This window comes from Haliotis rubra, unplaced genomic scaffold, assembly GCF_003918875.1.
Source record: "Haliotis rubra isolate DU_JTF1 unplaced genomic scaffold, ASM391887v1 Scf283, whole genome shotgun sequence".
Taxonomy (NCBI): domain Eukaryota; kingdom Metazoa; phylum Mollusca; class Gastropoda; order Lepetellida; family Haliotidae; genus Haliotis; species Haliotis rubra.
In genome coordinates, this window is record NW_025766925.1 from 1,145,499 (window position 1) to 1,285,025 (window position 139,527).

The window sequence follows — 139,527 nt, forward strand, 5'->3', positions numbered from 1 at the left end:
TATCTATACCAGCTCTTGAGACCTGCAGTGGGTACCCAGATTGAGGACGGTAATAAATAGTCATATACCCTGGTAGTGAATATGGACTTGTTCCAGCACTATTATGAATGTTTTAATCGTTTAAAGTAATTGTTTTGGTGAACAGTGTCGATATTCACACTTTAAGCCTCAACCTCCAATACCACCCATCCCAGTTTTGTACCTCAGTTGTATTTGATTTGAATTAGTAGATTGTTGAATCTTGTGTTTGCGTGAGGTTAATGCAAGCATGGCGTTAATCATGATTTTATGAGTGCTTCCATGGATCTGCCCAAATGCTGTTGTGCAGGTGTATAACAAAGTCATTGTTCTAACTTTGACAGTTCAGTGAAAGTCAACCTGGTGTTTTCACTGCGAGAAATCATATCATAGGATGTATATATTTACAATACCCAATCCAGATGTTGAGAGGTTTCTGCTGAATACACACCTCCAGTAGTAGCCAAGAAGTTCTACACAAGATGCTAGTTCCCTACGACTACTAAGTTGTGATGAGGGAAAGGGACAATCCAATTAAGGCTGTTTCATTGACTTGTAGCATTTGAGCGTCGATATTCTAACCCAGTTTCCATATCTTCAATTTTTTTAGAAAATGAATAAACCATTTTAGTTTTGTTCAAGCTGACTGGCTGCAAGCCCCGAGGACAGGTATGATAGGGTTTACAGTAGTTTCACTAGGTGTCTGGACTAGTGCTGCAGATTACTTTGTACAGATGATTAACAAAGGTAGAGTGAGATGCCAACAAAGATTAACGACGGATATAACAAACTGTGTCTTGGGTCCCAAGCATTTGTTGGAATTTGCTGTATTCAGTTTTGACTGTAATCATGTGTCTTTTTTCACAAGTATTATAAACTAGGTTTTTAATGAAGTTTCCTATAATGAAAAACTGTGTTTTGGGTCCTGCGCTGTATGTTATAGTCGAAATGGATATAGCAAAGTACTGTTATAACCAACTCAACTTACTGGTTCCTTTGAGTTCCTTATAACCATAGAGTACTATGTATGTGTCTTGTTTGCTCTCCTGACTGAAAATCAAATGAGCATTTAAGAAAATGAACTTTACATATTCCTTCCCACCTGGCAATGCCTTGTTCAAGAAGGTACCAATATGATTCAAAATAGCCATCACAGCAAGTTTCTATTGTGCGTGTATGTGATATCTTCTCTTCTGAAATTTTTCAAAAATAGGAAGCTTGGAAGCTTTCTTGTTTTGATGAAATATTTTCTTCACATCGATAAAAGTAGTATATGGTTCTTGATAGACCATAGAGAAAATATTTTGATATCAATGCTGTCGGCAAGTTTGATTGTTTATAAGTTTTATTAAGTGAGTGGTTTTGTTGACATTTATAACTGATGACTTCATATCAAAGTGAGCTACGGAGCCTAGGGAGTATTTTTGTAGTTAATCAATATGTACATACGATATTTACCATGTTATATTTTTGCAATTACTTTCTCTGTATGTCAGTGATCTGAATATGATATTGTTTATGTTGTTCTCGATTCAAGTTTCAAGTCATTTCATGTGCTGTGCTTTTTTCTGTTACCATAGTAACAGTGATATTTTTAGAATGAAAATTCAAATGAATAATCATTTACACTATAAAGCCAAATAGACTTTTTGTACATGTTCGATAAGATGTTTCCATAGAAACATGATTATGCCTGAGTTGCCATGCAACAGCAGACAAAGAGGCACATTATCATTTAGAAATGTATCCAGGGCCATGATTGTGAGTGTTTATGATATATTTATCATTTTTACCAGTCCCTAGATGACCAACCAATGGTTGGATTCAGGTTGAATTCTTGTTGTTATTTAGGTACAGCTGAAGGAACCAGATCAGAATTGCATTATGAATGATGTTGTTTCTGTGACTCGGACAGTTTTTGTGACAGTTTTTGAATAAGCATTACCAAGGTGTACAACTGCAGTGATGTTAGATTGCCGTTATTGAAACATGTTTTCCAATAAGAATTGACTTCAATCTGTTTTTGTGTATATTGGGGTGCAAATCTACGTGTAAGGTCAATTCTTTTTAATAAATATGTATGTAGAAATAAGAATAATAATCTTCACAGATGCTCCTTTAATCATAACCAAAAAATCCCTTACCAAATCAGTGGCATTGGTCAGCACCATCAGGCAATGCAAGCCCAAGCCATTCTGTTACCAGCCAATCAGATAGTCATGTAGAGTTGATGGCCTGTTTATTTAAAAGTGCTTGGTTATTCAATCAAATGAAACAGAATCCCTTTCAGTTTATATATTTAAACATCAATATAACATGGTCATAGTTTAATTTGTGAAACTTTAAGTGAATCGTGTGTATCTAGTTTTATTGTTTCTTGTCTCAAGGTACACTTGTATGTGTAATAATACCATTACAATACCAAGGTAATATTTCCCAGAGAAAAACCAAATATATGTGCAAATTGATTCGCAATATGATTCTTAACATGATTCTTAACACCAAACATTATTGATTCCAAAAGTGCATGAGTTCATAAAAATGTCTTGTTACTGTGTATAGCTTGTAAAGTGTCGATCATCCTGGAAGTTGAAAGTTTAAAAGACTGAAAAAGACTGAAGGCATAACTTAAGAAAAGAATTATTTCTCAGGGATTGGATTGTCTTCAATGCACATTTTAGTATCTGGAATGGGGGTAGTTATGAAAGGGGTTGTGATGTGCATGAAGTAGAAGACCTTGCATTATGTGAGCTGTTTCTGGTTCTGTCAACAAGGTCAACTAGTGTGTGAAAGGCAGCCTTACAAGGACACTTTTGTATTTTGTGTTTGTTTTGTAAATCTAATATTTTGAGTTTACTTCTATACATTAAAGAAATAACATATTGCAACTCTGATCTTGCACCTGAGGATGACTGGATTAGTTAACCTAGCTGTATTGGTTTTAATTTATACTGTTTGATATTGTTTTACAATCTAAACATAGCTCATAGTACCCTACATTCCATGTTGACTGTTTACATGTACTTGTTTATTGTACATCATTTTGTTCAACTTTACCTACTTCAGTTCATACATCTAGCTTGTTTATTATGCTCAGTTATTCTCAAATGTATTTCTCAAAATGTTTTCATTGAAATACTTCATAGATCTGCAATATTTGTGTCTTAATGCCTTTTACGCATTACATAGAATAACTGGATGCAAGCATTTTCTGTTCAGGAGAAACAAAGATTTGCAGATAAAAAATAGATATGAACTTTTCATAATAGATTTGTCAATGCTGAAATTTTCGTTGTTACAAGATTGTAGATAGAACTGTGGAGTACATTACATAGAGGTTCTGGATTGCAGAGGTTCTTGTTTTATGGCTAAGAATATGCTAAAAGATCATGCTGAGGATGGTGCAAACAAACCCTAACATCTTGTTGGAACTGAACCCAACTGTGGTTGACCACTGTACCAAAGGGCCAATCTCATCACCTTAGTGCCATGTACCGTTGAAATCTGGAAGATTTTCTTTTGTTCAGATGAAAGTGCCTGGTAGATAAGTACTAGCACATAATACATTGTTGCTGGAGTTTTTTCAGATATATTTCCATCTGCTGAGTAGATATATGTTTGATTAGCTGACAGATATTATTAGTGTAAAATTATGTACTACTTTTGACATTCTGTCTGAACCTGTGGATGTTTTTGTTTCATTTCATATGTTTACAATTGTTTTGTGTGTTTGATATTTGATATTTCTGTTTGTTTATATGTGTATTTCAGTGTTTGATAGTCATTTAAAAGTAGACGATATGACACTTTTTGATGGTAACAAATTTCTTATTCTTTGTAACGACATGTGAGTGCTACTTCTTGACCTTTCATCAATTGATTAGAAGTAAGAAAGTAGTCGAAGAAGAATAACAAATTGTTACCTGTAAACAGTACAATATTTGAAAATGAACGTTCATCGTCCTTTCAAATGAGTGACACTATTTACCGTCTGACTCAGTGGGATGCTGAACAGGAAATAGTGGTTGGAGATCAGTATCATGTTGGTTTGATATAAATTATGTTGAATTTGATATTTGAAATGCTGGTGCTTTAAATATTTTGTGTGTTATCATTTCTTGTTTAAGGACAGACCTGCGTGTGAGGTTTGTACCTGCATTGTTGTAAAGTACACGACTATGTGGTGTGGGGACATATCGTCAACGAATGTCTGTCTCATATGGCTAGTCTGTGGACACTGTGTTGATTTCAAACTGTAAAACATGAATTCCTGTTTTTGTCTTTTTAGCTCGCCTGACTGTCAAGTGAGGTTATTTTGTGTTGTCTGTTCACTGTCAACATTTACATGTCGGATATCTCTTGAAACTACGAGGCTAGCAGATGAAATTTTGTACAACTGATCCCAGTTGTAGCTTCCTGTACCGGATTCCAATCAGGTTCTTACGTAAAGGATCAAAACCAACTCCGAGGTTTTGTTTGAAAAAGTAAGCCCGCAGCAGAGGGAAATTGGGGAGGGCCGACTCCGAGGTTTTGATCCAACTTATGAACCGACCGAAGATATATTTTAGATATAATTTTGATATTTGGTATTTACTATTGAAATCAACTGGGATGTGACTGGCAGCCGACACCTTGCCTTGCACATGCACGCGCTACCTGTGTCCTGCACATGCGCTGCCCGCACTACCCATCTTGTGAGGAACACATGGTTCATAATGACAAACAATCTCTTTCTTCGCAGAGATCCTTCGTTGCCTAGGGGATAAAAACACCAAGCTGGTAAGCATAGGGTAGCGGGTTCGAAACCAGGCAGCGGCACTACATATTGGAAGTTTTCAATAATGTGATATTTTACGATCAAATTCAGTGATAACAAGACACAGTTTGATCAATCTTCACAGCAAGTAATAGTTCAATGTCAAGGGCTAATCCCCGGGTTGCGGTCAGTTCTGTAGAAAATCAACGGGATATCTTGGAGAATGCTCGCAAAACTATCTGCAAAGGTTTACTCTGTAAAAGGAGAACCTGGCGAGACAATAGAGTGATGTCACTGGAGGTTTATAATTATTGCTCAGCCATTTCTGCACATTTTTCATCCTAAAATCTGACATGTAGCAGTGTCATATGTCATAACAGATACAGACGATCCTTGTTTTGTTGAACTTGTGGGAACATGTGAGGTGGTCAGGCTTCATCCAGACCTTATGTGAGATAGAATGTTACATATCTGGTAATCTTTGGTTTCATTACACTAGATTTCAGTGTTGACAGCCCTGTAACAGGTGATAGTCATCACTTGAAGCTCAGCCTTATTACCAATCATATACATTTCTCACAATCTGTCATAGTTCTGACAATAGATTCACTTAGAATCTTAATCCATTTTAGTAATCTGTCACTTTGCATGTCTACAGTAGTTATGTGAGGACTCTTCAGGAAGTTCCTGCCCATATGTACACAGTTACCAGCTTGCACCCTCGATGTGAGGTACCGACAGATTAGGCTTGATTATTGATATATTGTTGGAAATTATCCTGCCTTTGATGTTATGGAACAGGTCCGAAGTCAATCAATGTGACATGAGTAAGTTTGGCTAGAGTGGGTCTGTAGATGTTAATTTTTGTTTTGAACTATTTGAGTCATCAGGGGAATATTGACCTAATTTGGAAACTAGGAACACCCAAATGAGTTGGCAAAAAAAAAAGACAAGAAAAAAAGGATTCAAAACATCCAATTTGACAGACTGATTATTGTTATACATATAATTCTGTGTCTGGGACAGAAGGTGAGCTCAATACAACCTAGAATTGGATTCATCACAAGTTTGACACAACAAGGTTTGACTATAATAGGGCTTGAAATGTTAGTACTTCATCATTTTCTACCTTTCTTACACTACTTTGGAGGACTATGAACCTGAAACTGTATGAATGATCGATCCAGTCTTTATGTGTCTCTGATTTCATAAAATGGAAATATTTCTCCATAATTTGAGTGAGCTACAGAGCCAGTGGCTCTATCTTTTTAGTAGAACATGAACTTGCAACATTTATACAATTTGTTTGATTTCCCTTTTGAGAAGCATTTACTGTATATGACAATGTACCAAGTTTTTATTTTGTATAAATGTTTTCGACCAACAAAAGAGGAATAATTACCCTTGACTCACGAGGATGTTCTTTTATCACCAGAGCATGGTTTGTTGAATTGAGCCGAACAAACCAGACAATCAATGTAGAGTGTATTTGTTTTCATTTGTTCAACTCCCATTGACCTTTACTTGATAATAAACAGAGATATACAAGTACACTTGCCAACAATCTCCTTATTGTCAGACATACATGTTTACTGTATACTATAAGCTGTGAACAGCCGACATTGTCAGACATACCTGATTACTGTATACTATAAGCTGTGAACAGCCGACATTGTCAGACATACCTGATTACTGTATACTATAAGCTGTGAACAGCCGACATTGTCAGACATACCTGATTACTGTATACTATAAGCTGTGAACAGCCGACATTGTCAACTGTTTAGTTGTTTTGTTTTCTGAACCTTGACTTGCACAATGTCTAACAAATAAATATTCAGATTCATGCTGTTGTTTCATTATTGTTTTGACCAAAGTAATCTGCTGAACAAAGAGAGAGAATTCACCCTTGATCCATGAGGATGAGGACTGAGCACAGTGTTGCCACATTTACTCCTGTCACATTACAGCATATTAGTGTCCTTTAGGACGAAAGATGAAACTACTTGTTCGGTTTTAAATTATATTTAGAGCTATTATAATTTTGTTATATACCTCTGATTTTCCACACAGTATGTTTATTACATAAAATAAGTTACACAATTTTGGGGGAAAAAATTTCAAATATTTTTTTAACATTAAAAAAAAATGAATAAATTATTTTCGCCCTACCTCTCTTGTTGGTTTGGGCTGGAGATGAGAAACCCAAAGATACAAATGTTTTGTGGGGTATTTGCCTGTTCTGTAACTCTTGCCTTTTCCTTGGTCCAGCTGAATGATTCTAAAACCGAAAAGGCTCCACTATTTACAGACTGACGCCATATAGCTGGAATGTTGTGTTATAGAACAAACAAATGACCCAACGTTTCAGAGCTAATTCTTGCTGCTTCATCAGGTGAAGGAGCAAGAATTAGCTCTGAAACATCGTATAAATAACTAACTTAACTAGCTAACTTATACTCTCTTGCCACACCATGCCTGGGCAATTTCTGTCGGTCTTGGAACACTCCTTTGGGGGAGATCAATATGGATACAAAGTGATGACAGTACCACAATGAGGCACAAAAAAATCTTTATTTCAAAATAATATCTAGATACGTAAACTGAGCAAAAACTTACCTAACGGTTCACGTTTTACATAAATCACTACGAATAGATAGGAAAAGCCATTGAATTCTAGTTGGACTGATGGAGATTAAGGGTAAGATTTGACTGGGAGTGGATGGGTTAGGGGATTTAAGTTATAGTGGAATTTCTTTGACTGTTGATATCAAGTGAGAGTTTAGTTTCACGCGGTCTTTAGGGATATTCCAGCAATATCATCGAAGGGGACACCAGAGATGGGCTTCACACATTGTACCCATGTGGGAATCGAACGCGGGTCTGTGGCGTGATCGACGAGCAAACGCTTTAACCACTAGGCTACCCCACTGCCCCAGATGTTGGTAGAGTAACATTATGAATCTAGTAACACCGTGTATATTTGGCATTTACTCTTCCCGTGGTACACGGTGTGATGTAAATAAAGCAAGAAATAGGTTCAGAAATTCCTTGTCACTTACCTTTTGACATACATAACATTACCTTATTATTAAACATGGGTGTTGTTTTTTCTAATTAATATACAATATGTACAACAGTATACTGCGTGTGTTCCAACCTTAGCAAATACAGTCCGTTTGGCTCAAACGCGGACCAATGAATTGCAATCTAACTCGAAAACTACTAAACATGAAATACTCATTGAAACGCTGACCGTAATCAAAACATCAGTCCAACTCTGTGAGGTTTTTTGTGTTTTTGTTTGGGGCAGAATTTATGTCATAAAAATAAAAAAAAGTTGATTAACAAACTCATTAAAATATTTACACAGTTCACAATCTGTAACGAGGGAGGAATGCAAAGAGAGTAACAGCCAGGTGTGCGAGAAAGGTACAGCAAAGGTAAATGCATTGATCAATAAATTTGTGGGCACTTGTGCAAGCGAAGCACGTGCACCTGGCTGTTCCTCTCTTTGCAAACATCCCTCCTCACAAATACAAAAGCTACTACTACTACAACTACTACTACTACTTGCTTCATCATGCTTGTTGTAAGAGGCGACTAACGGGATCGGGTGGTGAGGCTCACTGACTTGGTTGACACATGTCATCGTATCCCAATTGCGTAGATCGATGCTCATGATACTAATCACTGGATTGTCTGGTCAAGACTCGACTATTTAATATTGCTGAGAGCGGCGTTAAACAACCAACCCAACTACTAGCTTGATATATCGTGGATATGTGCGCATTAAATTAGAACAGACTATAACATAGCAACTATGGTTCAAGGCTGTGTGGGGAAAATCCGTGACGTCAGTTCCGGTTTTGAATCGCACACAACCAGGAAAATTCGTCTGTCAATCACAGCTTCAAAATCATGTTTGCAATCAGACAGTTATCGAGATCTGCGTTTGGTTTCGCCGCTAGGCAGACAGAGAAGGCCATTGTGACTCAGATGTCACGATGCACATACGTGACACACCCGCGAGGTAAGAGAAACCATTATGTGAAGTCACACGTCAATTCATTCTTGAGAACACCCCTTTAGTTTAGTCAAAGGGGCGGTATCATAAGTAAAAAGATAGAATTTTGTTTTTTCCTCCTTGTAAAAGCACGGCAGTCTAACATACGTGTGAATAAAATGGTTCCAATTAGTGATGAGATTGCAAACTATTACAATCTTCAATATACCAGTGAACTAGATGTCAGTATTTTGAAAATATTTTTTCCCCTAAATGCGGGTGGTCAAGGCTCTGTGACTACAGTCCGTTTGAGACAAAATGATACCGATGAATTGCAATCTAACACAAAAACAAATAGACATAAAAGAATCAAACGAACGCGGACTGCAATAAAAACAACAGACCAACTTTAGAAAAAAATCGCATAATTTGTGTCACAAAAATAAAAAAGTTGTTTAAGAAACTGTCATCATTTATTTGTGCGTTTTCCCAGTTTGTTACAAGGGTGCATTGGCAACTAAAGGAACAGCGCGAAAAGCGAGATGCACGTGCGTTAACGGGTTCCAAAATTTTTTGAGCTGGCGAGATGACACGTAACCCAGCTGCACAGGCAGTGCGCTGTATGTAATTAGTTATTGCATACTTGGGTCACCCCCTTTCATTTTCATCCTTGAAGAAATCATAGACTTTGTAAATTATAGACTTTCATTTTCTCTCACTTTGTCAATCAGCAGTAATTCCATGTCTCTGACGTCACTAATGCACGTGCGTCTCGCTTTTCGCGCTGTTCCTTTAGTTGCCACAGCACCCTTGTAACAAACTGGGAAAACGCACAAATAAATGATGACAATTTCTTAAATAACGTTTTTATTTTTGTGACAAAAGTTATGCAAATATTTTTCTAGAGTTGGTGTGTTGTTTTTATTGCAGTCCGCGTTGGTTTGATTCTTTTATGTCTATTTGTTTTTGTGTTAGTTTGCAATTCATCGGTATCATTTTGTCTCAAACGGACTGTAGCTTAAAAGTGCGTGTCATCGTAGCTTGTAATAAACAAACATTCCATTGTGTTGTCCAGATTCGATTATTTACAATACGCCGATGTAAATGTATATATATATTTATATAATAAAAACATCTGCAGCATAAGGAAAACAAAAGGGCGAGTTTATACTTCAACAGAGTTCATTAGGTACAGCATTTAAACATTCTCTCATTTGTATTTTACATTGCGAACTTGCCACATATATGTCTCACAATGAACAGTGAAAATTGTTGTTAAAAAAACCAACCTTTTCATGTTCATAAGAAATCTCAGCGTATGATTCCGACGGAATCACAATCATGTAAAAAACCAACAGGTTTTTCTGCGGCAAGCACCCCACTGCGGACGTACACTGGACGTACACTGGCGACAGTTTGGGGCAGTTACTCTATACTTGATATTTATACATCATCTTTACATAGGGGTGATGGGGTAGCCTAGTGGTTAAAGCCACATGCGTACAATGTGTTAAGCCCATTTCTGATGTCCCCCGCCGTGATATTGCTGTAATATTGCTAAGAGCGGCGTAAAACCACACTGACTCACTCACTCATATTTACATATCTATACACTTCCAGTTCTAACTCATCATGGTAAACCCTTTTGATCATATCGGTACAAGGTCTCTGACCTTTACACTTTTCTGTCTCATAGAATACTTTTGAGACACGAATATACACATTATTTGATACATGTATATTTTTCAAACGAAAAGTATTTGACACTTATTCAGGGCGGACAGTGACAATAAATGTAATATTCTTGTAAATTTGACAAATAATTTCTACTTATGAAGGCAAAGATGCGAAAACAGTTACAAATACTAAAGTTGACAAAAGATGTGAAAGAACACCCGAAGCTTTAATATCACTGTCATGTCACTGCAGTTGGTCTGACGTGGCGTGACTTAGTAACTACGATTTTGTTAAAACTCATCGTATCCCAATTACGCAGATCGATGCTCATGCTGTTAATAACTGGATTGTCTGGTCCAGACTCGATTATTTACATACCGCCGCCATATAGCTGAAATATTGCTGAGTGCGGCATAAAACCAAACTCACTCACTCTTAATCCGCTTTTATGCTGTATACAATGGCACCTGAAGAAATTACACGAACACAATCCAGAACAGTAACAGCATTGCCTTCATGTTTTATACTGTTTAGCACACAATGCATGCTGTGGGCGACGTTTTGTTGGGTAAAAGCAAGTAATGCCATACGAGTGTAATATCGGATGAGCATGCCCCGGTGTTGTTTCATTATGTACACTCCTCATGTGACATGACATCAAGAAAACCTGGATTTGATCCAGTGAATGCATATGTCTGGCGGCGGGTATTTTCCACCGAGTCCCCTGTCTATAACCCGTTTCACTATTTGAGCCAATGTTAACAACGCTGAGCTGGTGGGTTCATTTTTTCGAAGTGCGATGTTTTATCGGGGGTGACAACGTAGAATGCTGGGGGAAGTTGTCTTCGCGCGAAAGTTTCCGAGTCCAATGAATTTAAACAATGGGAGGTGTATGTCACTACGTTCCCACAAGTTGAGCCTTGTGGGTCATATCTAAAGTAGACCACAGCAGAACACATATTTCCAGATTGTATTTCATTCCCGTTGTTTTATTCAGTCCATTCATGACATGCTCACTACATACTGCGCAGTTCTCAGAGGTGAAGCGGAAAGTCTTAAATTCATGTCACGGGTGTCGATCAGAAGGAAATCCTCTGCAGAGAACGAGTCAGGGTTTAGGAGGCCTTGTCGATGGATTGGTCAACCACGATATTGGATGTCCTTTTCGCTGTGGAATGTTGGCATTGCTGCTATCTGACCACAGTTGTTGTCAGTCTACTCTCTGTCTCTGAAAGAGGGCACAATGTCGGGCATGTAGTAGTCTTGTCCTTTAATGACTTACCGTGTACCTGCAACACCTGGGAGCAGTTTCTAGGTTTGTGGTTTTGGTGTGATGCAATACTTTGCCACTGTAAAAAATTAATATTACAGAGTACATGTATATAGAACAACATAAGTAACACCACATTGTATATCATTATATATACCATGCTATGTGTATACAACTGAATATACCTTCATACATGGACATCCCAGGAGGATAGAGTGCTGCTCTTTGGTCGGAATGACGTAGACAGTTCTCAACGTTTACAATCTTTGGTAATGCACGTCCAATGAGCCACATCTTCTGCCATATTCTTTTCGTTTCCATGCAGGCAAAAATATCTGCCACCTCGGGACGCGGGAAGACATTTACACTGTATAACCCAGTGTGTGTTGCACATTTTTTAAACAATTTTTTTTTTTTACGGTTCAATAAAAAAGACACATAAATTGTCCTCAAAATAATGTAGCCGTTTGGATACATTACGGTTAGAAATATGACCTCTTTTACAACTATCAAAACTCACTTAAAACACTCACTATATGTTATGTATATATATATGGTTACATCGAAGAATGAATTCTACACTAACTTCTATTTTATAACTTGGGGGAACCAACTGCAAACCTTATGCAGATGAATTGCACGAGGATCATGCATCAAATTGCTGAAAAGCTTGTGCAAATATCGTCCATGTGAACAGCACGATATTAGTGTAAAGTTTGTTAAGAATTCGTCAATTTCCACTGATTTTTATCATTTATAGAACTCATGACAATAATCTTTTCAACGTTCCGAATTTGATTTACAATACATCAGTTCATGTGTAAACAGTCCTTTAAACAGTATGGAATAATTTGCAAAATTTCGTTTTGAACCGTTGCCATAAGTAAGTGGTTATATTTACACTAGTGACTCTAAACTTTTGAAGTTTATAACAAGACTTCGTGTGATTCCATGTAGTAAGTAAAGACTAGGAAGAAGCTATATATTCAGTGTGCGCTGAGAGCGAGCGTGCGTAAATATTGCAAGGGCCACTATCTAACGAAGCAAAATGAACTGCCACGTATATCTGGATACTTTGAAGGGATGTTACTTTCTCTGTGTTGTCACATACGCATGTATTTTAAACAGGCAAGTTTGATTCCTAATAACAATGCATGGAGGGGTCGGAGCACGCGTGTGCCTTTCTAGACAAATCATCTCTACTGTTATAAACTCGCAACGCGGAACGGAATGATATTTAAATGCCGCCTCCCAGATAAGTTTTTTGTGTGTAGCAGATTTGCTAACTGAATGTATTGAAGACGTTTGTATTATTTTAAAGACAAAGCATTTGACTGGAACGTGTTTGACAGGGAGATACCAGTTGATAAACACTCTCTTACTGTTCTAGCCTGTTTTTCAACTTGTAAAGACGAGGGGTCTGATCCCTCCAAGGTACCGAACTCCTTCTGGGAGAAGAAGCTTACTCCCGAACAGTACAATGTCACAAGGGAAAAGGGCACCGAACCGGTACGTTCCTGCTGCTAAATGCCACTGCACTGGACCAGCGTTGTCACAGTGCAGTGGATTAACTTATCTGATGATAGGTATTATGTCATTTCAGACGCTGATATTGTGCCAGTATTACTCTTATCCACGATTTGTTTTGACGTCAGTTTCTTGCACATTCAATGTCTTCTCAAAACATTGGACCATTGAAGTTGAAACGTAATACCTTGACACCCCATGCAATCTGTCAAGAGGTTTACATCTTATTTTAAATATGTCCTCACAGCAGCCATATTGAATTGTTTTTGCAGACATGATTCAACCATTTGCGTTCACAATGTAATTTTTTTGATTACATTTGAAGGTGAGCTACAGTGCTAATATCGCATTTTATATATCTCACTCTGTGTAATATATGGATTCGAAGAATTCCTTATTTCGAGGCTATCTGTATATTACATAGATGCGCATTACAGTTCTTTGTTGTCAACGAATAGGTTCCGGCTAAGGTTACGAAAAATAGTTCACTGATGACAACAGCTGTAACTCCGATTGAGTGCAATAAGTTTGGCTTTATGCCGCTTTTAGCAATATTCCAGTACTATCACGGCGGCAGACACCAGAAATAGGCTTCACACATTGTGCCCATATGGGTTATTTGACCGGACCTACCGGATGTGGAGCTAAACCAGTAATATATTACCAAATATTCTGTAATAGCCCCTGGTCATTTATTATTCAATCCTACTGGTTGTGTTATGGAATGTATGCGTCTTCTTGGTGTAGCTATAATTAGTTCAGGGCACAAGTGTTCCCTAATACATAGCGCAGTAGAACAGCCAGGTAATCAACAAGTGTGTGCAGTGAAATTGCACACGTGCAACTCGCACACCTGGCTGTTCCATCAGCAAGTGCCCCCTCGTAAGAAATAGCGAAAAGTGACAACAAAATAATGATCGTTTGTTAAACAACCTTTTTATTCGGGTGTCCAAAATTATTAGACAAATCATTAGAGCTGGTCTGTCGATTTCATATGACTGTGCAAAATTTGGTTTTGTTGCATTTATTAGATTTTGTGTTAGTGAGCAATTCATCGGTCTCAAATGAAATCAAACTACGCACCTTAAATTTACTTTCTTTACTACTTTTAGCCTTTCACCGGAAAGTTTGTGTACCACAACGATAAGGGGACTTACACGTGTGTGTGCTGCGAATCAACGCTATTCAGGTATACATGTAGAGGTTACACCAAGACACGGATTGTAATTTGCATAAAGTCTCTTTCCCTGTTGAGGCTGCTCAAACCGAAGACTGATTTGACTAGAGTTTTATTAGGATAACAACCCACCATAAAGAGTCACTACGATAAAGTATTTTGGTGTTTTTTTTGGGTTTTTTTTATTATTCTCCCGCAGACTTATTATGACATATTCCATCAGTCACAATCATCGACCGACCCTGAAACATGACAGAAATCAATAAGTGTATTTTTCTCTCGATAAAGTATTTTGTTTTTGTCTTTTTTAAACAAACGGGCTTTCCACAACATACACCATGCCACACGTTCAAGGTGCACTCGTTAAGTATTGTAATAATGTGAGCCCTGGATGACAAGTAGTACTGGCCATTGATGCTGTTCTCTGTACGACGCTTCTCATACAGAAAATGGGAAAATAAAACAACCCCCAAACCCTAACCCTATAAAAAACATGTCATGATGAGCGAATCATTTGTGTACTCTACACAGCTCGTCCACCAAGTTTGATTCGGGGACAGGCTGGCCCTCATTTAGCGACGCCTACCACGCAGACGAACACAGTAACGTCATCTGTCGGTCTGACCTCAGTTACGGCATGGTGAGGACAGAGGCATTGTGTAAACAGGTAGGTCATTCCTGCGTTGGTCCGTTCGTTCGTTGATTGATTGATTGTTACTAAAAGGTTGTGTGTTAAATCTTGAAAACAAATTATTTACAAAACTTTCCGAGGACAGAATTAAGAACATGATAAAAATTGAAACAGGGGTCTCGATCGTGGGTTCGAATCCCAGTTCGTCAGTGGAGACAACTCCTAACATCAGGTGGTCACACACGCTAACTATAGGTTGTCACATTAACCCCGACGCGTAGATCAGTGTTCATGATGTCACTGGATTGTTGATCGTATAATACTGGAAGTAGCAAATTGTCTGAGACAAGCATCAATTCGCGCAGTCCTCCCACATGAAGCTGATCAATAAGCCTTGAAATAGCTGGAATACTATTCAAAGTGTTGAACCCACTCACTTAGAGAGGAAGAAAATCAGGAATTAAATGCCTTGACCAAACAGAAAGCACTATGTTGTATATTTCAGTGTAACGCCCACCTGGGTCACGTGTTCGAGGACGGTCCTAAGCCCACCGGTCTGCGGTACTGCATCAACAGCGCGTCTCTCAGCTTCAAGAAAACCACGTGATATGCCATGTGATAAAACCACACATGCACCATATCACCGAACAAGGACACAATATATTAACTGACGTTTTGATGTCTGTATATAATCTGAGAAACAGCTTTATGGTGAACGTTTATTGTATTCTAGTCTATTTTCATTGACGAAATTGACTGCATTTAATTAATTATCACAAACGATTGATGCTGAAGTTGAATGCATGTATATTTTTCCAAACGGGATATGATCGTTAGTATTTGTTCCGATGTGTAACTATGTGAGATATTTGCATGCCATTTATGGTTTGTTCTTAAAAGAGGCTAGTATCGTTTCAGTTGTAAATCTGTATGAAATGAGCATAACACACACCCTTAAAATACTAATAATCTTTTAATCAATACTGAGATTATCATACGAGCACGTGTGTCATTCTGATTTTACAAAACGAGTGATCGAGTTCTAGTGTTTCGGTCTTTACTCTTGTCTGGGCAAGACACTGCAGTGATGGCAATGGTGTTTTCCTGTATATAACCCACGTGACTCGACAGTGAAATGAGGGTGAGTGAGGTTGGTTTTACGCCACCTTTAGCAATATTCCTGCAATATCACCGCGCGGGACACCAGAAATGTACACTGTATACTTTCATATGGCTATAGTTAATCTGTCATGACACTGCAGTAATATTAGTCCCCACAGGTACAATGTGTGAAGCCCATTTCTGGTGGCCCTGATGTTATTGGAATGTTGCTAAAAGCGGCGTAAAACCATACTCACTCACTCACACACTATGGTAATATTAAATATGATCGGCTGTTCTTAAACCTCGTTTGAGTAGTATGTGTGGAGAGATCTGAGTTGAATGCAGATGGTTGATATTTGATGGTATTTGTTGTTCTGATGATATGATAATGTGTTCAAGAAGTGTTTCCAATCATGAATTATGTCTTCAAGAAACCTGCAATATACAAACTAATTACATATTACTTTATCGGGTTACAGTTTCACCTTTGAGGCAGTGTATAAAATAGTTTTGAAATGTCGCCTGTCCAAAAAAGTGACCAGTCCCGAACAAACACAGCCAGTCCCATAAACTGAAACAATGAAAAATAATGAAGTTTATTTTTTCAAATGTTTCCCCCGACCAAAGGACGACCTTTCTTTTTTAATAAACCGTCCTTCACAAAAACAGACTCTCAAGGACGGTGGGGCGGGCTATATTTCCTAGCTGCTTGAGGTCATAATTAGTGTCGAGTTGTTTTACCATTTTGAAGAATCCACATGATTTTATTCCTCGTTTTGTTTCGGTTATATTTTCACCTTGCTTTGGGCGCAAACAGTTCATGTTTTATGCTTTGTGATTAAAATGAATATCATATTAGTTTGCTTATTGTTATCTGATTTATCCGAATCGATGGTTTGTGTGACAGTACAGAAGGACTTCCACCCTGTACAACGTACGCAGTTGATCTATCCTAACGTTGCTGGTATTGACAGTGCATCCATCCGATTAGAACAAATATACTTGCTTCAACTGCTCAGCAATATTCCAGCTCTATGACGACGGCCTTTAAATGAGTATGGTTTTACGCCGCTTTTAGCAATATTCCAGCAATATCACGGCGGGCGACACCGGAAATGGGCTTCGGCGTGACGTCTTCGGCGTGACGAGCGAACGCTTTTGTTTGTTTGAACATATTTTATTCAGTGTTGAAATGGATTGGGCACAAGTTATGTAACTTATTACCGCCCGCTCCCATCAGAAACATGAACAATGATGAACAATGATGAACAATAATGGTTGGACGTAATGGATGGACATAATAATATTGAGACATATTATTGATTAATTGAGGCGCTTACTTCGTACAATGTATTTATGCACATGTCTAAAGATATTTTCATTGATAGTATTTGGCAGAGCAGGGTTGCCGTAAAGAATGGTATCAATATCTAACTGAACTTTTGATAGTTCAAAGTCTTTCTTCAGATCAAAACGGCAACTGACAAATTTTGGACGCTTTAACCACTAGGCTACCCCACCGCCCGATTTCTAGGGTGTCACCATTTAATGTATAGTACGGACTGTGTGTGTTGTCTTGAACGATTTGGTTCACTCCTGCCAAAGTTCAAGGTTACCTCAGAAAACAGCAGATGGTTTAATTATATCTAAGAAAATGCTGTACCAAGGATTGCTATAATCTACACAGATGCGTCTAACCTATACAGTGTAAGAGTATAGAGCGTATTACATTGATGCCATATGTTTCTATATAATAGCTGCAGTGATGCTACACAACATATACACAACGCATGCATTGTGTTGCTATTGACAACCATGTCCGGCTCCCACCACGGTCTCACAGTGTGACAGGCAAGTATTCTCGGTGTCCGCTGTCGTTATGTTGTAGGTATGATGTTAGGGCAACAAGAATCACTTTTTGAAACACCAGTTTATATAACAAATCCTACACAATTTATAATCAATGTGAGAGTTCGGTTTAGCGCCGCTCTGGAACAAATATCAGACGTTTAATTACCACTTTGGTGAAACGCATAGGTACGTGGCTGACAGACGTAGAAACATGATCGGGACGAAACTACAATCGTACCTACCATCAAATGTTTCTGACACGGCCAAGGGACGCTACTCTGCAAAGCGCACCCTACAAGGCCACCCTTTGCCGCTACCATTATTCGTAACATACAGAGTTCGTGTTTCCAACGAATTATAGAGCCATAGGCGGATCCAGAGGAGGATGCAGGGGTGCGCCCCCCACCCTTTTTTTGTGGTGAAAGTTTGTTAAATGACCATTGAAACTCGGGTGAAAATGAAGTGTGCACCCCTCCTTTTCTCAATAGTGTGCACCCCCCCCCTTTCTCAAAAAGCTGTATCCGCCCCCTGAAAGCATCCATGCGGAATCCAACTCTGTATGCGTGTGCGTGTGCGTATATGTGCGTGTGCTTGTGCGCGGTGTGCTTTTGATGGTCAAACCGAAACATTAGTCTCATTAACCTATTCAGACAATGACCTACTTTTCAGCCGATCCGAATTTTCTCGTGTGAAAGTGAAAAGAGACACTGAATTCGAATTCCATGTTTCATAAGACAATTGTATTTACAAGTTAATTTTAATTTTAAACTGTAATAACCTCGAATTTCTATATTTTATGGCGAGGTGTAGGCAGTATGTCGTTAACTAAGACGTCACAGACTACCCCTGTTTGATGAGGTCGTAAAATGATTCACAATGTATCTGGCTCACTGGTTACACCTGTTATGCGTTTTTTTGCGCTTATTCGGTGTAATTTTGTAACGCACAAAGTGATTGATATATCAAATCCGTACCAGACCGCCAAAGTTTTCTAGCGGCAGAGCCTCGTTTTGAGATTTCCAGATTTCCGTTTGCCAGAGCACGTTGTACGACGGAGCACGCTGCATGACGTGTTTGCAAGGACTAGAAGGAGCGAAGTGTTGCAATATACAAGTGCTTAGATGTATCAAATGATACTGATTAATATTTATGTATCCAGTTGAATGAATTGGTCTCAACATTCTTGACTGGTTATTGTACTCTGTTGCGCAGTAGGACGGAACCAGTCAGCAGGAAACGAGACTGTTGTGTAATCAATGTTTTGACTTGTAGTACAGTGAGTGAGTGAGTCAATGTTAAGCAGCATCAGCATATTCATTTACATCAAGCCCAACTGCTTATGGGATATGGGAAGAAATGGGTGAACACGTACAGTAGGTGAATCAGGGGTTCGAACCCAATTAAGATCTATAGTTTCTAGTTGGCATAAGGAACGAAATGCTTAACGTCGCATTGTGTGGCTGCTGGAATGCCTGGGTCGCTGGGACAATCGTGTGTTACTACTAATATACGAGAAGTGTTCATTTCCAGAGTACGATACATATCTTGTTTGAAAATATTTTATTCAGTGTTAAAATGGATTGGGCACAAGTTATGTAACTTATTACCGCCCGCTCCCATCAGAAACATGAACAATAATGAATGGACGTAATGAATGGACATAATAATATTAAGACAAATTATTGATTACTCGAAGCGCTTACTTCGTACAATGTATTTATGCACATGTCCATACATATCTTGTCTTCTCACATCGTGTCGCTGTGTGGAGGGGCGGTGGGGTAGCCTAGTGGTTAAAGCGTTGGCTCGTCACGCCGAAGACCCGGGTTCGATTCCCCACATGGGCACAATGTGTTAAGCCCATTTTTGGTGTCCCCCGCCGTGATATTGCTGGAATATTGCTAAAAGCGGCGTAAAACTAAACTCAGTCAGTCAGTCAGTCGCTGTGTGGAGCTGTAGGAAACGCGTGTAGCCTACACAAAAAATGCTGCATAATCATTATGCATTGGTTAGTTATTTCAGTTGAAAAAAAAATATTTGGAAAGGGGTCGACAACATACATTTCATTTCAGCAAAAATAACCAAACACTAAATAGCAGTAACCAAAACCTAGGCGGATCCAGGAATTTTCAGGGTGGGGTGGGTGGGTGGGTGGGGTGGGGGTAGGTTTCAGGGGTTCGAACCCCCTCTTGGCTGCGCCAATGCAAAACAGTAACTTCTATGTGGTCTTTAGTCAGTTTCAGGGGTGGGGTGGTTTGAGGTTGGAACCCCAACCCCTACCCCAACCCCACCCCTGGATCCGCCAATGCAAAAGGAATACAAGTCCCCCGGCCCCATATCACTTGTCTTTAACTCACTCACTCACTGAACGGTTGGTCGGCGTGTTGAACGACCAACGACTAAGGAGTTACACGGTAACTAAGAGGAGGTCTCTACAGTGGAACATTTATACCGCGTTGATCCGTTTGTAAACACCATGATGTATTCGGATTAGCTTCGTAGTCAACCAAATACATGGGCTGTAGGCTCTATAATCCCCTTACGTTAAACCATTAAACCTCTACCCGTCTTGGCAATGTCTGAATCGAAATTCACCATGTTGCGTACTCTAAATTTTACATGTGTTTTAATCTTTTCAGTTTTGTAATTATGTACTCTCATTTAAACTATTAAAATTAGGAATGCACATTTCTTATCTATCGCTAATTTAACCCCGTAAATAAATCCATTCACTGTCAATGATGATGGTGATGATGATAATTTATATAAATGTTCAAAAGATGAAATCTAACAACATATATATTCACAGTAAGTTTCGATCATCCCTTTTTCACATACAGTCAAAATATTTCCTCAATAAAACAGAAAGAGTCGCATGAAGTTATGAAGGAAGAAACCACGGCATGGGTATAACTTTACAATTATATTTTGTTTTTGCGCAAAAAACACTTACAATTTGAGTGAAAGATGGAATGGACATTTTGTATGTTATGTGCTGATATAAATCGACTTAGATATGGTCAGCCGATAGCATTATGGGTACTTTATTTTGTCCGGGATAACATTCTGCCCGAGATGAGGGCGCCTGGAGGGTTACCTAGCAACGGGCGTTCGCCCGTCAATGCTTCGCCAACGTTAGTGAGAGAGCAGTTGTTTCGTGTCTTGCAGTGCGTATTGTGGTGGAATATTTAGTAACAAATCATGTATGAAGACGATGGATCATCGGAAGGCCCAAGGGGCACCTTTGAAATTTATAAAGCAGAGGCTGATGCACTTTTCAAACAGGGAGACTACAGAAAATCCATCGAAAGTTACACGACGGTAACGTTTTACTTTTCATTTTGATTTTGAAAAACGCAGACACTCAAAGTTTTATCTTTACATTTGATTATTGTTTTTCGATGTCCGTGACCCGCATGCCTTTAATAATTAAGAACTCCCATGGCATTGAAGTATTGATATCGCTCCTAGCTGTGGTCCATCATCCGTTCTTTAATTGACGCTATATGAAATATTCAGTCATGGCTGAAAATTTTGGCCTAAAACTTCTGCCAGTTTTATGTGCGGATCTCTAACTCATCAGTTACCTCCAAATGAATGCAAATTTCAATCAAAGTAATTTTAGGAAGAAATAATAAATTGTTCAGATTTTGGAATACAAGATGGCAGGCCAAATCACTTTCTTTTTGGGTTTGATCTAGAATCCTTTTCTGAGAAGAGATTGGTACTATGAAACATCATCAGTGTCAACATATATTGTTTCAACCAAAACTGAAGGAGAATCTTATCAATCTTTCCAGTCCATGTGGCCAAATTGGGGTTTTGCATTAGTCTAACCTTTGTTTCCACATGATCTCCATTATGATATGTGTTATGATGTGCATTGTGTCATTTTTCCTAATGCTATTAATTTTATTGAATGTTTTAATGAATGCTGGAGATTGGAAAGTCTTGATATAAAATCTCAGTGAGGATTATTAACTGATACTGGATGTATCTACTTCTTGTATATTGTAACATAGTGTGATTAATGTTTTAATGAAAGTATGCAGTTACTCTACTTTAAAATAAGGCAGCTTATAATACTCCAGCTGGGTGTCAACAAAGCAAACACTCACAATGCCTGTAATGATCCCCAATATTTGTTTATAATAGGCTTTTGTTAAGGTTTGAAACACTTCTTAATCAAGTTCATTTAATTGCTTTGTTATTGGTTAGCTTATTTGTATGAGAATTCTGGATAATCTAATACTAAGCAGGTTGCCCTATGAGCAACCTTAACGAGCATAAAGCTTTTTCTGTTACCAACCACAAAGTCCTAAAGTGTAAACATTTAAAATAAGGCAATTGACAAGGATTCTCATGAGGTAAATATGTCTTTTATAATCTTACATTTCTCTCAAATCCCAAGGCAAGTTGACCATATGATGTTGTTATAAATAAGTGTTAAAGGCATGCAGGGCTGACAGGTGAAACTTGGAACAAATTCCCTGATCAGCGTCAGAGAAAGTCCCCAATACCTCATGACTGTCTCTTTGGCTTTATCATAATCTCTTTTATTGTACCCTTAGATATGATTTCAGTGGCTGTTTTGCCTGGTCACAGACTGCCTAGCTATTCTTGAACATTGCTGACTGCCAAAAAACAATATTCACTGAAATATGGGATTAATACCATGCAGAAACTAAGCATGAAGCTCAAGGGTTCATTATCTTGACTCCACACTTAGAGGGCACCTAAATTCAAATACTATATATAGCAGAAAACCTATAAATAAAGGTCCCAAGGGACCTTTTTATTTTGTAACACACTGCCAGGGTTTAAATATTGAACATATGGTGTTAAAAAATTATTCTATCTGAAAAGCCAGCTGTAATTACGTCTACAACAACAAAATTTTCACATTATACATAATTATATGCTTTAGTGATTGATTCAAATTTAGTTCATTTCAGTTTGAAAAAACATTTACTCTGGGCTAGTTTGCCAGTGGTTTGTTTTCCCAAAGAAGCATGGAAATATCTGCTTCAGCGTTATGTTTAAGTAACAGTCAATGCATGATGACATATGCAGGTAAAGGAACTCAGATTGTGTTATTTTATTACTTCCTTGGAATGCTCATTATTGTTAAAGGTCACTCGCACATGACAATTGTGTTTTTTACAGGCACTGGAACTTCAGACAGGAGACAAAACCTGCCTAGTTGCGAGATCAAAGTGTCATCTTCAGCTGGGTGATACCAAAAATGCCCTTGCTGATGCTGAAGCTTCACTTCAGGAGGATAAGACTTTCCACAAGGTCAGTTATGGAATGTACTGAATGATATATAAATCAAGATTGAATGTTTTGTTTTTACACACAGATCCAAGTCTGTCACTGTCATTATTGAGTATAGCATTCATTACTATTACTGAGAAATATCAGATATAATTGATTGTTCTGTCTGCTGTAGGAAATGTTGTGCCTGTATAGTTATGGTCTGTGTGATATTATTCAGGGGGTCTACCAGAAAGCTGAAGCGCGCTGTACTACAAGGGAGACTTTGAGATGGCATTGGTGTTCTATCACCGTGGTCACAAGCTACGCCCAGAGCTACAGGAGTTCCGGCTTGGGATACAGAAAGCTCAGGAGGCCATTGACAACTCGGTTGGAAGTGAGTGACATGGTTTAGCCATGTTTGGCTAGGTTTATTAACAGTAGACGATGGAAGACGATTTAAGGGTTATTTTTTTCTTGAGTTAGGTGACAAGTGACCATTGGTCATATGTTTCTTATCAGGGAAAGTTTTTCTTCTGTCACTGATTCACTGAAGACAGACATCAGTGGACATCAAATTCAGAAAATATGTTAACATGATCATGAAATGCTGTATGAATTCAAGAAATATGATATTTTGATTCCTGTCAGATATATCTACTTTAAAGGACTTATTTTCAATTTTTTGTGAAAGCTGACAGAATACTTTATTGTATAGGATGGACTGTGGGGTAGTCCAGTGGTTAAAACATTTGTTCATCATGGATACACCCAGGTATAATTCTCCTCATTGGTACAATGTGTAAAGTTCATTTTCCAGTGTTCCCCAGTGATAATGCTGGAATACTGCTAAATGCAGTGTAAAACAATACTCACTCACTCATTATTTAGAAACTAAGCACACACACTGTCAGAATATTTTAAAATTGTATTTACTTGCAGCTCCAGAGAAGGTGAAGCTCAACACAAGTGGAGATCTGACATTCTTTCAGGATCAGGATGATGTAGGTGTACACAGTTCTGTAATGAATTTTGTTGTTTTTGACACCAAAAGACTTTTACTAAGGCAATAACAGGTTATTGTGTTGTTTGGAATGAAGGATGAATCAAGGGATCCTTGTCAATGTCCAGTTGGCAAATATTCAAGATTAAATTCAAATATTATAACAAACAATTGTGGCTTATATTAACATAGATATCAGATTTTGTATCCTGCATTCATTGCTAAAGTCATTGCTAGGTCCTTCAAGCATATTGTGTAAAGATGAACACTTATATGGGGTACTGGACTTTGAACGTTACAGAAGCAGAAGAGAAAGCGTCAAGCATATGGAAGCTTTGCTCGCCAAAATGCCCAGCAGCAGAGTAAGCAGAAGCGTGACACGACCCGTTCCCAGGCCAGCGAGAGGACCATTAAACAGATGCTGGGAGAGTTGTATGGGGACAGGAAGTACCTGGAACTACTCCTCAAGGAGACAGGTACATAGACAGTCAGTTGGAGTCAGTTTGCATTGTGCTGTGCTGCGGTCTCTATCATGTTACCAGCCTTTCAATATTCTAGTTCTGGACTACTCAAACCATATATTCATAGCCAAGTAACAAAAACATTTTCTATTAACGATGAAACCCAATCAGCCAGGTTACATGATATCTATCGTATCATCTTTGGATTTTTAACATTGGGTTCTGGGGACATTTAGCTCACGCTACATGGATTACAAGAGATAAAATATTCACTTATATGATAACATTGGTACCTTTTTGTCATGTTATATTTCCTTGGTCGTATACACAAATGACGTGTACATATCCTGTGTTCAGGGAATACAATCCACACTGGTCAGATAGGGGACTGTATTCTGTGTGTATGAGTGGGTAATCCATGTTAAACTGCAGTATGGTATCTGACTGAACTAGCTCTATTTAACTGACCAAAGTCCAACCTGTTGAGCCACACACATGAAAGCACATCACATCAAAAGTGCAGGTTTCTTTAGTCCCAGAGAGAACCCCATTTCACTCTCCTCATGTAGGGATGGCATACCGATGTTATATGTAGTATGGTATCTGACTGAACTAGCACTGTTAAACAGACCAAAGTCCAACCTGTAGAGCCACACACATAAAAGCATGTCACTTTAAAAGTGCAGGATTCTTTAGTCCCAGAGACAACCCCATTTCACTCTCCTCATGTAGGGATGGCATAACAATGTTATATGTATCATTTTAAATAGAATTCTAAGAGAAGTGAATTACCTGTTTAATAGTAATTTTTCCTTATCCTGACTCATGATCTTTGTTCGTCATGAGTCAGGATAAGTATAAAATATCAATTTTACTTTAAAAATTACATTTTTATACTCACATTTCAGCTGGGTTAAATACTTCATTGAGATAGGACATACTCCGAAATCTGTTAATCAGGAGAATTCTGCCATGATCGTCGTCCACCCCTCAGTGATGCTCACTACTTTAATAAAAGGATATTGTAAGGCTGTGTATTTTGGTAACTGACAGGTAATGGTGTCTATAGATCTAGTGATTTGTGTTAACTCAGAATATCAGTATCACCTGTTGTTTACTTTGGTTCAGATGCCTCAACGAACACAGGGAAGACGATCTCAGACCTGGTAGAGGAAGGTCTGTCATACCTGGACACTCGCACAGATTTCTGGAGACAGCAGAAACCCATGTACACAAGGCTGTATGAGCGTAGAGAACAGCGTCGGCGACGAGACTCCGGAAGCAAGGGCCAGTCGCCTCAGGAGTATGTCATGAGTGAATTGGAGAAGATAGATGAAGGTAATACTATAAGATGCGACTGTACACAAGCACATGTGGCACCCATGTTTTACCATTTGTCCCAAGTTTCAGAAGTCTGTGTGTAATGATTACCTTCTTGAACTGTACTCGTTCCTATTGTAACTGTGGTCTTCAATCTACCAGCACAACTAAATGGAAAGACGTCGGAGAGTCTGAAGCGAGCAGAGAAGTGTCTGGCAACAGTACAGAACTATGGGGATGATGCCATCCCCAACAAGATGGAGGTGATGGCCAACCTGCACAGCTACATCGGTAATGCCTTCCTCGACATGGGTCAGTACGAGAAGGCACTGCACCATCACAGCATTGACCTTGTTAAAGGTCACATGCAGCGTAAAACACAACTTTGCAGATTCTGATACCTTTCGGTATGGACTTACGAAACAAAGCGTCAAAATGCAAATTCAACTTATAAAGTTGAAAAATAGCGATGAAAAAAGCGAAATCGGAGTTCAAGCGTTTCACTAATTTTCCCCAGACTTTTCTGGGGAATACGGAGTTTCAACAGCTGGGCTGCGCTCATATGCGTCGTGCGCAGTGAAATAGGTTAAGCAACTTGGAAGGCGGGCTGTCTGGTGAATACTCGGTGAAGGCTTTGGTGTGAGCTATTTTCATAATGTTTTGTTGATATCTCACAGGCGCGAGCTTTTATATGTTATGACAGTAAATAAACTGTTTATATAATTTCATTTGTCTATTTCACCACACGTTCTTCTTACCGAGTCACTTTCTCAGTTCGATACTTAAAAGCAATGTCATTATTTAAGCGTTGACACAATTTCTAACTGTGATATAGATATGTCGCTGTCACAGACAAAACTCAATGTCTTGTTTTATTGACACCTGTGTGTCTGCCTGCCTGTCTGCTAATGACAATATTCAATACACAACTGCGATCACTGACCACATGCAATTTGAACTTAACACCAATCAGGCTATACACCATAAACAAAGCGCGCATTGATTTATGGCCGAGTTTGGTCTCTGTCACATTATGTAATTACACAGACAGGCAGGTGTGATACTTGAACACATGACATGTTATGATGTCTGTTGATTGCAAAATGTTATACACAAAAATGAGCATGTATTTACAAAACCCAACATCTCTATATATACACACACAATGAGCGTGAAGGCGGCATCTGCTAATGAACCAGCCGTTACACTTGAGTGCACACCCACCAGCTCTGACTGGGTTGGTATCCCGGCTGCTGCTTACGTTTGAGGGAGGTAAACCCAAGTACAAAATATTGCACTTTTGATTTGCGATTATCGGCTTATAATTTTGTTTATTTGTTTTCATAATCAGCAATGCATATTATATGTCATGAAGAAGTGATAATTGTGTTTTAATTATGTTTGATTTTTTGGTTGCATGTGACCTTTAACATGAGATTAAGCTGCCACTTGGAGCTGGATGCATACGCCGATGCCAAAAATTATGGGGAGAAGTCTCTGGCAGCATCTGAGGATGCTCAGGACACAGTGTGGCAGCTGCAGGCATCAGTTCTCATAGCTCAGGCACAGGGTGAGAAACAAGCAAATAATGTAGGATATGTTGTGAGTTGGGTTAGGTTCCACTGTAAATTGTATTTCAGTTATATCAAGTCATGCCTGTTTAATGTGGTAGGAAAGTCTAGATGATGGAGATCTTTGACCTTTACAACTTTGATGAAACCTTGATGATGAGAGCTGTAAAAACAAAAGGGGATACGGTGATAAAAGTGATTATGACAGTGATAAAAGTTTGGGCACTCATATGATAACTGAGGTAATCTTGATTGATTGAAGTATGTATTACATTTGTCAAACAGTAGAGTGTTGGTGGGTGGAATATATTTATGAATGAAAAAATAGATTGTGTTATTTTACGCTGACAATTCAGCTTTCCTCTATGTAATGCGTTCTTTACCACCAAGCATCAGTTTGTGAATTTATTGGTGATGTCTGGTTACTGATGTGTTGTTGACAGTGAAGCTGGCAGACCTCCAGGGGGCGCTGGTCAGTTTTGAGAAGGCGATGGACCTAGCCATGGTGCAGGATGACCGATCAGCAGAGGTGGCCATCAAGAAGGCCATTGATGAGGTCAACAACAAGATTGTGCAGTCACTCAAGGCAGATAAGGAAGGTGGGTACAACTCGGTGTTGCATGCTATACATGTACATTGTGTGAACAAGAATATGGTTTTACCCTTATTTTTTAGGTCTCACAAATTTCTTTGGTCTCTTAAAACTTCTGTAAAGATAATACCGAATAACAAGAAGATGAATTATATTTTCAGTCAAACACAAATTGACATATTTGCACCCTTGCAACAAGATCAATAAAGCCCACCTGTAATCTATCAGGTGATGTCAATCACTTGATTGTCAAGTCCAGACTCAATTATTCTCAGACTGCTCTCATATAGCAGGAATATTGATAAGTGCAACCTTAATGAACAGACAATACAACAGGCTGTAGGGTGCAGTGAACAAACCCACGTCCCTACTGAGGACAAGTCTGTAGCTCACAGCTGTGGTTGTTGATGTGGACTGTGTGTTTCCAGGTGGGGCTAGTGAGGAGAAGACAGGAGAGGAGGAGGGTGACAAGACAGAACAGGATGACAACAAGGCTGCGGAAGAAGGTGAGAGTAAAACATTGACCTGCCTTCATTCTTGTTTACAGCAGATCATAAATGGATCAGATGGATTTAAACTACATATGCATAGAACTTGAAAATGTACAATTCAAGGGACATGTGTTATTAATAATTGATAATTTGGACATTGAATGCTCAAACTCAGTGGCATGATTTACAGGTTTAATGAATGATAAGACATGCCATACAGAAATAATTGTCATTGAAACAGAACAAGGACCATTGGTTCAACTGAATGACGAGATTGAATGAAGCGTTTGTAAAATCTACCGTTATGTGTTCCTCCATGATAACCATCCATGTGTTACTTGTTTCAGGCGGAGCTGCCTAGAATGGGACAGACACAAGTCATCTGGTGTCACTCAGACTCACCTTTATGTCCATGGTCAGACTCTTCTTGTCATGGAGATGTAATCTTCATGACTGTTGTACTGCCAAATATTGCTGGATTACCTACCCTGGGACATCATGTGTCTTGCAGTTGAAGGCTTTGGGCATTCAAGATTGACTTTATTTTGTTAGCTGGTTATTTCATGCCAGTTATATGTTGAGTACATAATTTCCTTGTTACAAATGTGTCAAAACATCAAATATTATATGTTCAAATTATGTTTACACTTGTTGAAAGTGGATTGAAGCCAACTGTGATATGCATTAAAGGTATTTACATCATGAAGTTGCATCTCTCAGAGTTTGTGTACATGCTTAAAATGTTGTCAACACCAGTGACTAGTCTATGAAAGGTACAAAAGTCCACGTTTTATGACTGTGTGGTGTGGAAGGGTCAATCTTGTCACATGAGTGGTGACAGATGTGGTGGGTGACTGACTTAATGTTGATAAGAGTGAGTGAGTGAGTTTAGTTGTACCCCACACTCAGCTATATGGCGGCTGTCTGTAAATTAATCGAGTCTGGACCAGACAATCCAGTGATCAACAACATGAGCTTCGATCTGCGCAATTGGGAACCGATGACATGTGTCAACCAAGTCAGCGACCCTGACCACCCGATCCCTTAGTCGCCTCTTACGACAAACATGTTTTACTGAAGGCCAATATTCTAACCCGGACCTTCAGGGGTCAATGTTGATAAGATGCACACCTGTCACATCGATGATTTTGTAAAACACACTGTCACTGCGGATGTGGAAGCCTTTCAGACCGTTTTGCATAACTATTTACATATGCTGCTACAACAGTCACAGAACTGACTGACTGAGTTTAGTTTTACGCCGCTTTAAGCTATATTCCAGCAATATCACGGCGGGGGACACCAGAAATGGGCTTAACACATTGTGCCCATGTGGGGAATCGAACCCGGGTCTTCGGCGTGACGAGCGAACGCTTTAACCACTAGGCTACCCCACCGCCCCAACAGTAACAGAAAGGGGCATGTCAATATAAATGCATTATAACGGATCTATGGCTAGCTGACGCTCTAGCTGTCCCTGTGTTTCCATGTCTGCATGCAGAAACATCCAACCTGTGATAACAGGATAAATAGGCAATGGAAATAGTTCTTCACCTTTTGTGATATCTTCTCAATGAAAGTTAACTGTTTCATAACATGTTCATCAAATTGTATGTACTTTTATAAAATACTAAATGGATGAAAAACATATTTATTTGTCGGATGGACTGAGTATTTTTGTCTGCATTTATATAAAACAATTATAAGTAACGGACCAAGCATCGCCCCCTGTGGCACACCAGCCTTTGTGTACATTGGTTTAGATATTTCCCCATTCACAAGTACGCTTTGGCTACGATTTCTTATGCAACTAGTAACTTAAGTAAGTCATTATAACAACTGCCGATTTTCACCCCACCTCTCTAACCCTCTATACATGTCCACTGTGCCATAAACAGTAATACGCTCATTAATTTTGCTCGAAAATAATCTCCAAATAACGTATGATCTTTTCCCCAACAACGAACGTCGTAAGTTTCCCCACAGAGGTACGGGCCTACCACTTTTGATTCACTTGACGTCCCGAAGGAATTCCGGGCTAGAACACGTCCACAAGTGACTGAACGGATCACATGGTCGGGGCCGTTGATCATCAGTCGATGGATTGTCTGGTCCATATAGCGGTAACACATTGAAATAATATTATAGTTTTCCTGTTTTCCTGCTTGTTAATAGGTACGATTATGTAAAAAGGGATTTGTGTAACCCTAAGAAACGGCTTCAACCAACAAAGACACCGGAGTACTCATAACTCATAGTTTCTTTTCTGCAGCAACAATCTGAAAATGAAAGAAATAAGGTCACCACTAATATATAAAATAATCAAAAGAATACAATTAGGTCACTCTTGTGACAAAAATAAATAACAAAATAATCCAAAGAATACAACTAGGTCACTCATGAGCCCCCTTTATATTGACCCAGATCAATTGGATATATACTTCTATAACGTTTGTGTGAGGGGTCAGTTAAATGGCGAAGGAAAAGTGAACACTTGTACATGTACCGTGACGGGGATTGGTCGCGTTTAGATGAGGGTCCCCACCGGGTGGAGTAGGACACAATGTTTAAACTAACGTACCTGACATGTCTGTATTCCAGGCACCCGTGATGATCCGGGTTAAAATTGATCTTCAGTAAACCATGCTTGTCGTAAGAGGCGACATCCGGGTTAAAATTGATCTTCAGTAAACCATGCTTGTCGTAAGAGGCGACATCCGGGTTAAAATTGATCTTCAGTAAACTATGCTTGTCATAAGAGGCGACTAACGGGATTGGATGGTCAGGCTTGCTGATTTGATTGACACGTCATCGTATCCCATATGCGTAGATCGATGCTCATGCTGTTGATCACTGGATTGTCTTGTCCAGACTCGATTACTTACAGATCGCCGCCATATAGCTGGGATATTACAGCGTAAAACTAAACGCACTCACTAACACTCACTGTATCCCAGGAGGGAAATGTCAGTATCCATGACTGTTTAAATGGAGCGAAGCGGATCCAGTGAGTGGTTAGACTTGCTGGTGGCGTAAATAGTTGCTCTTGATTTCAGCCACCAGTTTGCCTGGACCAGACTTTGTTATTTCCAAACCAGAATGAATACTGTTTAAATAACAGTCACACACTCATCATTATATCATTTTGACGAGCTAAAAGTACGGTTGGGCCTGGAACAGAAACACCAGTGATCGATACGGTGAGCATCGATATGAGGAGTCCCCAGACTACGAGTTGTAATTAATATCTGATACCGAAAGTGATCTTTGTCTCAGTATAACATAGGTAGTCCTAGTGAGAACAGTTCCACACCAGCCTATGCATGCTTGTGGAACGAGGCACCTAAGTGGATCAGTTTGTCAGGCTCGGTGACTTCGGGATTACATCTCATTGTACTCCCACGGCATGGATCGTTCATGGATTGTGTTGGGGCGGTTGGGCAGCCTAGTGGTTAAAGCGTTCGCTCGTCACGCCGAGGACCCGGGTTCGATTCCCCACATGGGTGCAAGGTGTGAAGCCCATTTCTGATGTCCCCCGTCGTGATATTGCTAAAATAATGCTAAAAACTCACTCACTCACATGGATTGTGTTGTCTAGACATGATAATTAACAAAAACAAACATAAACTTCGAAACTGATCAACAGAATATGCAGAGCCTTTTCGTATGTCTTAAAAGAATCTTGGCTCCGAAAATGAAATTATCAAAACATAATTTGACAAAACAGTTTTTCAGAATGTGTCGTGTCGGGGTATGCCCACCCCTAGCGACCCTCTGTCTCCCCACTGCTGTTTGTACACTTAATATAGTGAAGGGCAACTGACAACCAGCAGTCTTCAAATGCATGGCGTTTGATATGTGGCTCCCCACACACTACTGACCCAGTGTCAACACGCTGCGGACAGGGGACCTTTAAATACTCCTCGGAAGTGTCAGGTAGGGCATTAATTTCAGTTGTTAAGTTCACGTTAAACTCATATTTTTCAGATTTCATTTAATTGTTTAAAGGGTACGTGTACACACAAACATCACCTTATTCCAGTATGAAACTAGTTTAGAACTAGGTTATATCAATGTTTGAAAATAAGCACTCACTTTTCTCACTTTAAAGTGGAGAGCTCAAAACAAGGATGGAAATGTTATACTGTTATGAAGATACATGAGACAAATAATTCATCCAGAAAACAATTTCATTTTATCCGAAATGGGTTTTGTTTATGTAAACTGATGTAATTTAAGTTATACATGTTGTGCTTCAGTAGTGTTTGAATAGATAATCGTGTTCAAAATTCAACCATTTGTAAATAACCTTACAGATATATGCTTATAGAAAACCCGTCAAAATGACCCGGATTACAATTGGTCGACCACGACCCATTTGGAAGAGGCGACTAACCGGATCAGGTGGTCAGGCTGTTGATGCATGTTATCGTATCCAAATTGCGTTGATAAATGCGCATGATGTCAGTCACCAGAGTGTCTGGTCCAGATTCGCCATGATTATTTTACAGACCACCATGGATGTGGCGTTAAACAACAAACAATGTACATGATACACAAGCCAGTGTACAATATATTACGTGATGAAGTGTCATAAAAATCAATATTTCCGAAGAGAGATAGACATTTGATTAGGCGTCTTATATTCCTGTGCTGTAACACATACTTGCTTTCCCAGTTGTACGGAATTATATCGGTAGTGTGAACATATCCAATGCTAATGTCTGTAATGAAACCCAGAGTCATGGCAGCGACCTCCATTGTTCACCACAGAACAATGTACGGCGTCCACGTACAGACATGGGCATGTACCATTAAGTCAGTTTATATACAGATCGGTGTCAGGTAATAAAACCTTTCAACAAGTTACCAAATATGTTGGAAAGAATGGGTCACATTCAGCTTGTTGTGTTTGCACGTTTTGTGCTTGAGGCAGGACACAGCTATATTCAGCTAGTTGCCAGTCTGATATGCAAGTCAGCGTGAAATACAGAAAACTATGGAACCTTATTGCTGCACCTGGGACTAACATACGGTGCCATTAACTACGTCTCTTACAGACACTAGAACAGCACTAATCAGTGACGAAAAGTGTGTTCGTCACATGGGTCGACAGTATTAAAGACCATATGTGGTGCCATATATCGACATTACCATTGGTAGGGGTGTTTGGGTAGCCTAGTGGTTAAAGCGTTTGCTCGTCACGCCGATGACCCGGGTTCGATTCCCCACATGGGTACAATGTGTGAAGCCCATTTCCAGTGTTTCCCGCAGTGATATTGCTGGAATATTGCTAAAAGCGGTGTAAAAAACGCACTCACTCACTCACCTTACCATTGGTAATCATATATATATGGCCCCGTGTTGTTTCAGGTTTAATATCATACTGTTCAGAATCATGTTAAAGAGATATAAGTTCATGTTATGTGCAACCGTTTCGGAGAAAGTAAATATTTGAAAAATATCGATTTTAGAGCGATAACACGTTAATTAAATCTGTTGCGTCCCAGCGACGAGTTTTTAGAACTCGCACGCAATCCAGCATGACTGTATTTCCTTGCCCGGGTACATGTCACTATCTAGGGTAAGTACCGTTGTAGGGGGTAGAATATCAGTCAGGGAGGGAAGATTAATATCTGTCAACAACACACACAGATTATCGAGTGACACGAACTTGTTTACACAATAATGCTGAGAGAGAGGGTATATTGTCTTGTACTACCAGCGATACTGACGAGGTGGGATATATTACTGTCATGAACACCGCATGCCTCAAGTTTACACATAGTTGTAATGTCAAGTCTGTTGTATTCACTAAGTGTTACACGTATTAAAAGGATACAAGTGATCATAAATGTGATCATTGGTTTATATAACGAAACCAAATCCAGTGTTTGGCCTCTGATGCCTATAGGCAACTAAAGGAAACGTACACCATGTGTAAACATGCCTAACAATAAAACACTCACAGACATGACACGTGTCATCAATACCTCGGGTGGTCAAGGGAACAACACATGTGTCATCAATACCTCGGGTGATCAAGGGAACAACACACGTGTCATCAATCCCTCGGGTGGTCAAGGGAACAACACATGTGTCATCAATACCTCGGGTGGTCAAGGGAACAACACGTGTCATCAATACCTCGGGTGGTCAAGGGATGAACACATGTGTCATCAAAACCTCGGGTGGTCAAGGGAACAACACATGTGTCATCAAAACCTCGGGTGGTCAAGGGAACAACACATGTGTCATCAAAACCTCGGGTGGTCAAGGGAACAACACACGTGTCATCAGTAGCCGGGGTCATCAAGGAAACGACACACATACCATCAGTATAACTCGGGTGGTAAATGGAATGGCACACATACCTTCTATGCCACGGGTGGTCAAGGGGTGGTCAAGAAGATGCCAGGTGCTTGAACTTGAGAAGATTCACATTACCCCGTGTGTTTACGTTTCGTTTTCCTCAGGTCAGCTCTCCGCAGTGAATGTATGGAATCCAGGAAGGGACACATGTCGCATTGTCGCGCATTTTTAGGCTTTTTTACACATCTTAGATGGGGCGACAATGCGACAACGAGACATAATTTGACCTTGAAAATTGTCGCTATGTCGCATTGTCGCCCTTTGGAGGAATAGAAAAATATTATTCAAAACGCGATATGCCACAATGCGACAAATGGCCGAAATGTCGCGTTGTCGCGCTTTGCTTAATTTTGCCTCATTTTGCATGTTTTTGAGAGTGCGACAACGCGACAATGTCCCTTCCAGGATTCCATATGAATGTGACCATACACTTGCTGAGTCGTAGCCATTTCCTACTGTGCGTATCAAATTACAGAACAAGAACCGTTAGAGTATAATATGAATACTACCCTCTTGAACTAATATTTGTTGAAATCTTTCAACACTGTACACAACAATCTGTACATGTACCTCTTGTGAACTTAAAATATGTAAATATATATAATAAAAACAAAACTTGAAACTAAATTATTATTCAAAGCTTTGTGAAGGAGGAGAGCAAGTAGGTACATACAACAAATCAAGGATATCAGAGAAACGTCAACTTGATGTTTGTTCAACCTTCAACTTCTAATAAAAAACACATTCCGTCAGATCAGTATTTCGGGTCTGTGCAATTGAATATCCCTGAAGGAACAAAAGCAGACAGGTGTAAAAACTTATCTTTGATTTACATATGACCTGGATTAAGTAATGGAGGCTTGCCTGTCACAGGTAAAACATGGTGGCCGATTGCCTAGATACTATCTACAACAGAATATACCCAGATTAACTTTCCTCTGTGATCAAACACCTAGATGGGTCCCCGGTGCTCCAGTTGTCATAGAACGGACTCTCATATTACACCGATAGGTGCGCGGCCATACATACAGCTGAACGTAGAACGGACATGTATACTCTCTAGCGTCAGGGTACGGTGGCTTGACACTCGCGTATGCTGAAAAAGGTAAGGGGAAGGGATAAGAGGCAGGGGTCGGGAGGGCAGGGGTGTTGGGGTTGGGGAAGAGAGGTTTATGTTACACAGCCTACACTGGACACAGGTGGTAATATCATGGCAATAATGTTTCCCAAACCTATCAGGGAACTGGTATAGATATACTGGTGGGCAAAATAAACTATACATCCATGTTTGATTGTAGCTTAAAGTGAAACAGGAACATATTATTCGCTGGTGACGTATTTGATACGGGTATCATTATTGCGTTTTGGACTTTAACTTTGGAGCGTTGCGGCGACCGTTTCAGCGGAGTAACGTTTAAATAACGTTTGTTATGTTTGGTCAAGTCCAATAGCAAGTGTATACTTTCTTTTTTTCGTCAGTTTATATACCTACCATAGTCTTGTGTATAACGGTAATGCAATACCGGTATAAAGTGGCGTTATAGGTGACCATGGTCTTCTTCAGGTTGTCTGTTTTCGATCTTATATATCACAACATGTTTAGATAGGTATACGTAGATGCAGTACGCCGCGTCCACTTTGTGTCACTGTTGTATCACAGTGGTCTTTAAATGATCGAATCAAGGCCGTACAAACCAGTGGTTGTATTATAATCAACACATAACGTCGTCAAGCATGCCACCGAGGCTGACCACCTGATCCACTTGGTCGCCTTTTATGTAGGTTTATGGGGATGACATCAAGGGGTGACACAGTTCAGTGTTTCTGATCATCATATGAACTGATACATATGGAAAATGCAGAAAGACTGTTAATGATGAAAAGATGCACATTTCTCTGGATATTGATATGCATTTATAGTTGACTAATGACCTTGTTTGGTTTCAGATTTGATGCGAGACGACAGATTAAACAGGACACCGAAACGAAATCTATGAACGACCTCCATGTCACTGTCACATGTGACAATAAACACTACCTCGTTGATTTGTATGTGACAAATCTGCGCATTTAGTTACTGACTAATATATCTGTCTGCTGAAGAAAAGCTGTGGTTAAGTTTAAATATGGCGGCTAGCGTTTCATTTGGCCGTCAGCGTGAGAAGACGTTGTTCCTGCGCACACGATACCTGTTTGACATCTACATGCGCGAGGGAGATGCGCAGATGAAGGACAAGAAGTACCGGAAGGCTGTGGAGAGTTACGCCGCTGTGAGTACAACATGGCCGCCCCTGGCGGGCAAATCTGTTCCTATGCTGTCAGCAAGTGCTTCATTGAGTGAGTTGTGACTTACGTCACTTATACAAATATTTAAAAATTATCACGGAGGGGAACACCAAAACTGGGCTTGGCGCATTGTATGTATAGGGGAACCGAACTGGAGTCTTTGGTGTGACGAGCGAACCCTTTAACAACTTGGCTACACCCCAACCTCTTACTACCTTGACCTCCCGAGTTGTCAACGAATCAATAACCCACAAGCTTTAAAAATATTCATTCTGCAATTGAAGAAAACACCTAACAGAGAAGAAACATGTTTGAGAGCAGTCATTAGTGTCCCGTTGAACATTATGACTACAGCAAATCAGGTGAGGAATCGGAATCGCCCATATGATTCAATAAAGTTTTGTTATGACCTGGATAGGAAAACTGAATCAGTGAAGTATTTGTCATTCTATGTAGTGAACTGAAATTAATATTGCTAATACAGGAATGCCAGAAACAAATTTCCGAGACCGATTTTCGCTTCAGAGTATTGAACAAAGACAGCCATGATACACGGACGGTCCCGCGAATAAAGCCGCTGTGTCATGTACCCCGAGAAGTTAATAATATCAAGTTCAAAGAATGATCTGTCACGAGTGAGATAAGTTCAAATTTGGTTGACAAAAAGTTTATTGAGATACTGCCCTGCAGTATTAATTTACGGCCTTGTATCTTGGAGACCTATCGTTCAACACAGCGGCAATAGAGGTGAGGACGGTGCGTAAGGTGGAAGTGACATTTAGACATTGAGTACAACCCACACTCCATGGCAGCAACTATGTAGGCCGAGTTATGGATATTTCAATCTGACATATACGCCATGATTAACCCAGTCAGTCATTATATAGAATTGATGTGATTAAGCTGGGTGGAGTCATCCGATGTTGGCCACGGCAGTTTAAGTTCATACATGCACTTATATTGTGTTCTAGTGTCTCGAATGCCTTTTGGCACGATAATCGTTTTTCGCTTGGATCTTTCTTGAAGGACGGTAATCGTTTTTCAAGAGTCTTTTTTAAATGGCGATAATCGTTCTTCGGAGGAATTTCTCTTTTCTGGTGTTTTATCAAGACTGTTCCTTGTTGTCCTTTTTGAATCGAGATCCTCACTCGTAAGACATAGCAAACATGTATAGGGACTATCTGCTTAATTTACAGCATGTTTTGTCTACATAACTGTTTAGAATGCATTTTGCTGTAGTTGGTAAGAATCTTATGAGTAGCCTGACCTTCAAATCTTAGTTTATTCTGACGGAGCTGTGAGTGGACACAACAGGTCCCGGTAATATTTGGGGATTAACAATGAATGGTAAACACGCGAAGTACTTCCTTGGGGGTGCTGTTAAGAACCATTCATAATTTACGGTGGGTGGGGGGTGTCTCACCTTTGGTGATTGATCTCATCCTTTAGCATCCTTATACATGAGGTATGTCTTTGTTCGCATGGCACTGTGAGTCAAAGGACGTGTGACCGAGTTTAGTTATTACACTTCGTGTGTACAGTTGTGTCGTGTTTTATGAAAGTATATTAGCCGTTCAAGAACGTAAGGGCGGTGGGGTAGCCGAGTGGTTAAAGCGTTCGCTCTTCATGCCGAAGACCAGGGTTCCATTCCCTACTAAATGTGTGAAGCCCATTTCTGGTGTCCCCCGACGTGATATTGCACTCACTCACTTACTCACTCACTCGCCCATAAACGTAGCCGTGACAGGACCCACGTGTCTTTGATAAGCTCGTGTTCGTGAACTTCTGGGGCGGTGGGGTACCCTAGTGGATAAGGCGTTGGCTCGTCATGCCAAAGATCCGGTTTCCATTCCCCACATGGGTACAATGTCTGAAGCCCATTTGTGTCCCCCGCTGTGATATTACTGGAATATTGCTAAAAGCGGCGTAAACCCATACTCATTCACTCACTCACACACTGAAGTACTGCCTACGGATACTAAGTATTGCATGTGTTGTTGCAGGCACTCCGACTAGACGCGTCTAACCTGGCGGCCCATGTGGGGAAGTCACATTGTCACCTGCGTCTGGGACACGTGAAGCAAGCGTTAGCGGACGCGGAGAAAGCACTGTCCATTGATAATGTCTACCCACCGGTAACTATTGTCTTGGAATGTTTACATATGAACTTACAAGCTGCCTCATGTTTCGCATTTGAACAGACAACATCTTTATCAGAGACTCCTTTGATCTGTGTCTGTGTGCTAAACGTATATAGCATACTAACGCTAGGCCCACGTATATAGCCTACTAATGCTAGGCCCACGTATATAGCCTACTAACGCTAGGCCCACGTATATAGCCTACTAACGCCTCACAGCGTTGCTCATTCAGATGCCTTTCCACAGATAAATGATCTAAGCATTTAATGATAAATAGTGATATCAATATTCTTGAACTTTGATCTAGGCAGTGCTGCAGAAGGCCACCATCTTCTACACACTCGGGAACTACGACATGGCACTGTTGTTCTACCATCGTGGTCACAAGGTCAGTCCAGACAGCGTCCAATTCCAAGAGGGCATCGCCCGATGCCGACAGCACATCTCTGTGGCTACTAAAGGTATATGAATTCACCAGCAGAGGAGTGGTGGAATGTGTAGTGTAACAAAGATTTCAACAGCAGTTCAGTTATCTCAGGCGGTCCACGCAAAATCAGAGGAATGTAATTTTTGTCAGACCAAAAGAATATAGGCAACTAGTTTTTTGCTTTAAGAACGTTTTCCCATCAGTAATCCTTAGCAGAACCACGAGCACGGTAGAACCAGTGATTCGTCATTTCGGCTTGAAGGTTGGCCCAATGCTGTGATGGCTGATGTTAAAGATTAAACTCTGAGTCCCATTTTTACCTACCTAAGTTTTACGTGCTACATTGACCAGAACTCTTTTTTGCACTTTGCGCATGCGGGTTAACCTACACCCCAAGTCATGGCTGAACCAAACGTTTCATCCTGCACGCTAACCTTTCAGGCAAGACGATGAAACTAACCGAGGCAGGAGACCTGACCCTGTACGTCCACAAGAAGGTATGGGAACACCTTTTTTGTGAACATCTGGTGTCACCACCTGTGAAATCTTTCTGGTATGATAACTGAGAAAGGTTAATCACTGACATGCACGATATATATTAAAGTTTATTCTATAACAATAAAATTATTATTTAACACATTATCATACACATATACACTAATCCTCATTTACTTACATTCATTACATATTCAAAGTGTTTTTCTAATATTAAGGTTTTTGCATAAGCACAGATGCGGAAGATGGGCGGAGCTAGAACACAGAGGGACCCGCCCACTAGAGACCCGTTATCACGTCACAGCAGTGCAGGGAGAGCAAAGAAGAAAGACGCTAACCCTTTATTCAGACTGGGTAGAAAACAGCCAATCAAATTATCACGAATTAGAAACAGAGCCAATCAAAACAATATGAACAAGTCAACCAATCAGAGTCGAGCTTCAGGCGGGACGGTGTACTCTGAGCCGGACGAGAGGACCATGCGAGAAATACTTGGCGAGCTGTATGGTGATAGAGTCTATCTGAGAGACTTTGCCCGTCAAACAGGTACACCTCATTACGTCTCTCGGGTCAGCATGAGGGGAACGTTACTACTAGATACGAGTATTATGGTAGTTACATAGATGTATTTACACTGATACAACAGTCGCACACGTATTGTAAGTGTCCATAGAGAAGTTATTTGTTGGTCCAAGTTAACTTGAAGCCTTTATCCAGGATCGGGTCATAATTGGTCTTCAGCAACCCATGCTTGTCGTAAGAGCAGTCTAACGGCTCGCTGACTTCGTTGGTATGTCGTTGTGTTGTGTCGAAATTGCATAGATCGAAGCTCATTTTGGATCACTGGATTGTCTGGTCCAGACTTGATAATGTACAGCTGGTCCCCGTGTAGTTGAACCTCTGTAAAGTATACAGCGAACAAAGGAGCGAAACCTTAATACCACTGAAAATATATCGGGGACCCGTACGTATAAAAAACTTGACAGTCCATATAAGTCATGAGTGTAAATTGACCTTATTGGACCGCTATAGTTATATAGTCTTAAACAAAGTTACAGGTATAAAAAGATGACACCACATGGACTGGTTCCGATTTCCTCATCGGTGTGTTCCTGGTTTTGTACTTTCTCCATGACATTTAAGTTTAAGGGTTCAAGAGAATAATGTATTGGAGCGATGTTAATGGGTGAATCTGTTTCGTATTTACATTCTAATTATATTCAATAGCAATAACATCTATAGAACTCTTTTGACTGTTTCCAGATGAAGGAGAATCTCGACTCGATGTCGAAATCAACTCTATAGCTGAGAACGGCCTTCAGTTCCTTCTGGAGAGGGTGACCTACTGGAGTCTCAGACGCCTGCCCCCAGACCCCCCTCCATCCCCTCCACTATCACGCAAACACAGTCGCCAGGGCAGTAGTGCACAACGGACACTCACAGAGTCTCCCCTTCCGAGACAGAAGAGTTCCATCTGGGACAGAGAGGTCAGCGACCTCATTAGGGTTTTGAATGAAGAGAACTCACGTGTTGACTTTGAAGAGGAAGCGGAAGGTATTGTGGGATACAGGCCTTACAGAAAGGAAAAGAAAAAAGTGAGAAAATTGCATTTTGAGTTTGCCTCCTACAGACCAGGAAGTGAACTGGGCGGGAGAAGAGGGGAGGGCAGTGCAAAAAGCGAACAGAAGAAGAACACACAGGGTCAGAAGGAGCAAATGGCAGATATTGAAGAGGAGGAAGAGGAAGGTCCTGTACTGGACTACTTGATGAAGGAGCTAGCGGACATTGTGGATGGTAAGGCGCACTAATAACAGTCAAATATTTCTGAGATTCATTGGTGTACCTGCTATTGACACATGATCATATTTCGGGTTTTTTGTATTCCTCGTTAATTTTAGGATACCATGACCATTGGTGTCACTAACTGAATGTCGACGTATAGGTAGTGTGTATGAGGCGTCGGACAACGTCAAAAGGAATCGGTTCTGACATAGACTTATCTGAAAGCATGTTGCCATTTCCGACGTTGAAATTGACGTCTTCAACGTAAACAATGAAGCTGATGTTGTCTCGTCAACGTTCTGTCTCTGAATGACGTCATGCCGCCATAGTCGTCATGGTCACGACCATCTCTTTCTATCGGCCAGAGTCCAGAACTCAGCCTGGAAAGCCTTCGGGAAATGCTGTGAGATACAGCTGGTGACTCGTCTGTTGCCAAATTACGGGAACTGGCACAAGCATTGCGCCCATTTGACTTCTCACTAGAGGGATTGGGAGCGTTATATTTCGTCACATTTTGGCCATATCGTTCAGTGAGTTTAGTAACAACTTACCAGCAATAACTACCTTGAGCATACTACTTCTCCATACTTGAATTTTGCCAATACAAACACTGTATATCAATATCATGATTACCAGTTTCTAACACTGGATCTGGTTTACATGCCATAGGTGGAGAGCGCACATGTTATATAAGTTCAGTTTGTCATTAAGGATTATTAACTTCGCTAGAATTATGACAGGTTTATTTGGGAACTCTGCGATATCGCCAATGGATGCAAACATATCAACCAAAACTGGTTATTTCAGCTTTTGAACGTGAAGACTATGAAGAATGCAAACGGAGGGCCCATGTTTGTCTACAGACAGTATACAGCTACACCGAGGACGAGATCGCTGACAAGCGTGACGTTGTGGCCAGGGTACATAGTTTCCTTGGTAACACGCATCTGGAACTAGGTGAATATGAAGAAGCACAGGAACACCACGAGAAAGATCTGTTCATCGGAGAAGAATGGTGAGCGGCATCAATATCTAGGGTGTATCTACACAGAAATGATTTAACATGAATCTCAATGTAATGGTAAATACAATTATATAAACATTTGTAATAACATATTGCTGTTTGTATAAACAAACAAATAATATTATTATTCCTTATAGCAGTACGATGTAACTATGCTATAAAATGTCTTTTCCCAGCAATATTGACGAACCAATATCACGGGCTCTTGGAAACCTCGGCCGAGTGTTCGTGTATAGGAAACAATTCCATAAAGCATTAGGAGCGTGAGTAACACATTAGCTGGATGATTCTTGTATCTGTTATAGTACATCACCGGAACAGGCAAACACCTCCACAAACAAAGCAAAATAAACTACGCTTCTAACGATCTGAGGGGTATAATGAACTGTCTGTTTGTGCCAGTCACTTAATGTATATTACAGTAGAAATGCACATGTCCATCTACGGTAACCAACTAAAAGTACTTATTTACACCTTTATCTCACCTCAGTCCATTGAAACATCACAAATGCAAAAAGCATCACTAATAACTAAAGTATGACAATGGCACATTTTGCTTTTTCACTGTATCCCTTCTCGGGCTCCATACAACCTGGGATTATTTTAGTTTTGGTGACAAATTGCTGATCTTACCTATACGTACAGTATGGAGCGGTGCTCATTATACTTTGTCACTTTGCCTGTTGTCACCACGTTATAAAGCATTCATTGTTAACCATGTATTAAACTCAACTCACTTCCCTGCAATATTTTGTGATCGTAGATTTGCAAGGAAGACGAAGTTGGTGGAGAGGCCGATCGAGAGGGCGTGGCTGTTCCATGAGATAGGGGACTGTTTCCTGAGTCTCAGCCAATACGGTTACGCAAGGGATTGTGGGAGGAAGTCTCTGCACGCAGCGGAAGAAGCAGAGCATCGTCTGTACCAGCTTCAGGCCTGCGTCCTCATCGGAGTTGCTCAAGGTACCCGGCCAAAGTCTTGTCGTAGGCAGACTAGCTTCTCTGACATAAGAAAACTGGAAGCGGCGAATTTATAGCATTATACAAAAAACATAAATGCGAAACAAGTGAGCATGTCCTGCCCTACCGGAAGTATTAGTCGTAACTGAAGAACAAGGCCAGTAAGAAAATGTGAAGCAAATTGTATAATTCTCAGGCAGGCGAGGAAAAACACGACATGATGCAGGATTTAGATGTTTCCATTTTGGCGAAATTGACAAACAAGATACTGGTTCTGGGAAATCTAGAAACATTATCACTGTGAACCTGAAATTCCAGTCTACGATCATAGCTTCTGTCACGTCTGTTTCAGTTAAACTAAGGGAATACAGTGATGCTTATGTTCTCTTTGAACGGGGTCTGGACCTGGCCAAGATAGAAGGTGAGGCATAGTAACCCGTCGGCTTCACGAATTTGTGATCCTGGGTGCACATTGTAAACCACGCTTCTTTTTTATATTTGGTACCTATCAAATACCAACATATTATGTGTATTCACTGCTAGTGTTTGTCTGTGTTTTATACATCTATCAATAAACAGAGAGGAACCAAACGCAAGCATGTTGCAAAAGCTGGACAGCCAGTGTATCACACTCAAATGGATTTGTCACTTCCTGTGGAAGAAACAGCTGATGACATCTTTGACTAAATTGAAACTATGTGAAACGATCAGTGGGTAGCAGAGACCATAATGCTTTCACACACAATCCTCTATATTATTCTTTTGTGAAAACATCAGGCAATTATGTATTTAAGGTGACCGTGACTCTGAACAGATGATAACACGAGCGCTAGGTGAGGTGAACACCCGCATGTCAGAACTGGCCAAGAGACGAGGTCATAACAGGCAGTCGTCACCAGACATGGGTCAAAGTAACCAGAGTCGTGAACCAGGAACAGCCAGCATGCAAGAAACAAGAGGGAAGCGGGAAAAAGTTAACAATACACTGCTTGACGACAGCAGAGACGACATACAACAGACAAGAAACATGAACCATACTCTTGCAGACGACACAGAAGAAGGAAGAGAGCGGACGATAAGGACTGAACACACAGGCGCAGAGGAAAGGGAGCAGACGAAAATGATTTACGCTACATCGGTGGATGATGTCAGGCACGAAACAAACAATCCACTTCTTGAAGACCCATACAAGGATCAGCAGGGACTATTAATGGTGAAAGGAGACGTTGGGGACACTTCAGACGATCTCCCCGACGTAAAGGCAACAGATGGGGAGGTGGGTACAAGGGCCGACGTTGATACTGACACTGGTGATGATAAGGACACAGTTGTCAGGGAGGAGGACAGTGATGGGACAGAGACTGACTCTGAAACAGTGAGTGACAGTTCCACTGTCAGGGACGACACTGATGATAGCTCTTTCCAGGGAGAGCGTCGATCTCGGGCCTAGACAGGACGACTTGTGGTATCCGGGTCGATCTCGGGCCTAGACAGGACGACTTGTGGCATCCAGGTCGATCTCGGGCCCAGACAGGACGACTTGTGGTATCCAGGTTGATCTGGGGCCTAGACAGGACGACTTGTGGTATCCGGGTCGATCTCGGGCCCAGACAGAACGACTTGTGGTATCCGGGTCGATCTCGGGCCCAGACAGGACGACTTGTGGTATCCGGGTCGATCTCGGGCCCAGACAGGACGACTTGTGGTATACGGGTCGATCTCGGGCCCAGACAGGACGACTTGTGGTATCCGGGTCGATCTCGGGCCCAGACAGGACGACTTGTGGTATCCGGGTCGATCTCGGGCCCAGACAGGACGACCTGTGGTATCCGGGTCGATCTCGGGCCCAGACAGGACTTATGGTGTCCGGGTCGATCTCGGGCCTGTCATCTTATGCAATCAACGGCTCTTGCTGACGAAAGTGGCTCAATGCAACGCCGGATATGCTTTTGTGTATTTACATTCATTGACGCTCATTAAATGATCTACTGTTATCCACCGTGTTATTATTTGCGCAGATTTTCTGAATGTCTCAATTCTCCATAATATCCATAGTGGTGACCGATAGGAAACACAACATACCTGGTTTATGGAAACACAACATACCTGGTTTATGGAAACACAACATACCTGGTTTATGGAAACACAATGTACATGGTGTATGGCGACAATATGTATTGTGTAAGGAGTCTTCTTAAAATATTTTAGTAATGAATTACGGATATTACGAACTGATTTTTGTTGATCCTCGTAGTTAGTTACGGTATTGGTGAATATTAGATGACAATAAATCGAGTTTGTGATATCAGTAAATAATATATTTACGTTAACTGTTATCTTGACTGTTCAAATTAAGAACGTCATAATAGCAGATGACCATGTCAAATTAAATTAACTTTAATATGTCCTGAACTCCCTCATTTATTCCATTACTGACACACAAGATCTCAAAGAAATATGATATATATATAATATAGCGTTAATTTCGTAATACACACAATAAATTATTGTAATTCCGCTCATCTTGGATTTAGTCCTTTGACGACAACACATGATCGGATGATCAGGTGACTACCGGGACACCACATGACCCTTTACACTGGTTCATGAGCTAACTGGACCTCACCGTTGTGGCGACCATTACGTATATATATATATATGACGGCAAACGTCACATACTGGGTCCGTGAACTGTAAAACATGGCTGGTTCACGACGCCATTTCCAGCCCTACTGCTGACCGGCATGTTAGAGTCGAGACAGAAGTGTTAGCAGTGAGGTGTGAAATCCTACCACGCACAAGTTGGCAAATCACAGCTTAGCCATTCATCATGCTATTATACCCACACGTCATCCCCCTTTAATCCCCAAAGAACCTTGGATTTGTAGGATTCTGGGTAGGTCCATGTTGTCAAGAAACAAACGCTGACTTCCTGCACCAACAGCTTGAACACAAGACGTGAAGGAAGGAATTACGAATAACATGGCTGAACTGACCGCCATCAATGACACCAACTGACACCTGTCAATGGATGCTAAATAGTTGATGCAGCAATACATCCTTCGTCCATCCTTGACTTTCATCTCAAGGATACCCAGTACATTTTGCCTCAAAGTTCCAGAACCTGGGTCCATGGAGATGTGGATATTGCCTCATATACCGTTAAGGTGTTATATACTCTTATATATCAGTGGTGATCATTCTACCCTATAGGGTCATATCGTTGTATGTGTCCACATGAATGGGTGAAGCAGCCTGAGGATGTATCCGTGGAATAAATAATGTGGTGGTTCGTTATTCAATGCACCGGTCACAAACCTGGTTTAGCGGAGCAGCTACGTTGTGTGGAATAGTTGGACGGGAGGTACTGAAGATCATGTGGCACTTGTGGTGACCTTACACGAAATATGCCTCTGTCCACCCAACACCAAAATTTGGTACTATACAAGATTGGAAGTTAATGCTATTGGTAAATTTCCAGCGCCTGACAAGGCATCTTGATTGGAGCTGAGATTGAACACCAAATAGTGTAAGCACCTTGAGCATCCGGAGTGTACGGAGTGCAATATAAGACACACAATAATGTTTAGTCTTGCTAGGAGATCACGACTAACTTTCACGAAAATTGTACATTCTGACGTAAATATCACGAACAACCTGGATATATGACTGTGACAAATATTCTACACTAAATTAACATGAACTCTTGAAGAAAAAACAGAAAGTGAAATCAAAATGGTGGATATGAAAATGGCGACTCCTCGTCTGGCAGACGACAGAGGAGTGAAGGATGCTGGATCCGCCTCCAGGTGTCTGTTTGACATCTACCTGAAGGATGGACAGGAGTTCATGGGGCAGCAGGACTACAACAACGCCATGATTAGTTACAACAAGGTGAGGAGGGATTCGACCCTTTCTATGAGTAGTCAGTCTTTGGCGATTTGTTTGATGAACATCGATCGACGGATTTGAGATACAATGACAGAATTTTTGAGACAATATTTCTGTTTGAGGGATTATTATAATTAAGAAACACGATTATGTATAAATATGCTGAAAAAAATTAGTAAAGGAACAAACGTACAGAGGGTTGTGTCGACGGGATTACAAGGCACAATATCCATGATGGTATTTACCACATTTCCGAATAACCGAACCATACCGATACTTCGACATGAATGTGGTTACCTTTGCTTTACGTGTATTCCATCTTGATAATGCGCAGTTTCTCAATGCAGGCCCTAGAAATAAAATCTCGTGATTCTACGGTCCTGATCGCGAGGAGTTGGTGTTATTTGAAAATGGGAAAGAGATACGCAGCACTTCGAGATGCGGAGACGGTGCTGGAGTGTGACGCCATGAACACGGAGGTAAGGGACGCGTAGCTTAAAAAGCTGTCCATCTTTAGAATGAACCCATTTCCTATGATCTATAAAATCATGTATGTTACACATGGCGAATATGAAAGGTGACCAGTCTCCGGTAATACATTATGGATTTATGGCCACATGCTTATGTGTACTAATTGTTGTACCTTACGTTGTTTCTATCTTTACGACCACCTCCCATGTTTAGTGAGTAGAGTGTTTGCCGGGGGTGTTTACAGTATGGGGTTGGATCCCCGGCTGCATCCAACCAAAATACGTTAAACGATGGAACTTAGGGACCCGTCCTTCCGCTCGGCATTAAAAGGATAGAACCAGGGCGTGTCGACTCGGAATCTGTATACAATGTCCGAGTGGGGTATCTATGTTTACCTGCTGCATGATATCTCATTACTGAAACAGATACACGTGCATGCACGTCGCTATATACGTGTTGTAATCTTGAACGCAATGTTAAATCCCATTTCACATCCAGATATAACACAATAATAATATCAGCTCCAACTGTAACTGTATGTTGGGTGGCACAGTGTTGGTTTATCACGTCAAAGACCGTTTCTTAAGGTTGCCGTAGAGTCCACGGAAAGCCGGACGTGACGCAGGTCATAGACATTTGTCACTTTGGTATTTTGCTAACTAAAAGCATTAGCAGGAAAAATATGGAGCTCACTATCAAAGGTGTAGGGCAATCCTGAGCACAAAGCTCTGCACAGCAAATTGTAGCGCATTATACGACAGTGCCACGCACGTCTTTCCTGAGAAAACGACTAACAAAGATGTCGTCCCACCTCGTAGGCCCTGCACACCAAAGCGGAAGTGCTGTTCCAGAGCGGTAACTTTGAGCTGTCACTGATCTACTTTCATCGCGGACTCAAACAACGCCCTAAGAGTAAAGCGCTTCTGGACGGCGTAGAAAAATCTCAGGAAGCAGTGCTCAAGTTTGGCGGTGAGATCACTGAATACATAATGTGGATAGCTCATGTTCGACAACGTTTTCTGGGCTGTGTGCAAGCATTGATACCAATCTGATGTTTCATTTGTAGGCAGTAACCGGGGTTTCAGAATGTCCACTGCTGGAGACCTGTCTCTTTTTATGCGCAGAAAGGTAAGCACTAGGATCTATATATTGATGTCTTATTTCAAACACAAAAACAACCAAAACATTTTACTAATCAAGAGAAATCTCCACTAAAACAGAGACCGGTGTACAAATCCGTACAGCAGCCTTCACACGGCAAACTCGAGTTTGAGAGTGTGAACATTCCACCAACTCGCCATCAGCACCAATTTCAGAGTTGTCAAAATGTTGTCGAGAAACCGGATCGGTCCCTATTCTCACCAACTTTTTCCATCAAGCTTTCGGTGTTGTCAATCTTGATCATGAGTTTGACGTATGAAGTGTTGTCAAACTCGTGTTGTTCAATCGCAGTCAACGAAACTGTCACGTGATGTTTTGGTCGTCAGGTCAACTCGACCTACAAAATGGCATCGCTCAAATGACACAAACGTTTGACAACATGTGTTTGGCGTGTGAAAACAAGAGTTTGAAGCCTTTTAAAATTTTAACAATATGTTTTGTCAGACTTCACTTGCCGTGTGAAGGCCACTTATATGTTATGAATCACTATCAAACACTGATAATACCAGGCTTCGCTTAAATCTATCAATGGCAATAATCACAACCATATACAAAGACAAAGAAACGATTTGGAATTGCAGGGCAGGCGTTATGCCCAATCACCCATACTTGTCGACTACTGTCGGCTGATGAAATTGTGTGAAAGGGGTGACTATGGGCCATCGTTATCATACATGTGGTTTGTCCAGACAAGATATTCAAACGTTTAAGGAACAGCTGATTCATAGACTAAGTACAACATATAATATTTCAGATTAGCTACAACAGATGACAGATTAGCAATGATAAGATGGAAGACTACAGTCAATGTGTCAGATGACAGATTATATATATATATATATATATATATATACGCACAAAATGTCCAAAATAGTACAGGTGTTCAGTCATAAATATTGCATAGATAAATAAAAACAGAATGCCTTTTGCTCCAACATGTTTCGTTCTTTACTCTTCAGGGAGATTGTGGGGCGGTGGGGTAGCCTAATGGTTAAAGCGTTGGCTCGTCACGCCGAAGACCCGGGTTCGAATCCCCACATGGGTACAATGTGTGAAGCCCATTTCTGGTGTCCCCCGCCGTGATGTTGCTGGAATATTGCTAAAAGCGTCGTAAAACCAAACTCAGTCAGGGAGATTGTAGCGGAAAGAAACATGTTGGAGAAAAAGGCATTCTGTGTTTATTTATCTATGCAATATATATATATATATATATATATATATATATATATATATATATATATATATATATATATATATATATATATTCCAAAAATTCTCAATAATTTCTGGTCATACTACATATATATATATATATATATATATATATATATATATATATATATATATATATATATATATATATATATGTAGTATGACCAGAAATTATTGAGAATTTTAGGAATATGTTTAATTGGATTTCTAGTATAAACAACCTTGACCAGCTATCAAGTGCTTGGATTCATTCAAGAGAGACAACTCCGTTAATCATTTTTCATTAGTTTGTGAAGAGTTATCCCCCTTTGTTTACTTGCTAGCAGACGACATTTTCAGTGATCTCCAGTATGATTTAGAGAAGAGGAAGTTGATTTTAGAGTATTATAACAAGGACATCAGATCAGCTAAAGTGATTTCAAGTAGAACAGGCATCCCTTTGTCCACTGTTTATCGTGATTTGAAAAATATTGCAAATGGATATGGCACTGAGCACCAGGGAGACGCAGGTAGGCCCAGAAAATTGACTGTCGGTGACAGGAGATGCCTTGGTATTCTTGTTTATAAAAACAAACGAAGGAGTGTAGAAAACTTAAGGCTGGATATGATTGATAGAGGAACTGTGGCTGTCTGTAAGGAGACAATTAGAACTGAGCTGCATGCAATGGGTTGGCAGAAAAGTGGAATTCATCACCGATCATGAAACCTGAACAAAAGGAACGAAGGTTGAACTGGTGCTTACAGCATAGAAATTTTAACTAGGACAATGTGATTTTCTCAGATGAAAGTTCTGTGTGGCTGTTTCCTAATACACTGAAATTCTGGACCAAACAAACTGAAAAACCTTTGTATCAGCGCCCAAAGTACAGTCCGAAATTTAACGTGTGGGGTGGCATATCTGTGTTAGGGGCAACGTCCCTCTGTGTATTTGAAGGGAATATGGACAGTGAGCGGTACACAGATATTCTCGATATTCTCAGCAGGAAACAACGACACAAAACATCGTTCAATGCATTCACAGGCCTGGTTTCGGACCCAAAATATGACATTATTAGATTGGCCAAGCTATAGCCCTGACCTAAATCCAATAGAAAATGTTTGGGGACTTATGAAGGAAAGTGTCAATAAGAAAAATCTGACAAATATTGCTGAAATGAAAGAAGAGGTGGTCCGATATTGGGACAGCATGGACCACGACTTTCTAACTTCTTTGATCAGTAGTATGCCCCGCCGCATTGAAGCCTGCATTGCTACCCGTGGTGACTTGACAAAATACTAACTGTTCACCTGTCTTTAAATCTGGAGTTATGTTCTGCTAATATTCACATTTAATACGTGAGTAATGAGTGAAATAAATTTAAAAAATTACAATCTTTAAATTCTCAATAATTTCTGGTTGTACTCTCTGTGTGTGTGTGTGTGTGTGTGTGTGTGTGTGTGTGTGTGTGTGTGTGTTCTTGGTAAGAATAGTTTGTATGTAATGATTATTTCAATTTTCAAACGGACTCAAAATTTCAAAAAAAAGTCTAAAAACGATTTCCTTGCATGCATCGAAGCACTCAAGAAAAGGAAACTGGGAACCTGAAAGGTCCGCACGTGCAGATGTAGCTCCACCCATATCGGACAGGACGCATGACAGGGCATGGAAACCAGCGCCAGACGACTTCCGGTCAACATTTTACCGTCCTCTGGCCAGAATAACAAAGAAACCTGGACTTTCCCACTTCCGGTAGCGTGCATATTTACTTAGTTAATTTCACCATCGATATTGTAAAGTACTTCTTTGCGTGAATTTCTCGGTAAAAATATTGTTTGTTTTACGTTTCAAAATAATTCTGAGTGTGTTTTCAGTTCAGTGACTAACCACTCAGAAAGATGTTCATCCGAAATATCTCACATGACCGGAACACAACCAACAGATGGCGCTGCTCTCAAGCAGATTCTGGGACAACTGTATACAGACAAGAAATACCTTCAAAAGCTCTACCAGTCCGTAGGTATGCACGAAGACCACACTACTTATAGTCTGGGGCTGACATGTTATAATCCCTGTAGTCAGGGAAAGGGATGGTGGATGGTTGTGAGTGGATGGTTTTGGGTTAAATATTCTCTGGTTTCAAAGGTACATTGTTCAGTGGGTGTCAGACAAAGGATGTTGCGAGACTCCCCAGAATTACAGAAGGGGTATCATATGTTTTGAAACGCTTTGAGCGCTGACTGAAAACATGTTCTACCTTGAACATTTTCCAAAAGCCCGAGGGTCAGAATAGGTTCAAGCACCTCGTGTTTGCCATGAGAGTCGACCAAATAATGAGTTGATGGTCATACAGTGTTCCCTGGATAACTACTGGCATCTGTACAATATGAATGTAATGTCAACATCAGAAAATAACCAGTTTCGAGGAATTTAATGCAAAATAGAGAAGAAAATTTTATGCAATCTATGAATAGTCCTGATGTTAAAAAGAAGCAGCACGTTAAAGTTTGTGTCCAAGAATATATTTGGGATAATGTATTCTGATCTTTTTCAGATTTGTCCATGGTAAACAAGGGTTCCATCTCAGACTTGGCCGAGGGTGGAATAAACTTCCTCCAAGAACGAGGTACATACTGGGATAAACTTGGCCCCCTACCACCACCACAACCAAATCGTCGCTTATACCAAAGAAAACATGGATCCACATCCGGGGTTCCTTCGTCTGTGTACAGTTTTACAACAAACTCAACATCGGGTACAGTATTCGCAGGACGCGTTGATGCTCTGTCAAATATTGCTGATGTCAACTTCACCTTTGTGTCACATGAACCAGATGAGGAAAGCTCAGTTGCCATGGACACGGATTCCCATGGTGGTGGAACGTCTGTCAATTTGTTATGGGCGTCTGAAGCCAGCGTAACATCAATGGGCGGCAGCACCAGAGAGACAACGAAAAGAGAAAGGAGCCATTATTTCGCACAGGAACTGGAAGCTGTGGAAAAGCGTGAGTTTACACTTTCTTTGAACTGAGTGATCCATTAGAGCACAGTTTCATATTATACATCTATGTATGTCTTTAAACGAATGCCCAGTTACGCAGATCGATGCTCGTGCTGCTGATCATTGGATTGTCTGGTCCAGACTCGGTTATTTACAGACCGCCGCCATATAGCTGGAATATTGCTGAATGTTGCGTTAAACAACAAACAAACAAAAATTCCAAATTAGTGCAGCACTCATACATCGTGTGGATACAAGCTTACACTATTGCTCCCAGCAAAGAGGCGGTTTAATTGGGTAGTAATATATGGAATCTACCTGGTTTTAGAGCTGGGACTTTGTGACTTATCTGAGTGCGTGCCATCGTACCCCGATGGTTGCTGACAATATCCATCACTGGATTATTTGGTCCAGACTTGAATTGATACATGCAGCCGATCTATTGTTGGAATATTGAGTGCGGCGTTTAACAACATGCTAACACTGTTCGTCTGTTTCAGTTTACAACCAAGGCAGGTTCACCGACTGCAGTGACCGTGCAGAAGCTTGCCTTACTGAAGTTAAGGCTGCAGATGAAAGGGAGATATCTCACAAAAGGGATATACTTGCTTCCCTGCACAGCTACATCGGCAACGCTGCTGCCTGCAGGGGGAAATACTTAAAGGCAGAGTTCCACCATGCCAAGGACCTGGAGATTGGCGAGTTAGAGTGAGTAAGAAAAGGTCTGCCAGTGATATGGGATGCAGGATGTGTCCACCTCCCTCTTTCAGACAAATAACATGTCAGTCTCTGTCTGTCCCTTGGTTGGCTGCAGTAGTACATTCGATTTTAACAGACACTTTGGGAACGTTGAGTGTGAAATGGTTGAAACGTTATAAAGTCAACGCCAAAAAGTAACCAGTCTTGATTATCCAACGAAACATATTCCACAGGAAGAAATGCGTTAAAGTATATGGAAGGATCAGTGGCAATCAGTGATAACATACGGTGCTAGCTATACATGAAGAGGTGAAACCTATAAATGCTTTATACATGGGAAATCTGGAATCAAGGCTAGGAGTCTACCTTTGAGGTTTTCTGATGAAAATAGAAACAACATTAAATAGAAAGTCGCGTCACTGAGAACTTTCAAGGTATGGGTCCTCATTGTCTGATGAAAATCTGTAGAGATAACGGTAACCTGCAGCTACTGGCAGTGAGGTAGTGAGGGATAGGTATTTGGATCATTCTGCTAGAACCATCAAGCTAATCCTGTTCAGTTCTCACTGCATACATAATCTCACTATAGTTGAAGAACACTGTTTCAGCGACATGCCGGAAGTGAGTTCTAGAGCGCTGGGTAATCTTGGCCGGATGTACTGCACCCAGCGGAAGTACAACAAGGCTCTAGACGTGTAAGTGTGACAACGCCCTGCTGATCCGTGTAGCATACAACCAACCTTTAGTAATTGTCAAGATTGTCATTTTGTGATGGTGTTTCCCAATAACATCAAGCGTATCACAGTCTTCTCCCCTTAATAACGAAAACAGCTGACATTAATGTATTTATCATGCATGTAGAACGTTGTGTGTGTGCGTCCGTGCTGGCATGCGTGTATAACTTAACCAGTCAGAACAAAAATAAGCTTTCACTGGATGAAACATTTTGCTGTTGATCATGTCCCAGGTTTCCCTGGAAAGTTGATCAACTGAAGTTGAAAGAGATATAATTATTGATTAACAAAAAACAATAATCTTATATGTTCTGACTTACAGTCTGGCTAGAAAGGCCCCCCTCTGTAGCACCCCGCGAGAAGTGGCGTGGGTGTTCCTGGACATCGGCACGTGCTTCATGGCACTTGGTTATCATGATTATGCAAGGGATTGTGGGAAGAAAGTGCTAAGCGTGACCCGTCATTCAGACCTGCAGGATGAATTGTTCCAGGCACAGCTCCTTGTGGCCAGTAGTGAAGGTGAGTGAGTGAGTTTAGTTTACGCCGATTTTAGCAATATTCCAGCAATATATCACAGCGGGGGTACACCAGAAATGGGCTTCAATCCCGGGTCGGCGGCGTGTCGAGCGAACGCTTTAACCACCAGGCTACCCCACTGCCCCTGTAGTCAAGGTACTCACCTTTATCACTTAAGACAAAGACACGTTTTGTGTACCAATGTCAGCTACCGCTTAATGTGTCATATCCATAAATTGCACATTTAATTATTCTATTTATTGAATTAACTCATCTAGACGCCAAAGGTGCCGCTGTGGGACGTGAGGTGTAAGATGTGTTGTTTGGGGCATCTGTGTTGTTGCTGATATAATTATTAATGTTATTCATTCATAGGGAAACATTCATTTTGTTTTGTAGAGAAGATGAAAAAATATGAAAAGGCATCCAGATCCTTTTCAACAGCGTTGGGCACGGCTTTAGCTAGAGGTACGTTTTTGTGGGTCAGTGATCTCACAACCTCGAGTACAATATTTCTCTTGAAAGGTGCGAAGGTAAAGACATATTTAATCATATCCCTGTATAATAGTTTGAGGCTTTGGTACTAGTATACTGAGGCTTCCAAAATATGTCCCTTTAGATAATGGCCTGTCTGGTAAAGACTCGACAGTTTACAGACATCCGTCGTATGACAGGAGTGCTGCTGTCCGACTTAATGCAACAACCAAACAAAAAACACTCACTATATTTTTCATTTATGATTGATGGTAGAGCACGAACTGCTTACCCTTTGGTAAACACCCGGTGTCATCACTGATTGTCAGTGATCCATTCATGTAGTTGTCCCCAGTATTTTGTCCTGTGGAATCTGCTCTGGCAGATAATCGACACTGGTTACTCTCTGGTGTTGACGCTTTATGTCAATATCTACATCACACAAAGAGGAAGACATTATTCTGATACTCATTGAATGATAGGTCTCGTAAATACATACATTGATAGTCTATGCATAGGAATTACAAGGTCAAATATAAGTCACTGTAAACCGGTCAGTTTACCATACATTTACAACATCCGTAGTTTCAATGTAGATCGTTGGAGGTATAGATGAATACCCTTCACTGATACATGTTTATTTCTATTCAGACGACAAGATAGCAGAATACGCCATACGAAATGAAATGAAGAAGATTGAAAAGAAGTTAGCTTTCCAGAAACCAAGACAGAGACAAGAAGTGACAAGTCCAAGGCAACATATCCCTACTGACAAGAAGAAAGCTACTCCGTATCTCACACACAATGTAGATAGCCAGTTTGAGAATACAAGTGCTGCAAACCAAGACAATAACCAGACAGAAACATTGGCACACGCGAACATGACACGTGCTGCAGCTGAACAAGATATGTCTGAATCTGCCAGACCTACACACACGTTAACAGAATTAGAAGGACATGTATATAAGGAATTTGAGGGTGTTACTATCTTGTCTGTGTTACAAAGGCTGAGAGAAGAGTCTAACACTAGTTCGACCCATACCATATCTGAATACCAAGAATCGGAAGTAGAGAAACTGGATGATATTGCATCAGATTTAGATCAGATTGACAGCCCACAGGTTAAACGGCGACCATCCATGAAAAAGCGGGGTTCCTTTGCAAGACAGAGGTCAAAGAGTCATCTACAAAGACATATCTCATTTAAGCTGTGGGATGAAAAAGACAACCTGTTTGAGCACAGCGAGGAGGGTCTGAAGTCCACGGAAAGAGATGGTTCATCAACTGGAAGAACTCTGTCAAACCGGGAAAGGGCAGTGCTGACTATCAGAGACAAAACATCACGAATCAGGTACCAAAAGATGGACACAGACTGGACTCCACGAGATATCGATCTTGCAAAGTATTCCAGAGATGAGTTAGAGAAGGAAACGCCATTCCCTGAAAAACTGGATGGAAATGTGGTTGCTGCTGCTCTTGCAGAAAGTGGTTATCTTGATTTGATAAAAATGGTTGGTTTGAAGTTTGATATTGGTGGCGGTCTTCCCAATACTGATGTTGACAACTACTCACCAGATCCTGAGAAAGAGAGCGAATTACAAACAAATGGTATAAACGATGATATTAAGATCATACCCTCTGGAAAACCTGTCACAGACTCTGCCCTTGATAAAATTACAAACCAGTCCCAGAAACTAGATGAATACTCCGAAGTACATGCTGTACTGTTAGAGGAAGACTCCGAAGAGTGTGACACACTGCAGCCCATTTTTCTCTATCCTCAGGACAGTGAATCATTTTCATGTCCTTTTGATAGTGAATTTGTTGCAGATGAAGAAGACGTCATGGTTGTGTCCACAAGTGGGATCATACAGGCAGATCATGAAGCTGAAACCACAATGCCTCGGCGTCTCTCGGTTGTATTTGAAGATGTCAAGGAGAAATTCAAGGAACCTTCTGCTCAAGACGATAGGCTTGAGGCAGATTCGAAGGATATTACACTGCCATCTGAAGCCATTCCCTCCTTGAATGTACATGAAGTGAACAAACCGGGACTCAAACCAGCTGTTGCTGCTACAGCCAATGAACCAGGTGTGTCTGGGAAAAGCGCTGAGGTAGTTTCAACTCCCAAAAACACACCTAGGTCAAGAACATTAAATAAATCTTTTGAATCAAGAGTCATTCCCAAAATTAACATGAAAGTATCAAACAGAAACAGACAAATACAGTTTGAAACGAGCTCAGATATAAAAGAATTATCAACTCCGAGAAGAACCAAATCAACACTCAAGGAATCAAAGTCAAGCACTGTTGTACCAAAACAAGCACCAACTAATCAGGGTTCTAAAGATACCCCTCGAGGGCATGTCTCGAACAGACCACTTCATTTAGCAAAGGGTGAAACAAGCACTGAAAAGAAGGTTATTCAACCTGGTGTTAGATCCACTGTCCTTCCTCGGCACAGGTCACAACCAAAATCTGATCCGAGAACAACCAAACAGAAAGTAACTGAACAGAGAAGAGAGAACCTTCTACAAGAACAAACATCAGAAACGGGAACTCGGAAGCAAATGTCTACCAGAGAGAGGACACTTTATAAATCAGAGTTTGCAAGGAAGCCTGAGCCAAGAAGGGTTCCTGCGAAGTATGGCCGAAGATTGATACTCCCTAATGTACAGAAAACACGAAAAACAAAATCCATGGGTAACTCGAAATTGGAATCTGAAAAGACCACTGTTGTGAATAATGATGAACAAGTCATTAAGAGTGAGGACAAGGAAGGAGAAGACACAGCGAATGCTGATGATACTGAAAATCCAGTGGCTCTATCTTTTGTTCAAAGACTAAAATCATTCTTGGGTATCCTGTCTTTGAGAAAGCCAGAGCCGCTGCCAAACATACAAGAAGCAGAAACAGATAATGATCCCAACGGCAAATTAGTATCTTCAAACACAGACACAGATGATCGTAACACAGATATTGAAAAGGGTGCAATGCCTGGGTGCGTGGGGGAAGAGATGAAAGATGATGAAGAAATGGTTAATCAGGGTAGCAAGGAGAACCAAGGAGCGTCTGATATGAGGACGGGAAAAGCCAAACTTCTTCCAGTACTGAAAGACAGTCCTTACACCAAGGTTGTCAGAAGCCCAAGAACGAAAGCCAAACTCCAAATGCTAACTGTGAAACCAAAGAGCAGGCGACCAGGAGTGAGAGGTTGGAAAGGCAGTTCTGTCCCATCGACACAAAGTAATCATAACACCAATCGTACCAACGTAGCTAAATCACAGACATCTCCCAGAAACCAATCTGTGACTGAAAGTGGGGGCGTCTCTTCATCAAACACAGTTCAAAGAACTGATGATAATCGCCCTAACAATAGAGAGGAAAGTAGAGATAATGTGATTCAAAGGAGTGAAATACCTTCGTTCATTAAGAAAAGGAATCTTCTTTATAAATTGTCTAATAAAGATGGTCAGATTCTGTTTACTCCAATGGAATCAACTGAACCGAAGAACAAGTGGAAGGTTGTCTATATGAGGGTGAGAAAAGGGGAGAGACAATTCACAGTTCCTGTGATCCAGGAGCCCTCTGAAACAGAGACGGGGTCTGATGAGACACTGGGTACATCTGCCGAGACACTGGGTACATCTGCTGAGACACTGGGTACATCTGCTGAGACACTGGGTACATCTGCTGAGAAGGTGAAGCCACCTCAGAAACTGTACCCGATGAGAAAGCAATCAAAGAGACAGTTCCAGAAGAAGATGGTAACAAACCTCGGAAATGTTCCTGAGGAGTGGGACTCAGGTGTTGCCCCCAAGCCAAGGAACTCTCCACGAAACGCAAAACCAGTGTCAATTCCAATCCGAGACGACACGGATCGTTACAAGGCCACTAAAATTGACATTAATTACCTTGCGACTATCTTTGAAAACGAAAATGGCCTGGGTAAAAGGTTGTCTTCATCTGGTGAAACTGCAAGTTCCGACAAGGGTGTGACATTGCGGGTTCCACGAGGTCAGGAGGTGGTGTACAGGCAGACAGACAGAGAGGGCAATATTGTATTGATACCTGTTGTGAAGACTCCAGCACACAAGATAGTCCTTGTGAAGGTGAAGCGGAAAGATCAGACATTTGTATTGCCAGTTATTGTTGACAAAACATAATAACCATCAGAGCATCACTGCCATGTCTAAAAATGTGAATTGACGTCTATCAAGGGAGCCCAACGCACCGATAGCCGCAGACAAAACTCTGAGTTTGAACTCAAGGTTTCAAAATTTCAAAAAAATGAACAAAAGCATTATTATGCTACAAGAACAATGACAGCGTTTAGAATATGTATGATCACAGAACAAGCACTCGCTAACATACGGGCTGGTTGGGTTCTTAAAAATTGTAACGATACTGAATATCTGAAAACTTCAATGGGCTCCGTTGATATGATCTAAAATATGGCAGGTCCACAAATACGAAGGGAAGAACTTTGACAGGATTAACTGAATTGATTGGAAGATGAGCAATGTGACACATAAACATCATGTGGACATTAAAGAGTATTTCTCTGTAACTAAATAGTTTCATATGATGTTAAGTGGCTACCGATATGTACTGTTGATGTTTACTATTAATACCCTGCAAATGATTCCACCTACAATGTAGCTGTCACTGTATAATAGACTGGTAATGCAGTGGTTTGATCGACTTCTGTTCGGAATGTAACATTAATAAATGAGTTAATGACATGACTGATCTTAGGCGATACAACTGAAATGAGCGTTGAGTGGCCTCCAGTGGCCGAACCAGGATCTGCTGATCTAGTGCTAAAAGATTCCAGTGACTTGGATCAGTTTCTGCATGCACCATATACTGTGTTCGAGGTTTTCACCGAGTGGGTTAACACGTAGCCTTCGTTACACGGAGCTTCCTTCAACGTGAAACTGACGTCCCATGACGTTACTGAAATTCTGTTCAAAGAAGAGATAACTCGCTCCTCCACACACCTCTCATTGCGAACCACCACCACCCATACTGGTCATGTGATCCTAGATAGCATGCTACGATATTGGGTCAAAGAAACAGATAAGATGACGTATTGTATCTCGAATCCCTGCGTTTTAAACGTGTACACGCACCAGGGCTACCTACAAGGCACACGTGTACATTGTTTGTGACGTATGGCCGTTTGTCAGTCGCGTATGTACAGTGTTTGACAATCACGTATGTACAATGTTTGACAATCACGTATGTACAATGTTTGACAATCACGTATGTACAGTGTTTGACAATCACGTATGTACAATGTTTGACAATCACGTATGTACAATGTTTGACAATCACGTATGTACAGTGTTTGACAATCACGTATGTACAGTGTTTGACAATCACGTATGTACAATGTTTGACAATCACGTATGTACAATGTTTGACAATCACGTATGTACAGTGTTTGACAATCACGTATGTACAATGTTTGACAATCACGTATGTACAATGTTTGACAATCACGTATGTACAGTGTTTGACAATCACGTATGTACAGTGTTTGACAATCACGTATGTACAATGTTTGACAATCACGTATGTACAATGTTTGACAACCATACGTATTCGATGTTTGACATTAACTCGTGTCCAATATCTGATATATATACTTAACAAACTTAGGGGAACTTCATTTTTAACTTACGACTGAAAAAAAGGGAGATATATCGGAGTCGATCAATGTTGATCTGATACTGATGAATATTTTGAGAGTCCCTCGCCACTTGCACTTCCTTATGACCATAGTTGTTTGTACAGTAATCGCTCCTGAAATATGATTGGTGTATGACGTCTGTCTGTCTGTAAAATGTTTGTTAACTCTTATACTTCCTATCCAAATTGAAAGTTCGGGTTCCCCTTCTTTTTTAAAGAGTATACATGCATGTCTGTACACAGTATTCTACAGACGTAAAGAACATAACACTCTTGGATGCACTCAAGCACAGTAATTAGGTTCTTTAATTACACAAAGTGAGGTAGGTCAATTGCCGTCCCTGTCGCTGTAGTGTGCATGGTACAACAGTCCTGGGACATATAATGTTTACGGTCACACAACGCAGCTTTGCTTGTACAATAGGACTTGGGGGCCATTTTGACTTATGTATTTCTTTTATTTGAAAGGTCACGACCACAAAACGAAACAAACTATGCTAATCCCTATTGGTACTTTTTTAGGAATGTAACACCTTGTGGCAATGCATGGTTGTTTTATTTTTTGTATAATTTTGTCTTGACTTTTATTATTTCACGGAATTGTGTGTGTGTAAGGACAGTTACAATGAAGCACCTGCCATTAGTGCCAGGTGTGCGAGAAAGGATGGAGACGGCACAGCACAGGTTAATGAATCTAACACCTGGCTGTCCCTTTCTCTGCACTCCTCCCTCGTAACAAATAGTGAACTGTGTCAAAATTTAAATGATAGTTTGTTAAACAACTTTTTTTAATTTTAGGACATAAATTCTGCAAAGAAATCACAGAGTTGGTCTGATGTTTTGATTATGATCAGCGTTTCATTGTGTATTATATGTTTATTAGTTTTCGAGTTAGATTGCAATTCATCGGTCCGCTTTTGAGCCAAACGGACTATAATGAGTGATTCAGTGAGTTTGGAAGCAGGGTGATGGTAACGGGGTAGGTAACATGGTTCGGCGCCTGTGTTGCCTTGTTCATCGCCAACATCACCAAATAACGCCATTTTCCACTCAGGTTGGTTGTTTAACGTCGCAATCAACAATATTTCAGCTTTTGTCGAGTCTGGACCAGAAAATCCAGTGACAAACAGCACGAGTATCGATCTACGCAAAGTTGATAAGACGACATGTGTCAACCAAGTTAGCGAGACTGTCCACCCGATTCCGTTAGTCGCCTCTTAAGACAAGCATGGGCTGCTGAAGACCAATTCTAACCCGAATCTTCACGGATTTTCCCACTCATGACAATCAAGAGTAACATCGTACGTTATTTGAGAAAGCTGAACGCATGGTACTTTGTAAAAGACTCTTGTTCGAGTCATTAACATAGATCTTTTACTCCGAGTGGTCAGGTGAACTTTCTTATCATCATCGAGGCTTACATATTCTCCCTACGATGAACATGAGTGAGTGAATAAGTACGGTTTTAAGGTTTCACGCCGCTTCCAGCAATATCACGGCGGGGGACACAAGAAATGGGCTTCACACATTGTACCCAAATGCATGTGGGGAATTGAACCCGGATCTTCGGCGTGACAAGCCAACGCTTTAACCACAACTAGGCTAGCACACACACACACACGCACGCACGCACGCACGCACGCACACGTGTACTATGATCGAAATTCCGGAATCTATTCCAAGTTAAGAAACAAATTAAAGCCGACTCATTTCGACAGCTGACATCAGTTCTGCACGTGAAACACGCATCATCCATTTTAATTGGTCAGTGTTAGCTTATATGAAGGTGTCGCAAGTGTACACACTGTATGTAACGTCTCGTTTCGAAGTATAATGTCTGATTATATTACATAGGGGTACAAAGTGTAAAGTGTACTTGGTGAAGGGTACAGTGTACAGGATTCCATTGCAATATATATATATATATATACTTTTACAAATGTTACATTTCAACATTCTCACCAAAAAGTATTTCTTTAATTAGGTTGTCTTATATTAATAATTCGTAAAATAATGAAATATAATGAAATCATCTGCACACATAAAAGCATGAATAGCCAGTAGCTGAGTGAGTGGTCAGGCTATGGGATGACTGAATGCTGTGATGTCAGTCACTGGATTGTCTGGACCCAACTCCATTATTGATCGTTTTTACAGACCGCTGGAAAGCCGTTATAGAGCTGGAAACCTGCTCAGTGTGGCGTTAAGATTAATGTACTGTCAACATATAACCATGTACATGAACGTTGATATGGCGCCTTGGAAGCCTCAGCGTAACTCACCCAGCTTTGACTGGAAATAAATTAAACAGACAACACAGTGGACGTGAAAGTTTCAGAACAGATAATACCTTTGGGGGACACCTAAAATGACAAATCCTTATATTATTTATATTAATTACTGATTGGTTTTAGTATCCGATGAAACCTTTTTGATAAGTTATTGAATTCCCATTGTATTGAAGCATGAAATAGACTATATTATGCCAGACGCAGTCAAACAAGGGAGACAATCCGCGGGAAAAGTCAATAGACAAAATGGCCGAAGAGAGAGTCGCGTTTATAGAAGAAGATCTACCTGTGGCTGCTTTTCCGAAGATAGCGGACATCAGACGACAGGGGAAATTATGCGACGTCACGCTGAAGGTAGACAGTATGGTGGTCAGACATTGCTAAACATCACAAGAGAATTGAATCAATGCCGGATGCTATTTGTTGTGTCAAGATCGACTGACCCAGTTTGACTGACTGCAGTGCAGTCACTCGTTCGTTTATTTCAGCATTCTGTTACCTCTGTGTATAAATGCATGGCATATATATTTGTTGTAATCAGTTAGGGTACCTGAGACTTATCCTGTGGATTTTGAGGTATATATTACCTTGACAACTGGCATATGCACATCTGTTACCTGATGTAGACCCTGTCACTTGTGACATATACACGTTTACATGACAACACAACTTTGCAATTTTACGAACCTTTCACTTGTCCGTGAAACACCACCTCCTATTCCTGATGTTGACTTGGGAGGTAGGTTATGTCATACCTATCTCCATTTAATGCATACATATACCAATGTAATTTGAGGAAAATCTGTAAATGTTTATCAAGTTTAAAGTTTGTCTGAGAAATAGGTAACTGGGAATCCACAGAAAGGTAGAAAATCAGGTACCATGCCGTCATATGATTCTGTGGTACTTACGTTTCCGTGGTATTTTCTAATAACATAATTTCTCACAAGCCACTCACCAAATTGCGCCACCTATCGATTGTTTACGTTCATCAGTCGATTGGCACGGCTCTGAGCAAAAAATGTTCAGACTTTCATCAATTTGCGTTCGTACAGTCATCTACTATTAAAAACTAATGCAACTTTATGTCTAGCACGTAATGCACTTTTTGTGCGATCTTTACAAACATTTTCTATAAACTTATTCAGCTTCAAAGTTTTCCAAACAACGCTCGTCTGCAAGCTGATGTCATCAATAAAAACAATCACGTGACCTAAGGGGGGAATCCCAGCTCTATTTTTTAAACTATGGAAGCCCGATAGGGTCATCTCTTAAGTTGTTTTTTCACTTTTCATTTCACGTATCCCGTTGATCAACTCTACATATTTTATGAACTGGAAATTTATGCTGAAGAATTGTGACTATTGTGTTAATTCTACAAAATCGTTTACTGTATTACAATTTATTAACTTCGTTATTACTGTAATCCTACATTGACACTCACGGATTGGCTGTTGACAACGTGTGAGATTGTGACATGTGCTGTGGGCCCGTAATTTGATCTGTAGGAAATACCGCAGAATCATATGACGTCACCAGATTTTGTGCACAATTGCCGCCTGTCGTCCGATACGGACAACAATGAACTTCAGAATGATAAAAGTGTTTTATTGCCATTAAATGATACAAAGGTATGTCGTCTAACACTATGTAGTATGTTGTGTTTATATGACTTGGCAATATGAGCGATTGATTCATAGTCGTAAATGTCTTAATACCACGGAAACCCATGACGCAAGGGTATTAATCACTTGGTTCCCTGGTAAAGAGTTGGCTAGTTAGATTATCTTATCATCATGATTTCCATAGCTTCAAGCAGGCAGTAGTAGTTTGCCCCTCCAAGTTGCAATGAATGAAATCTGAAAGAAATGCAATATAAACATGGTGAAGTCTACTGTGAAGTCAAATCAACTTTCAGAAACAGCAGCATACCATGCAGGTTCATGTGAGCTTGGTTGTAAAAGTGCATTGAGTAGGTAGTGGCATAATACCTCCACATTCACCCTGACCATATGTCCATATCCGGTTACCCGACTCACCCTATCCTAACCACTCCCCACCCCTGAACCTAAATCTTGACTGGGTGCATTTTAGCTCATCGTATTCATCCAAATCGAAAGTATGATATTTTCATGTTCATATTTCATGTTTACAAAGCATTGTAACAACATGATATGGTATCCTTGAAGACATTCTCAGGTGCCCACCTAGTGCTATTAAAAGATGTAAAAAAGGATTAAAAAAAGATAAAGTCGACCCACCTACCCTATTTTTAAAAAGCATGTGATAGGAAACAGACATATATTTTTGTTTTGGCCTAATGAACATCTCCAAAGGTGCCCCTCACCTTGTATAATTATCATCTCAATGTGTGCCCCGAACCATGTATAGTTAACTTTACATGTGCCCTCCATCCCTATAGAAGTAGCATCATACCGTGTGCTCCCTGACCGAGTATATGTAACAGATCCACATGTGCTCCCAGATCATGTATGATTAACCTTTCCAAAGGTGCCCCCACCCCTCCCTGACCCAGTATATGTAACATGTCCACTTGTGCCCTCCATACCTGTACACATGGTTGAAGTAACATCTCTTCATGGCGTTCCCTGTTCCAGTATGATTAAAAACTCCAAATTTGTCTCCCTCCACCCTTAAATCTTGTATAAGTAATCCACTGATCATTGTATGAGAAACATTTCCACATTTATAACTAACGTTCATGTTTCCACAGGTAGGAGATCAGAAGTTTTCAGCTCACCGCATCATCCTGGCGGCGACCATTCCCTACTTCCACGCAATGTTCACGCACGACATGGTGGAATCCAAGCAGGATGAGATCGGCATGCAAGGCATTGATGCCAGGTGGGCAGCTCTACCATCATGCTCTGTATTCACTTTTTCAGTATCAATGTCCATCATGATCTGACAGGCTTACATAGTGAGGTGAACCCTGAGCAAACTTGGCTGCAAATATAACAGTAAAATACGATATGTGGTGGACGTTATTGTTCTCCATGTGGTATTGACAGTTTACATTCAGTTTACAATATTTCAAAATCTGATGTGCTGCATAGAAACATCAACATTTATAGGCTTATTGGCTCTAGAAAGTAGATTCTCAAATCTAGATATTAGGACTGGAGGGAGGAGAGGTGATAAGTGGGGCTTAATGACATTAATCAGTGTTGTCACACTAAGCATGAAATTCAAGTTAAAGGGAAGAACTTTAGGGTGCTCAGATAACTGACTGAGTTTGGTTTTACGCCGCTTTTAGCAATATTCCAGCAACATCACGGCGGGGGACACCAGAAATGGGCTTCACACATTGTGCCCATGTGGGGATTCGAACCAGGGTCTTCGGCATGACGAGCCAACCCTATAACCTTTAGGCTACCCAACCGCCCCTGCCCAGATAACTGCTAGATTGAAACACTTCAACCTCAGGTTACCATGGTTACACAATTGTTGTTGCTGGCAGTGCCCTGGAGTCCCTGGTGAACTACGCCTACAACGGCCGTGTTGAGATCAACCTGAACAATGTGCAGTCTCTCCTCATTGCTGCCAGTTTCCTCCACATGCAGAGTGTGAAGGAGGCATGCTGTGACTTCCTGAAGGACAGGTGAGTAGAACTGATATGCTGAGGTACTTACAGCAATCATAAGTTTGTAGTTATGTCCACTGAGTCTCCATGTGGGAATTTGGTGACAACCCACTTGAAATTGACATCCGTTTAGTGAATCTGGGCCAAGGCAAGCCCAGTCATCTTAGGCACCACTGTTAAGAGTTGTGTCTCTTGAACATACAGAATTCTATCATGTGGGTTCAAATCCCATTTTGCAATGATTATGTTTGAAGGTTTGTCAGCACCATTCTGGGGCTTCCTGTGTGGTGAATATCCAGATTCTTGAAGCATAACTATAATGACAAGGTGAAAACAGTCATTTATTTACTGAATTGAAATTCATGTTGAACTGACTGTGTAAAAATGTGTCAGATTAGACTTGTATTTGCCAAAAGTTCTGACACTGTATATGTTTGGTGATGTAGGCTTCACCCACAGAACTGCCTTGCGGTGCGAGCCTTAGCGGACCAGTACATGTGCTCCAAGCTGGTGGAGGCGGCCAACAAATACATCCAGAACAACTTCCGCCAGGTGTCCTGCACCGAGGAGTTCCTCAACCTCACCCACACCGACATGGTCGACATCATCTCCAGGGACGAACTCAATGTCACCAATGAGGAACAGGTATTACAAGTTTTGTCACCATAAAAAAATAAAATAAACGATATGTGCATAGTTGTCCTACTGAAGTATGTATCTTAGCAATACCAGGAGCTGCTGGTTGTGGTTTGAATCAGAACATGATTATTGGGTTTACTGCTCCATTACTTGTAAGCAGTGGGGGACAGTGGGGTAGCCTAGTGGTTAAAGCATTGGCTCATCACGCCGAAGACCCGGGTTCGATTCCCCACATGGGGACAATGTGTGAAGCCCATTTCTGGTGTCTCCTGCCATGACATTGCTGGAATATTGCTAAAAGCGGCATACAACTAAAACTCTGTCAGTCAGTGTAAGCAGTGGTGTGAAGTTGTTGTGTCTGCACCAGGCAAACCATTTGAGTGTAGAGACTATCAGACATGTCTCAGTTTACTGCCATCCCCATCAGGCCTAAAAAAAATGTTGTGGTTCCGATTACCCGACCGACCCTTGAATTCTGGTGCCGACGCTATTTTTTGAAGCGGAATGAATAAAATAAGCTTTCAGATACCATTGTTTTTTCCCGGGACCGACAGACATCGGTCATTCTGATTGAGAAAGTTGATATGATGGCCGCAAGCTTGATTGAATAAACAATTACACATTGATAAATGTGTTATTAGTTTGTACTTTACTTCTAAAAAAATATGTTAAAAAAAAGCCTACCTACCTACCCTAAATTTTAAAGAGGTGTAATCGGAACCACAATCATTTTTTTTATTTGGCCTCATTTAGCTGCTTCATGCTTTGGGCCATTGAGACTGTTGACTGTACAGCTACGCTAGTATCATAGTTGATGAGGGTCTTCTTTCATTGAAGTGATGGGACCCTCTTGAACAAAAGGAGAAATTTAAAACAAATACCTACAGTGAAATGCGGTTTCACTGACATGTCTGCACGTGTTGACAGGTATTTGAGTCAGCACTGAGGTGGGTGAAACACTTGATAGAGAACCGGAAGGAGTCGCTGCCGGAGTTGATGGTGAAAGTGCGGTTGCCGCTGCTGACCCCACAGTATCTGTCAGACAAGGTGGCAACTGAGGAACTGATCAAGAGCTCTCTGCAGTGCAGGTGATTAATATACTGTAAATCATGAAATTAATGTGTCGCGAATTTAATGCAAGTGCGAGGGTCTAGTCTAAAATGCGGCACAAAATTAATGTGAGCTTAGGAATCTGCTGATGATAAAATGAATTGAGCTGGTTAAGCAATGAATGGAAATGAGCTGACAGTGTTTTGATTACGCTGCCATGTTTGATCACGTGATTGCTTGCTACTACTTGTCTTATGACAACATAAACGTAATCCGACTTGATAGACACAAGTCATCTACCAAGGTACAACAAACAAGTGTCTGGAGAATGTCTGGCCTGGCTGATGTGCTTGAGTGACTTTAAACAATGACCAGTGATTGTAACCAGTGATAATTACATGTGGCTTGAGATACCTGTAATGAGGAAGTGACCTGTATTGGTGTAATGTGTAGTGTCAACAGATTGACGTTTTCTGTCTTTTATGAAGTAGACATGGTCAGACTGAAATGCGTCATTATAATAATGCGAGAAGAGTACAGATGCATTTTTCGCATTAATAAAATGCTCGCATTAATTTCATGTTTTACAGTACTGGAAAACGTTGTAACTTTGACAGCAATCGAAGACCGAGTTGGGTTATTTCTAGTAAGTTTGGGTAATTAAACTAAAAGTCCTCATTATTAGACTAAAATATTCTGAAAATGTTGTAAGAGCCATGTGCAGACTAGAAGACTTCAACATTTTTGGCACAGACTGATGATGTTACTTGTATATCAGTTTGTAAATCAGTTCTGAGATTTAGTGAAAGCAGAATTAGTCATGGTTTTCGCATGAATCTTGGACAGAACTTGAACGAGTTCTTGATCATCTATTTTTTTTTGTGGGTACTGGTTTCTGTAACAGGCAGAAGTAGTTTGTGTTAAACCAAAGTGAAATTAGTGCTTCATTCTGTGAAGCTTTAACTGATCATCTTTTGCTTGCATTTCTCAGAGATTTGTTGGATGAGGCTCGAGATTACCACCTGATGCCAGAGAGGCGGACGTTGTTACAGACTTTCAAAACACGACCAAGGTGTTGTACTGATGTACCTGGCATCATATACGCTGTGGGCGGCCTCACGTCCTCAGGTATGTCTGTGTACATCTTCTCTTCATATCATCAGGTGTTTCAGTTCATATCATTAGGTATGTTAGCTCACCTTATCAGGTACATGATCATATATCAAATCACATCAGTACAAAAGTTCACATCTTCAGGTATTTGATTTCACATCTTAAAGTACTAGAGTTACCATCTTCAGGTACTAGAGATCACATTGTAAGATTCTTCAGTTTGCATTATCAGCTCACATCGTCACAGGTTTACCAGTGCGCAGAAGGAAAACATGTTTACTGATGTTGTAGGTGACTCTCTAAGCACAGTGGAGTGTTTTGACCCGGTCGTGGGGCGCTGGAAAGTGGCGGAGGCCATGAGCACCATGAGGAGTCGAGTGGGCGTTGCAGTCCTCAACGGTGAGTCCATAACATCTAGATTTACCACTTACCTTTTCACTGCTCTAGTTACATACCTGAGCACTGACCAGTTTATACCTGTGGCTTCCTGTATTGAATAAGATACACAGACAACAAATCCATGTGAAAGAAGTACAGGGTTTAAGAATACCATCGAAATCAAGTACTAAACTCTGCCTGTTTATAGTCTACCTCACCTGGTCAACTGTTGTATCTTTGTCCAGGCTACCTGTACGCCATCGGCGGCTATAACGGCATGGACAGGCTGAACACAGTGGAGGTGTTCGAGCAGGAGAGCAAACGCTGGAAGAAAGTATCCCCTATGAACTGCAAGAGAAGGTAAGGGAGACAACTCTGTATGACCAGCTGTTGGATTCTTCCAGTTTCAACAATTTGATGTTTAATAATCAGTTTTCCTGAGAGCCTTCAGAACATGTATTAAACATTATGTGAACCTCAGTAAAACTACATTCAGATGCAGTGGCAAAAATCGATAGCAAATTGAGCAACACACACTGTTTGGTTGCCTGAAGATTATACTGAGCTTCTGTTTTTCCCCTTACTTAGTGCTTTGGGAGCTGCAGCACTGAATGGCAAGCTGTTTGTCTGTGGAGGGTATGATGGAGTCTCTTCTCTCAAGTCCGTGGAGTGCTTTGATCCCAAGTCAAACATGTAAGTGGTCCTCACATGATGCCATGTCACTGAGTGAGTGAATGAGTAAGTTGGGTCTCAGCAGTATTCCTGCAATATCAGTTGAATAACACCAGAAATGGGTTCAACATATTGTACCCATTGTATTTATTAATCTGTGGTGAATTACTTAAAGGTCACATGCAACGTAAAACACAACTTTGCAGATTCTGATACCTTTCGGTATGGACTTACCAAAACAAATCGTCAAAAATGCAAATTCAACTTATAAAGTTGAAAAATAACGCCATGGAAAAAAACACGCGAAATCGGAGTTCAAACGTTTCACTAATTTTCCCCCAACTTTTCTGGGGAAAACGGGTTTCAACAGCTGGGCTGCGCTCATAGCACGTGGGCAGTGAAATAGGTTCGTGCAGCTTGGAAGCGGGTTGTCCGGTGAATACTCGGTGAAGGCTTTGGTGTGAGCTATTTTTCTAATGTTTTGTTGATATCTCACAGGCGCAAGCTTTTTATATGTTATGACAGTAAATTAACTGTTTATATAATTTCATTTGTCTATTTCACCACACGTTCTTCTTACCGAGTCACTTTCTCAGTTCGATACTTAAAAGCAATGCCATTATTTAGCGTTGACAGAATTTCTAACTGTGATATAGATATGTCGTTGTCACAGACAAAACTCAATGTCTTGTTTTATTGACACCTGTGTGTCAGCCTGCCTGTCTGCTAATGACAATATTCAATACACAGCTGCTATCACTGACCACATGCAATTTGAACTTAACACCAATCAGGCTATACACCATAAACAAAATGCATTGATTTATGGCCCGAGTTCGGTCTCTGTCACATTATGTAATTACACAGACAGGCAGGTGTGATACTTGTACACATGACATGTTATGATGTCTGTTGATTCCAAAATGTTATACACAAAAAATGAGCATGTATTTACAAAACCCAACATCTCTATACATGTATATACACACACAATGAACCGTGAGGGCATCTGCAAATGAACCAGCCGTTACACTTGAGTGCACACCCACCCGCTCTGACTGGGTAAACCAAAGTACACAATATTGCACTTTTGATTTGCGATTGTACGCTTATAATTTTGTTTATATGTTTTTTCATAACCAGCAATGTATATTATATGTCATGAATAAGTGATAATTGTGTTTAAATCATGTTTGATTTTTTGGTTGCATGTGACCTTTAAGTTCTTTGCCAATGGGACAGTGTTTGTGTAAATGTTTGAGTGAATGGAGTTATTTCCCTTTCATAGGTGGACGGTGATGACAAGTATGCAGAAATACGAAGTGCCGCTGGTGTTGCTGTATTGCATGGTGACATCTACGCTTGTGGTGGCCATGATGGATTGTCAATATTTGATTCTGTAAGTTCAGTTCAGGTTGACCCAACTATTCTGGATTCTCTGTCCATACTATATGAGGCCTGGTATCCTGGGAAAAATCAAAGTCATGGTCACTTGTTATATGAACTCGATCTCTTACCGATGTTAGTCACGATATGGCTGAAATAGCTTTACTATTGCTGACAGTGTTGTTAGAAAGGAAGATATTATATAGTGATAACTATACTGTAAATTTCAACTACACAGCATTAACACTGTTGATTGCTTGGTTGTAGGTGGAATGTTACAACACAACGACTGGGCAGTGGCGAACTATAGCCAACATGAACTCCAAACGCTGTCGTCTGGGTGTGGCAGCTCTCAATGGTAAACTGTATGCCGTGGGAGGCTACGATGGTGCAATGTTTCTCAAGACTGTTGAGCGCTACGACCCAGGCACCAATACATGGGAATATGTTCTGAATATGAAGATGAAGAGAAGTCGAGTTGCCATAGCAGCAACGTATGGGAAGTTATATGCAATAGGAGGCTATGATGGTCAGGCCAACTTGAACTCAGTGGAGATGTATGATCCGGAGTCCAACACATGGACGTTTGTTGCCTCCATGAGTGCCCACGAGGGAGGAGTGGGGGTGGGCGTGGTCCCCATGGAGGAAGCCACAGTGTGATGGGGAGTGCGTCTTGACTGTGGATGTGAATCTCAAAAACACTGTTACAGAACTGCTGCTGGTTTGCTTCTCTGTAGCTCATTCTGATATCTGCTGAGCGATGTTGCTTGAAGGATGGTGAGTGATGTTGCTTGAAGGATGTTGAGTGGTGCTGCTTGAAGGATGCCGAGCGATGTTGCTTGAAGGATGGTGAGTGATGTTGCTTGAAGGATGTTGAGTGATGTTGCTTGAAGGATGTTGCTTGAAGGATGTTGAGTGATGTTGCTTGAAGGATGTTGAGTGATGTTGCTTGAAGGATGCCGGGCGATGTTGCTTGAGGGATGGTGAGTAATGTTGATTCAGGCTGTTTGATAGTCCTGCATAGAATGTTGTGTTGCTTGGAATGTCTTAGAAACAGGTTGCTATGTGTTTCTGATTGCAAATGAGTAATTCACTCCCAAAAATGAACTAAAACACGTTTTCTTCGTTGTTAGCCCCCCGACAGATTTTACCTTGAGCTCCAGATTGATCTGAATTCTGAAGGGTTATCACCAGTACCTGTGGAACTGACAGCCCATTGTCTCAGATGTATACATTGCATGGGGGTCCATGTTGCTTCTTAGGTCATGTAGTCTCCATGGATCAAGGACAGGTGCCGCCTGACAATCTGAAGAGCTACCTCTCTCCTTGTACATGTTGTGGGGCGGTGGGGTAGCCTAGTGGTTAAAGCGTTGGCTCGTCACGCCGAAGACCCGGGTTCGAATCCCCACATTGGTACAATGTGTGAAGCCCATTTCTGGTGTCCCCCGCCGTGATGTTCCTGGAATATTGCTAAAAGCGGCGTAAAACCTAACTCAGTCAGTCAGTTGTACATGTTGTAGGCCTAAGTCATTGTAGATAGTCATTTTCTGTGCTGTTTTACGGCAGCCTAATTATCCCTTACATATTTGTACTATGACAGGATGTGCAGGTATACATGCTCACTTTATTGTGTCTGGAAATGGCAGGACTGTAAAAACATTTGTAATGTATGGTTGTTTGTCAACACTGTGATTGCTTTCTGTGATAGTGTGCCAACGTGTCAATATTTTTCTGTATAGGTTAGGGGAACAGTTATATATAGGGTGTTATACACTTTGTACTTCTGTGTTATATAAGGTATACAGCATGTCGATCTTTTCTCTGTACAGGGTAGGGGAACAGTTATATATAGGGTGTTATACACTCTGTACTTCTGTGTTATATAAGGTATACAGCATGTCGATCTTTGCTCTGTACAGGGTAGGGGAACAGTTATATATAGGGTGTTATAAACTCCGTACTTCTATGTTATATAAGGTATACAGCATGTCGATCTTTTCTCTGTACAGCGTAGGGGAACAGGTAGATACAGGGTGTAACACACTGAGTATTCCTGTGTTATATACAGTATACAGCATGTGATTCCTTTCTCTGTACAGGGTAGGGGAACAGGTAGATACAGGGTGTTACACACTCCATGCTTCTGTGTTATATACAGTATATCGCATGTGATTCCTTTCTCTGTACAGGGTAGGGGAACAGGTAGATACAAGGAGTTACACACTCCATGCTTCTGTGTTATATACAGTATAGAGCATGTGATTCGTCTCTCTGTACAGGGTAGGGAACAGGTAGATACAAGGTGTAACACACTCCATGCTTCTGTGTTATATACAGTATAGAACATGTCATTCCTTTCTCTGTACAGGGTAGGGGAACAGGTAGATACAAGGTGTTATACACTCCATGCTTCTGTGCTATATACAGTGTTAAGCATGTGATTCCTTTCTCTGTACAGGGTAGGGGAACAGGTAGCTACAAGGTGTTACACACTCCACGCTTCTGTGCTATATACAGTATACAGCATGTGATTCCTTTCTCTGTACAGGGTAGGGGAACAGGTAGATACAAGGTGTTATACACTCCATGCTTCTGTATTATATACAGTATTCAGCATGTGATTCCTTTCTCTGTACAGGGTAGGGGAACAGGTAGATACAAGGTGTTATATGCTCCATGCTTCTATGTTATGTACAGTATACAGCATCTGATTCCTTTCTCTGTACAGGGTAGGGGAACAGGTAGATACAAGGAGTTACATACTCCATGCTTCTGTGTTATATACAGTATACAGCATGTGATTCCTTTCTCTGTACAGGGTAGGGGATTAGGTAGATACAAGGTGTTACACACTCCATGCTTCTGTGTTATATACAGTATACAGCATGTGATTCCTTTCTCTGTATAGGGTTCGGGAACAGGTAGATACCGCGTGTTATACACTCCATGCTTCTGTGTTATATACAGTATAGAGCATGTGATTCCTTTCTCTGTACAGGGTAGGGGAACAGGTAGATACAAGGTGTTATACGCTCCATGCTTCTGTGTTATGTACAGTATAAAGCATGTGATTCTTTTCTCTGTACAGGGTAGGGGAACAGGTAGATACAGGGTGTTACACACTCCATGCTTCTGTGTTATATACAGTATACAGCATGTGATTCCTTTCTCTGTATAGGGTTGGGGAACAGGTAGATACAAGGTGTTATACACTCCATGCTTCTGTATTATATACAGTATTCAGCATGTGATTCCTTTCTCTGTACAGGGTAGGGGAACAGGTAGATACAAGGTGTTACACGTTCCATGCTTCTATGTTATGTACAGTATACAGCATGTGATTCCTTTCTCTGTACAGGGTAGGGGAACAGGTAGATACAAGGTGTTACACACTCCATGCTTCTGTGTTATATACAGTATACAGCATGTGATTCATAGAGCATGTGATTTTCTCTGTACAGGGTAGGGGAACAGGTAGATACAGGTGTTACACACTCCATGCTTCTGTGTTATATACAGTATAGAGCATCTGATTCCTTTCTCTGTACAGGGTAGGGGAAGAGGTTGATACAAGGTGTTACATACTCCATGCTTCTGTGCTATATACAGTATACAGCATGTGATTCCTTTCTCTGTATAGGGTTGGGGAACAGGTAGATACCGGGTGTTATACACTCCATGCTTCTGTGTTATATACAGTATAGAGCATGTGATTCCTTTCTCTGTACAGGGTAGGGGAGCAGGTAGATACAAGGTGTTACACACTTCATGCTTCTGTGTTATATACAGTATACAGCATGTGATTCCTTTCTCTGTACAGGGTAGGGGAACAGGAAGATACAAGGTGTTACACACTCCATGCTTCTGTGTTATATACAGTATAGAAAATGTGATTCCTTTCTCTGTACAGGGTAGGGGAACAGGTAGATACAAGGTGTTATACACTCCATGCTTCTGTGCTATATACAGTGTTAAGCATGTGATTCCTTTCTCTGTACAGGGTAGGGGAAGAGGTTGGTACAAGGTGTTACATACTCCATGCTTCTGTGTTATATACAGTATACAACATGTGATTCCTTTCTCTGTACAGGGTAGGGGAAGAGGTAGATACAAGGTATACACACTCCATGCTTCTGTGTTATATACAGTATAGAGCATGTGATTCCTTTCTCTGTACAGGGTATGGGAACAGGTAGATACAGGGTGTTACACACTCCATGCTTCTGTGTTATATACAGGAAAGAGCATGTGATTCCTTTCTCTGTACAGGGTTGGGGAACAGGTAGTTACAACGTGTTATACACTCTATGCTTCTGTGTTATATACAGTATAGAGCATGTGATTCCTTTCTCTGTACAGGGTAGGGGAACAGGTAGATACAGGGTGTTACACTCTCCATGTTTCTGTGCTATATACAGTATACACCCTGTGATTCCTTCCTCTTAATAGGGTTGGGGAACAGGTAGATACAAGGTGTTACACAGTCCATGCTTCTGTGTTATATACAGTATACAGCATGTGATTCCTTTCTCAGTACAGGGTAGGGGAACAGGTAGATACAGGGTGTTACACACTCCATGCTTCTGTGTTATGTACAGTATAGAACATGTGATTCCTTTCTCTGTACAGGGTAGGGGAACAGGTAGATACAAGGTGTTATACACTCCATGCTTCTGTGCTATATACAGTGTTAAGCATGTGATTCCTTTCTCTGTACAGGGTAGGGGAAGAGGTTGATACAAGGTGTCACATACTCCATGCTTCTGTGTTATATACAGTATACAGCATGTGATTCCTTTCTCTGTATAGGGTTGGGGAACAGGTAGATACAAGGTGTTATACACTCCATGCTTCTGTATTATATACAGTATTCAGCATGTGATTCCTTTCTCTGTACAGGGTAGGGGAACAGGTAGATACAAGGTGTTACACGCTCCATGCTTCTATGTTATGTACAGTATACAGCATGTGATTCCTTTCTCTGTACAGGGTAGGGGAACAGGTAGATACAAGGAGTTACATACTCCATGCTTCTGTGTTATATACAGTATACAGCATGTGATTCCTTTCTCTGTACAGGGTAGGGGAACAGGTAGATACCGGGTGTTACACACTCCATGCTTCAGTGTTATATACAGTATAGAGCATCTGATTCCTTTCTCTGTACAGGGTAGGGAAAGAGGTTGATACAAGGTGTTACATACTCCATGCTTCTGTGCTATATACAGTATACAGCATGTGATTCCTTTCTCTGTATAGGGTTGGGGAACAGGTAGATACAAGGTGTTATACACTCCATGCTTCTGTATTATATACAGTATTCAGCATGTGATTCCTTTCTCTGTACAGGGTAGGGGAACAGGTAGATACAAGGTGTTACACGCTCCATGCTTCAGTGTTATGTACAGTATACAGCATGTGATTCCTTTCTCTGTACAGGGTAGGGGAACAGGTAGATACAAGGAGTTACATACTCCATGCTTCTGTGTTATATACAGTATACAGCATGTGATTCCTTTCTCTGTACAGGGTAGGGAACAGGTAGATACCGGGTGTTACACACTCCATGCTTCAGTGTTATATACAGTATAGAGCATCTGATTCCTTTCTCTGTACAGGGTAGGGAAAGAGGTTGATACAAGGTGTTACATACTCCATGCTTCTGTGCTATATACAGTATACAGCATGTGATTCCTTTCTCTGTATAGGGTTGGGGAACAGGTAGATACCGGGTGTTATACACTCCATGCTTCTGTGTTATATACAGTATAAAGCATGTGATTCCTTTCTCTGTACAGGGTAGGGGAACAGGTAGATACCGGGTGTTACACACTCCATGCTTCTGTGTTTTATACAGTATAGAGCATGTGATTCCTTTCTCTGTACAGGGTAGGGGGACAGGAAGATACAAGGTGTTACACACTCCATGCTTCTGTGTTATGTACAGTATAGAACATGTGATTCCTTTCTCTGTACAGGGTAGGGGAACAGGTAGATACAAGGTGTTATACACTCCATGCTTCTGTGTTATATACGGTATAGAGCATGTGATTCGTCCCTCTGTGCAGGGTAGGGGAACAGGCAGATACAGGGTGTTACACACTCCATGCTTCTGTGTTATATACAGTATATCGCATGTGATTCCTTTCTCTGTACAGGGTAGGGGAACAGGTAGATACAAGGTGTTACACACTCCATGCTTCTGTGTTATGTACAGTATAGAACATGTGATTCCTTTCTCTGTACAGGGTAGGGGAACAGGTAGATACAAGGTGTTATATGCTCCATGCTTCTGTGCTATATACAGTGTTTAGCATGTGATTCCTTTCTCTGTACAGGGTAGGGGAAGAGGTTGATACAAGGTGTTACATACTCCATGCTTCTGTGTTATATACAGTATACAGCATGTGATTCCTTTCTCTGTATAGGGTTGGGGAACAGGTAGATACAAGGTGTTATACACTCCATGCTTCTGTATTATATACAGTATTCAGCATGTGATTCCTTTCTCTGTACAGGGTATGGGAACAGGTAGATACAAGGTGTTATACGCTCCATGCTTCAGTGTTATGTACAGTATACAGCATGTGATTCCTTTCTCTGTACAGGGTAGGAGAACAGGTAGATACAAGGAGTTACATACTCCATGCTTCTGTGTTATATACAGTATACAGCATGTGATTCCTTTCTCTGTACAGGGTAGGGGAACAGGTAGATACAAGGTGTTACACACTCCATGCTTCTGTGTTATATACAGTATACAGCATGTGATTCCTTTCTCTGTACAGGGTAGGGGAACAGGTAGATACCGGGTGTTACACACTCCATGCTTCTGTGTTATATACAGTATAGAGCATCTGATTCCTTTCTCTGTACAGGGTAGGGGAAGAGATTGATACAAGGTGTTACATACTCCATGCTTCTGTGCTATATGCAGTATACAGCATGTGATTCCTTTCTCTGTATAGGGTTGGGGAACAGGTAGATACCGGGTGTTATACACTCCATGCTTCTGTGTTATATACAGTATAGAGCATGTGATTCCTTTCTCTGTACAGGGTAGGGGAGCAGGTAGATACAAGGTGTTACACACTTCATGCTTCTGTGTTATATACAGTATACAGCATGTGATTCCTTTCTCTGTACAGGGTAGGGGAACAGGAAGATACAAGGTGTTACACACTCCATGCTTCTGTGTTATATACAGTATAGAACATGTGATTCCTTTCTCTGTACAGGGTAGGGGAACAGGTAGATACAAGGTGTTATACACTCCATGCTTCTGTGCTATATACAGTGTTAAGCATGTGATTCCTTTCTCTGTACAGGGTAGGGGAAGAGGTTGGTACAAGGTGTTACATACTCCATGCTTCTGTGTTATATACAGTATACAACATGTGATTCCTTTCTCTGTACAGGGTAGGGGAAGAGGTAGATACAAGGTATACACACTCCATGCTTCTGTGTTATATACAGTATAGAGCATGTGATTCCTTTCTCTGTACAGGGTATGGGAACAGGTAGATACAGGGTGTTACACACTCCATGCTTCTGTGTTATATACAGTATAGAGCATGTGATTCCTTTCTCTGTACAGGGTTGGGGAACAGGTAGTTACAACGTGTTATACACTCTATGCTTCTGTGTTATATACAGTATAGAGCATGTGATTCCTTTCTCTGTACAGGGTAGGGGAACAGGTAGATACAGGGTGTTACACTCTCCATGTTTCTGTGCTATATACAGTATACACCCTGTGATTCCTTCCTCTTAATAGGGTTGGGGAACAGGTAGATACAAGGTGTTACACAGTCCATGCTTCTGTGTTATATACAGTATGTCGCATGTGAATCGTTTCTCTGTACAGAGTAGGAGAACAGGTATATATAGTAGCCGTGTTCCGATATATTGAAATAGTGAAAGATTGGTCGCAGTGACCAAACGACCAAGCAATCAATCACCTTTTTCTCATAATCGAACACAAACTATTTTGTATACAACATGTGATTCCTTTCTCTGTACAGGGTAGGGGAACAGGTAGATACAAGGTGTTATACACTCCATGCTTCTGTGTTATATACAGTATACAACATGTGATTCCTTTCTCTGTACAGAGTAGGGGAACAGGTAGATACAGGGTGTAACACTTTTCTTTGTTATATACAGCAGTTGATGTAACTTTAAGGGATTTTGAGGAAAACCGTCATGACATGTTGGTACATTTTCCTGCTGAAACTTGGGATATTTTTATTCTTGGACTTAATGACTTGTGCTGTAAGTCTGGTGCTGTAAGTCCAGTGCTAGTCCCCATCAATGTGTAGTCAACATTAATGTGTAATTGTCTAAGTCATGATGTACTAGGGTAGCCAGGTTGTTAGAGGTTTGTCAAAATCAGCTGATTTGGGTTTGAATCCCAGTTTTTGCCTATAGTTCTTTGGTTGCACTATGTATGTGCAAATAAAGTTAGCATCTTTGACGTGCATCATATTAAGCATGTACGCTGTGATATAGCTGGAATACTGTTCAATCTTGCCTTCTTGCACCCTTACTCAAATAGTCATTATAATGAGGACATCACTTCCAGTCTTGTACCCAACTCTGTATAGTCATTAATGCACTACTCTTTTAGGCCAGACTACTTTTATTTCTTGTTTTATGGATTTTTGTCCTCAGAAAACCTAAAGGCAGGAGGGAAAAAAATAAAAAATAAAAATCACCAGTCAAAGTAATATTCCTTTTAAATACTAAAAGTATTATATTTTTTGCAATTTATGAAGTGTAAATAGGGCAAAGACAATCAAAAAGTTTTGTTTTTGTAATTTACATTTTTGGCCAATAAAAACATGAGGATTTTATTTTTTGAGCGAGGAAAATGAATTTTCATGTTTTTTCTTATTTTGAAAAAAAAACCGACCGGCGGATCTGTAAAACAAGAAATAAAATTGGACTGGCCTTATGTACAAAGATTCTTGTCACCATCATGACAGTTAAACATTTCCCCAATTTTGTCCAGAAAGTGCTTTTGTTATGAAGTCACCACATCAAATGAGCTTAATAACCAAGAAAAATTGTGAAAGAGTGCCCCTGGTTGTGCCCTCAAGATTGGTTGCCTTGTAGTGTTATCTTGTGTGAACCTAACACTGAGGAGACCTCATTGTGTTGCATGCAGTAAAATGATGGATAGACTTCAAAGCAGGTCTGCAGATTGTCACACACAGCCAGCCATAAATTATGAATGGTCCCCAGGTAAGGAACTTGAAGATCGTTCTGGTCCATAACAAAGCCAGTATTGTCAGGTGATTATATATTATGATGCAGTTGTGTGTACATTGTGTCAGGGCTGTTCCGCATCAGCTCGTGCATGATCAGTTAGTACGTGTTCTGTAATAAGAGGCTGGGATGAACTGGCTGAGTGTTATAATGTGAGGAATTTCAACCCCTCACGTCTTGGTCCCCTCAAATCATGTTGAGTCATCAGGTCAGACTGCACTTGACATCCACACACAAATAGGATTATAAGATGAGATATTTTTTTATGGTGAAAGAATATAGAGAGTAAAAGAGGCCCAGTAACATTTGATGTTGATCAGTAAATCAATAACCGTTGAAGTAGTTGACTGTTTAAAGTTTCTGTAATAAAGAAATCATAAGATGCTGTTGATGAAAAGGGAGGTAAGTTCTACTTCTGCAATCAACAGATCTGAGTGATTTCTCAGACAAAACATCCATATTCATAAGCGACATACAACCATATACACTCACTCACTCGCTTAGCGGCTATTTGAAAGTCCTGTCTGTACCATCTTGCTTTCAGACAATTGTGGCAGAGACTGTTAGGCAAGATCTGTTCCTGAAAGAGAATCACTTACTTGAATATTTGTCTTAAAATATAAAATATATGTTACACAAATGGCGCTCAGAACAATGCCTAATTTCAGCTGAGGCCATTAACACTGGAGTCCTTTGTCAATTTATTCCCTGGGATCAGGGAGACGGAATTGAGAGATTGGTAATTAGGGAAGAGGCCCAGATGATGGGTTTAGACTTTGGTCCGGTGAGCAAAATAAGGGGTTGTTGCAATTGGAATAATCCTTAACATACAATAATAATTATAATCCTCTGTGTTTTCAGTGTCGGTAGGTTAGAAGAAAATGTTGAATCATGTCAAACACGATTAGTAGATGCGTTGTGCTGACCATATAGCCAATGCACTGCTGTAGTTTCAAGAAGAGGCAGGAACTTGGTCATCTTGTAGGCTGCACTTCATGGGTACCAAGCTAATAATAGTGCTTTGTTACCAAGGTATTATTTGTACATAGATTATTATAAAATGTTACAAGAAAGTAATTAAAAAAATATGATTTCATTCAAGTGGGAATTAAAGTGGGTTTGAAAAGTTTGTTATATGAATCACTGTGATTTCTGTGGATGAAGGTGGTGGTATGTTTGTTGATTATACTATGTATTTTTATCATTTGTCCTCTCCCGAACTCTAGTATTTTGTTTTTATTTCCCTTTAAACCAAAACAATTCCTGCCCTCTACAAATGTTTATAATTGCATGTAATACTGACGATGCTTGTGATACAATGTTTTCGCCTTTGATCAAATAAGTTTGCAACTGTGATGGAAGTTGACCTATCTGTAGCCGTAATTTCATGTTGCATGATGAGAGAACATGAACACTGTGCCTGGCTCGGAGGTAATGGAGTCAGTATGTATGGACTAGTCTTTCATTGTGAACCACTGTTCTGATTCACCTTAAATGTGCTTGATGTTTTTGTGTCATACCTATTTATTTGTGCTTGTACATATGTAAATATAATACTGTCCACTCAACTGCCTCTCTTGTTGTTGATAAACTGCAGTGATGACAGTCGGTGATGCTGACATGTTAGGCCACAGATCAGGCTGCTGTTGTTTCAGACAACCTTGACCTTAACTAATATTCATTAATGCTTGTGCTTCAACTCCTGGTTGGGGCAGTGGGGTAGCCTAGTGGTCAAGGTGTTTTTCTCATGACGCTGAAGACCCGGGTTCGATTCCCCACATGGGCACAATATGTGATGCCTATTTCTGGTGTCCCTCGCTGTCATATTGCTGAAATTTGCTAAAAGTGGTGTAAAACTAAACTAACTCACTCACTCATTCAACTCCTGGTTACGTTATGTTCCAAACCCATGTGGTTTCACTGTGGTAAACTTCTAATGCTTTCAACACATATCAAGGTGAAATTCTGTCAACTTGAGTACTATTTGAATTTGTCACAAACTCCTACTCATTCCTAAAACTCTGGGGGCGGTGTGGTGGCCCAGTGGTTAAAGCATTCGCTAGTCATGCTGAAGGCCTGGGTTCGATTACCTATATGGGTACAATGTACTTAAAAAATCTGCTTCAAATGGCAATACTCCTTAACCCAGCTGTGTCATACAGACCAGTTAAACAGAAGGAATAAACTACTCATTTAAGTTGCAAAAAAACACCTGCATTTTTCATTTGAGTACAATTACCATTTCATGTGAGTAGAATATACTGTACAACAAGGTAGATGGACAGATCCCGGTTAACACACATGGATCAGAGCTGTGTCCCTGAGGTATGTTTGCGATCCTATGGCCTGGCCTGGAATCTCTTACTTCCTCTTATTATAAGAGCATTGGTTTGACCAGTTTAACCTAGATAAACACCCATCGTACTAACATTCAGTATACAATATTGTTAGGAAAACAATTTATGACACTGAAATATCTTATTTGGAATTTCACTGAATGATTAATGCTGCAAGCAGTTTATGGATTGTTTTTGTAGCTGTCAAGCACTGTTTGCACAGTACTTGTTTACTTGTAATAACACTGCAATGTAGCTGAAGAACAACATCCACTTACTCATTCTAATTTCCACTAATGTTGGGTCACCAGTAGAATCTCCATCTGAAGCATCACAGTTTGCTGTGCAGAGTGCTGTCCCTTAGGCATGGCAGGATTCTATGGTCGTGGGTTTGAATCTCTGACTTCCTCTGATTATTATCCCCCACCACTAGTGGGAGGGGGATATTGGTTTGAGGTCTGTCCATCCGAGATGATGGGGCAGATTTTCTCAGAAACCGTAATAGATAGGGACACGAATGCCTGATGGAGTTTGAAAATGGAAACCGGTTACTATTTGTTACCGAGTTATGGCATTTGTCATGCGTTTCATGACTTAGTGCATGGTATCCCCAGTAGGCATTGAAACAGCCATGTAGGCCTTGATACAGCCAAGTGGGCCTTGATACAGCTAAGTAGGCCTTGAGAGAGACAAGTAGGCCTTGATTCAGACAAGCGGGCCTTAATGCAGCCATGTAGGCATTGATGCAGCCAAGAAGGTCGTGATACAGCCATGTAGGCCTTGATACAGCCATGTAGGCCTTGATACAGCCATGTGGGCTTTGATACAGCCATGTAGGCCTTGATATATACATGTAGGCCCTCATACAGACAAGTAGGCCTTCATACAGCCACATAGGCATTCATACAGACAAGTCCTTGATACAGACAAGTTGGCCTTGATATATACATGTAGGCCTTCATACAGACATGTTGGCCTTGATACAGCCAAGTAGGCGTTGATACAGCCAAGTGGGCCTTGATACAGCCATGTGGGCCTTGGTACAGCCATGAAGGCCTTGATACAGAAAAGTAGGCATTTATACAGCCATGTAGGCCTTGATACAGACAAGTAGGCCTTCATAAAGCCACATAGGCCTTCATACAGACAAGTTGTCCTTGATACAACCATGTAGGCCTTGATACAGCCAGGAAGGTAGTGATACAGCCATGTAGGCCTTGATACAGCCACGTAGGCCTTCATACAACCAAGCAGGCCTTGATACAGAATAATAGGCCTTGATACAGCCAAGGTGGCCTTGATACAGCAAGGTTGGCCTAGATACAGCCATGTAGGCCTTGATACAGCCAAGCAGGTCTTGATACAGGATAGTTTGCCTTGATACACCCATGTAGGCCTTGATACACCAATATAGGCCCTCATACAGACAAGTCGGCCTTCATACAGCCACATATGCATTCATACAGACAAGTTGGCCTTGATATATACATGTAGGCATTCATACAGACATGTTGGCCTTGATACAGCCATGTAGGCCTTGATACAGCCATGTGGGCCTTGATACAGCCATGTAGGCCTTGGTACAGCCATGAAGGCCTTGATACAGCCAAGTAGGCCTTGATACAGCCATGTAGGCATTGATACAGCCATGTAGGCCTTGATACAGAAAAGTAGGCATTAAACCGCCATGTAGGCCTTGATACAGGCAAGTAGGCCTTCATATAGCCACAAAGGCCTTCATACAGACAAGTTGTCCTTGATACAACCATGTAGGCCTTGATACAGCCAGGAAGGTAGTGATACAGCCATGTAGGCCTTGATACAGCCACGTAGGCCTTCATACAACCAAGCAGGCCTTGATACAGCATAATAGGCCTTGATACAGCCAAGGTGGCCTTGATACAGCCAAGTTGGCCTAGATACAGCCATGTAGGCCTTGATACAGCCAAGCAGGCCTTGATACAGGATAGTTTGCCTTGATACACCAATGTAGGCCTTGATACACCCATGTAGGCCTTGATACAGCCATGTAGGCCTTGATACAGCCATGTAGGCCTTGATACAGCCTTGTAGGCCTTGATACACCCATGTAGGCCTTGATACACCCATGCAGGCCCTGATACATCCACGTAGGCCTTGATACAGTATAGTAGGCCTTAGCACTGTAAGCCTTGATACAGCCATGTAAGCCTTGATACAGCCATATAAGCATTGATACAGCCATGTAAGCCTTGATACAGTCAAGTAGGTTCAGACCAGGGTACAACTCAATTAACCATGGAGAAAGTTTTCAAGTCTACTTCAGTATTTTTCATAGTTTGAAATCAGACATCTAGGAAATTGTCCTCTTGAATACAATGTGCATGTGGTATTTTTATAGTCACATTAGTAGAAATTCACCTGTGCCCCATGTCAATAAGAAGCATAATTCCTGTCTCATAAACAACGGCGAGATACAGTAGCTGTACACCCATTTTGCTAATTTTCGGTAAAGAAGTAACCCTTGGAAAACAATTACAACGCTGAAATATTAAAAAAGAAAATCTTTTAATATCTAATATGTCACATTTATTGCACAAGAGATTTCAAAATGAGTGGTTTAAAATAACTGTTTGAAACATATTTATTTTTCAAAGATAATGACCACTGACATTTTATCCTGTCAGAGAATCAGGATTATCCTGTCCCGTTTCCCACCAGTATAAAACCCCATGCCATTCGTCTCACAGAACCGCGTACGGGCCTGCCATTGTGTGGACTAGACTAGGCTAGGCTTGCACTGAGTTGACCTTTACGTGAAGCATAGACTGCACTGAACCTCGTTTCAAATACCAGCGTTTTTAGTATGTTGTCACAGTTCCATCTTAAACATTATTATATTTGTCATACTAATTTATTTCATGAAATAACAAACAATATTAACACAATACAGTCGACTGTGAACGTTTCTATTTATAACAACCAATCGCAAGAATGGATTGTACATCCGTGCTTCACAGTTCAACAGGGAAGGGGAACCAGTCTAGACTGGTGTGATTCACATGGTATTCACGTTTTGATGCTCATTACTCCGAGATATACATGGTTAATGCGATAGTGTTATCAGAGTGAAACTGACAACATATGAATGAAAGCGAAGCAAGTAGAGGACGGTTATATTGGCTTGTGATCACATGGATTATAAAGGTAACGCTAAGACCATGCGGGGTCTCCTAGTAGCGTGTCTGTGCTGTTGCGCTGTCTCACACAGCACACGTCTGCCCGTATTAAACGGAACTTTTACATCCGACAATAATGGCTCTACGGGTGCTGTGGAAGATGGACATAACCATGGTAACAGGACAGTAACAATTTCCAGGCGGAATAAGGGATTACATTTTTCGTCATTATTGATGTCACTGTATTCGGAGTCCGAGATATTGAAAGTGAACGACTTCCTACGCATGTTGAGAGATGTTGGTGTGCCGTTCGGCGACAATCATCGACATCAGTCTAATCATCATGATCAACAGCGGAGACCAGAACCTAGTGCAGGCAACATGCGACGCCGTGAGAGAGATGTCACAAAGACGAAACAGTTACCACGTGGATCTAAAGCGACACATACTACGGGGAACAGGGACGGCAAGGACCACATGGTAATACACCTCTGCATTTGTGTGTATTCCATACAGTAGTTCACTGTTTTATCTATAGATACAGGTACATCACGAAATTTAAACTATGTCTCGTTTGGTGTCGGGGGCCGGGGGTACCCTAATGGTTAAAGCGTTGGCTCGTCACGCCGAAGACACGGGTTCGAATCCCCACATGGGTACAATGTGTGAAGCCCATTTCTGGTGTCCCCCGCCGTGATGTTTCTGGAATATTGCTAAAAGCGGCGTAACACCAAACTCAGTCAGTCGTTTGGTGTCTCATATCCTAACAATTTTTTTGTTCCAAACTCACGGTTTTTTGTTTGGAAATAAACCAAAGTGTGTCTACAAGTATCATGTTACATAATTCAGCATATTTCAACTTAACTCTGCCAATTTATGGCGTTGTTAAAATATTATTTTACAAATATGTTTTGATTTGCTGACAACACGTGTTTTTGTTTTAAAATTACATACACGTATCAAGACACATAATGTGATTTAGATAATTTTAAATTAAATTCAGGTAATTCATATCGGTATTAGAGCATTCCTTCTCGGTACAGCTGACACTTAAACGCCGCATTTAGCAATATTCTGGCACTATCACGGCGGGGGACACCAGAAATGGGCTTCACACATTGTACCGATGTGGGGAATCGAACCCGGGCCTTCGGCGTGACGAGCGAACGCTTTAACCAATAAGCTACCCCACCGCCCCCTAACACTTAAAGCTCGTATGCACGGTGGCCATTTTCTAAGCTTAACTCTAAAGTTGATTACTATACGTTGTTTCCTCAAATTGCATTGGATTTATTCGTAAAAGGATTTATCTGATCCATACCCTACCTCAAAACTAACGCGAAGAGGTACCTAAAGCTAAGGATAGTAAAGGGATGTTTGAGTAGCAAGTGGTGCCCAACGCTAAAGATCGCGAAGGGATGTTGGATCGGAAAGGAATACAGATGATAAGGAGAAACCTTGATGTAACTGACCCTAACTCTAACCAGCACGCGAGATCTGTGAAGCGAGAGCCGGCGTCTCAGCCAATTAGAGCCACAGTTAGCTGCGCCCGGTAAACTGCACTCTTGCACCAGTCTCGATTTTTTCAAATATCTAGCGCGAAGTTCCCGAGTCAGTTGTGCAGCTGTCGTTCGCTAAGGGCCAGTACGTCGACCTTTCTGCAGCACAATAGCCGTTAACAGTGAGCTTACTCGACTTTTTCCGCCTTTGTCCGCGAGAGAAGTTTCTGGATTAGTGGCTGCGCCGCGGGTGCCGGACAGTATAGTTTTACACATTTAAGTGGCTTCTTAGGACTTTGAGACAACCCGTACTTCGAAAAATACGCAAATTGAGTTGTTTTTTTTCGATTTAAGGATCTTATCTAATTGAAACCTAGAAATTTGTAGGAATTCGTAGCTTCGTCAAAGGAGGAAAGCAGATAACATACGGGGGACCAAAACCGGATTTTTTACGAAGAAAAATGTATGCTATGTAAGTTATGTGTGATCTCGTCACACATAAAACGCATGGAGTTCGACATGAGTAGGCGATTGGGTATTAAATGTAACTTCGACATTAGGAAAGATATAGTGACAAGTGTAATTGAGAACTATATACACATAAGCTCCACCTAAATCCATGGGCGATTTTTAAAATGTCCAAACATTTCTTATTGGAAATGCACGTGTAAAATACGCAGCCGACATGTTCGCGCCAAACACATTGGGCTTTACGTTTCATGATTGCAGTATGAAGACTTCAGTTTTCTGACGTGATTTTAAAGACGACACTACTAAAAATAACCTTTCTTAACGAGACGTGTACAAAACGAGACATACATGACCCAGGGATACATTGTTGCAACACAGGCTCTGACGTGAACATTAACCACATCGTTATTGGTCGATTTGTGAGGGCAATGTGGTCCAAACAGGCAATCATACACTAGCGTACAGGAATTGACATGTAAAGTACATGTTTCACACAAATTGTCACACGTACGAAAGCCCAGAGGGGTCAAAATGATTTTTGAATCTTCTGTTTTAAAATTAGTAATAACCACTTTTTTTTCTGGTTATTACCACATTTTTCTGGTAAATACCACGTTTGATACTGGTAATTATTACTTTTGAAAATAATAATTACCACTTTGTTCTGGTTATTACCACATTTAAAACTGGTAAATACCACTTTTGAAACAAGTAAATTATAACTTTTAAATTGTACTTATTCTTATTCATATTCATTTTATGAGTTTTAAAATAATATTTTAATATCACGATTGAACTTTCATTTTACATACTGAATATTATGTAATTGTTTTTCCATTTTATAATAACGCCATGTATTGATTGTTGCATTTTAGTTTGCATATAACTTCTATAGATATATTTTTATCATTTCAGAATACCTAGATTTACATGTAACATTTTCAGCTTCGGTATTAAAGAAAATCCAGAGCTTACAGGTTTTTTTTCATGACAAGAATGTCGTATCCAAATCTAGAGTTTATTTTGTGCATTTTCATTTCGTGATTGACTGATGATTATACTTCAACTTAATCGAATATATAGAGAATCTCACCAGAGTGCCTTTGATATCAAATATATCACCACGAGTTGATAAAGTTACAAATATCCGAGGCATGTCGAGGATAGTTTTACTTTTATAAACGAGTGTTGATATACGTGTATTTGATATCAGAAGATACGAGGGTGAGATTCTAAGTATCATAAAAAATCACTCTTCATTAGTTTTCAATAATAAAGTGTACATCTCTGAACATAGTTCTGCCATTAAACTTTCACAGTAGCGATGTCATAGCATTGTGATATCTTCAGGTTTTTGACGTCATTGCATTATTAGTCATGCATTGACGTTAGTGGATTGTATGAAATCTATTGTCAAAACGATATCTCCTAGCAGACATCGTTTGATCTCACACAGGCAATATCTCCGGTGGAACACAGTTTTGGATAATAACTAATGTTGTTACCCGCCCGTGGAAGAAACTGCAGTGTAATAGTTTACGGCAGTAAAACGCATAAAATTAATATGAATAAGAATAAGTACAATTTAAAAGTTCTAATTTACTTGTTGCAAAAGTGATATTTACCAGAAAAAAGTGGTAATTACCAGTTTCAAATGTGGTAATTACCTGGAAAAGTGGTAATTACTAGTTTCAAAAGTGGTAATTACCAGTTTCAAAAGTGGTATTTACCAGAAAAAAGTGGTAATTACCAGAAAAAGGTGGATATTACCAATTTTTAAACAGAAAATTCAAAAAACCATTTCGTATAGTTCAGTGTACATTTTACTTCTTCTCATTATCAGGACATTCTCCCTCTAACCATAGATCTTGCACTTGAGATAACTTTCATTTTATGTATATGTATGAACTTCGATATTTTTCATTTTTATGTATATGTATGTGACGCCCTCATAGGCCATATCGGCCGGACGCTGTACATAATATTTGTGTATTTTTATTGTCATTTTTTACAGTGTGTGATACGAAAAAAAAGATAAGTTTCTTTCTTCTTTTTCTCTGTACATTAAAAAGACGTTGACATTCATAATATACTGAACAGCAAAAAAACCCCGTAAGTTTCGAAAAAATGAAATATCATGAAGGTAAGTATTCATGTTTATGGAACGTTCATGGTAAAGTGACGTAATGATCCCAGATGAGATGATGCCATGCAATTTCACGTCCATACGAACCATTCGCACAAACACACCAACAGTGCTACAAAAACCATAAATTTAGCACGTGCATAGACGGTTCTGGATGGAAAGCATGCATTTCACCCTGAGTTATCCATTGTAAAGGTTGGTATGAAAAAACAGTTCAGGATTGACGATAGGAGGTGTACACGCCACACAAACGATGCCTTGACTAACGACTGAGCAGAGGGGAACAGTCATTTGAAAGTTGCACAGAGGTAGCTCTGCAAACGCTGTAGCTAAACAATTGGGATGTCATCTTACCGCCATTACACAACTTGCTCAACGTCATCAGCAAACCGCCTCTCAAGAACCTCAATATGAAAATAATAAAAAATAAATTTTGCCATTAAGTGGTTACAACTGTGGCAATGTCATCAGGATGTTTACAATCGGATCTTCATTTTAAATGTATGCGCATAGGTGACAGAGTGAGCAGTAGTGATGGAAATGACATTTTAAGAAACTGAAATGTCTTAAAAAGTATCATTTTGGGCTTGTAAATAGGTAGAAAGGACGTGGTAGTGAGACATGTGTTTGAAACAAAGGTAAATAACAGGAGCAATAGTTTGTATCAAGACACAGAATCGGAAGTTGAATGCCAAAGTTCAACATTTGCTTGAAAAGAAGTTGAACAAATAACACGAATTAACGCTTAAAGAGGTTCATCTTCGTGCATAACAACTTCTGGTTTCCATGTTCAGTGCTACAGCGTGAAATATCCTTGATCTCGGTTGATGGTGGGCTTATGACGTTTGATGTGAGTTTGGCTTTTTGGCTTTGGTGAGGTTGCGTGTGCTAAAGTCAGTTTGCTAGATCAGATTAGGTAATTTGTTGCTTGGGGTTTAATTTGATAATATCAGAGATGGTTGATTTGATGTCGGAATTAGTCAAGAAAATAAGATGTTCTTTCGCCGAGGCGTTGTTGGGTGCAATATTTCGCCTATGTAGCTCTGTCCACAACCGCAGTCAATTTCGTAAACAGCACATTTCGGATTGTTGTTGGTGATGTTGTTGTAATTAGTGGTGCCGTTGACGGTTGATGACTTTCGTGTGTTGGTATGGAAATAAAGCTAAATACCCGAGCGTAAATGTCATGTTGTATTTACAAGAGTGACTGAAAATGTAAATACAATCTGACATCTATACGCAAATGTGTTAATTTCTTTATCACCCCCCTACTATTCAGAGCGCTTTAATAACAAATAACAGCATTTTACCGGCAGTTCCAATGTTGAAGACCCGTAAAGATCCGGGTCAGAATATTGATCTTCAGTAACCCATGCTTGCCGTAAGAGGCGACTAACGGGATCGGGTGGTCAGGCTCGCTGACTTGGTTGACACATGTCATCGGTTCCCAATTGCGCAGATCGATGCCCATGCTCTTGGTCACTGGATTGTCTGGTCCAGACTCGATTATTTACAGACAGACGCCATATAGCTGGAATATTGCCGAGTGCGGCGTAAAACTAAACTCACTCACTCCAATGTTGAAGGCGATCTAAATATAGCCTAGAGGCGTATGAATACAAATACGGCAAAAGGTTAAGATCGCTGCCCACTGACAGAATCTCTAGCGCCAATTTAAAAAAAGTCAAAGTCTGATAAATGTATGTAAAACCTGACACTGTCGATTTTAAATGTAATGTTTTACTGAACTCTAGTGTTTATTAGTGTTGATAAATGTGTCAGACGGAGTAAACGAGAGTAACTTAAGTTGTAGTTGAAACCGGAACTGTTTCAATCATTAGAACAGACACGGTGGCGTTCGCATTATGGCCCTTTATTTCTGATAGTTCATGTAAAAAATCCTGCAACAATTAAAACATTCTTAAGACAAAACATAAACATATGCTGATAGATAATATCAATCATTAATATCTTTAAATATAACCATTTACAAAATATCATTATTGCTAATCTATTCCATATACATTGCCTCAATATTTCATTGATGACACATTCCATTTATACTTTAATTCATACATAGATAGGCATATACATATCATACAGGGAAACAAACATTTCTTATCACGTAGATATTACACAATATATTAAATATAATAAACCCACCAAGTGTGTGGACCTGGGTATAGTCAGTACACACCGACATCTTCACGAGCAATACACCTACATCTGCACGAATAAATGAAACATATATACACACTGTGCAGACTAATCAAATGACAGCAATAACAATACAACAAATACGTTTAGTTATTGTTGATTAATGAGAAACATTTAAAATATATATAATGGTAAATCCCTGTTTCATTCTTACATTTACACATTATACATTCATACATTCATACATTTACACATTATACATTCATACATTTACACATCCATACGGCAACTGTATAGTACTTAAAGATTAAGTTTAACACTGATAAATAGCTTACTGAATTATTGAATTATTTACCGTTTGTAAATAATTAGACTTATAATGCATTACATTTTGCAACACAACTAGTTACCACAAACTACTCAATATTTACAATATGACAAAGCAGCCAAATTATCAACGCATAAACACAATACGCGTATACATCCAATGAGTCTGTACAAACTACAAAAAGTATGGTAATAGACTAACCTTCGGAAATGATCTCAAGAGCTCCTATAAGTCAAAACGTGTGAGCTTCAAAATCCACAAATGCCTTGTGACCAGTTGACAGTTGAAACGTTCTGAACTGATAATAAACTTTAAACCTTAAAACAGGGGACAGTAAGCTAACAAGGTTTACGACAAAGGGACAGTAAGTGGCGTGCTTGGGCAGGCTATTGTGTGGCAGTGCTTTAGGTGAATGTGGCTGAGACAGAAAACTCATGCAGTAAGCTGAGAGAGGGGTTAAGAGAAGCTGAAGAGTGAAGTATATAATGTTTAAAATACACTAAACTGAATATTTAATTCAGTTAATACTAACGAATAAAAACACTAAATATATACAAACATTTCATCCTGTCACATAGTGAACATTGTATCGGTAGTAAAATTTTATGAATGAGAAAAGTAGTCCCGCATTCCGATGTCACGTGATTGACTCAAGTCGCTATTGAAATTTATTACCCACGTGGTCAACGTATGGGAGTTGCATACTAATCTCGTACGTCACACGTGTGTCGTATCGCGTTGACCTGTGTCGTAACGACTTGACCTGAGATTCTAACGATTTGATTGGATAACCGATGACCTCTCAGTTAGGTCATGTTGTGACGGAACTACTTTTTCATTCATAACAAACACGTGGATCCATTCATTCTACAACTAGATCTAAATGCATTGTGGGAATGTAAACATCGCGAACGTTGCCGTGTCGCTGTTTTATTGTGAGTCGAACTGAGACATTATACCCGTCGAAAAACGTAAACGCAATGTTTCCACCAGTGATGTTAGCCGAATGAAGCAACTGCAAACCAAGAAACGGGGTGCTACGGAGTAGTTTACTGTAGGAGGCTGTACGAGGCGAAGACAACTGACATGCATCGTGACGTCGGTTACCAAGGCAGTGACGTCATTACAGTGACGTCATGCAAATATTGTACTACAGTACAAAACTCTTCCGCAACCTCTTTATGAAACCGGTTTCGGTTTGAAACCAAAATATTAACGAAACTACGTTATTTTGTCAATTTAATGCATGTAAGACGTGGGTAATAAATAAAATACCACACTCGGTCTCATTACATACGAATTATACGAAACTCGTGACCTTCCTATGTTATCTGACCTCGCTTTCGCTCGGTCAGATACCATAGGAAGGACACTCGTTTCGTATAATTCGTATGTAATGAGACCTCGTGTAGTATTCTCTATGACCTCTACGGTTTATTTCACGTGTGCCACGTATCGACACTATGTCGTCACTTACTTTGACACACATGGACAAAAGAAGGTTGTAGAGGTTGGAGGATCAAGAGGAGGTAGTCTTATGTCTGCTGCTTGTGTCAGGAATCTGTTGATGTGGTGTGATGGTTTGCCTATGTAGGGAATGGAGATCTTGATGGAGGTTGATTGTGGTTGAGGTCTTTTGGAGGAAGATGATGGAGTTGTTGCCCATTCGTCACCACTCGCACCTTTCCGTAACCTGCAAGAAGACCCGTCCCCCTCTCGATGCTTGTTATGTGCGAAAATACGACAAACCAATCAGAAAGCGCGTAAATGACTGCGGTGCTTTGGTAAAAATAATCCCGAGTACTTAAATCGTTTATGGCATTATGTCATTGTTTAAAAAATCATGGAAAATATATATATCGTCATATTGAAAGTACAAAGAACTTAGCTAACAGGATTTTGCTGTCTAATGTGAAGTTTTGGATAAGAATCATGCGATTGACGGTGAGAGATTCAAATACACGCAAGTGCGTTTGTTGACATAACGGCTCTCATGGGTCCAGCTGAGGGTGTTTCTGACGATCTTGCGGGCTTGCTATGGAGATTGTACGTGCGCTGTTAACAGTTTTAGGAAATGTAATTACATGTATATCTCTACGAGTTTCAAAACAATAATATTATATATGTATGTAACTAATCAACTTTAATCTTTTACATTGGGCATATATTTCAATTCTCTGGGAATATTTTAGTCTGACCTTCTTGTGGTCATTCACCACAAGAATGTGTCTTGTAGTCATTTTTCAGCGAATTCAGTTAAAATTCCACTTGTGGTATGACAGCAAGGTTACACGTATGCCCAGTTTGAGAAATATTATAAAAGTCATTTTTTGAGTTTCTGCTTTGGGATTTAATGTGGCGGTTTTTCTTTACAAATTTGATTTGCATATTCAATGAAACAAATCCCATTTGTGATTATTGAACCCTTTTCAGAAATATAATTGGAAATATAAGGTGAATATCTGGTAATAATTACTTCAGAATATGTCTTTAAAAAATATGTTTTTTTCTTTCTTTTAGTTGTACCAAGGAGGTTTAATAATTAGAATAAATAGCTAAAACAAAAACAGCAATACAATGTATGAGTACTTCGGTGATATTAAGTACCATTGGGATCAAACAGGAATAGAGTTGTAGTTCTGATGTTCCTACGCCAATATGAAATCCTTCCAGAGGGGCACGAGTCGCTAATCGGCTTGTCCCGGAATAACACGAGTATCACGAATGAGTTGCTGCCATGTCTCTGTTGACTGTTTGGGATGGATAGTGGTTTAGGGCTACAAAGACTTTCTTCGGTTGTTCAGTTTCTTCTTGTAGATTTGTCCAGCATACGTTCTTTGATTTTCTGGCTAATGTAGAGATAATGCTTGAGAGATTATCCTAAGTTGGGGACGATGGTTGTTGGTTTGAGGAGGTACAGCACACAAAAGCATCAAGGAGTGATACTATGAATGAAAAATATCATGTCGCAATTTGCTGGTCAAACGCAATAAACAATCTCATTATCTCGTTGTTATTCACCATTTTATATAATCAACAACAAATCTAGACAATACATCAATTATGCAATATCAATTATGCAATATACATGCAACACTGGCTTCTTGTACTTTTAGTATATATATTCATTTATGTATGTTGTTTGTTACAATTCACCTGACGAAGGGGCAAGGAATAGCCCAGAAACGTTGTGATATACAATAAAGTAGTGGTGGAATTGGGTTTAACGTCGTGCTTGAGAATATTTCGCTCATATGACGACGTGCATGCGTGTGTATGTGTATGTGCGGCTGCTTGTACTAGCCCAGCCTGAAGCTGGTTTTATAGTGCTAGGCCACTGAGATACCATGCCGCAGTGAAGCATGGATACCCCACTCAGACACATTATACTGACTCCGAGCCGACAAGTCCTTGTTGTACCCATTAATGCCGAGCGCCAGGCAGTGACCAACAAGTACCATATTTTAACGTCTTTTGGTATGAAGCGGTTGGGGATCAAAACCGCGACCTTCCGCTCTCCGGGCGGACGCTCTAACCACTACACCACGGAGGCGGTCTGATATACACTAAAGAAGAAGTTGTCATCCATAATATTTGTGTTTTACTTACATACATCACTGAAGCAATGACAACAACTTGGGGGAATACTAATTGCTGTTGTTAGGAAAACATCACTGACTGCATGCACACGGAAGTACTCTATTGAGCTAAGTTCAAGATTAGCGGCAACCTTTAATATGTGATTGAATTTCCTTTAGGTAAAACTTTCAGTTGCAATTTATTAGGCAATTAGACAAGTCGCAAAAATATCATCTCGAAAAAACGTCTGTTGATCGGCACGCAAATATCGTGAATTTTACAGCAACTGTTTGTTCTGCTCAGTCTTCAACGCGAATTTTGATAGGGGTGGGGGGTTGGGGGTGCTGGTTGTTGAGAAGGGTGGGAAGGTGAATATGAACATGTTGCGGTTGGAGGATAACCAAAGCAGCATCTACTTTTCGGTAAGAGCTGGCTAGTTTGAAGGGTGCAATATTAGATAGAGGTTTCTGTACTGAGTCTGTACAGACTAGCAACAACAACAAGAAGCTAGATTCCTCAGCTAGGACTGTACACACCAAGAAGCCTCAACCTCTTACCGTCTCACCAACTAAACCAAAGGAGATCATACTATTTAACAATTTAGCGAGTGTGATATGTTTATTTCGCCAAAGCATTTTGATTTAATAAAAAGTTAATATTGCAAAAAGTGTTTTTATAAGGAACATGTTTCACAACGTTACTGGCAATGTGTTAAAACTTTCAAACGTAATGACTCTCACTTCATTTGACTCTCACTTCATTTGACACATTTTAAACAAACCAAAATGGCGCTACCCATTAGTGAAGCACGATGTAATTAAATACCCCCCGGCCTTCAAGGGGAAGTAGAATAATATGATACAGCTTAATTACAGTTTACTTTAGAGTAAATAACGAGGACGCTTGTCTCGGAACATTCCACATGCGCCTTGTGGTGCCCAGTTGCAATGTAGACATAGCTGGCGTTAGTCGATAAGAGTCGCTTGTTGCTATGACATGCTGGATTTTTTTTGGTCAATAAACAACATCAGCACATTGAAGCAACGACAAGCCATGAAGTACTCTGTTTACCAAGCTGGTTGCACTACATGATACAGTAACTGACTTGAAGCGACAGCCTGGAGTGTGATGACATCCCCGTGGGATGAACATTGCGGAGGAAGAGCAACAACATTTTGTGAGACTGCAGTGTGTTGTAAAAGCGACTGGTGTAGATGTGGTTATGAAACCCTTTAAGTATTGATCATGCATGTGGCCAGAAACAGCTATATTTCTTAGTCATAATTCTTAGTGCACAATGCACCCCGTCAGATAGCCTTGTGGTTGCCACGACACGGACACAGGGGTTGGAAAGAAACACAGATGGTGGACGTCATCTTGTCATAAACGCCAGGATACGATAGTATTCAGTTAGTCGACAAGTTTAATAAAAACATTTCACGGGAAAGTGAAAGTGACAGTAATGAAAGAACGATGTTTATTACCCACGTGGTCAATGTATGGGTAGTTGCATACTAATCTCGTACGTCACACGAGTGTCGTATCGCGTTGACCTGTGTCGTAACGACTTGACCTGAGATTCTAACGATTTGATTGGATAACCGATGACCTCTCAGTTAGGTCACGTTGTGGCGGAACTATTTGTTCATTCATAACAAACACGTGAATTCATTCATTCTACAACTTAAATGCATTGTGGGAATGTAAACATCCCGAACGTTGCCGTGTCGCTGATTAATTGTGAGTCGAACTGAGACATTATATCCGCCGAATGAAGCAACTGCAAACCAAGAAACGGGGTGCTACGGAGTAGTTTACTGTAGGAGGCTGTACGAGGCGATGACAACTGACATGAATCGTGACGTCGGTTTCCAAGGCTGTGACGTCATTACAGTGTGACGTAATGTAAATATTGTACTACAGTACAAAACTCTTCCGCAACCTCTTTATGAAACCGGTTTCGGTTTAAAACAAAAATATTAACAAAAATACGCCATTTTGTCAGTTTAATGCATGTAAGACGTGGATAATAATTTCGCTTTCCCTCGGTCAAATACCATAGGAAGGACACTCGTTTCGTATGATTCGTATGTAATGAGACCTCGTGTAGTAATCTCTCTATATATTGTCACTGGCGGGGTACTAGCGCTGTATGAAAGGAAAGGGTTGTAACAAGATAATACACTACATTCCTGGACTAAGATTTCTTGTTATAAGGCAAAAGACGATATAGATGAGTTGTGATCTGTTCAGACATGTCAACAACCGCTAGGGATGAAGACCATTATTGTGTTCACAACATCAGAAACTCAGAAATGAGAGCTTCCGTGTAATATTTGGAAACGTAAAACACTTGAAATATGAACAAATGTAACCGTTTTTGACTTTGTTAAACAAGATGTTGTCCCAAGCCAGTGAAGCGTCCGAGAGACGGTTCTCACAATCAGATGCATGACTGTCTATTATCTACGGTAGGTACAAGTGGAATTATCGAACGAATAAATCATTCCAAGGAGTAATAGTTTTGTAACTGTGCCACTATATAAAAAGAAAGTTAATGCATTTCTCTTTTTAAACAATTGTTCATAACATGTCACATATGGTTCTGTAGTTCTTGAAATTCTGGGGGCGGTGGCGTAGCTTAGTGGTTAAAGCGTTCGCTCGTCACGCCGAAGACCCAGCTTCGATTCCCCACATGGGTACAATGTGTGAAGCCCATTTCTGGTGTCCCCCGCCGTGATGTTGCTGGAATATTGCTAAAAGCGGCATAAAACCAAACTCAGTCAGTCTTTAAATTCTCGATATGGTTCTGCAGTTCTTGAAATTCTCGATATTATGTGAGTTGTTCTGGAGTAGTTACTTCGTATTTTTCTAGTTTCATTTAACGATGAAATGCATGACATTAATATTGTCAGAATGTGTACAACAATGAAAAAGGGGGGACACAGTGACACCATAAGTGGATTGAGGCCTCTGGCCCCTTTCCGTAACCTGCAAGAAGACTCGTCCCCCTCTCAATGCTTGTTCATTCGTGACCAACTCGTGTTATTCCGGGACAAGCCGATTAGCGACTCGTGCCCCTCTGGAAGGATTTCATATTGGCGTAGGAACATCAGAACTACTTCAAACAGGAACGACAACTCTATTCCTGTTTGATCCCAATAGTACTTAATATCACCGGAGTACTCATACATTGTATTGCTGTTTTTGTTTTTGCTATTTATTCTAATTATTAAACCTCCTTGGTACAACTAAAAGTAAGAAAAAACATATTTGTTAAAGACATATTCTGACGTAATTATTACCAGATATTCACCTTATGTTTCCAATTATATTTCTGAAAAGGGTTCAATAATCACAAATGGGATTTGTTTCATTGAATATGCAAATCAAATTTGTAAAAAAAACCACCTTTATTTGGCTTGTCCCGGAAGGACATTGGTGACCCACTCGCGTAATTCCGGGACAAGCCGAATAGCTTACGGGAAGGGGCGAGTGGTGGCGAATGAGTACTGGTTTCACCCGTGACCAACAGATGTGAAACTAGAAACGAATTGAAACTAGTGTAAAAATAATAATTAGTGGATTTATAAAGCGCTAAAATACTCCAGGCACTAAGTGTCTGCTCTAAGCGCTATGATGAGTGTATACATGGCATTTAAAATGAGTAGGAACGCAGAAATGTAGCAGTGATAGTATTTTCGGAAAAGGAATGTCTTTAAATGAGATTTGAAGTTGTCTAGGGTTGGTGACAGTCTAATATCATGAGGAATAGAGTTCCAGGGAAAAGGAGCAGCATAGCTGAAAGAGCGGTAGCCAAATGACTTCAGATGGCGTTTTGGCCATCTTCAGAAGATGAAGATTTCCTGATCTTAATGTTCTCACACGACTGTGCTTGGAGAGTAGGTCAGTTAGATAACTTGGCTCAGTTGAGTGAAAGCACTGATAAGCAAGTGTGAGAGTCTTAAATTCTATTCTTGCTCGTACTGGCAGCCAATGCAAGGACTTCAAGGCAGGTGTGATGTGAGAGCGCTTCTTTGTTCTGCTGATGATCCTTGCACCATTGTTCTGCACCTTCTGCAGCTTTGTGAGAAGTCTCTCTGGCAAGCCATAATACAGACTGTTGCAGTAGTCGAAACGTGATTGGACTAACGAGCGTACAAGGACACAAGTGGCTTCTCTGGAGAGCATTTGTCGAATGTGACCAATGTTGCGAAGATGGTGATAGCAGCTTCTGCAAGTGTTGGCAACCTGGCTCTCCATTTGCAGATCAGAGTCAATCAGAACACCAAGGTTTTTTTGACAGTAGAAGAAAACGGTATGTTGGCATTACCAAAAGAAATGTCCCTGTCTCCAAAAGGATGTATTTTCTGTTTTTGTCCAACAATGATTGCTTCAGTTTTTCCATCATTCATCTTCAGTTTGTTACAAGTCAGCCAGGACTTGATGGTAATAGTACACTCCTCTAGATGGGAGATAGCATTCTGGGAGTCTCTAACTGCAAATGTTCTCAGAAGTTGCATGTCGTCTGCGTAGCCATGATGATCAACACCTTGCGCCTCGATAGAATCACCAAGAGCCTTAATGTACAGCGTGAACAAGAAAGGACCAAGCACGTCTCCTTGGGGTACACCGAATAATAGAAACTCTCTTTGGGAAGACACACTGGATATCTGTACTGTTTGACATCTATCAGAGAGATATGATGTGAACCATCCCAGGGCTACACCGGTTATTCCAAACTGATATTCAAGCTGGTGTGTCAATGTTGGATGGTCGATTGTATCGAACGCCGCAGACAAATCTAATAGTACAAGGAGACCAATTTGGCCATTGTCCGCAGCATTTTGAATGTCATTCATGATACGTAGCAGAGCTGTTTCCGTACTGTTGGAAGCTCTATAAGCAGATTGATACTTGTCAAAGAGGTCATTTTGAAGAAGATGAACAGATAACCTGCACTTTACAGCCTTCTGAAGTACCTTAGATAAGAATGGGAGATTTGGCACTGGTCTATAGTTTTCCACAGATGCACTATCCGAGTTTGACTTCTTCAGTAAGGGCTTGACAACCGCTTCCTTGAAGGCCGCTGGTACACTGCCAGTTGACAAGCTGAGATTAACCAGTCTGGTCATGACAGGCAAAATAATATCAATATAGTCAAAAATCAGCTTTGTGGGAACATGATCCAGTGTACAAGTTGTGGGTTTAGAGGTTTTGATGATATGCAAAATCTCAGCATCTGTGAATAATTTGAAAGAGGCAATATGTTCACCTTGGAATTTTTGTGATAATTCAGGTGTAACACATGACTGCGGGTCTAGAGATGTCCTAATCTTCTCTATTTTCTCAACAAAATAACGACTGAAAGTGTTTGACAAATCCATGGAATCCCCTGACTTTGGGAGTGTACTATCCTTGGTCTCGCCCAATAAAGAAAATAGAAAGTCATAAAGTACACCTGAGTTTGGTGGCAGATTCTGTTATCTTATTCAAGCAATACCTAGATTTAGCTAATCGGATAGCCTTAGTGACATTGTTTCTCTCGAAACAGTGTATCTGCCTGTGAATCTCCAACTTGGTTTTCCTCCACAACGTTTCTGCGCGTCGCCTAGCACTCTTTGCCTGAAGAATCTCGTCACCGACCATGAAGATGATTTCTTAACTGAAACCTGTTTCACTGTGACAGGAGCGTACTTTTCAAGCCAAGACGATAGAGTTATATTGTAACGATCACACAACTCGTCCAGGTCAGTTGAATCACTGTGTACAAGATTGGACTCTTTCAGATCTTGACGGAAGACATTCCTGTCCATCTTCCGAGTAGTATGGTTCATATTGTTTTAAATATGCGGATGTTGAAATATATACGCGACTGTTTTCGTAAAGATTTGTTAGCAAAATATGGTCATACATGTAGTGTCACAACAAGGTCAAAGCCAACTCACTGAACCCAAAACTGTAGTCCAGATTTGTTTGCAGAGAACTATGACAGTGTTAGACAATCAGTATTTCAAACTTGAGCTACAAGTGACACATTAATGCGATGGGTGCTAAGGGTACAGACTAATGGACATGAGCAGAATCTGATATACTCTGAGCAATGTGTCCTAAAATAAACCTTGTCGCCTGGAATCTAAGATTTGCGGTGATAATGTTTCTAGCTTTGCCAGTGCCATATTAGCAATTAAGGATTTCCTCAATGTGGTAGACGTCTAACATCTACATAATTTCAGACTTTACTTCCAACACAAACTGAGTCTATGACATTGTTATATAACTGATACTGTTCAAAGTTGCGATTCACTAGGCTGTGAACAATTTGAGTCTGTATATATTGGCAAACATGGAACATTCAGCCAGTCCCTAAAGAAACACCCGAATTAATAGTTCCAAGTGATCTCAAGCTAGCTCTAGGAACGACTTTATGGGTCATTTGTCAGGTTTGGTCACTTGGTTCAGTGCGTGTCCGTGTAGCCCAGCGGGGAGGATAGTTGTTCGCAATATCAATCACTGGATTGTCTGGTCCAAATAGGTGAAGAATTGCTGATTGCAGCGTTCCCATAAAACTGAACAGTTAATACATGGCTTTATATATGAAACATAATTAAATATAATGCCTATCCCTGTCATAAATGTTGTTCCCCCCATACACAAACATGTCTACACAATGGTTCTAATAACCAACTATGCATACATACTATGTTCGACTACACTTACACCTGAAACTTGCACTTGACGCATGCGCAGACAAACACACCCTAAATAGAAACTGTATAAGGGTTATCTTTGATAAAAACATCAAAGTCTGTTGTGGGTTCATCTGATATTTCAATTTATTGATTTTACTAAAGAATCCCAATAAAGTACAAGTACTTGTGACAGGGCCAGTTACACACTTTTGGAAACACTGAATATTTCGATTTGTTCTGACAGTTCTGCCGATGTTTATTATATCTTTTACGAACGCTTCGATCTTTGCTCAGGAACGACTGCTGTCGCGGGGAACGAGACCACCGTGATGAACGCCAGAGTTTCGATAATGTAATCAAAACGATTAGGTATGGAGCTATGGGACATTATCGCGATCTCGATCTTCAGACACGGAAATGTTGCTTACAATATTACCAGATATATATTAGATATTTAATCTGACACTGAAAGTGGAAGACCTACAAGAGTCGACTAATTCACTGTGACCGTATGTTTTATTTGTTCTAGTGCCTAGGTCTGGACAGCGTGGTGGCGTTATTTGGAGGGAAAATACGTGACCCACAGGACCTGATGTATTTGGCTCCAGTGATACTGTATCAGCTGACCCCCTTCTGTGAACGCCGGTTTTCCGACAGAGCCGACCACTCGTCTCAACAACAGCATCAACAACAGCACCAACATCAGAAGCATCATCGCCACCACCACCAGAATCAGCGTAAACGTAACCATAGCAACAGAGAACATGACCAACATCATGGCCACCATGACGGACACGGGAAACACGATAACCATCGTTTAAAGAAAGTGGAAGAGAAGGGTAACCAAAGCGACAGCCATCAAGAGGCAGAAGAACAAAATAGTCACCATGAAAAGGATAAACAGGGCTCCCATAGTGCCCATGTACATCACGTTAACAGAGGACAAGATCACGATGGGGATCGCAGCCATGATACGGCATCGGCAGAGGCCAAACGTTACCATAGCGGCCACGTGCACCATGTTCACGAAGGAGTGGAGACCAACAGTAGTCATGGTGACCATATACACCATGGTTCAAAACACAAGGACAAAAGTCACCATGGTGACCACATAGATCATGATTCTACGGACAAGGACAGACATCTCCATGGAGACCATATACATCACGTTTCAAGAGACAGAGAGAAGGATTTCCATGGCGACCATATACATCATGAATCTAGGGCCAAGGACAAGCATCTCCATGGAGACCATATACATCACGTTTCAAGGGACAAAGAGAAGCATTTCCATGGTGACCATATACATAATGTTTCCAGGAACAAGGACAAGCATCTCCATGGTGATCAAATTGACCATGTTTCTACAGATGAGGACAGACATCTCCATGGAGACCATAAACATCACCTTTCAAGGGACAGAGAGAAGCATTTCCATAGCGACCATATACATAATGTTTCCAGGCACACGGACAAGCATCTCCATGGTGATCACATTGACCATGTTACTACAGACAGACATCTCCATGGAGACCATATACATCACCTTTCAAGGGACAGAGAGAAGCATTTCCATGGCGACCATATACGTAATGTTTCCAGTAAGAAGGACAAGCATCTCCATGGTGATCACATTGACCACCTTGATCACCCTGAAGACAACACGCATCACCACTTCAGTCAGTCACCCTTAAAAGGTACGTGTCTGAGAAAACGTTTTTAAAAGTCTTCAAGCTCTACGTCCAGAGAATGTGTGTTTCGTGTTAAAGTCTACCGATGCCTATCCTGTAACGTCTGTATGTTTCAGTTTGGGGATCCAGCATCCTGGCTGTTCTGCTCATCAGTCTCGTGGGCCTCGGGAGCGTCGTCATCATCCCCATCATGAGGAAAGTCTTCTACAACTATGTCCTGCAGTTCCTGGTCGCTGTTGCTGTCGGAGCACTCACTGGAGACGCGCTGCTTCACCTACTGCCACATGTAAGTTCGGAACGCGTGACAGTGTCAGAATGCATATGTGTAACACAGGTCCTCGTGTCTTTGCAAGGATTAAAGATTTTAAAAAATATATAAAAATTTGAGATAACCCCTTACTCGAAATGCTTTACAGTAAATACAGTATGACCTTGTACTGTTTAGCTTTTGAGTCATCTCCAAAACTATTTTTTCATCTTTAATTCTCGCAAAGACACGAGAGCCTGTGATGTGTAATGTGTCAAAAACTTTCAACTGGTATCGTCTCCAACTTGCTCTATTCAATCACAGGCGATGACAGGCGATATCCATGACAACAACAAAGACACGCACGAGGACAATCACCATAGCGACCATATTGATTACCATAGCAACTCACTAGGGATGGGACTGTGTGGAATGGGTGGACTGATAACGTTCTTTACCATGGAGAGGCTGCTTAGGATATTCATGGAAAGAAAAGCGAAGATGAAGGTCAGTTTACTGTCTGGGTAACATGTTAGTGCGTTCACTCACCAAGCACCAGAGTGAGTACGTGTGTGATTTTAGTTTTGCGCCGCTTTCAGCAATATTCCGGCAATATCACTGCGGGATACACTACAAATGGGCTTCACGCATTGTGCCCATGTGGGGAATCGAACCCGGGTCTTCGGCGTGACGAGCGAACGCTTTAACCACAAGGCTACCCCAGTGCTCCAGCAAGCACTAGAACTTGGTTTGATTCCCAAATAGTGTGATAGTATTGCAAAACCAGTTGGCCTACTTGCACATGACTTCTGCCTTATGCGTGTGCGTGCGTGCACGTGGGGTGGTCTCATCAGTCAGCTAGAATGTTTATATTGCCATCTAAACCGACAAGCATTGTAGCAGTAATCATGAAAAGATTAATTTAGATTAGAAAGTACCCTTGCAATTCAATCTTTACTCAAGAAAAAGAAGGCCTCGTCTGCACCGTCCCCGCAAATGTCAAACACCGGTGCTGACGACAGCGTGGTGGGCGTGAAGCTGTCAGCCCACAAGGATCCAGACTACCAGGAATGCGAGGAAATGATGTTCAACGTGAACAGGAAGCACAGTGAGTACCTCTACAACACGTGTACAGGTAGCACAGTGAGTACCTCTACAACACGTGTACAGGCACCACAGTGAGTACCTCTAGAACACGTGTACATGCAGCACAGTGATTACTTCTAGAACACTTGTTCAGGCAGCACAGTGAGTACCTCTAGAACACGTGTACAGGCAGCAGAGTGAGTACCTCTACAACACGTGTACAGGCAGCACAGTGAGTACCTCTACCACACGTGTACAGGCAGCACAGTGAGTACCTCTAAAACACTAGTACAGGCAGCACAGTGAGTACCTCAACCACACCTGTACAGGCAGCACAGTGAGCACCTCTACAACACTGTACAGACAGCACAGTGAGTACTTCTAGAACACGTGTACAGGCAGCACAGTGAGTACCGCTAGAACACGTGTTCAGACAGCACAGTGAGTACCTCAACCAGACGTGTACAGGCAGCACAGTGAGTACTTCTAGAACACGTGTACTGGCAGCACAGTGAGTACCTCTAGAACACGTGTACAGGCAGCACAGTGAGTACTTCTAGAACACGTGTACAGGCAGCACAGTGAGTACTTCTAGAACACGTGTACAGGCAGCACAGTGAGTACCTCTAGAACACGTGTACAGGCAGCACAGTGAGTACTTCTAGAACACGTGTACAGGCAGCACAGTGAGTACCATTTGAACACGTGTACAGGCAGCACAGTGGCTACCTCTGGAACACGTGTGCAGGCAGCACAGTGAGTACCTCATCCACACGTGTACAGGCAGCACAGCGAGTACCTCTACAACACGTGTACACGCAGCAAAGTGAGTATCTCCACCACACGTGTAGAGGTAGCACAGTGAGTACCTCAACCACACGTGTACAGGCAGCACAGTGAGTACCTATAGAACACGTGTACATGCAACACAGTGAGTACCTATAAAACACGTGTACACGCAGCACAGTGAGTACCTCTACAACACGTGTACAGGAAGCACAGCGAGTACCTCTACAACACGTGTACAGGCAGCACAGTGAGTACCTCTACAACACGTGTACAGGCAGCACAGCGAGTACCTCTACAACACGTGTACATGCAGCAAAGTGAGTATCTCCACCACACGTGTAGAGATAGCAGAGTAAGTACCTCAACCACACGTGTACAGGCAGCACAGTGAGTACCTATAGAACACGTGTACATGCAACACAGTGAGTACCTATAAAACACGTGTACAGGCAGCACAGTGAGTACCTCTAGAACACGTGTACAGGCAGCACAGTGAGTACCTCTAGAACACGTGTACAGGCAGCACAGTGAGTACTTCTAGAACACGTGTTCAGACAGCACAGTGAGTACCTCTAGAACACGTGTACAGGCAGCACAGTGAGTACCTCTAGAACACGTGTACAAGCAGCACAGTGAGTACCTCTAGAATACGTGTACAGGCAGCACAGTGAGTACCTCTAGAACACGTGTACAGGCAGCACAGTGAGTACCTCTAGAACACGTGTACAAGCAGCACAGTGAATACCTCTAGAACACGTGTACAAGTAGCACAGTGAGTACTTCTAGAACACGTGTACAGGCAGCACAGTGAGTACCTCTAGAACACGTGTACAGGCAGCACAGTGAGTACCTCTAGAACACGTGTACAAGCAGCACAGTGAATACTTGTTGAATTAGGACTCATGGTCATCATGGTCATTGCTTTTGCTAGGTCTTTGTGGTCTTAAATGATCATTAACTTCATGGCCATGTGCTTTACTCACAAGTCGACGTATAATGGAATTGGTGTTCAAGTTTGCACCGATAGCTGCGTCATACTTGCAAATATCTTGCCATGGCGTATTTTCTTGTTTCCTCAAGAAAGTAAATGTTTAGTACTCTTGTCTTTGTGCTTTCTAGTGATAGCTGCACACAGTTCATGTACTTCAATTGTTTTGTTCTACAGGATTACCAATTGGAGCATGCGCAGGCAGCCTTCTGTCTATAACGGCAGTGTCTCATCCAGAAATCAGTGTGTCGCGAAGTGAGAATCAGCCTCTTTCTGAATCTGAGAAAGGTCACGGTCACTCTCATTTAACCAATGAGCTCCCGTCGTCAGTAGCAACGATTGCATGGATGGTGATTCTTGGAGACGGTATCCACAACTTCAGTGACGGCCTTGCACTGGGTGCAGGCTTTGCCAACAGCATCACAGGTGGTATCAGCACCACCATCGCCATTTTCTGTCACGAACTTCCACACGAGATAGGTAGGATATAAAACCAGTTCCACAAATCTGAACCTCGTTCACTCGAATTCATCCTACTTATCAGTTAGGCATTCAATTACTGAGACCTTATGTAGAGTGTACCTTACGGGTAATTTCGACTTAACCGAGTTCGAGCCCTGCATTTGTGTTAACTAACATGTTAGTCTGGCTGACAAGGGTGTGAAAAGCCAGTTGTTACAAAATGTTTCTGTTAGAACACAATGTGGTATAAAATGATTTCATCCGATTGAAGTCGGGAGTATACTACTCAAAATAAGTTAGCGATATTCGGTACATTATGACTCCAATTGTGGGTGTTATCTAACTTATTTTGAGGAGAATATGAAAAAAGAAAGTCATCGGTAACTCTGTCAAGCCAAGGACACCCGAAATTAACCGTGATCGCCCGAGTTCTCTCCCTCTGCTTGTTCTCCTTACAAGGTAACTCGCAGGCAGATTACTTTATGCATTATCACACAGGGTGGAAGCGCTGTCCACGCGAAATGTGGAGTTGCGCCAAAAGCAACCCCATTTCCTCGCTGGACAGTGAAAGAAGAACATGTGGCGCAAGAATAATGGTAAGTTTTCCCTCGCATTTTCATTATTTTGCAAGTATATCAGGTTTTGGCAGACTGGTCTAGACATTTCAGATTTTTCTATAATAGCTTGACACCCTCTCTATTTATTGCAATTGCGCGTTAAGCGAGGGCACCCTCCAAACAAGATCGCGGAAAATGATCGTTTCAACAAGAAATATGACAACCTCATCAGCACACACGCCTTTTATGGCTGTCAATTCTTAGATACAGTTATTTTAGGTCTTCATTCACAGTTTAGACTTTAATGCGTCGTTATTTTTTCAGTTAGCGTCGAAAAATCAAACTGTACATGTTACATGCAGTAGTGTTGAAACTGCTGACCATGTAGTTGCATGGATTTTAGAGCATGAACTGTCGAAATTCCACAGTTGTTGATACCCTTTTCCACAGTCTTGGGTCTTAATCGTGGTAATCCTATCAAATCTTATCAGATCTTGAGGTCAGTTGATGCAATCGTGTTGATCGTAGTGAAATTTGGACGCTTCAAACAATTTCTCCGATCACCACAATTAATTGTCAATCGTGATCATCCCATCAGATAGTTTTGCATCATAACAAAGCGCAACATATCGCATCTAATCGTGCTTAGAAATCGTAGTGGACGCAATAAATCGTGGACAAGACAAACACCACGTTCTGTTGAGATTTGTTGCGATCTGCCACGATCTTTGACGCTCTGTCGGGTCCCATTGCTAACAACCTGACACGAATGACTCACGAGCAGATACGGGTAAATGCAAGTAGATACGAATATTGACGTTGTTCACGGACGCTCACGATCTGTTACGTGTTTTTGCGCCCATATATGTACTGGAAATCAGAATAACTTCGCCTTCGGGAAATCCCTCTGATCCTTTGCATTTCCTCTGACTGATTTGCAGCGTGCAGAAGGTTTTTTTCTTTCTGTTTTTGTAAGTATTTTTATTTCCCAAAGTACATTTGGTGTTTTCATAATACATTGTACAAAACATCATACACAACATCCTCGTCATCAATTTGTTGTCATAATACATTGTACAAAACATTATACAAAAACATCATCGTCATCAATTTGTTATTTTCATAATACATTGTACAAAACGTCATACACAACATCCTCGTCATCAATTTGTTGTTGTCATAATACATTGTACAAAACATCCTACAAAAACATCCTCGTCATCAATTTGTTGTTGTCATAATACATTGTACAAAACATTACACAAAAACATCCTCGTCATCAATTTGTTGTTGTCATAATACATTGTACAAAACATCATACACAACATCCTCGTCATCAATTTGTTGTTGTCATAATACATTGTACAAAACATCATACAAAAATATCCTCGTCATCAATTTGTTGTTGTCATAATACATTGTACAAAACATCATACACAACATCCTCGTCATCAATTTGTTGTTGTCATAATACATTGTACAAAAGATTATACACAACATCCTCGTCATCAATTTGTTGTTGTCATAATACATTGTACAAAACATCCTACAAAAACATCCTCGTCATCAATTTGTTGTTGTCATAATACATTGTACAAAACATCATACACAACATCCTCGTCATCAATTTCTTGTTGTCATAATACATTGTACAAAACATCATACACAACATCCTCGTCATCAATTTCTTGTTGTCATAATACATTGTACAAAAGATTATACACAACATCCTCGTCATCACTTTGTTGTTGTCATAATACATTGTACAAAACATCATACACAACATCCTCGTCATCAATTTGTTGTTGTCATAATACATTGTACAAAAGATTATACACAACATCCTCGTCATCAATTTGTTGTTGTCATAATACATTGTACAAAACATTATACAAAAACATCATCGTCATCAATATGTTGTTGTCATAATACATTGTACAAGACATCATACAAAAACATCCTCGTCATCAATTTGTTGTTGTCTTTATACATTGTACAAGACATCATACAAAAACATCCTCGTCATCAATTTGTTGTTGTCATAATACATTGTACAAAACATTATACAAAACATCATCGTCATCAATTTGTTGTTGTCATAATACATTGTACAAAACATCATACACAACATCCTCGTCATCAATTTGTTGTTGTCATAATACATTGTACAAAAGATTATACACAACATCCTCGTCATCAATTTGTTGTTGTCATAATACATTGTACAAAACATTATACAAAAACATCCTCGTCATCAATTTGTTGTTGTCATAATACATTGTACAAAACATCATACACAACATCCTCGTCATCAATTTGTTGTTGTCATAATACATTGTACAAAACATTATACAAAAACATCCTCGTCATCAATTTGTTGTTGTCATAATACATTGTACAAAACATCATACACAACATCCTCGTCATCAATTTGTTGTTGTCATAATACATTGTACAAAAGATTATACACAACATCCTCGTCATCAATTTGTTGTTGTCATAATACATTGTACAAAACATCATACACAACATCCTCGTCGACAATTTGTTGTTGTCATAATACATTGTACAAAAGATTATACACAACATCCTCGTCATCACTTTGTTGTTGTCATAATACATTGTACAAAACATCATACACAACATCCTCGTCGACAATTTGTTGTTGTCATAATACATTGTACAAAAGATTATACAAAAATATCCTCGTCATCAATATGTTGTTGTCTTTATACATTGTACAAGACATCATACAAAAACATCCTCGTCATCAATTTGTTGTTGTCATAATACATTGTACAAAACATTATACAAAAACATCGTCGTCATCAATTTGTTGTTGTCATAATACATTGTACAAAACATTATACAAAAACATCCTCGTCATCAATTTGTTGTTGTCATAATACATTGTACAAAAGATTACACAAAAACATCCTCGTCATCAATTTGTTGTTGTCATAATACATTGTACAAAACATCATACACAACATCCTCGTCATCAATTTGTTGTTGTCATAATACATTGTAGAAAACATTACACAAAAACATCCTCGTCATCAATTTGTTGTTGTCATAATACATTGTACAAAACATCATACACAACATCCTCGTCATCAATTTGTTGTTGTCATAATACATTGTAGAAAACATTATACAAATACATCCTCGTCATCAATTTGTTGTTGTCATAATACATTGTACAAAACATTACACAAAAACATCCTCGTCATCAATTTGTTGTTGTCATAATACATTGTACAAAACATCATACACAACATCCTCGTCATCAATTTGTTGTTGTCATAATACATTGTACAAAACATCATAGAAAAACATCCTCGTCATCAATTTGTTGTTGCCATAATACATTGTACAAAACATCATACACAACATCCTCGTCATCAATTTCTTGTTGTTATAATACATTGTACAAAACATCATACACAACATCCTCGTCATCAATTTGTTGTTGTCATAATACATTGTACAAAACATTATACAAAAACATCCTCGTCATCAATTTGTTGTTGTCATAATACATTGTACAAAACATCATACACAACATCCTCGTCATCAATTTGTTGTTGTCATAATACATTGTACAAAAGATTATACACAACATCCTCGTCATCAATTTGTTGTTGTCATAATACATTGTACAAAACATCATACACAACATCCTCGTCGACAATTTGTTGTTGTCATAATACATTGTACAAAAGATTATACACAACATCCTCGTCATCACTTTGTTGTTGTCATAATACATTGTACAAAACATCATACACAACATCCTCGTCGACAATTTGTTGTTGTCATAATACATTGTACAAAAGATTATACACAACATCCTCGTCATCAATTTGTTGTTGTCATAATACATTGTACAAAACATCATACACAACATCCTCGTCATCAATTTGTTGTTGTCATAATACATTGTACAAAAGATTATACACAACATCCTCGTCATCAATTTGTTGTTGTCATAATACATTGTACAAAACATCATACACAACATCCTCGTCGACAATTTGTTGTTGTCATAATACATTGTACAAAAGATTATACACAACATCCTCGTCATCAATTTGTTGTTGTCATAATACATTGTACAAAACATCATACACAACATCCTCGTCATCAATTTGTTGTTGTCATAATACATTGTACAAAAGATTATACACAACATCCTCGTCATCAATTTGTTGTTGTCATAATACATTGTACAAAACATCATACACAACATCCTCGTCGACAATTTGTTGTTGTCATAATACATTGTACAAAAGATTATACACAACATCCTCGTCATCAATTTGTTGTTGTCATAATACATTGTGCAAAACATTATACAAAAACATCCTCGTCATCAACATTGTGGAAGCATCATCACCATCAATACAAACGATCATCATCATATGTTCAGGATGGATTTACTATAATGTATCTGTTATCTTTGCCCAAGGCTAATATGTATACAAATATTCAGAAGTACTTGTCAAATTGTATTATACTTATATAACATCTAGGTTGGTATAGTTAGCAAAAAGTGTATGGAAGGAGGACCAGAAAGCATATAATTTTGCTGGATTTGCATTAGAAAATGCTGTATATTTGGTAGCTTTATAGTAGTTGAGTACTCCCCTTTGAAGCACTTTAAAATCTGGGTTTATATTATTTCGGCTTGTAGCATATATTTCACTATCAAGAACACCAGATGAAGTGAGTTGTTGTTTTTACCTTTGAAACCAAAGATAATATTTTCGTGCGACAAGTTAATATTTCATTCAGACAATATATCAAGCCAATCGGATACCTCCTTTCATACTTTCACAGTATAACGGCATTCGCACAATAAATGAATGATTGTTTCAGGAACAGATTCACAGAATCAGCTCATTGAAGAGTCTGTGTAATTCACCAAGTGTAACTTATGTTTAGTCATTAAAATCTTGTGAGGTGGAGAAGGTTGACCCACATCTAGCCAGTCCTCTTGGTCCTCCATGCCCCTGGGATGACATGGTGGTTTTCATCCTCATGGCCCACCTATTGTGCCGCAAGACCTGGATGCCTCAGCCTCAGGAAGTTGTGCAGAACCACTGCCGCCTTCACTATGCCTTTCACAGTGTTGGGCATCTGCCCTAGTGTCATGAGGGGACACCTGAATCTATTGGCCAGGTTCCCAAAGGCATTTTCCACCATTCTCCTCCCTCTTGAGAGTCCCTCCTCCTGGACATGTTTCTTCTGCTGTATGGTTTCATGAGGTAGTTCCTGGGTGCGAAGGATGAAGAAGGGCATGTCTTGGTGGTCATCAGGGCTTGCAGTCAGAGGGCAGAGTGGGGGAAGTCCTAAGGCTTCCTCTTCCATGCCGTTGACCAGCCCCGAGTCGCCACATATAATTGGCATCTGCCAGTTTGAGGTGGCTTCTTGATAGCAATGTGTTTGCCATCCAGGGCCCCGAATGGCGTGGGATATATCCATCTCTGTTCAAACTGGTTAGCTACGGCTGTCCAGTCTTCAGGGGTCACAGGTAGGATAAACACAATTGCCTGGAACCATTGCTGATATGGTGGACACTCCACACCTGAAGGCATACGCATGGGACACATAGTTGTCTTCAGCCTCAAGGTGCCTAAGTGTGACCGCCAGTTTCAGTCCAGGTGAAAGGGTTGCCTGAAACTGGTGACTTCCCTATCGATTGCTAGGGCCGCCTTATGCAAGACTTTATCGAAGAGCTGTGGTGTTAACCTGGAGGATCCTCCAGCCTCAAATGGGTTTCTATAGGCTGGAGACCTGACCAAACTGTTATCCCCACTCCTCTATGAGCCATGGCCGCACCCAGGAGTGCCTGACTGCAGCTCTCCTGGCCCTTTGTGGTTGGAGTTGTATCTGGTCTGGCTGCTGCTCGTCTTGTGTCATGTGGATTTCTGCTTAAACACGGCCATTGACTTGTCCATATCGCTGGTGCCACCGGTGGGAACAAAGGAAGTCATTATTGTATTTGATTTCGCTCATTCAACATTGGTTAGATGCCCCTTGATTTTCAGATGCTTAGTGATGTGCTTTACCCGAATGTGCAATACTAATATCTGAATGATAGTATGAACAATGTACATACTTTGGAATAACCTGGGCTCACAAAGTTTTCGTAGCGATATCATAAGTCATTGTTACAGTATAGTATGTACGAATGCTACGAGAAAGGTTATGAGATTTAAGGCTTACGAGAGCTTTGTGAAACGGGGCCCTCGACTTGGTTATTCCTGGGGTAGATGTATATTTGTATATGTGTTAATACACTTCTGATCGTACATGATTTTTTTACATTAAATTTCTGTTAGGGTACAAACTGCAATGTGGGTGTACAATCGTACTTGATGGTACAAAATCGTAATAAATACGCCAAAATACGCCAGGTAGGCAGGTCTACAACATATATCTCTAGAATAACGTTTGATGACATGACGGTTAAAACTAAAAACTGTCAACTCCCTGGACAGTAAAATTATAACGCAATGGACAGTTTGTTTGCTAAATGTGAGCAACTCCATATAAAATGTACAGTTTGAATTTTCGACGATACCTGAAAAAAATACTGACACATTAAAGCCTAAACTGTGAATGAAGACCTAAGACAACTATAAAAAAGGCGTGTCTGCTGATGAGGTTGTCATATTTCGTGTTAGAAACGATCATTTTCTACGATCTTGTTTCGACACTCAGGAGGGTGCCCTCGCTTAACGCGCAATTGCAATAAATAGAGAGGGTGTCGAGCTATTACAGAAAGATCTGTAAATTTCTAGATCCGTCTGCCAAATGGCAAAACCTGATGTACTTGCAAAATAATGAAAATTCGAGGGAAAACTTACGATTACTCTTGTTCTTCTTTCACTTTCCAGCGAGGAAATGGAGTTGCTTTTGGGGCAACTCCACATTTCGCGTGGACAGCGCTTCCACCCTGTGTTTCTTCAGAACTGTGTCCAGCACAGCTGGTGCTATCTCTGTCGTTGTTCACAGGAGACTTTGCCGTGCTGCTGCAAGCGGGGATGTCGGTGAAGCAGGCCATCGTCTACAACTGTGTTTCCTCGTTGCTCTGCTTCTTTGGGATGGTCATTGGTGTTCTCATTGGTAACGTGGGACAAGCCTCTCTTTGGATCTTTGCCTGTATAGCAGGAACCTTCCTCTACATCGCTCTGGTTGACATGGTGAGAGTGGCTTTATGGCTTTAACATTACCTTCATATGCTTGTTGTTTGTGACCCTAGTTCAAGCAAGGTCGGCTGCCGGTTTGCCCGATTAAGCTTCTATGCACCAAATTATTCCTTGAGAGATGATTATAATCTACGTGACTGTAGTCTATAGATTATCTATAATCATATAGAAAAAAAACCCGGTGGTTTTTCAACAAAAGTTGAATGTTTAAGAGGTTTTACTGCAGTAACTACTGGTAAGATTACGCAATTAATTTTGCTAACATCTGATCCTTTTAACTATATACGTACTGCCAGTAACATTGCCAGAAAGTGATATATTGGTGCACAGGTCATCAAAACCAGCCTTGATATTGCTGGAATATTGCTAAATGCCTCGTAAAAACACACTCACTCATTCATCAAACCTGAAGAAATTTTCATTATATTTCAGCTTCCCGAATTATGTGTAGCGCCGACGAAGGGAGATAACCCGTACTGTATACTTGGCATACAGCTGTTTGGGATTTTGGTTGGAGCGAGTATTATGGCTGTGATAGCGGTCTTTGAGCACAGCTTGATTAAGCTGCTGGACATGTGACGTACACGGCTGTATTATAGTCGTTAAATTATAGGGTACGTTAATACTGTGTGACGAGCTGATTTCCATGTTCAAACACACAGGTTAACCAAGGAGTTGGTCGTGCAGAACTGAATTATGAAGACACAGTTTTAGGTTTACAATAAGGCCTTTCTACGGGCCAAACAAGTGAGAGCATCATAAGTAACAGGAATTACCAGAGCTGACTTGAGTGCACGAGCTAACGTTTCTGAATATTGACAGCTATTTGCCAGCACTGAAAGAAACCGGTGTCCCCTTTTGAATCCACAATAATGTAGGGAGCTGATAAGAATTATTGCGTTTTCAATTAAGTATCCAATCCACACTTGACAAATACATTAGAAACAAGTCAGGTAGGAAGTGCCTCGAAGAGCCTTATCCTAAACCTGGAGAGTTAGAGTCAGCCAGAATCTTTCTCATTCCGAAACAATGAAGCTGGTGACGTTCGTAAAACAAACAAGAGAGAATTGTCGGTACATTCCACTCGCTTAAGCTGAAATAAGTAAAAGATAATAGTCTCTTTTGGCTCATCACGATTGTCCCACCACGCATCGGCTGGTTTGGTGTGGTTAAAGGTTTAGGGCACGAGCTCTGGTTCATATGACCTGTAATCGCCCCTTCTAGAAACCTTCTCATCCAAGAAACAATCATGCCAGGCCATATTCGTAAACAAGAAGACAGAGAACTGTACATTTCACTCGATGACGTCCAAATACATACATAGGAGACAGCAGTCTCTACTGCAACATCCCAACCAACTGCCATATCCCGTATCGACTGGAATGGTATGTTTCGATGTTTACGGCACCAGTTCTAGTTCATATGGTCTCAGTTATGCTTTGACTTGTTATGTTACAGTATTAGATCACTATTGTACTTACCTTCGAGGGTGTACGATTTACGTGAACGAAGTAAGATGTTTTAAATGCCTTCCATATATTTTAATAAAACATTCCAATACAATTGTTTGTGTTTTGGAGTATATGCTGCATGTATACACATGGAAAAAAGCATCGCAACACTCACTCTCTGTCATAGCATCAGTCTGTTACCATTTACCATAGCAAAGGAACTTAACCAAACCTCGATTTAACTTACTATCTGGATAAATACAACCTCTCAAGGAATAATTTGGTGCATAGAAGCTTAATCGGGCAAACCGGCAGCCGAAAAGGCTTGGTCCCTGTACATTCAAAACCAGTTATTACTTTGCGGTTGTGTCAAATCTCGAATATTTCGAAGGATACACTTCGACATAACGGCGTTTGACTTCCAAGAAGTAGGAATCTGACTCAATACACAACGTGGTTGTTCGATTAAAAACATTAGAGCTATAGACTGAAAACAGATTTATTACCTAAATATTATTGCTAAAGGTAACAATAATAAAAAAAAGTTTATAATATATCATAGAAGAATTTGCACAAGACGTGAAAACAAGTTTTATGTTACTTCAATGCAGACAAACTTCTTGTAATTAAACGGAGTCTGAATCGGCTTCACGGGATTTATTCTCTTCTCGTAGTGGTAGGAAAATATCTTAACACTCAAAACGGAGGTCAACCCTGTAGGACACACGTGTGGTGTACATGTATGTTACAGAACACGAGCATCATCACCGCGTGGGTAATAAAATAGATAGCAGTCAGCTGTGGTGCCGTGTGCAATACACGATGAGAGTAATGACGTCAAACAGTAGTGGTCACATGACAGAACATTATGATTTTGACTTAACTAGGCTTTGAACTTTTACCACGGCGTAACGTTCTTATGTGGTATGGAAGTATATCGTGGTGCTTACTTCATTGGTGACACAAAACACAGCTATAGGGCTGACAAATCAATCTATATACTCAGGGGTAATCTAGGATTCAAACCTACGGACAGATGGTTATGACACGATAAAGGGAGGCAACTCAACGAATTGCAGTGTCTTAGACCTCTAGGCAGCCTTTACCGAAATGAAGTACGTAAAAACACATAGAAACACATTGAAAAATATACATTCAATTTTCTTAATAATGATGAAAGCTCTGAAAAAAATACAAGGCGATGAATTGTAGCGTTGAGTTGTATTATGCATGAAACGCACAGTGTCTAAGCGGTAATACACTGGAAAAAAGTCGACATTTACAAGCTTGGAAATGACTTGGAAAGATGATGTTTCCAAGACATTTCCAATTTGGGACATATGAGATTTCCAAACATTTACAATTTTGGAAATGTCCACTAGGGGAGATAACTGGTGGGTGATGGTAAATTATTGTTATTTGCACGCCCCAGGACCTAATCCCTTGTTAATTGATGAGTGAGTCAAGGCAGTTAAGAGTCACCAATTAACAAGGACTACTGCCTTGTTAATTAACAAGTTTTTATGCCTCTTAAAGAAGCCTCTGGTAGTAAGTTAAATCTTTGATGGGCATTAAGAAGTGGAATGCATTACTGTGACCTGATTTTCACTTGATGAAGAAGCAAGCATATGCTCCGAAACTTCGTGTTATTCACAATAAAGACAGTTGACATCAATAAATCTTGCTGTCCTTATTAAAAAGGTAAGTTATTAAAATCTGCGGAGCTGTAGGTTTGTTAATCATGTCGCGATGTGATTATCGCTCTAATACACCTGAGAGATTCGTCAACAGTGGGGTATGCACAGGCGGTGAAAATTGTATTGTATTACATTGGGTAGGTTGCATATTGTTTTATGCTGTCTGTTTGTATGTATGTGTGAATGAGGAACCTCACATATTATGACATTGAAAACAGACTAAACTAACCATTATTCCATGGTCAATATCGCAATGTTAGTGAAATGGTAGTATACGGAAGTTTGTTTCACATTTTTGATAATACCTTCTTTTATGCAGATAAAATTATTAAAAAACGCACGAATAATGTCATGCTTCCCTCAGAGTAATGGAAAATAATTTATATAGTGATTCTTATCAAATTCGATATTTCTTTATCGTCCGAACAGAATTCACAAATTACGGATGTTTTGTGTGTGTGTGTGTGTGAATGCACGCTTGTATAACATCTAACTTGATAGGTATTAAAATCAGGCCGTTTGTAACCATAATGACTACATTGTTTGGAACACTTGACGAACAAAAATAATTTCACTCTTCAATAGGAACTGGAACAGCAACATTTTTCATGTTTTCATATGAGCTTCAAAACATTGAATGAAATAAATGCTGTATGGTGAAATGGATCAGAGAACATTATAATGGCATAAATGGCGTGTGAATGACACATGTAATGGTAAAAAATATATAATCACTATGTTAGTTAACTCATGACCAGACACGTCAAACTGGTACCGATAGACTTATATCTAATAAGTAAAAATTCAGTATTTCTTAGTACCTGAAACAGAAAACACGAATTTGGAATGAGATGTTTTAATCTAACATCAGTCTGTTAGGTAGCAGTTTACTAAAGTAGAACTTAAATCAACTTCAAAAGATTGGTCATTCGCAAAGTGAAGCAGATCTCACTTACACTGCAGTAAACAGTATGGGGATACACAACGAAACATACCACTTACGTGATAACAACTCCCTGTTTATTGAATAGAGCGGCATTTCGATGTACAACGTTCAGGATAAACAAGCTGATTGAATGTTGATTGATTCCATCACTTGGACAATGGAGTGGATTCAGACTTGTTGATCTTACTCTCCTGTTGGCCCCAACGACGTGCTACTTGCTGAATTACCTGTTGTTAATTTGCTGCTTGTCACTATGCATATAATCTTCTATTCACCTGGTTGTAGTAACTTTTATCTTGATAACGGCGTGAGAATATACATGGAAACTCCCCCTCTGTCGACCTTTGGTCCAAACGGATGAGTTAAGAGAAATGTTGATGCCCGTCCGTTAGCAAATTAACGTTGGATTATAGAGACAATGATAGGCCTGCGTGTTGATAGAAGAGGATATTCCGGATTAAGCGAATGAGAAAACGAGCCAAATATATGTATAAAGATAGTGTTTTATTTCAGTCTCAGTTCACTTAGCATATATACATTGAAATATAAAACACATAAAAAAACATACAAGACGTAAGCCACGTGGTAAGGGGAGACTATATGGACAGATTTTATTTAATCATGTTACAACATGCTACATTTTACAGGAATTACAAATAGTTATATTACATCATATTACGAAATGTTTCAAAATATTACAACATTTTAAATATACATACACATTTATAAGTACATTATAAATATATTAAAGATGTGAAAGAAGAGACGCTGAATCAGCAAACTTGTCTCACAGTTAACATTCCATTTTGATACTGGTGTCTCAGTTCTTGAAGACGACGTTCCAGGTATCGGTATTTCTTCCTGGTGGGTTGTCTTTGGCCTTAGGCATATTGCACCAACGAGGTGTAGGAATAAACTTATGTTCAAGTTGAGCATTAGCCATTTCGAAATCGAACGCACACTTTCATGCTTCTTCTCATTATATATCCCAATGTAATTAGAGGAGAACTGATCCAGAGCGATTAATGTTTCTCGCCAACAGTCTAATTACCAAACCAAACTGCAAGCTTGTCGGTATCTGCTCCCTCGACCGAGACGGACACAGGGACTGGGCTTCTGGCCACCTTGACAAAAAAATTTCAACCCAAACAGCGGGACACTAGGAAGTGTGGATGCTCATCAGATGCAGTTATTTGATAATACCCCTGGTAGTTCCTGTCTGATTGCAATACAGTATACCAGCAGTGTATGCTTTTCGGATTTTCTAATGCATAGATGGCATAGTGACTGATCCAATTTGATCTTGTTTCTGTGTTTTTTTACCTCGATATTTAATCATGCCATGTAAACATATGATGTCTATTACATATTATATTTATGACAAATGAATATTTACTTAGGTATATACAATTTTAACTTCAGTACACATCAAATGCTTATACGTATTTCGTTTGCAACAATGAAGTTCCGTTCGTATCCTCCAAACAGTGTCGGCACATAAGTTTTTTCAGGCAATTAACATTGCATGCAATTCAGCGATTACTACCCCCTTTGCTGTAACCAGTGTTTGGTGGTGTAAACCTACACATGTTATTTGTCATCATTCACTTGATGGTAAATTAATGAATTTATAACAGGTGTGATGGTAATATCACTCAGATTACCCGACAAAGGTTCCAATTTCGCATTTCTTGTGCCTGGAGTAAATACTCATCATTATGAATTAAGGTCTGATGTAACAAATGTATTACATGTTATGTAATATGCTCATGGAAGTGCAGCAAGACGAATTATCAGCTGAGATACAAAACAAACATTGATCAAAGGATTAACCGATAACACGCTGATTGATTATGGCCTAAAAGTCGGGCCACCGGGTAATACTAAAAATGGATTGCAGAATATTAAAACGAAACCTGCACATTTGGGTCAATACTCTTCCTGCCGTCACAAATGCATAGTTTGATTGAAAATGTATATTTAATGGTGAAAAATCCCAAACAACAACAATGACTACATACCGAGATTCCCGTAGAAAAGACACCGTCTTGTTGTTATGTGTTTTCCTTGATATGTCTATGGGGGGAGGTTGCTTACTTCTCTTAGAGTGTGACATCCTGGGTAGTCTGTCTCACAGTCCCTGAACCACATTAATTTCCCTACTGCCAAGCCCTCTCGGCAGTGCTAAAGCCCTAAATAAAGAAAGTCTAGAGTTCCTCAGGTTCCGGGTCTGTTAACATCTGCAAGAAAACTAACTCACTTTGGGGGTCGGATTACAATGTAAACATATCTAACTACCATGGCTGGCCGGACCAACATCCTTACCAGTGGTCTGGAATCTTGCCTCACATTTTCATCTGTCAACTCTTACTTAACAAGCACATTGGGTGACATGAAGCTATAGTGGAGGCCTTGTGCACAGTTTCAGGTCTTGGAGAGACAAATCAAGCAAAATCATGGGGAAAGGTTCCTCCTGAATGTTATTTTGTAAAAAGTATTGTTTCATTGTCTGACTTGGGTCCACACATAGCAGCCCAATTGTAAATGCGGTTAAGGATTTAATTGTAGTTAAAACAAGGGTTATTTTTCTAATTCCTGATATAAGATTATTGTGTGAAACTCTGGTGTGTTTTGAGTATCTCTTTTTATCTAATTGCTCAACAGTAAAACATATGGCAGGGACCTAGCATTCATGAAGTGTGAGTGAGTGAGTGAGTTTGGGTTTACGCCGCATTCAGTAATATTCCATATATGGCGGCGGTCTGTAAATAAGTCGAGTCTGGACCAGACAATCCAGTGGTCAACAGCATGAGCATCTACGTAATTGGGATACGATTGTAGCGACCAGAACTGGGATAAACAGTCCACAATTTCGTAAAACCCTATTTACTGCAGTACTGCTCCCGGTTAACTGTAAAACTTAAGGCGATCTATGCGCGGAATATGATTTAGTTAATGTTTTTGTGAGGAGACACTGAAAATTATCAGTTACATATTTCCATATTCCTCTGCAAATATGTAGCTAACATTTAATTTTCCAATATAGGTTGGAAGCACCTTAAGAGTTTACAGTTATAGAGAAATTTTGTACATGACAAAAATTAAAGCGATGTTTAAACATTATGGGAATAGTGGGGGCCGGGGTTGGCGGTCATTGATTTTGTACTTTACATGCTGCATGGGGGGTGTCACTTACTTTGTAAATAAATTGTAAGGGGAGTGGGTCATTCACGTTTCACATGCTTCTTCATAAACATCAGCATCACACCCCATCAATTATGAACTATCCCTTAGATAAAAGTGTTGAAAACAAAATATTGTAATAACATTCAGGCTGAAAGGCAAGGGGGCTATGTGTCGGATATATAACTTCCATCACAGAGAATGAAAGGAGGGAAGGGCGTATATCGGATATATTAATAGAAGAGGCCAAACCTTTTCCACGTCCATAAGTAATCTCTACTAAAGCAGAGTCGAATGTACAATTCTGACTATATCATCAGCATGTATTTGTTTCAGCAGTATTACAGGTGTGCCATGTTGTTGGTAAACAGTCATTGATTGTCATCATACGACATCACACACAATGAAAGTCGGGAAGTGTATATCGGATATATAACTTACACCTCACAGAATGAAAGTCGGGAAGGGTATATCGGATATATAACTTACACCTCAGAATAAAAGGCGGGAAGGGTATATCGGATATATAACTTACACCTCACAGAATAAAAGGTGGGAAGGGTATATCGGATATATAACTTACACCTCGCAGAACGAAAGGCGGGAAAGGTCTATCGGATATATAACATACACCTCACAGGATGAAAAGCGGGAAGGGTATATCGGATATATAACTTACACATCGCAGAACGAAAGACGGGAAGGGTCTAACGGATATATAACTTACACATCACAGAATGATAGGCGGGAGGGGTATATCGGATATATAACTTACACCTCACAGAATGAAAGGCGGGAGGGGTATATCGGATATATAACTTACACCACACAGAATGAAAGACGGGAAGGGTCGATCGGATATATAACTTATACCTCACAGAATGAAAGGCGGGAAGGGTCCATCGGATATATAACTTACACATCACAGAATGATAGGCGGGAGGGGTATATCGGATATATAACTTACACCTCACAGAATGAAAGGCGGGAGGGGTATATCGGATATATAACTTACACCTCACAGAATGAAAGACGGGAAGGGTCTATCGGATATATAACTTACACCTCACAGAATGAAAGGCGGGAAGGGTCGATCGGATATATAACTTACACACAGACAGAATCACAGAATGATAGGCGGGAGGGTATATCGGATATATAACTTACACCTCACAGAATGAAAGGCGGGAGGGGTATATCGGATATATAACTTACACATCACAGAATGCAAGGCGGGGAAGGGTCTATCGGATATATAACTTACACATCACAGAATGATAGGCGGGAAGAGTATATCGGATATATAACTTACACCTCACAGAATGAAAGGCGGGAGGGGTATATCGGATATATAACTTACACCTCACAGAATGAAAGACGGGAAGGGTCGATCGGATATATAACTTACACCTCACAGAATGAAAGGTGGGAAGGGTCTATCGGATATATAATTTACACCTCACAGAATGAAAGGCGGGAGGGGTATATCGGATATATAACTTACACCTCACAGAATGAAAGGCGGGAGGGGTATATCGGATATATAACTTACACCTCACAGAATGAAAGACGGGGAAGGGTCTATCGGATATATAACTTACACCTCACAGAATGAAAGGCGGGAAGAATATATCGGATATATAACTTACACCTCACAGAATGAAAGGCGGGAGGGGTATATCGGATATATAACTTACACCTCACAGAATGAAAGGCGGGAGGGGTATATCGGATATATAACTTACACCACACAGAATGAAAGACGGGAAGGGTCCATCGGATATATAACTTACACCTCACAGAATGAAAGGTGGGAAGGGTCTATCGGATATATAACTTACACATCACAGAATGATAGGTGGGAGGGGTATATCGGATATATAACTTACACCTCACAGAATGAAAGACGGGGAAGGGTCTATCGGATATATAACTTACACCTCACAGAATGAAAGGAGGGAAGAGTATATCGGATATATAACTTACACATCACAGAATGAAAGACGGGGAAGGGTCTATCGGATATATAACTTACACCTCACAGAATGAAAGCCGGGAGGGGTATATCGGATATATAACTTACACCTCACAGAATGAAAGACGGGAGGGGTATATCGGATATATAACTTACACCTCACAGAATGAAAGACGGGAAGGGTCTATCGGATATATAACTTACACCTCACAGAATGAAAGGTGGGAAGGGTCTATCGGATATATAACTTACACCTCACAGAATGATAGGTGGGAGGGGTATATCGGATATATAACTTACACCTCACAGAATGAAAGGCGGGAGGGGTATATCGGATATATAACTTACACATCACAGAATGAAAGGAGGGAAGAGTATATCGGATATATAACTTACACATCACAGAATGATAGGCGGGAGGGGTATATCGGATATATAACTTACACATCACAGAATGATAGGCGGGAGGGGTATATCGGATATATAACTTACACCTCACAGAATGAAAGGCGGGAGGGGTATATCGGATATATAACTTACACCTCACAGAATGAAAGACGGGAAGGGTCCATCGGATATATAACTTACACATCACAGAATGAAAGGTGGGAAGGGTATATCGGATATATAACTTACACATCACAGAATGATAGGCGGGAGGGGTATATCGGATATATAACTTACACCTCAGAATGAAAGGCAGGAGGGGTATATCGGATATATAACTTACACCTCACAGAATGAAAGACGGGGAAGGGTCTATCGGATATATAACTTACACCTCACAGAATGAAAGGCGGGAAGAGTATATCGGATATATAACTTACACCTCACAGAATGAAAGACGGGAAGGGTATATCGGATATATAACTTACACCTCACAGAATGAAAGACGGGAAGGGTCCATCGGATATATAACTTACACCTCACAGAATGAAAGGCGGGAAGGGTCTATCGGATATATAACTTACACATCGCAGAATGATAGGTGGGAGGGGTATATCGGATATATAACTTACACCTCACAGAATGAAAGGCGGGAGGGGTATACCGGATATATAACTTACACATCGCAGAATGATAGGTGGGAGGGGTATATCGGATATATAACTTACACCTCACAGAATGAAAGGCGGGAGGGGTATACCGGATATAAAACTAACCCACACAGAATGAAAGACAGGGGAGGTTCTATTCATTCAGACTGAAGGTGAGGGAGGGTGTGCATAGCATGTTATTATATACTCATGCCAATAATGGTTGTCACTCCCCTCCCCACCCCAACCCCCCCACACCCACACCCTCTCTCCAATTAAAAAAAATTGAAGCGGGTGACAACTATTATTGGCATGAGTATATTACAAGTCAGTGTGCGAACTGGTTTCCAAATTTTGTTACCCTGTCGGGCTACCTATGCCTGAAAGTTACTAGCCCACAAAATAATTCACTAACCCGAAATTTGAATGTAGAAACTGAGCAAAAGATTGCAAAAATAGATGAGAATAAGATAATGTCGGCATTGCATGGGTTTCATCATTAATCTGCTGATATGATGAACATTTTTGTCAGACCATAATCTCGCATGATTCAAAAGTTTATTATAACTGAACAAGTCGGAGAGAGTGAAATATTTACAAAATGGCCCCGTGAATTGGGTGTGGGATGGGTGGGGGCAGGGAAGAGAATGGTTTCTTTTGTTGCATTGGATATGCTGCATTATGCATGCAGATGCAAGTCACATATATCGTCATAGCTGCTTAAAAACCTGTAACATTTATCGGTGTTTGACACAACCCACCTACTGTGTGTGTGTACGTGCGTGCGTGCGGTTATAACTATCTTATTCACTTTTATATTTTATTTGTACCATCAAGTAATTAGTGTCTCGTAGGCCAACTGGCCGGGTGCTCTTTTTAATGTATCATACTATGTCTATACATTTTGTACCACAGCATGTGACACTTTGAGAAAATAATTTCTTCTTCTTCTTCTTCTGGCGAGGTGGGGTAGCCTAGTGGTTAAGGCGCCGAAGACCCTGTTCGCTGTGATATTGCTGGAATATTGCTGGAATATTGCTAAAACTGGCATAAAACCATACTCACTCGCTCTTCTTCTTCTTAAGTGCCTTAATCATAAGCGCAAGCTCACACACCATTTCACTTTAGACATATATACGTGCTGGTATTTCTATGACCGAACCCATTTATAGGCATTTTTCTACCATCTATTACTGAACATTCCTATGGTTGATGATTTGCACTGGATATAAGTTGGATATCCCATATATTTCCACATACCTGCTCCTTATCTGCATAACAAATATTTTATTGAAGAATACCAAGCAGTCCAAACTACACATTATCACTATTCTTTCACAATTTATAGATTTCTATATTGTAAGAGAAACAATTAAAATCACATCCAGGGCCTACACTTTTACCCAATATCAATATCAGTAACATATGTGCCACTATGCTGCTTCATGTCATACCCAAATATATTTAGCCTTGTAGGGTATCTGACAAAAAAAGAATCTTAAATATAGTAAGCAATAAATACACAAATGCTGGTCTACTAATGTTTCATTAATTATTATGTGCATTATGTACGAAAACATGCCATATCTTAAAAGCTATACATTTTCACTGCATTAAGATGGAATAACATTTGTCCCACCTGTCCTTGTGCACATGGGTGATCCAATGCTTTGTACTCTTGGCCATGTGACCTCTGATACTGAATAAACTTCTTGTTCTTGTTCTATTTTTATTGTTCTTTAATACATAACTTTTGAAGAAATCAGCTTTAGAATGGTATGCATTTAAAATATTGTATAGAATGAAATGAATGTTATTTCCACAGAAAACATCCAGAATTTTGCTGAATTGTTGTGATTGAGCACACAGTACATGACATTGTTGTTCATTTTAACAATGAAATACTACTCAAAAGTGTTTTTGTTTTGGAAGCTGCATCATAGGTATGTCATACCATTAGCCATGAGGAAGTTAATGGTCATGATAGTCATGGAATATAAGAAACTTTAGACTTGTGCTGCAATCTAAGAGCTCAATACTTCAAGCATATTCCTATAACCTATTAAGATTGTTAGATAGGTTAGGAAATGGCAAGCATTACTTATCATAATTACCTTTCCCATCTTCAGTTATAACTGCACACTTATAACTACATGTATATTATTCATGATTTTTCTTCAATGCTTTGTTCTTGACAAACAAGTGATAAAACCCCACACATATAATATATTTTAATTCATTTTATCAAATTTACCAACCAAAATCACTGGATTGCTGAACATGTCAGTCTATCAAACAAAACTTTTCAAGGTAAGAGCTTACTCCACAGTCCTTCTTAAATTTACCTGTCCAATAGTATACATATTAATCCAAATTCATATTTAATACCTTAATGGGTCACACTTTAACTTTTCAACATATTGTATACATGGGTTAAAATCAAGACAACATTATCTGTTTACATGCATTGCAAAAGTTAAGAAATTACCTAGCCATATATATTCCCATCCAAATTCATTCACAGATTTACAAATTATTTCACAAATATTATTATTTCTCCCACAAAATGTCCTATATGAGATAACCACCTTGCTCAATTAAACAGTAGGTTCTCACACCTGACATAGAGTCAGTTCCTCCTTGGAATTCTTGTTTCAACAATCTGGTGAGCTGCAGCAGATCTGAACAGATAGCTACTCAGTAGCAATTAGGGAAGCATCTGGTGACATGTTTATGGCAAGTCTGCACAGTCAGTGCTAACTCAAGCTGGTCTATTCAGTTGATTCAGCCATTAACAGACAGTTTTAACCAATTCCACTTTCACCAATTCAGTTCAAGCAAGTCTAGAAACAGACAAACACTCATATCCAAAGATGATGGCAATTCATTGATTATAATCAACCTTTGATATACTAGTATAGTACATAATATCATCTGTCAAATACTGGAATTTGTTTTCTGCAATACATATTACAATGTTTGCAGTAAAAGTGAAAATACAACCCAGATATGATACTGTATAATTGTAAAACAATGAAATGTGACTGTTTCTTATAGTACATCTACATAACATAGCATTCAAGTGTAAGGAAAGCATCTTCTTTATTGGGGGAGGTAACATGTAAAAGGTGAGCATGTGCTTGGTGTAACAGATATACTTTGGTATGTACCAAATATGTACTGTGCATGGTTGGCAGTATTAACATTCTAGTAGGTAACATGTAATATATTCATCTCACCTTGATGTTATCAGAGACCATATAATATATTATATGGCCTCTGATGTTATGTAGCAAAACACTCTTAAATGTTTCTATTTCAAGATTATATTAACAAAGTTTTAAAGTGATTACAAAAGACTTCCACACAAACACACAACTTTAGTAGCTAATTAAACTCCTATATATACATGAGACACCTAAATCAAACTGATCACCCAATGGGAACAACATTTGTGTTTGCTCTTAATTCTTGAACAGTTACTGTCATGTCAAGAATGAATGTGTATTCCCAATTACCCAATCACAACTGCTTTAAAATGCCACCAAATTAGGCTGTGAACTGTTTGCACCACTTCCTCCTTCAGATGCCATGACCCCCATCCCTCCTCTACCCATCCCCAGTGTCAGTGTCTAAATGGTAACTAGTTGAGGGTTGTTGAATTAATTAAGTGTGTAAGAACATTTGACCTCTGGGTTTATAACCAAAGGTTTTACAATACCTTTATCAGATAGTACAGTGTTTCCTTCATTAACAGTTGTCATTAGAGTACAGGCACTGATATAGAAAGAACTTCAAAGAAGAAGAAAAAGAAGAATGGCTATCTTCACCTGAATGCTAACACAAATAGGTAAGTTAATATTTCATTTAAATTCTACCAGATTTATGACCACTGACTGAACTGTTCTGTAATATCAGCCTGCAATGATAAGAATACTGTAATTTACCATTTCTTGCAATTTTCCAATTAATTTTTGTGTTGGATTGTTCCCCACTGTTATACATTCCTTGTGAAGGAAGTATTATTGGTATACTTATTATTTTAATTCTATGTATCATTGTTGTTATTCGTAATTATATATATGGATGGAATTTCAATGATATTTGTATGAGAAATTCTGTCAATGAAGTCTATTTATCCTTGGCATTATCCAGTTAAAAATGACAAAGGTGGGAAATGAAGATCTATTGAAGGTTTGAGATTATCTCTTACAAATGTATGCATATTTTCAAAAGGATGACCCCATGTGTTTTCAAGAATTTGATAATAGTAGTAACATGGGGCTTGAAATTTAGTTTTTGACCCCTCAACTGATTTAGGAAATTACAACACTGTATAAATATTCCAGAAGCTAAATGAATTGGAATCTTATGACCTAAACTATGCTTGAAGTGAATTGAAACATGAAATGTTACACTTGAAATATAAAGAAAAACACATATAAATTTATCAAGGAATTATGTGTTCCCAAACCTGATATGAGTGATATGGAAAATGACCTTTCAGATACATTGATGATTTATTGAGCAATTTAAAGAAAAATCTCATTGAGCAAGAAATAATCATTACAGAATTTCAAAACAGTATTAGAGAAAACTTTAGAAGTGTCAATGAAGGCATGTTATCAAGTCTTTAAAAATATATACTATATCTTGGAGAAACAACACAGAAGATGAGATACACAGAAAACTGATATGACATAGAATGCAATAGTAGAATGAGAAAAAATATCCAAGAACATCTCACATCAAAAGAAACTCAATTAGGAATGATACACTACACAATATTTAGAAGCAATCCTAATGAAAACTAATAAGGTTCCTGGGGTGAGAACAATATCCAACGATTCATAAATTCTATGAACATATCCTAAGAAACTGAAGTACAGTCCTCGACTTTACCCACCAGTCTAACAGCCAAGTCTGGTAAAATTTGTTCTTGTCAAGTAAGAGCACACCCACTTACAGTCCATAAAGTGAGACAAAAAATGCTGAAAATAATGCCAATTTACATTTTCAGTCCAGCAAACTTGAGAGACTTTAGCACAGACTGCAAGTACAGTAACCAAAGTTAAAGGGTGCCAGAAACAGATATATCACTCATCTAGCATAACATTTAAGGAGCTATTTTCTGTGTACTGTAGACTGAATAATGTTATCTATCCTCCTTGACATGAAAAATATTCTATGTATATGGTGAATTTGAATCTACTAAAAAGAAAATTTTGATTCAAGTACAGAAAATAGCAGCGTTCAACTTCAGAAACTATGCAAGTTCGAAGAGCATTCTTTGAGAACAAGGTAAGTACGCAAGATAAATAACAATATAGATATTGTTTACTGTTTTAGCATTATACAGTGTCATAATGTCACAAGTTTATAGGAGTTGTTTCTACACAGTGTTCACTGTTCTTTCTCTATGAGGTGAATCTTGTCATGTATCGACAGAACCTAATACAGGGAAACTTCTGGTAAGAAAATGTAACATGTCTAGCCTGTTCCCATATCCTTGTTCCATGTGATTTCTGCATTGATGTGTAGTTATGTAACAGACTAAACCCAAGAAGTTCTCAACAGCCTAAAAGTTAATGCACATTCATATAATTCACCTTTGGTATAGCTTTCGTTAACATAACTTAATGAAACTGCAGTTCCTATTTATTCTTAAAAAATTTCATGGTTTATAAGAAATGAGGTAATTAGTAAGTCAATGTTTCTTCAACCTCATCTATGTATGTCTAGCAAAAAGTGTACTCTCCTTACAGTGGCGACGGGAATGGGTGCGGAGAGAGTCACACAATGTTTCTCCAGAGATATTTGTATCAGGAAGTAAAGGCAGGATTTGCATCCTGTTACATACCTGTAAAGGTAACTGAATAGTTAATGATAAGATACAGTGCATGAGTGAAGATGTTAAGTTAATGTTACACTTTTTAAGTGTCCCAAATACCAGTTTGGTAAAATAAATGTTTCATATAACTAAAATTATTAGAATGCTTAAAGACACAAAACGTATCACATATCACTCACTCCTCTCCAATCACTCTGCTCCACTCCCATCAACTCACTCCACTCCACTCTCCCCTCCCTGTTCCACTTAAATCCAGTATTTCCCTCCACCCACTCCACCTACTACGCTACTCTCACTACACCCTCTTCCCTCGCTCGACTCACTCCGCTCCAGTCACTCCACCCATAGCTACTCTCACCACACCCTCTTCCCTTGCTTGACACACTCCGCTCCACCAACTCCAACCACTACGCTACACTCACTACACCGTCTTCCCTTGCTCGACTCACTCCGCTCCAGTCTCTCAACCCACTACACTACTCTCACGACACCCTCTTCCCTTGCTTGACTCACTCCGCTCCAGTCACTCCACCCACTACGCTACTCTCACTACACCATCTTCCCTCGCTCGACTCACTCCGCTCCAGTCACTCCACCCACTACACTACTCTCACTACACCCTCTTCCCTCATGCTCCACTCACCCCGCTCCAGTCACTCCACCCACTGCTACACTCTCACTACACCGTCTTCCTTGCTCCACTCACTCTGCTCCAGTCACTCCACCCACTCACGCTACTCTCACTACACCCTCTTCCCTCACTCACCCACCCTCTCGGCTCAGTCACTCCACAACCACGCTGCTCCTCTCACTACACCCTCTTCCCTCCTCCCACTCACTCTGCTCCAGTCACTCCACCTACTACGCTACTCTCACTCCACCCTCTTCCCTCGCTCCACTCACTCTGCTCCAGTCACTCCACCCACTACGCTACTCTCACTACCCCTCTTCCCTTGCTCTCCTTCCACTCCGCTCCAGTCACTCCACCCACTCACATGCTACTCTCACTACACCCCTCTTCCCTCAGCTCCACTCACTCTGCTCCATTCACTCCACCCACTACGCTACTCTCACTCACACCCTCTTCCCCTGCTCCACTCACTCCGCTCCAGTCACTCCACCCACTACGCCTGCCTCACTACACCCTCTTCCTCGGGCCTCCACTCACTCCGCTCCAGTCACTCCACCCACTACGCTACTCTCAGTACACCTCCTCTTCCTTGCTCCACTCACTCCTGCTCCAGTCACTCCACCCACCACGCTACCCTCACTACACCCATTTCCCTTGCTCCGCACTCTGCTCCAGTCACTCCACCCACCCACTCCAGTCCTTCTTCCCTCCACTCCACTCCTCCCTCCACCCACTCCATTCCTTCCATTCCTTCCTTCCATTCCTTCCTCCTCTTCCAGTCCCTCCATTCCCTCCTTCCTTCCTTTCCACTCCTCTCACGTCCATTCTCCTTCCACTTCCCTCCATTCCTCCCTATTTCCTTTCCTCCTTCCTTCCTTCCTCCTTCCAGTCCACCCTCCTTCCTTCCTTCCTCCATTCCACTTCCTTCCATCCCATTCCTCCGTCCTCCTTCCTCTCCTTCCACTCCTGATCCTTCCTTCCTCCATTTCCATTCCCTCCAGTCCCTCCTCCTTCCATTCTCTCCACTTCCTCCTTCCTCCATTCCTCCAGTCCTTCCTTCTTCCACCCTTCCACTCCTTCCACTCCTCCACCCTTCCTTCCTCCAGTCCTTCCTCCCTTCCTTCCACTCCTCCATCCACTCCTCTTCACCTCCATCCATTCCACTCCGTCCTTCCTCCTCCTTCCTCCTTCCTCCTCCACCAGTCCACTCCATTCCTTCCCTTCCTCCACTCCCTCAGTCCTCCTTCCTTCCTTCCATTCCTCCTCCAGTCCTTCCTCCTTCCTCCCTTCCTTCCTCCTCCTCCCTCCCTCCAGTCCACTCCTTCCTTCCCTCCTTCCTCCTTCACTCCAGTCCCATTCCATCCTTCCTTCCTTCCTCCTTCCAGTCCTTCCTCCTCCATCCAGTCCCTCCATTCCTTCCACTCCTCCTTCCTCCACTCCATTTCCTCCATTCCTTCCTCCTCTCGGTCCACTCCTCCTCCACTCCCTCCTTCCTCTTCCTCCGGTCCTTCCTCCTTCCTTCCTTCCGGTCCTTCCTCCTCCATCCGGTCCTTCCTCCTCCTTCCTCCCTCCTCCTCTTCCTCCCTCCTCTCTTCCTCCGGTCCTCCCTTCCACTCCTCCTTCCGGTCCTCCTTCCTCCTCCGGTCCTTCCACTCCTTCCGGTCCTCCGGTCCCTTCTTCCTCCCTCCTTCCTCCTTCCGGTCCTCCTTCCTTCCTCCTTCCTCCGGTTCCTTCCTCCACTCTGTCCTCTCCTCCTTCCTTCGGTCCTCCGGTCCTCCTTTCCTTCCTCCTTCCTCCATTCCTTCCTCCTTCCTCCATTCCTTCCCTCCACTCCTTCCTTCCTTCCTCCTTCCCTCCTTCCATTCCCTCCTTCCTCCTCCTCCCCTCCATTCCTCCCTCCTTCCTCCAGTCCGCTCTTCCTCTTCCTTTCCTTCATTTCCTCCTTCCTCATTCCTCCGGTCCCTTCCTTTCCATTTCCTCCGTCATTTCCTCCACTCCTCCGGTCCATTCCTCCTTCCTCCCTCCTTCCTCCGGTCCTTCCTCCTTCCCTTCCTTCCTCCTCCGGTCCCTCCTTCCTTCCTCCGGTCCTCCATTCCTTCCTCCGGTCCACTCCTTTCCTCCTCCTTCTCATTCCTCCTTCCTCCATTCCTTCCTCCCTCCTTCCTTCCATTCCTCCGGTCCTCCATCCGTTCCGGTCCTCCTCCCTCCTCCTTCCTCCTCCCTCCTTCCTCCTTCCTCCTCCGGTCCATTTCCTTCCTCCTCCTCCTTCCATTCCTCCTTCCTTCCTTCCGGTCCTTCTCCACTCCTTCCTCCAGTCCTTCCTTCCTCCGGTCCTCCATTTCCTTCCTCCTTTTCCTCCATTCCTCCTTCCTCCTTCCATTTCCTCCGGTCCTCCCTCCCTCCTCCTCCTCCGGTCCTCCTTTCCTTCCTCCATTCCTCCTTCCTTCCTCCGGTCCTCCCCTTCGGTCCTCCGTTCCTTTCCTCCTCCCTCCTTCCTCCATTCCTTCCTCCTTCCTCCTTCCTTCGGTCCTCCTTCCTCCTTTCCTCCGGTCCTCCTTCCTTCCACTCCTTCCTCCTCCCTCCTTTCCACTCCGGTCCTCCCATGTCCTCCATTCCTCCTTTCCTTCCTTCCATTCCTCCTCCCTCCGGTCCTTTCCTCCATTTCCTCCTTCCTCCCTCCGGTCCTCCATTCACTCGGTCCTTCCTCCCTCCGGTCCTCCTCCTTTCCTCCTCCACTTCCATTCCTCCGGTCCATTCTCCACCTCTCCCTCCGTCCACTCTCCCTCCGGTCCTTCCTTCCTTCCGGCTCCTTCCGGTCCTCTTCTTTCCTCCTTTCTTCCTTCCTCCACTCCATTCCTCCCTCCGTCCTCCTTCCCTCCTTCTTCCTCCACTCCATTCCTTCCCGGTCCGGTCCTCCTTCCTCCTCCCTCCACTCCTTCCTTCCTCTCCTTCCACTCCATCCTCCATTCCATCATCCTCCACTCCTTCAGTCCCTCCATTTCCTCCACTCCTTCCTCCCTTCCTCCTTCCTCCTTCCCTCCTCCGGTCCCTTCCACTCCATTCCTTCTTCCTTCCGGTCCTCCTTCCTTCCGTCCTTCCTTCCTTCCTTCCTCCATTCCCTCCTTCCCTCCTCCATTCCTCCTTCCACTCCTTCCTCCTCTCCGGTCCTTCCTCCCTCCTTCCATTCCATTCCTTTCCTTCCTCCGGCTCCATTCCATTCCTTCCTCCACTTCCTCCTTCCTCCAGTCCTTCCTCTTCCTTCCATTCCTTCCAGTCATTCCTCCTTCCATTTCCCCCTTCCTCCTCCACTCCTTCCTTCCACTCCATTCCTCCATTCCTCCTTCCTCCTCCTTCCTCCACTTCCATCCAGTCCTCCCCTCCTTCCCTCCTTCCATTTTTCCTTCCTCACTCCTTCCTCCCTCCTTCCCTCCATCCCTCCATTCCTTCCTTCACTTCCCTCCCTCCCTCCATTCCTCCATTTCCTTCCATTCCTCCTTCCTTCCTCTCCTTTCCTCCTCCTCCAGTCCTCCATCCTTCCTTCCTCCTTTCCTCCATTCCATTCCTTTCCACTCCTCCTTCCTTCCCTCCATTTCCTCCCTTCCTCCTTCTTCCTCCTTCCCTTCCCTCCTTCCTCCTTCCTTCCATTCCATTTCCACTCCTCCGGTCCTTCCCTTCCACTCCCTCCAGTCCCTCCATTCCTCCCTCCTCCCTCCTCCATTTCCTCTCCTCCTCCAGTTCTCCTTCCTCCCCTCCTTCCCTTCATTCCTTCCTCCCTCCTCCTTCCTCCTTCCTTCCACTCTTTCCTTCCGGTCCTCCTTCCATCCTCCCTCCTTTCCGGCTTCCTCCTCCTCCATTCCTTCCTTCCTTCCTCCGGTCCTTCCTTCCATCCCTCCTCCACTCTCTTCCTCCACCTCCGGTCCACTCCTTCTTCCCTCCACTGTCCTCCTTCCTTCCTCCGTCCTCCGGTCCTCCTTCCTTCCTCCTTTCCTTCCTTCCTCCTTCCTCCTCCTTCCTCAGTCCTCCCTTCCCATCCTCCGGTCCTTCCTCCTTCCTTCCTCCGGTCCGGTCCTTCCTTCCTCCTTCCTTCCTCCTTCCTTTCCATTCCTGTCCTCCACCCTTCCGGTCCTCCTTCCCTCTCCTCCGGCTCCTTCCTTTCCTCCTTCCGGTTCCTCCGGTCCTCCTTGTCCTCCTTCCCTTCCTTCCTCCATTCCTCCTTCCTCCGGTCCTCCTTCCTCCGGTCCTTCCTTCCTCCTTCCTCCGTTCCTTCCTCCGTTCCTCCTTCCTTCCTTCCGTCGTCCCTCCGGTCCTCCTTCCTTCCGGTCCTCCACTCCGTCGATCCTTCCACTCCTTCCTCATTTCCTTCCTCCTTCGGTCCTCCATTCCTCCGGTCCTCCTTCCTTCCTTCCTCGTCCGGTCCGGTCCGGTCCTTCCTCTTCCATTCGTTCCTCCGGTCCTTCCTCCAGTCCCTCTTCCTTCCTCCTTCCTTCCTCCGGTCCGGTCCATTCCTCTCCTTTCCTCCGGTCCTCCCTCCTTCCTCCTCGATCACTCCTTCCGGTCCATCCTCCTTCCCTCCATTTCCTTCGGCTCCGGTCCGTTCCTCGGCTCCGGTCCATTCCATCCGGTCCTTCCGTTATCATTTCCTCCCTCCGGCTCCGGTCCATCCGTTTCCTCCGTCGTTCCTCCGGTCCTCGGCTCCGGTCCTTCATTCCATCCGGTCCACTCCTTCCATCCGGTTCATATCCTCCATCCTTCCGGTCATTCCTTCCATTCGATTTCCTCCATTCGTTTCCTCCGGCTCCACCCTTCCTCCGGTCCATCTTATTTCCTCCGGTCCTCCATTCCGGCTCCGGTCCGTTTCTCCGCTGCTCCGGTCCTCCTTCCTCCGGTCCGCTCCGTCCGCCGCTCAGATGTCGGCTGTCGGCA

The 139,527-nt window shown here is 40.8% G+C and overlaps 8 protein-coding genes and 1 long non-coding RNA gene across 10 annotated transcripts; 5 read left to right on the forward strand and 4 right to left on the reverse strand.

Moving 5' to 3' along the window:
• Positions 1–8,640: 8,640 nt before the first annotated feature.
• On the forward strand, positions 8,641–17,024 carry LOC124281381 (peptide methionine sulfoxide reductase MsrB-like). The gene is made up of 5 exons (XM_046717418.1): positions 8,641–8,807; positions 13,118–13,236; positions 14,367–14,443; positions 14,963–15,098; positions 15,568–17,024. The coding sequence occupies exons 1-5, from the start codon at positions 8,696–8,698 to the stop codon at positions 15,667–15,669; spliced, it is 546 nt and encodes a 181-aa protein (XP_046573374.1). The 5' UTR covers positions 8,641–8,695; the 3' UTR covers positions 15,670–17,024.
• A 4,060-nt stretch (positions 17,025–21,084) lies between these two features.
• LOC124281356 (outer dynein arm-docking complex subunit 4-like) lies at positions 21,085–29,423 on the forward strand. Its single transcript, XM_046717391.1, is given in 12 exon segments — positions 21,085–21,338; positions 23,184–23,315; positions 23,515–23,535; positions 23,538–23,670; positions 24,216–24,277; positions 24,578–24,752; positions 25,866–26,075; positions 26,220–26,429; positions 27,487–27,627; positions 28,072–28,227; positions 28,649–28,726; positions 29,059–29,423. Coding segments are annotated over 12 exon segments (1,452 nt in total). The 5' UTR covers positions 21,085–21,218; the 3' UTR covers positions 29,073–29,423.
• A 3,093-nt stretch (positions 29,424–32,516) lies between these two features.
• LOC124281382 (outer dynein arm-docking complex subunit 4-like) lies at positions 32,517–46,189 on the forward strand. The gene is made up of 12 exons (XM_046717419.1): positions 32,517–32,647; positions 37,031–37,353; positions 39,373–39,504; positions 39,818–39,971; positions 40,379–40,434; positions 40,669–40,978; positions 41,696–42,226; positions 43,022–43,229; positions 43,415–43,501; positions 44,002–44,198; positions 44,548–44,616; positions 44,990–46,189. Exons 2-12 carry the CDS (start codon positions 37,210–37,212, stop codon positions 45,643–45,645), a joined length of 2,544 nt encoding a protein of 847 aa, XP_046573375.1. The 5' UTR covers positions 32,517–32,647; positions 37,031–37,209; the 3' UTR covers positions 45,646–46,189.
• Positions 46,190–64,552: 18,363 nt separating this feature from the next.
• LOC124281385 (kelch-like protein 18) lies at positions 64,553–74,579 on the forward strand. Its single transcript, XM_046717422.1, is given in 12 exon segments — positions 64,553–64,672; positions 67,053–67,183; positions 67,800–67,940; positions 68,369–68,567; positions 69,489–69,649; positions 70,603–70,739; positions 71,016–71,123; positions 71,348–71,462; positions 71,691–71,795; positions 73,063–73,088; positions 73,091–73,173; positions 73,428–74,579. Coding segments are annotated over 12 exon segments (1,707 nt in total). The 5' UTR covers positions 64,553–64,564; the 3' UTR covers positions 73,821–74,579.
• A 9,034-nt stretch (positions 74,580–83,613) lies between these two features.
• LOC124281386 lies at positions 83,614–105,014 on the reverse strand. Its single transcript, XR_006899917.1, has 3 exons — positions 105,004–105,014; positions 102,769–102,777; positions 83,614–83,780 (listed from the first exon to the last, which is right to left on the reverse strand). It is a non-coding gene; the product is annotated as an uncharacterized LOC124281386 (long non-coding RNA).
• LOC124281383 (zinc transporter ZIP10-like) lies at positions 87,785–119,058 on the forward strand. Of its 2 annotated transcripts, XM_046717421.1 has the most exons (9): positions 87,785–88,404; positions 105,326–106,130; positions 106,317–106,493; positions 106,604–106,773; positions 107,059–107,241; positions 107,698–107,842; positions 109,775–110,077; positions 117,640–117,827; positions 118,266–119,058. In XM_046717421.1, the coding sequence occupies exons 1-9, from the start codon at positions 87,940–87,942 to the stop codon at positions 118,410–118,412; spliced, it is 2,583 nt and encodes an 860-aa protein (XP_046573377.1). In that variant the 5' UTR covers positions 87,785–87,939; the 3' UTR covers positions 118,413–119,058. The 2 variants fall into 2 exon arrangements, with proteins under 2 accessions (XP_046573377.1, XP_046573376.1); XM_046717420.1 differs by having other exon boundaries at positions 105,326–106,493.
• A 16,159-nt stretch (positions 119,059–135,217) lies between these two features.
• LOC124281357 (cilia- and flagella-associated protein 251-like) lies at positions 135,218–136,403 on the reverse strand. The gene is made up of 3 exons (XM_046717392.1): positions 135,924–136,403; positions 135,526–135,795; positions 135,218–135,439 (listed from the first exon to the last, which is right to left on the reverse strand). Exons 1-3 carry the CDS (start codon positions 136,401–136,403, stop codon positions 135,218–135,220), a joined length of 972 nt encoding a protein of 323 aa, XP_046573348.1.
• An 891-nt stretch (positions 136,404–137,294) lies between these two features.
• Positions 137,295–137,720, reverse strand: LOC124281358 (protein qua-1-like). Its single transcript, XM_046717393.1, has one exon. The coding sequence runs from the start codon at positions 137,718–137,720 to the stop codon at positions 137,295–137,297; it is 426 nt and encodes a 141-aa protein (XP_046573349.1).
• Positions 137,721–137,878: 158 nt separating this feature from the next.
• LOC124281359 (high mobility group nucleosome-binding domain-containing protein 5-like) lies at positions 137,879–139,222 on the reverse strand. Its single transcript, XM_046717395.1, has 3 exons — positions 138,720–139,222; positions 138,175–138,591; positions 137,879–138,026 (listed from the first exon to the last, which is right to left on the reverse strand). The coding sequence occupies exons 1-3, from the start codon at positions 139,220–139,222 to the stop codon at positions 137,879–137,881; spliced, it is 1,068 nt and encodes a 355-aa protein (XP_046573351.1).
• Between the last annotated feature and the right edge of the window lie 305 nt (positions 139,223–139,527).

Bases quoted from the DNA above. Each gene is read 5' to 3' on its own strand.
- LOC124281357 (XM_046717392.1), bottom strand. From the start codon at position 136,403: ATGGAGGAAGGAGGAAGGAAAGGAGGACCGGAGGACCGAAGGAAGGAG. The intron at 135,796-135,923 runs GTGGACTGGAGG...CTGGTGGAGGAG, and splicing joins AGGAAGGAGGGAAGGAAGGA to GAAGGAGGAAGGAGGAGGAA. The intron at 135,440-135,525 runs GTGGAATGGAGG...AATGGAGGGAAG, and splicing joins GAGGAATGGGATGGAAGGAA to TGGAAGGAGAATGGACGTGA.
- LOC124281359 (XM_046717395.1), bottom strand. From the start codon at position 139,222: ATGGAATGGACCGGAGCCGAGGAACGGACCGGAGCCGAAGGAAATGGA. The intron at 138,592-138,719 runs GTGGAGGACAGG...GGAGGAAGGAAG, and splicing joins AGGGAAGGAGGACCGGAAGG to GAAAGGAGGAAGGAAGGAGG. The intron at 138,027-138,174 runs GTGGAAAGGAAT...GATGGAGGGAAG, and splicing joins ATGGAGGGAAGGAAGGAGGA to GAGGGAGGAAGGAGTGAGGA.
- LOC124281382 (XM_046717419.1), top strand. From the start codon at position 37,210: ATGGCGGCTAGCGTTTCATTTGGCCGTCAGCGTGAGAAGACGTTGTTC. The intron at 40,979-41,695 runs GTACACCTCATT...GACTGTTTCCAG, and splicing joins AGACTTTGCCCGTCAAACAG to ATGAAGGAGAATCTCGACTC. The intron at 43,502-44,001 runs GTGAGTAACACA...TTGTGATCGTAG, and splicing joins TTCCATAAAGCATTAGGAGC to ATTTGCAAGGAAGACGAAGT.
- LOC124281383 (XM_046717420.1), top strand. From the start codon at position 87,940: ATGGATTATAAAGGTAACGCTAAGACCATGCGGGGTCTCCTAGTAGCG. The intron at 88,405-105,325 runs GTAATACACCTC...TATTTGTTCTAG, and splicing joins GGGACGGCAAGGACCACATG to TGCCTAGGTCTGGACAGCGT. The intron at 106,774-107,058 runs GTAAGTTCGGAA...ATTCAATCACAG, and splicing joins TGCTTCACCTACTGCCACAT to GCGATGACAGGCGATATCCA.
- LOC124281381 (XM_046717418.1), top strand. From the start codon at position 8,696: ATGTTTGCAATCAGACAGTTATCGAGATCTGCGTTTGGTTTCGCCGCT. The intron at 8,808-13,117 runs GTAAGAGAAACC...TTACTGTTCTAG, and splicing joins ATACGTGACACACCCGCGAG to CCTGTTTTTCAACTTGTAAA. The intron at 14,444-14,962 runs GTATACATGTAG...TACTCTACACAG, and splicing joins TGCGAATCAACGCTATTCAG to CTCGTCCACCAAGTTTGATT.
- LOC124281358 (XM_046717393.1), bottom strand. From the start codon at position 137,720: ATGGAGGAAGGAAGGAAGGAAGGACGGAAGGAAGGAGGACCGGAAGGA.